Source organism: Sciurus vulgaris (genome assembly GCF_902686455.1).
Source record: "Sciurus vulgaris genome assembly, chromosome: 3".
Taxonomy (NCBI): Eukaryota; Metazoa; Chordata; class Mammalia; order Rodentia; family Sciuridae; genus Sciurus; species Sciurus vulgaris.
The window spans coordinates 141,066,718-141,210,896 of NC_136463.1; the positions used below are offsets into that span (position 1 = coordinate 141,066,718).

The 144,179-nt window shown below is 34.7% G+C and overlaps 1 protein-coding gene across 1 annotated transcript; it reads left to right on the plus strand.

Annotated features, from left to right (window-relative positions):
* Window positions 1-87,374: 87,374 nt before the first annotated feature.
* LOC306657204 (grpE protein homolog 1, mitochondrial-like) lies at window positions 87,375-88,818 on the plus strand. The gene is given in 2 exon segments (XM_079132984.1): window positions 87,375-87,533; window positions 87,536-88,818. Coding segments are annotated over 2 exon segments (630 nt in total). The 5' UTR covers window positions 87,375-87,388; the 3' UTR covers window positions 88,021-88,818.
* The last annotated feature ends 55,361 nt before the right edge of the window (window positions 88,819-144,179 follow it).

Below are 144,179 nucleotides of genomic sequence, written 5' to 3' on the forward strand. Positions count from 1 at the left end.
TTGCATTAAAATGCAAGTAGATATAGCTACTTTCAAGATAGTTTGACATTTTCTTACAAAGCTCAACATAGTCTTATGACATGCTACAATAATCATTCTCTTAGGTATTTACCCAAAAGATTTGAAAATATATGATGTTATACAATACCAGAATGAAAAAGATTACAGAAGTTTCATTGATAATCAACAACTTTGGAATCAAGCAAATGTCCTTCAATGAGAAAATAAACTATGGCACATCCATAAAATGGCATATTATTTAATAATAAAAATAAATAAGCTGCAAAGTCACAGCAACAGGCATACTGTTATATGAGAGGAGCCAGTTTGAAAGGTTACATACTGAAAGATCCCATTTATGTACTGGGATAGACAAAAGAGTAAAGTTGATAAAAAATCAATGACTGCCAAGGTTTCAGAGGACTTCGAATAGGTGGAATATGTTAAGCTCAGGGTGTTGTTTAGGGCAGTAAACCAATTTTGTATGGTTTATGATGATGAACATAGGACATCATGCATTTGCCAAAACCCACAGAACTATATGGTATGAGGAGTGAACTTTTACATATGCAAATTTAAAGATACTGTGAAGCTGGGTCTATAACTCAGTGGTAGAGTGCTTGGCTATTTGTGCAAGGCCTCAGGTCTGATTCACACCACTGAAAAGAATAAATATGTCAGGAGATTCCAGATGGACTACCGAATTTGGTGAATCAATTTCCCTATAAAACAAATCTAAGAAAAGAATAAATTTATAAAATGAAGAAAAAGTGCTAACCTAAATAACTTTCAAATTAAGGATATAACAAAACCAAAGGCCACCAGAGGCTGAGGCAGGAGACTGGGAAGTTTAAAGCCAGCCTCAGCAACTTAGCGAGACTCTGTCTCAAAGACTGGAAATTTCAGGTCTATAACTGATTGCATTAGGTGTATTATGGGTAAATTGGAAAATGTCCTTGTCATAGAAATAAACATGAAAATGTTTGGGGACTGATGGGTCACAAGAAAAACAACTTATGCTCAGAAGATTATTTGCACTATACACTCAAAGACAACATTAAGAAACAAGTCCAAACAACACATTTAGAGTTACCTCTTTTTAACGTTTAAAACTGGTAAAACTAAGCTACAGCTTCTGGAGCACATACAGGGTGATGAAATTTTTAGAAAAGAAGAATGTCATAAGAGTCATATCTAGAAGAAGGGGAATGACTCAGAAAAAGATTTTAAGGGAGCAATGATCATTTTCTTAACTGGAATCATCACTATGTGGGTGTGTAGTTCAAATAACTCAATGATTTTTATGTATTTTATTTTGTAATAGCTTTTTTAAACAATTAATTTATACACTTGAAGTATAAAATCAGAATAGGGTATATTCCAAGTTACATGTTTATTCATTATTCCAATGCATTTTTCAGAGTAAATTTCTCACATAGTTCCTAATAAATATAACTCCCATTCTAAAACAAACTAGAACTTGGGGGAAAGATTATCTGAAATACCTTTAAATAAGTATTTATACATTTTAGAAAAAGTTATGCTTATATACAAATATCATGCCTAATTACTTTGTGTCACTTTTCTAAAATTAAAACCTGTATACTTTATTTCTTTCCTTTCCATACACATTTTTCTTTGCCAATGTACAAATATTGACTCACTTGTGGGCACTTCAAAATCAAAATTAATTATGTCAATAATTTCATGCAAGTTGACCTAATCAAATGTAATTAGTTGGTCTTGTTCATTGTAAACATCTACCTCTGGGAGAGTTTACCTTTTTGACTAAATTGTGCAGAAAACAAGTGCCCACTTATCCTAACATACTTACAGAGAAATGGTAACACAGGTAGACATTCAAATGGAGTGTGTAGTCACCTAGCAATTAATGTTTTCTCTAGCCACTGATTTTATTTCATTTTATTATATTTTACTTTTGCGGGTGTACTGGGAATTGAACTCAGGAACACTCAACCACTGAGTCACATCCCCAGCCCTATTTTGTATTTTATTTAGAGACAGGATATTACTGAGTTCCTTAGCACCACACTTATGCTGAGGATGGTTTTGAGCTCACTATCATCCTGCCTCAGCCTCCCAAGTCACTGGGAATACAGGCATGTGCTACCAGGACTGGTTAGCCACTGATTTTAAAATGCAAGTTTCTGAGGTACTATGTCAAGTTTTGAATTCTGCCACTGAGATCATAGTCCCAAAAATGCAAAGTCATGACATGACATACATGATGTAATTTATACTATAATTGAGAAAATGTTTATACCCTTACTAATTTTCACTCATTCCTGGAATGCTGTTGTGTGCTCTTACCTCATTAGTTTTCCTGATACCTCCATTCTCAGGTTTCCCTCCTCTTTACTCTCTCACTGTTGCATTTCAGGGATGACACTTCCTCAACCCAGCACTATTAATTACTACTTCAAGGGTTCTGTCCTGGTTTTACCTTCCCTCTCTGTTTAATGCTCTTCCACTGGGAATTCATTTACCGCACAAATGAACAAATTCTATGTATGAGCCAGAGAAAGCTGAAATTCTTATTTCTAGTCTTGAACTTCACTTAGCACTTAGGATATATATCCAACAGCATGCTCAGTATATCAACTTTCATTATCCACAGTCACTGAAAGCTCAACCCGTCCAACACGGTTCTCAGCACCTGCCTGCGCTGACTTTCTCTGCCGTGTTTCAGGACCTGGTCTAACCGGGACTATTCTTCCCACAATTTTACCATCTCCTCTAACAGCTTCTAGCAACAAACAATCTGTTTACTTAATGTGAAAGTGTGAACCCTTTCTTGTCACTCCCCAATCACTTACTTAGAATCAACAAACTGATCTCCAAATAAAGTCAAAATAACTCAGTTACCCGAGCCCTGTTTCCACCCGGTGCCCTTCTCTAGCAGGACTCCACTTTGGTACACATGGAAAATTCTAGGACTTCTGTACTTCCTGGTATAGACTATCCAGTTTTCAATTTCTGTAAGTTTGTGTATGCTATGCTCTATGCCTGATAAACTCTTCTCAGCTTTTTAATCTCTTTTATGCAAATAGTATATTATTATTATTTGATAAGAATTTTTTAAAACTAGTCTAAATAATTCAGATGCATATAAAGAACAGAAAATTCCCCTAAGACCTTTCCTCATCCATTCTTCTTTTTAAAATACGATGAATGTTTTCCAGACTCTTTCAACAGTTTTATTTTTTTTCTTTTAATAATACATGTCTTGTTCACTCTGTGTCCATACTATATATTTTTTTCTTTTGACAATTATGGGATAAATTACACAGTTCAGGACATGCAGTATCATAATTTGATCACTCCCCTATGGTCATATATTTGGTGGTTTTCCTTGTGGTTTACATGATTACAATAATGCAATGTGTGTCCTTGTATTTTCATTAACCTAACGTGATTTTTTTTTTACTGCAGTTAAAAATATATCCACTATCCATATCACATGCACACACACACACACGCACATTTTCTTTTTACAAAGCTCACTAAATATTATTTTGAAAAATATTCTCGCCCATATTATTAGAAATCAACTACAGCAGTAATTAGAGGTGAGGTAAACAATTGCATGAAATATTGTATTGTATGTATATTTAAATTATTTTTATTTATTTATTTATTGCAGTATTGGAGATAGAACCCAGGGACTCACACATGCTAGGTAAGTGGTCTACCACTGAGCTACATTCCCAGCACAAGAATTTTGATTTTTTTGTAGAATTCTTATTTTCGGGAAGGGAAAGTTTAGATACTTTTTTAATTGGTTCTTTTAAGTTATGCATAATAGTAGAATCCATTTTGATAAAATTTATACAAGCATGAAATATATCTTATTGTAATTAGAACCCCATTATTGTGGGTATATATGATAGTAGGATTCACTTAAATATTTTAATACATGTACATAGGAAAATCATTGTTTTAGTACAAAGTTTATGTTGATATATTAAACAAATAATTATAAAACTACTTTCTAAATGTGATTTTAAAGCCCAAGAAAACCGGTTTTCATTAGCAGATTAGTTAACTAGGTAAGGAATAAGAAATGACTTTATGTATATTTTTCCATTTCAACTGGGTAATAAATTTTATACAATAGGACAATAACATCTACTGAAGGACAATTATCTTCCAGTGGCATCACTGCATTGTGATAATCAATGACTAATTCTGGGAGAAACTACCAGACAGTTAATCAACACTTAATTATTAATGAAGAAATTGACAAGGTACTTAATTATATGAAGAGCTAAGGATATTTGCCTACATTTTGTGTAAAAGCTTAATGGATTGTCATACAATGTGGTTGTATTGATCACCTGTTCTAAGTTTTGTTTTATGATTAGATTAATCATCTCAACCTTTGTTCACATTAAATTAACATGAACATTTCACACATACTGTGATATTTGAAGGCCTTACAGAAAGGTGATTTAATGGTAATAAATCAATTTTTATACTAATCCATTGATTTAAAAGCTTTTATTAATGTCTTTCATTTCATTTTCTTCCACTAGGTTCTTGCACTGAAGACAGTGATGGTATTTAGTGGCTTAAAATTCAATAATGTTATAATTTGCTATGATTGCATAGGAAATGGCATAAATTTCAATTACAAACTGGCAACCCAAGGACCAAATCCACCTCTTATATGGGATTTGTCTGACCTTCAATATATTCAATTTTTCTTTAGAGATAACTTTTGAAAATAAAGATTTGAAATAGGAAAAAAAAAAAAATCACATTGCATCACTTTGGGCACAGTCTACCTACCAATGACAACAGTCTACTGGAGCCCAGTAGAGCATGCCAGTTAAGATAGGGAATTTGCATTCCAATGTCAGCCCCCCACCCCCTGTTAACACAGTATGAAACTGTACCTCTTCATTTTTTTCTCTTCATTCATCTTTGATGATCTTAGGTGTCCCTTTTGATCTGAATTTTAATGCCTGATGGAAATAACTTGAACAATAACAACATGAAAAATATATGCACTATATCTGAAAATGAATCACAATATAGTAGAAATCCCTGAAGAATTAAGACAAATTTGGTTTTAAACCCAGATTTTCCCCAAATTTACTAATAATTATCAAAACAGTGAAGTTTTACTTGCCTCTAAAATTTTGTCTTTGAAATAAGGAATGTTTTTGCTGGGCATGGGGGCGCACGCCTATAATCCCAGCAGCTCAATAGGCTGAGGCAGGAAGACCATGAATTCAAAGCCAGCCTCAGCAAAGCAAAGTGCTAGGCAACTTGGTGAGACCCTGTCTCTAAATAAAATACAAAATAGGACTGGGGATGTGAGTCAGTGGTTGAGAGTCCCTGAGTTCAGTCCCTGGTACCCATCTCCCCCCCCCAAAAATAAGGGATGTTTTGTTTCTCTTTGGGTCTTAAGAAACCTATGATCCCTTAACCAAATAAGTTTTTAAAAATCAATAGATTAAGCTTCAATTTACATTTTTTTAAGTTTTTAAAAACTTTAATATATACTTCTTTCATTACAAACTGTCAGCATATCAAATGATACCACATAATTTTTACTACTAAATAATTGTGTATGTATTAACTTCCCCATGTGTAAGGTTAAATTTATTCTGCTAACCTTAATTTGGCATGATAAAACTTTTAGTGAAAAAAATTAAAGGGGAGTGATTAATGAAGGGATGGAATAGCTATCACCTTGGCTGCTAAGCATCCAATATTACTGTTCACCAAATCAGATTCAGGCTTAAGGCGAAGGTTCTGTAACCTTGTGCAGCGTAGGTGGGGCTCCTCACCAGGAAGGAATGACTTAGATATACTCCCCTGTGGTCTTCTCAGGCAGGAGGGCCACAGTTCATAAAATGAGGTACCCTGACTATTCTTTAATACACTTCTACCTCATTCAATCCAAGGCAGTCCTGATGTGACACACCACTTGTCGTTTGGCTCTGTGCTTACTTTATCCTGCCAAATTGTGACACCACTGGATTTCTGCTCCTTATTCTCATTTATCTTCCTTGCATTCTTCCACTTTGGTTAAGTGTTCTTCGTGGGTGCTCTTCACCATATCATCAGACTTAGATTTTCTCCTGAGATGTGATAATAATTCTACCTCTTGATATCCAACCACCTTGCTTTTTGCTGATTTTTGAACCAGATTCTCAAGTTTTTCTAACATTCTCTGATCTGTTAGATATCTTCTAACACATTTACGCTTTGTTTAATTTATTCAAAAATCTTTCTGTGTTCACAACCAAGAGAATTGATATCAAAGACATCTTTGAAGATGAACAAAGTTTAGCCTGACTTCTAAATATCACACACATTTGAATTTATCTTAGCCATTAGCAGGTGAATTCAAGCTCTTTCACATGTACATACCCTAAAGAACTAGCTGTGTCAGAAGTTATGTCAGAAATTTCAACAGTTGATGGAAAAAAATGCAGAGCAAACTAGCATAACCATATTGATGATTTTTTACTGCATAGCAGACAACATAATCTCAGAGTCATACAGCAATAGGTGCTCTTCATGCATCTGTGGGTTAGCTTACACTTAACTAAGCTAGACTGTCTAGTTATGTTTCAGACTCTGGGACCAATTAGCCTTTGCAGCTCCCTGTGTGTTGGAGTCTAGTCTGCTTCATATTCATTCTAGGACCTGGTTGTGAGCTCCACAGGAAGCTGTTCTTACACAGCATTGTAAGAGGCCCAAGAGGGTAAACGGAAAAGCATGATGCCTCTTACAGCCTGTCCTCAGCTGCCCATTGCTCCTTCTGCCACATTTCACTCTCAAAGACAGTCGCACAGCAGAGTCCCAAGTCAAGGATCTGAGAAGGACATGCCTCCTTTCAAGAGAAGGAGCAGCAATGTCAGCTCTCAAAGGACATGAATACAGGAGGTAGGAAAAAATGGGACCAATAATTCAGTCTAGTAATTACCCAAGAGATGCATCAATTTAAAGATTCCAGGGTTCAGCCAAACACAGAAATCAACAATCACAGTGGGTAAGGACATAGAGATATATTCTAAACTAACAAATCTAGACATGATTGTAAAAAAGATGGGAAAATATTGTGGAACTGGGGTTAAAATCACACACATGTATACATGTATATGTACACACATACACACACATATGCATGTGTATGCATACCTATGCACATATTTATATCTATAAAGTATAAAAACTACAAACAATATATATAATGTGTATATACACATGCATACCACATAATGACATATGCTTATAGTATGTTTATATTATATTTATAGATATATGTATATAGAATTTTTTTTACATCATTAATATATCCCATATCTATTTCCCAACTTTACGGTGTGAAGTTGCACTATAACGCATCTGTCTTCTGTCTCTGATTATCTATATAACTGGGAAACCAAACACAGCATGGTTGGTGATGGTATATGTATGCATGTGTTTAATTTAAATAAATATGATGCTAAAGCATTTATGCATTTCTTTCTTTATTAGCACTGGGGATTGAATCTAGAGCCTCTGAATGCTAGGCAAGCACTCTACCACTGAGCTACATTTCCAGCCTTTAAAAAAAAATTTAATTTAAGGTAGGGTTTAAGTTTAAAGCTAGTATTAAACTTACAATCCTCCTACTTTGATCTCCCAAATAGCTGGGATTAGAGGAATACACGTTACCTCTCTTTTTCATAAATTCATAGGTCCAACTGCTACATAAAAGGTCAAAATATATTTGCATAATATTTATCTTTTTCTCACAGTAATGTTCTCCAATTATATCCAGATTCTATTTCCCATGAACAATGCTGCAATGAATATATTTATACATTAAATTATTTAAAGTTTCTCTATGTTTCTCTAATATGTATCTGGCAAAACTTTTTATTTCTTCCCATAAAAGATTCATTTGTTTTGATAACACATATCCCTTATTTCTATTGATTCCATCACAATGACTATGCCAATAACACTTTTCTCCCTTAATATTAGTTCTCTAAACTTCTCTTCTACTGAATTTTCTGCACAATATCTGTTCCTTCCATCACATAATTTATTTGTAGCTTCTCACACCGAAAAAATTGATTATAGGTTTATGATTTAACAATTTACATAAAGATCTCTTAATTAGAAGATGTATTTTAATGTATGGCATAAACAATTTCAGAAATTTATAATCTAATGACATGAAAATATATTCTTTCCAGATAGTATCCTTGTTTTTACATCATTTAGAACATTAAGATATTCATTTTTAAATTAATCCTTAAAAATTTATTTTGTGTAGTTTCATATATTCATTGAGAAATAAATACAACTACATTTGTTTTGTTATTCCAATGGAAATACCATTTGATATTCTCTTTGAGACAAAATTACAAATTTAATTATTTTAAGATCTAGGAGTTTAAGATGTGTTTTCCTTTGACACCTTAATTATATCCAGGAAACTCAATAACATTCTAATATTGCCTCAACATTGGAAAGTTAATTGTATTATTTTATCTCATTATATTCTTCCCCTTGGTACATTTTGCAAATGTAACTCATTTGATATAATAAATATTTTGATTTGTTTCTAAAGTGTTCAAATAGAGCAATATGATAAAATAAGAATGTTTTCTTCAATTTTTAATTTTCATGTATTCTAAGACTGATAGACCTTTCCTGGAAATAATTAAAATAAATTATATTTGAATAAATAGAACTAATTCCATTCATCAAAATATTTTAAAATAAACATTATACCTTAAACAACTTATATCATTCATTTACCAAAAGAAAAATAATCTTCTAAATAAAGAGCAATCACATTCATCTTATATCTTTGCAGACTAGTTTATTTTTCTAAAAGATACTATTAAGCATTTGGGAAGCATGTAGGATTTTCCCTAAAAGAGTTGAGTCATGCACGTATTCTTAAACATAATTTAATTTAGGCCAACAGTTAATACACATTTTGAAAACTTTAGTAATTTTTTTGCAGGTTCAAATACTAGTTGTAGTTATCTTACTTATGTACTTATCCTTGAAAATATTCATATTCTTTGGGGAAAGCTGTTAGTACATGCTAACAATTGTAAATTAAATACGGTATGTAAAAAGACTTCTAATTTGCAAAGAAAAGAACCCATTTTCAGCAAGGAGCTAGTAAAAAGTTATATCACCTATGTTATAGCTCTTAGTACCCCTTATTCCCTTGACTTTTCTTTTTAAATTATGATATTATTCTATTTTTCTGGGATGGTAGAAGTTTGGTTTGAGAAAAAATAAAAAGGTATATACATTACTTTACATAAATTCATGGATTATAGATAATTTGCATTTTATTTTTTGCTGTTACAATTTTTAAGATTTCATTTTGAAGTAAAGGGTACAGGGTCAAATAAAGAAAAAATTTTAGTCAATTCTGACAATGTAATTTTCTAGGGAATAGAAGAGAAAGTGTAGGTACCTTTTTATAATACAACCAAAAGAAATTTAATACATAAACTTTGTTTTCAAATCTTTATAATAAATTTATATTGATAATATATTTTATAACATATTGACACTATAGATTTAAAGTCAATAATGGATTTATAATTTTTTTGAAAACAGGTAACCTTGGGTCTTCAAACTATTTTACACATACCCTGGCTGGCAAAAGAACATGTCATTTTAAGAGAATAAATTTTAAGATGATTTTAAGATTCTCAATTTCTTTATGTATTCTTTTTCAAAATATTATCTACTAAATAATTTTTTAAGTACAAGAATAAAAGTTTATTTGTTAGTATAAATATTTATCTTCGGTTGGAATGAAAATACTTTTAATATTCAAACATAAAGGAAAACTGAACAAAGTGAAATGTTTGGCTGTTAAGGAAGAACTTCTTGTTTTTTTTTTTTTAATTCACTTTTATATACTGACTTTAATTTTTATTATTATAAAGATTGTCCCAGCTAAATATTACTACTAAAAACTAAGCAAAAAAAAATTTTTATAGGAAAGAACATGTTTATTAACACATATTATTTGTACTTATTAATGAATTTCAGTGTGATATTTCTATACACAGATATAACATGCATTGATCATATCCAAAGTTTTTGTGTGATTCTGAGGATTGATCCCAAGCTCTTGCACATGATAGGTAAGTGCTCAACCACTGAGCGATATTCTTAGATCTGGGAAGAACTTTTTAATGTACATTTATGTATATGATGGTTAATTACAAGTCACAATTATATATAGGTATATAGTATGAAAATGATATATAAAGATATACATTAATGTATAAATGCTTATATAATATATTTATATCATATAATCACAAATTAATATGCAACATGGTATCTATGAATATACATACAAATTAAATTCATTTAAAAGTGCTATAAAATATTTATTTTAAAATTGTAGTGATAAGATATGGAAATCTACTTAAAATGATTGACAATCAACATAGTTTCTGAAATTTACTCAAAGGGTTCAAAAGAAAAACTGTTCAAAAACAACACAAAAATAATTTTTTATATATTTAAGACTATGTGCAGTGTAGAGATTTCTCAAGAAATTTGGAATGGAACCACCATTTGAACCAGTTATCCCACTCCTTAGTTTATACCCAAAAGACTTAAAATCAGCATACTACAGTGACACAGTCACATCAATATTTATAGCAGCTCAATTCACAATAGCTAAACTATGGAACCAACCTAGACACCCTTCAACAGATGAATGGATAAAGAAAATGGAAAATGTGGTACACACGTACACACACACACACACACACACACACACACACACACACACAAAATGTAATATTACTCAGCTTTAAGAAAGAATGAAATTCTGGCATTTGCTGGTAATTGGATGGAGTTAGAGAATATCATATCATGCTAAGTGAAATAAGTCGAACCCCCAAAACCAAAGGTTGAATGTTTTCTCTGATTTGTGGATGCTAATTCACAATGGGAAGTGGGGGTTATAGGGAAGAATAGAGTTACTTTATATTAGGTAGAGGAGAGTGAAGGGAGGAGAAGTGGTATGGGAGATAGAATGATAGTAGAGTGAAACAGACATCATTACCTCATGTACATGTATGACTGCATGACCAATGTGATCCTGCAATATTTGTAATTAGAAAATGAGAGATTACACTCCACTTGTGCATGATTTATCAAAATGTATCAATGAATTCTACCATTATGTACAACTAATTAGAATAAATAAAGTTAAAAATTAAAAAAGAAAAAAATACAAAATATTCTTACAAATTTTATGTTGACTATACATTGAAATAATAATATGGATCTGAGGTATTAAACAAAATGTATCATTAAAATGAAAAAAAATGCATCACATTGGATATAGAAAATCCTCCCAACAACTCTCCTGATCATATTCTTTATCCACATTACTGATAGCTTATCTATTACTTCAGATGGTATCAAATTCTTTTTAAAAATAATACTAAAGGACAACCGAGAGTCAGAGAATGTTCACATACATGTGTGCATACATATGTACAGAGTGTATATGAACATTTATATGTGTATGTATAAAATAGAGCTTATGAGAAATATTCAAATGTTTTCATTTTAGTCTGCGTTTCAGTAATTATATATGCCTGAAATTCTTTCTGTGCTGGTAATTAGCATGTACCTACATAGCAGGTGTAGCCCACAGTGTCAGATCTGTCCCATCCTCACGTTTTGCCATTTTTAACACATTTCTCCTGCTGTGCTGCCCTTTTGCCTCCTATGAACAGGTCAGCCTCTTGCCTTTTTTCCGAAAAACTGGCCTTAAGCTAATGGAGCTGTTTTCTCTCAAAGTCAGAAAAAATAAATGTGGCTGAGAATTTATCCCCAATCTCTTACATCCAACTTTGATCTTAGGTTCAAGTTTATGAAAAATCTGTTTCTTTCCTTCAAGTAGGGACTTCTGAGCACTAATTGATATTCCTACGACATCAGTTTGAAGTACTCTCCCTGGAATTTTAGCTAAAATTGAACTTTCCCTTGGCCTCTCTCCTGTCCTTCATCTTGCACTTTTCTACTGGAAATATTTTTACTATTTATTTTTAATTGAAAATAATAATTGTATGTATTTGTGAGAATAATTTTTAAATAAGTCACTTTCCCACAGAGCCATTCCTCATACATCAAATGTCCTGAAATGATCACAAAATAGATTCCAATTCTATGATTGGGGAGGTGCTTAAAAATGCTACAGAAGCAACATCATATTCTAATATTCCTTAATAAAAGAGGTCAGATTTAAGTAGAAGCAACTCCATGGTTATGCCAGTGAATTATTTTTCTCAGTAACAAAATGTAAAGGCCACCAAAATCCAAGTTATTAAATAATACTTTAAATAATACTTTAGTATTAAAGTATTTAAATAATACTTTAGTGCAACCATTAAAAATTAAAACAAAACATAAAGAGCTATGATGTAAACAGTATCCATCTTTTAATTAGAGATAGAATAATTATTGCTAAATTTTTCTTTTGCTTCAGTTTGAAATATGATTTCACATAACTCTTTAAGAAACTGGAAAAGAGAATCAAAAGAAAAGCAACACATGGAGAATATTATGCTAAGCAAATAAGTCAGTCCCAAAGAACCAAAGGCTGAATGTTTTCTCTGATATGTGGATGCTAAAGTCACAAAAATAGTGGGGGGAAGAATAGAGGTATTTTGGACTAGACAGAGGGGAGTGAAGGGAGGGAGAAGCCATGGGGGTAGGAATGATAGAATGAATAGGACATTATTACTCTATGTGCATATATGATTATGACCTGTGTAATTCTACATCATGTATAACCAGACAAATGAGAAGTTATACACCATTTATGGATGATATGTCAAACTGCATTCTACAGTCATGCACAACTCAGAACAAATAAAAAACACATAAAAAAGGAAAAGCAACACATGGAAAGAAATGATACACATAAGAGCAGAAATGAATAAAATTAAAAACAGAAAAGACAAATTCAATGAAACAAAATGTTGGTTACTTAAAAAAACTGATAAACTTTTAACAATGCAGATAAAGAAACAACAGAAAAACATTAATTTTCAATAACAGGAATGAAAAAAATGGGGGAAATATGACTGAACTGCAGGTATTAAAAGGATAACAAGAGAATATTATGATCATCTCAATGCACATAAATTTAAACATAAGAGACATGAGTCAATTTCTCAAAAATTGCAGTCTGCCGAAACTCACCCAAAATTAAATCATCAGAACAGTCTATTAAAATATAGTTGGTAATTAAGAATTGTTAGGAGAGTAGATTTTAAGCATTTTCGCCAAAAAGAGTATGTGAGGTAATGCATATTTTAGTTAACTTGATTTAGTCATTTCATGATGTATACATATTTTAAAATATCATGGTGTACATCACACACAGATTTGAATTGTCAATTGAAATTAAAAATTAAATTTTAAAAAAAATTAAAAATTTCTTCCAGCAAATTATTCCCTTGGAGAATTCTACCAAATATTTAAAGAATTGGCACCTATTCTACACAATATCTTCCAGAAAAAGCAAGAAGAAGAGGCAAGACTTCCAATTGGTTATCTAAGACTGGCATTAGACAATACCAGCAGTAGTACATGTGGGCACACACACACACTCAAAAAGATAAGAAAACCACATTCCAGGATCCCTTATGAAAATAGAGATTAAAAAAAATCTCCACAGAATATCACAAGTCAAATTACATACATATATATAGTTATATATACATATACATATATGTGTCATATATATTATGATTGAGATTAATTCTGTGAATGTAAGATTGAAATATTCAATAATTTATCAATGTAATCTGTTGTATTGGAAAAATATAAACAAAATTTAATATAAATTCTTTTTTGCTAGAAAAACCATATAAATTTATTAAAATTGAAATCACCAAAGATCTGAAATGATTGAAAAAGTAATTAACTTGATTTATAGACTGGACAGTTTGGTAATTATGATTATTATGTTATCCCTAAGAATTCAAGCTAATTATATGAAGAAAATATTACATAATTTTAATATGGTTACTAACAAAAGCATAAAATATACTAAATAATGTTTTATTATTTTTCTGAATCCCCTATACACTGTTATGGAAAAATCTGAGCTATGCACATAATATACTTATTCTTTTCTCCAGAATTATAATGCATAAGCATTTCTTCCTAGGATGTATTTGCCTTTTAACAATATAAATCAACAGTTTTAGTCAATTATTGCATAAATACTAAAACAATATTCTGTATTTCACAAGAAATGCTAACATTTGACAAACTGTAAATAAACCTTTGATTGGCTGACTTTAAAATGGCCTAAGGAATCTTAATAAAATACATTCCTAATTCTATTAAAATCTACATGACACACATTCACGTGAAATATATAAGTATATACAGAAATGCTTTATTTTATATTAGATATTATTAAATTTTATCCATATTATTTCTAGATATCATTATTCTAAATTATATTTAATAAATTATTAAATTTATTGATAAATATTGGAGAATTTTTTGCTAAAATATTTGGTATTTTTTCTTTGTATAATAAGTTTTATTTAAACAAATATGGCTATGAGAGGGAGAAAATGGACAAGGAAGAAATTAAAATGTACAACTTCAAGAAAATACATGGTAACATATTATTTTCTACTTATTAGTAGACTCTTGATATTCACCTACTGAATAATCATAGATTCTAATGCTCAGTAATGTCCCTATTAGTTCCACCTTCAGATATGTGTGTTTATTGAAATGTAAAGTTGAGTCAAATTCTGAAAGGTAGAATAAATATAAGTAAGTCACATATCTAGCAATAGAGCATAGAAGTCTACTATCATCTTGATTTAAATAGAGGAGAGAATGTGGGGCTTTGTGGAGTACTGAGTTGTATTTATCTGCATAAAGATTTTGTGTTCTCATTATGCAGATAAATACATAAAAATGATGAATTCCTGAATATGCAAAGCCTGGCTCCAGCACGAAGCTGAATAATTTTTTAGCAACCACACGTCATGTATTCAAATTCTATCATTATATTATTGAAGACATTAAAGTCCAAAACAGTTCAAGTTCTAGTCTCTTCAGAAGCATCACAAAAGTACTTTCAATGCATGTGTAATCTCTCACATTAAACATGGATTTTTTTACATTACCTGCTTATGTATGCTGGTAGAATATTCTAGAATCCTCAAGCCTGTAGTAATCAAGCAAAATAATTATTGAATTTAAAGGCAAGATATTGGATAATTATAGAAAAAGAAATCAGTTAAATTAGAAATCATACCAGTGAGCTCCGTGTGAGAAAGAAGAAGATTGAGAATATTAGTCATATAAAATTTCAAGGCCAAGTGCACACCTATAATCTCAGCATCTGGGGAGACTGGGGCAGGAGGATCCCTAGTTCTGCTCAGCTACTTAGCAAGGCCCTAAGCAACTTAGCAAGACCTTGTCTCAAAATAAAAAATAAAAAGTGTTGGGGATGTGGATTAGTGGTTATTAGTGCCCTTGAGTTCAATTCCTGGTAACAATATAAAACAAAAACATTTCAAAGACAGATTGGACAGGAAAGATTTGAATGACCTGAACCAAATAATAGAAGTATAATATGTCCAAAGTAAAGCTAAAAGTAGATCTGCAAGCAAAACATAAAGACATGTATGTTTATAAGTGGTTTAGTTATTGATTTAAATGAAGGCAAATGAGGACTATTAGTTAGAATCACCACCTAGAATCATCCCATCAGTTCCATCTGGAAACTCTATAATCAATCTTAATTTAAAAGTTTGTGAAGGATGAGAACATGTATGAGAATAAATAGGAAAAGAAATTCTATGGTGCATGCCTTTACATCAATCAAAGAGTTGATAGGAGAAAGAAAAGCATTATGCATCTTTTTATACATTTATATCCAAATAGCTTTGTATGCTGATTTAATGCAAGTGAAAGTGAACTGGTACAAAAAATAGAGAGAAAAATATCAATATGCTAATTATCTTAGGAAATCCATGTGGAGGACTAAACCACAGGAATGTTATCCCAGGGTATAAGGGGTGGAGAAAAAACAATTTTCCATCAGACAGTTTGATGAGGAAATGAGCCTGAATTACTTTAGTGCCAGATAATCCTTGGTCTGAAGGATTTATAAATGGGCAAATTCTTCTAAGGAGAATTTGTAAAGTTGGGAAGAAATAGGATGCAACCAGCCTCTCATTTTCTAAGTGCTGGCTTTACAGAGACATTCTGGGAAAAGCTAGCTTGCTTTCTTACATAAGGTCTGTGCTGCCCCCTTCTGGAAGGAGGAAAATTCCACCAGAAACAAATTCCTCCCAACTCTGATGAATATACAATGCTATACCATGCTATTCATTAGATTGGCTACAGATAGATGATAGATAGTGTTAGCGCAAAATGACAAAGCCAGGTGAAAACTTCACGGATCAGCACAGCCTTTATTCAGCAATGAAATCATGCATCCAGTGGATCCACTTTCCTGAAGGAAAATGAGCCACTGGCCAAAGGGGTGGGGGTGGAGGTCTGTGCTTTCATATGTTGCACTGAGAGGTGACTTAATTATTGACAGAGTGTCAGTTTGGACACTCAGGAAACAGGTTTGTAAGAATTTGTTTTTACTGGGCAATGTTTTTACTTGGGGAAGAATGGAGGGTCTGGGGTCAGAGTTCAGTGCTTATCTCTTTCCCTTCAGGGTCCCATTGTACTGTCACTGGAAAAGGATTTATTTGGGGAAGGATCAATGCTTTGGCTTCCTCCCAGAGACTGCCATTCTGGGTTTGATGGCTATCTCCCTCCCAGGGACTGTCTTGTCTCTGGATGATGTTTGATTCCTTTTTGGGGATTGAAGAATGTATTGGGAAAAGATCAATGTTATCAATGTGTTGACTTCTTCCTCACTCCCTCTTCTCAGGTCACACTATTTTGAGTTTTGTCATTTTCCATATCTGATAGATAGATAGATAGAGACAGAATACAGATAGATGATAGAATCTTTTTACTCTAAGAGTATTGTTATTAAAGCCAAAGACTGATCCTGGATAATTTTTTTTTTTATTGTAAACAAATGGGATACATGTTGTTTCTCTGTTTGTACATGGCATAAAGGCATACCATTTGTGTAATCATAAATTTACATAGGGTAATGTTGTTTGATTCATTCTGTTATTTTTTCCCTTCCCCCCACCCCTCCCACCCCTCTTTTCCCTCTATACAGTCCTTCCTTCCTCCATTCTTGCCCTCCTCCCTAACCCTAACTCTAACCCTAACACTAACCCCTCCCTCCCCCCCATTATGTGTCATCATCCACTTATTAACGATATCGTCCTTTGGTTTTTTGAGATTGGCTTATCTCACTTAGCATGATATTCTCCAATTTCATCCATTTGCCTGCAAATGCCATAATTTTATCAATCTTTATGGTGGAGTAATATTTCATTGTATATATATGCCACAGTTTCTTTATCCATTCATCAATTGAAGGACATTTAGGTTGGTTCCACGATCTGGCTATTGTGAATTGAGCAGCTATGAACACTGATGTGGCTGTATCTCTGTAGTATGCTGATTTTAAGTCCTTTGGTATAGGCCAAGGAGTGGGATAGCTGGGTCAAATGGTGGTTCCAGGCCAAGTTTTCTAAGGAATCTCCACACTGCTTTCCAGATTGGCTGCACTAAATTGCAGCCCCACCAGCAATGCATGAGTGTACCTTTCTCCCCACATCCTCGCCAACACCTGTTGTTGCTTGTATTCTTGATAATCGCCATTCTAATTGGGGTGAGATGGAATCTTAGGGTGGTTTTGATTTGCATTTCTCTTATTACTAGAGATGTTGAACATTTTCCCATATTTTTGTTGATTGCTTGTAGATCTTCTTCTGTGAAGTGTCTATTCATTTCCTTAGCCCATTTGTCGACTGGATCATTTGTATTCTTGGTGTAGAGTTCTTTGAGTTCTTATAGATTCTGGAAATTAGTGCTCTATCTGAAGTATGAGTGGCAAAGATTTTTTCCCACTCCGTAGGCTCTTTCTTCACATTGCTGATAGTTTCCTTTGCTGAGAGAAAGCTTTTTAGTTTGAATCTATTCCAGTTATTGATTCTTGCGTTTATTTCTTGTGCTATGGGAGTCCTGTTGAGAAAGTCTGGTCCTAAGCCGACATGTTGAAGATCTGGACTTACTTTTACTTCTATAATCTGCAGGGTCTCTGGTCTGATTCCAAGGTCCTTAATCCATTTTGAGTTGAGTTTTGTGCAGGGTGAGAGATATGGGTTTAGTTTCATTCTGTTGCATATGGATTTCCAATTCTCCCAGCACCATTTGTTGAAGAGGCTATCTTTTCTCCATTGCATATTTTTGGCCCCTTTGTCTAGTACGAGAAAATCGTATTTATTTGGGTTTGTGTCTGTGTCCTCTATTCTGTACCATTGATCTACCTTTCTATTTTGGTACCAATACCATGCCGTTTTTGTTACTATTGCTTTGTAGTAGAATTGAAGTTCTGGTATTGCGATACCCCCTGTTTCACTCTTCCTGCTAAGGATTGCTTTAGCTATTCTGGGTTTCTTATTCTTCCAGATGAATTTCATAATTGCTTGCTCTATTTCTGTAAGGTACGTCATTGGGATTTTAATTGGAATGATCCTGGATAATTAAATGGCCATTGGAATAGAAGTTCCATGCTGTCTCTCTAGCACCCTGTCTTTAAAACAGCATATCCTCAGAATAATCACATCTTTTTTTTTTGGGGGGGGGGGCAGGTACTAAGGATGGAACTCCAGGGTACTTTACCACTGAACTACATCCCTGGACCTTTTTAGTACTTTTTTTTTTTTTTTTTTTTTTTTTAATTTGAGACCATTGTCTCTAAGTTGCTGAGGGTCTCACTTTGTTTCTGTGGCTGGTCTCAAACTTATAATCCTCCTGCCTCAGCCTCCTGAGTCACTGGGATTTCAGATATGCACCACCACGTCCAGCTCATATCCCCTTTAGTATTCTTTAGTGGCTCCTTTTTCTGAGAGTTCTAACTCTTTCATGGCATTAAAATTCCTCTGTACTTTGATCCTAACCTGTATTTCAAGCCATAACATCTGGTCATCCACATCACCCAGGCTTTACTTTACTCTGTTGCCAAAACTTCTGTAACTGTGTACTTTATGACTCTCTCAAATAGTTCTCATTCTGTAGAATGTCTTTTTTCTCTCCCCTCCTCATCTCTACGAGTCAAAATTCTTTCCATTTTTAAAATAGTGAAACCAATTTCTAATTGCTCTGTGAGGTGTTTACCATATTGAAAATTGCTTACCTTTTCTGTGCTTTCATATATTTTCATTTCCTTTTCATTGTAAAAATTTGCATTACCACCTTTGCTTTACATGCACATTATGTGTGCTGAAATTTCTTCTTGTTAATCTCTGAGATCACTTCTTATTCATTTTTGTATGTACATCCCCTACAAAATGTCTAACACAAAGTATGTCACTCAATTGGATAAATGTTGGGTACATTAATTTGCAAACTTTTAATAGTATTTTATATTCAAAGTGAGTTAGTGTAACAGGGGTTCACTTGAGGCTTTGACGATATCCCTTTTTGCTTTGAAACTTACATGGTTTTTTCTTTTCTCAACCTTTTCCTTGATCTTCTTCCTGATATTCTTATCCCTGAACTTCTCCCCCTGATCTTCTTTTCCCTGATCTTCTCCTTCCTGATCTCTCCTCCTTAATCTCATTTTCTCTGAATCACCTCTTAAAACCCCACTGTTCCCATGATGGGGAGAATCAGCCTTTGGGACAGAAGTCCCCTGTATTTCTCTTTTGCTAGCAAAGAAATAAAATTTCTTCCTTTTCCTCAAAATTATGTCCTCTTTATTGGATTGGCATTGGGAACAAGGACTGAGCTTTCAGCAACATTAGCTCAGTTGAAAGTTTTTAGCACCAAGATGGATTACGATATCAGGTTGAATAAGGTTTGTAGCACCATGGAAAACATTAAAATTTTTCACTAATTACAATACAGTCAGTTAATGATAGTCATTAATCACCAAATTCTTTTATAAGAAAATGTTTACTTCTGAAGCATATCACCATGTTCTCCAGTGTGTGTAGATTGAACAATGGCTTCAAATATTCCTCAGAATCTGTGTCTAGTTACTTTAAAGAGTAAAAAATGATTTTGCAGGTATGATTTAATTGAGAACTTTGAAATGGGGCAAGATTGTTGTAGGAAACCCAGGTATGTCCAAGATAATCACAGGGAGTTGTCCGTAGAGGGGCAAGAGGATCAGAGAAGAAAAATGAGATGTGGTCATGTAAGGTGACATTATATTGAAGCACCTTCAAGATGGAGGAAGTGGCAATGATCTAGGTGACTTCTGAAGCTGGAAAACACAAGGCTATCCCTGGAATTCTTTGGAAATAACATAACCCTGCAGACAGCCTGAGCTGAGTTTAAATGAAACTCACTTCAGACTTCTGAACTCTGAACAAAGTAACAAATATGTGTTATTTTAAGTTAAAAGTCTGTGATTATCTATTAAAGTAACTGTGAGAAATGAACACAGGACATTTCTTGAGAATTATGGTGTGGATTCTGCAAACATCAAGTCTGTGATCATAAAGTTGTCTGAACATATGAGTTAGGACACTTGGGAAATTAGATGGAATATCATCATAGTATTATTACATGAAAATAATCGTAATTGCAATGAAATATTTAACTTCTGCATTGTGATATTGATGTAGACCTTTAAGAGGCCCTTACCATAATTGTAATAGCTATTGATTTTCCAAAAATGTGTATAGGAAAATGAAGTTGTTTCTTTATCTTACCCATGACAAATAACTGAACTTCAATAACTTATTAATTGTTAGGGTCAAGGAGATCTAGAAATGTGCCCACAGATTAAAATAGATTTATAACAGTAAAACTATTAACTTGGGTTTAAATTGGTTACAGTGTACCTGCAATCAGGTTATGACTTTTCCTACAGATTTCAGGCATCAACAAACCAATTGGAATATTCACTTACTGTTGTACAGATAAATGATTCAAATAGTATTTTTGTGAATTGTGCAGTTTTACTAGTGTTTAGCATACATCATCATGGACCACAGTCACAGTTAGTCCTGTATTTTCTCTATTTACACTTCAGTTTATATGTGTGCATTTGTGTAGCATTTCCCATGTATCTGAAAATTGAAAACGAATTATGTCCTCTGTAAACTTATACTTTAAAATTTTACCCCAACTTCGCCATCTCTCAGCAGGAAGCAACTTGGAGATGTATTCACCCATTTTCCATAGAAAGGGAAGGTAGAAATTGACAATGGGGAAATGTAACAGTGGTCCATTTTATGCTTTGAATATAGCCCTTGCTGCTCTGCCACTGTGACCTATTTTTAAAAGGGATGTTTTTCTTCCTGTCTCCCTGCTCCTCCCTAATCTTAGGGGAGACAAGATTACCTTTCTTCCCCACCCTCGGCAGCGTTATCTGTCCTTGAGCACTCACCCACCACGAAAGCGAAGTAATTCAGACTTCAGGGACGGCAATGGCACCAGAAGAACTCAGAAATGACTCTCTTCCAAATTAACGAGTGGCTTAGGACTCCAACAGAGAACACACGGAACGTAGCCTTTGAATCACCTCTTAAAAGCCCCCTGTTCGCCACAACCCAGGGGCACAATCGCAGTCTCTGGGATAGGAATTGAATTCCCAGTGGTTCTCCTTTGCTAGCAAAGCAATCATACATCTTTTAAATACATTCTATGCTTTTATTTACTTGTATTTTTGTTTATTTATTTATTTATTTTTGTGGGAGCAGAAGCTTTAACAGGTAAAATATCCTCTAGGTTCTGAGTAAACAAAACATGGTATTGCATTTCACAGGTTTTTTTTTTTTTTTTTTTTTTCAAAGCACTTTGGGGCATGCTTCTTTATTTTAAATGCTGTCCTGGAACACTAAGTCATGTGTCATAGGCCATTAGAAACAGTCTATATATTGAGCATTTTAATTCAATAAATTGTCTCCTCTTGAAGTCTGAAAAAGAGAATGAATGACTGTTAGCTATGGTCAATTTTCTGGTAAAACAGATTATGGCATTCTTTTAAAGAAGTTCAGAGACTTTCTAGAAGAGTAAAGACTTATTCAGAAAATCTCAAGAGAAATGAAGAAAGGGAACCCAACAAATAACGCAGCAGGACCCTGCCTCCGAGGATGCACATGGTCAAGAATGGCAGGATAGATGCTGGAAGCTTTACTCTTAATGCCTATCAGCGCCTCCCTAAAAATGTACTTAATTTATTATAAAATAACTTAATTACTGGTTATTGACTTACCTACTCAGAAGTATTTAAAAGAAACCTTTCTTTCACTTCATTGAAAACTTCCCATCAATTCACTGCACCAGTTTCTCATTAATCAAGAGATCCATCCTGTAATTATTTACCATCCTTCTCATGTTAGGTTCCATTGAGTCTATTTTCCATTTGATTTGTTTGGACACCTCTATCATTAGTTGACTGAACAATCCAAACATCACATATGGATTTACATCACCTTTATTGTCCCTGCACGCAGAGATGAGCGCTTATTAAGAGACTCACACAACCAGGCAGGTTGGAATTTTAATACAATTACTATCCCCAAAGTCATTGATGTCCTCCGATTCTGTCCTCTTTCTTGCATATGTCACTTGAACTATTCATCAGGTAGGAAATCCCTCAGCCACCTATGGCTAATTCCAAAGTGAACCTGTGTCTACACTGTGTCTTTCTTTCTTCCTGGGTCCATCCCAAGGTCAGTGCTTCTACATTTACTTGCAGTTCATTTCTCTCATATTATGAGGACTGTTGTTCTTTTATAATTATTTCCTCTCCATTTTGTATTATCAACTCTTCCCTGTCTGGTTCATAAAGACAAAAGGAAAGGAAAGGAAGGAAGTGGTGAGGGGAGGCTGGCGACTCAATCAAGTGAGGAAGGAAGAAAGTGAGCAAGAAGGGAAGGAATGTTCTCCACCAATTGTAAATCAATAAAATTGAATTTTGTTTAGAGAATCAAATCAAATCCAGTCAAGCCCACTGATCAAAGCTTTCTTAATGGCTCTCGTTGTGCCTTAACTGCAATCTGAATACTTTATCTCGATCTACCAGCACGAACTATTCCTGGACCACTTATATTGCCACCCTCAGCTATTCCATTCTGCTCTTTGCTAGCTACATATTTGCCAGGTGAGCCTTTATATTCTTTGTACATCAAAGCATTTCAGCTAATGGATATTCCTGAGAGCTCCAGTTGCTGTGGGCATCTTGGCCATTCCTGGGGAGCCTGGAGAGCCAGGCATTGCTGCTTTCGAGTCCTTCCCCTCACACTGCCTTCTTACCTGCTGTGGAGGCAGGATTCCTCTGCAGCAGGAGTCACCAGCAGTAGCTCTCTCACAAATTTTACCCTTGGCCATAGTTTGGCACATGTGCCTCAGATGACATCTGCAAACTAACTTAGATCTACTGAGAAATGTTACTTATTTATCAATCAATGTCATCACCCAAAAGTCATTGTGCCTTAGTGACACCAAGCTGATGTTTGGTTACAGAAACCATTTTATAGACTATTTTTAATCTAACTCCAATCTAACTAGTCATAAACAGAACCTAGGATTTGAAGAGTACAATTAGGACTCTGCTTTGGTACAAAAAGTGCAAAGGAAAGGGATGTGAGCCAAGCCAGGGTTAAAGAAGAGAGAGCTGCACATCAGTACAAATGATACAGAAGCAAAACTGACAAGGGGCTCAGACTTTCTAGGCAGTTTGTTTTCAGTGGTTCTGTGAGCAAGAGGCATGGGCTTATTTCCTGCAGATAGCATAAGTACAACCAAAAGACAAAGTGAGGAAAAGACATTTGGGGTTTTCTGAATGGGGCATCAGACAACTGTCTTTCCAAGTGACCTCAGTTGTTGCTGGAACCAATTTCCTAAATGAGTGAACAGTTTGGCAAGTGTTCAGCAACCCAAAGCAAAGGGATATGGGGAAAAAAGTACACTCATACATTTTTAGTAGGGTTGTAAATTAGTGCAGAAACTCTGGAAAGCAGTGTGGAGATTCCTTAGAAAACTTGGAATGGAACCACCATTTGACCCAGCTATCCACTCCTTGGCCTATACCCAAAGGACTTAAAATCAGCATACTACAGAGATACAGCCACATCAATGTTCATTGCTGCTCAATTCACCATAGCCAGATTGTGGAACCAACCTAGATGTCCTTCAGTTGATGAATGGATAAAGAAATTATGGTATATATACACAATGGAATATTACTCAGTCATAAAAAAAGAATAAAATTATGCATTTGTAGGTAAATAGATGCAGTTGGAGATTATCATGCTAGGTAAGATAAGCCAATCCCAGAAAAACAAAGGCCAAATGATCTCTCTGATTAGCGGATGATGATACATGACAGGGGGTGGGAGGGAGGCAAGAATGGAGGAAGGATGGATTGTACAGAGGAAAAAGAGGGGTGGGAAGAGGGTGGGGAAAGGAAAAATAACAGAATGAGACAAACATCATTACCCTGTGTACATGTATGATTACACAAATGGTACAACTCTACTTTGTGTACAGAGAAAACACAGTTGTACCCTATTTGTGTACAATGAATCAAAATAAATTTAAAAACATCAAATGGCCAAGAACACACGATAGAAGAGTAATGTTTATCAGTAAAATCTAAAGAAAAGGAACAGTATTAAATATGAGCCTCCTCTTGCTCATTGCATTTTGTTTAAACACACTGGGAACTAACTCGGGTTGATGTTAGATTTTGGGACAGAAAGTCTTATTCTTGACCCGTGGGCTGAATGATTAGTGAGAACCAGCCAGTCCCCTGTGGGTACCAGTCACTGGTATCCAACAACAGTAAGCCAAGGCTGACACTTGGCACAAGCCCTGCTCTATTCATCAACTTTCAAGAATAAAGAACACCAGTTAATTCCTTGATTTGGCAGTGGGACTGTGTACACGCCCTTTTGTTGACCAATATTAATTGCCTTAAGCACTTAGCTATAAAATGTTTCTGTGGAATTTTCAAGAAGCCAATCTCTCTTGGAGGAAGCCATGTACAGGAATGTTATTGGGACAAATTAACTTTGACTTTCCAAGGGACCATCTCACCTTGAGGGCATACAAAATGTAAAGGACTTATAAGAAAGATAATCTGATATGTGGGAACAGAAATGGTGCAAACCAGTCAAAATATTTTGTGAGAGTACAGACTTCCTGGGAAATGGTAGGGAGGAGAGGCAATGAGTGATAAAAAAAAATAAGAGGGCAACAGCGTGTTAGTGGAAATGGCCCCCTGAAAGCCCTGGAAGGCAGAACTCATGGTATCCACCTGTTATGTGAACTGGCCAGTGAGAGGGGAAATCACAGAAGAAATCCGAACAGATTTCCAAGCTGTAAAAATAGAGAGGTGGAGGACTGGTGACCTAGAATACCTAGAGTTGATTGTAAAGAGAATTCTTTTAAGGCAAAGTCACAGTGAAAGCTCACAGAACTAATCAGCACTCTAAATTTGCAAGTAGGTAAAAGTTTGTTCATCAAAATCGCAGCATCGAGTCAGCCTTCTGCAAGTCTCAGACTTCCTTGCCCAATGGGCTGAAGAGGCTTCCTGAGTTCCAGCACAGCGTGGGAGCACACCATTCTACATTGAAATACCCAATCTCCAACTGGAAAACGCTTAACAGAAGGAGGGATTGCTGTCATGATGATGGTTTTTACTGTTCTCATCTGACCTAGCAGGAATTCTGGAAGTGACATCATCTCAGGATCAGTTGATTTAGTGGTTCAATGATTTTCAGAAAAACTCTGGGATCTTCCATCTTATTCTGTTTTTGTCAGTATGTAGACTTTTTTCTTTATGTTCATACCTTCCTGTCACATAGAGCCTGTTATGTTTCTAGGCCTCTTAGCCTCATGAATAAAATATCCCAAAACCAGAAGAGGAAAAGAAGGTACATCCCTTTGTTGTGACCTTTTCTAAAAATATGGAAATCTTTTGAGATATACCACTTTGCTTCAAAACTCTTTGGTCAGATGTAATTCACGTATTTGTTCTTAAAGCAAAAACCAACAGAAAGAGAAAATTACTATGATTCAATGTCAATTTTGTTATGCAAGGGTCTTTGCTGGATATTAAACACTTTAAAATAACTGAGGTTCTATTAAAAAAAATAAAGGTAAAGGAGTAGGAAGTTGAGGCAGAGGAGAACAGGAAATAACTGCTAGGTCAACAATCAAATGTGTCTGCCATAAAGTGTTTCATAATAAATCAGCATATTCTACATTCTTTAAAATATTTATTTTGTATTTTGTTATATTTTGTTTTAATATTCTGACTTTACAATATTGTGATTTTTTTGTTGTTGTTCCTTTGCTTAACAGTAAGCATCTTGTCACTGAAGCTATATTATCTTTTTTCTTTGTTGGTGGGTACCAGAGATTGAACTCAGGGGCACTCGACCACAGAAGTACATCCTTAACACTATTTTGTATTTTATTTAGAGACAATTTTACTGAATTGCTTAGAGCCTCACTTTGGCTGAGGCTGGCTTTGAACTTGAAATCCTCCTGCCTCTTCCTCCTGAGCCACTGGGATTATAGGTGTGCCACTGCACCAGGTGAGGCTATATTTCTACTTTGAAATCACCATGATACATAACACAATATTATGCACGGAATTGTCCTCAATAAGTTAGTATTAATTAATAGTAATTTTAAATAATAGTTAATATTTCTCTTAAAATAGGGCATGATGGCACATACCCACAGTCCTAGAGAGTGGAGAGATTGAAGCAGGAGGATGACAAGTTCAAGTCCGGCCTAAGCAACTTAGCTAGATTCTGTCTCACAAACTAAAAATAAAACAGACTGACGGTGTAGCTAAGTGGTGAAGTACCCTGGGTTCAATCGTCAGTATCTTGAAAAAAGAAAAGTAAAACAAAAAACAATATATAGCTATTCTTCATTTTGTACAAGATAATGTTCTTCAAAGTTGCAAACAAATTAATGCTTGTACATCAAATTTTTGTTTTGCTCAAGTATTTTAAATAATAAAGTTTGTTCTGCATTAATGTTCAAAAAAGTGTGTCTAATATTTTAAATATAAATCTTGCATTTCCTCAAGCATCTCTGTCATGCAATTAATGATCTGAATATACACATGTGGCTACATGAAAATAACTCAGTAATTAAAAGAGCTTTGAATGTCTTCATAAAATGAAAAAAAATTGAATCATGAAATATTGCACTGAAATTAGCGTTTATTAAAATAAAAGATCTTAGGTTTCCTTTAAGTTGACACACTATGTTAAAGTACCAGAATTATGTTTCTAAATGCTCATTTAAGTTAATTTTGATGTGATTATTTATAAATTAAAACCAAGGACATAGAATTATCACAGCATTAGGCAATGCTTAAAATCCACAAATAGGGAAACATACCAATTTTTCTGTTCATCTTCTAGGATGTTACTTATCTTCAGTGTTCCTCAACTAGGACTCTCAAACAGTTTCAGGACTGAAACAGACTTTAGTAATAATCATTTAGTTGAGTCATATATATATCATCACATCTTGAAAGTCACCACATATGTTAGATCCTATTTAATAACAACAGAAATCTGCCAGAGTCAAAAAATATGTATAATCATATGGCATGATGTAGTAATTTTAAATCAAAATATTTAATGATTTTCTGAATGCAATATTAGGTACTTGCAGGTTACAGTATTTCAAAAGCAACATGTCACAGTTAGTTTGTTTTAAATATTAATGAGCAAGTTTCTTAAAGAATATCTCCAGGGTAGAAATGTATTTGTGCTTAGAATTCAGGATGGAAAAGTTAAAAAGAGAAACGTAAATATTATGAAAACCATGCGTAGGAGTAAAAGTTTTAGAAAATAACATGCATCTTTCCAAAAGCCTTGGAATGGAATGATGTTATGACAGTTTTTGTTTCATTTACTGAAATCCTTTGCTGTCTTTTTCCTCTTTGCAAAAATAATTTTAAGAGATCACATAAACTGGCCATTGGCCAGTCAAGCTGTTCTATTTAGGGAGATCTTTTACGAAGTTGCCAACAAAAATTTAGTTTCTTAATTTTTTTTATTTGTGGTCAGTAGTTAAATAAAATACATATTTCTTCCAAAGTCAGATTTTATTACCCAGAGCTGACAAAATTTCTGTCCAAACAGATGCTGTGATTTTAGATTCCAGCCAAATGAGCAGATCATTTGTCCTGCACTTCACCCCTGTAAGGGGGTGGGGGCGGGTTGGCAGTGCTAGCAGGAGCACATGTAAGGACATGTTACATTTGAAAAAACAATTACTACTCTACCAGTCTTCATATCCTATGGAAAAAAAATCACCTCACTATTCTCAAAAGGAATAGAAAGAGTGCAAAGAGTATAACACTGTCTCCAAGAAAGTCCCCAATTTCTCAATAGAGTCCCCATGAAAATACTGGCACCTAGGATCTTGCCTCAGGTATTCTGATTATTTTGTCCATATTGAAATCTGGGCTTTAAAAATAGTTCCTTATTTAGAGCAGCTTAGTTTCATGGAAAAATTGAGGGGAAGATACAGAGGTTCCCAAAATATTCTCCACATGGATAACCTCACCCATTATCAACATCTTCTACTGGAGTAGAACATTTGTTAGACTGCATAAATGTGCTCCGACACATCATCTTCACCCAAAAAAAGTCCATAGCTTACACCAGGGCTCACTCTTGGTGCTGACATTCTAGTATTTGGACAAATGCATAATGGCACGCATCTACCTAGTAGCCTATAGATTAAGTTCACTGCCCTAATGATTATCTGTTGTCTGCCTGTTTATCCCCCCAATCCATAAATTCTTCAACCACTGAATTTTTTGTCATCTTCATAGTACTACTTCTTTCCAAATATTTTGTAGTTGGCATTATACAGTATACAGTTTCTTCAGAATGACTTTTTTCACTTAATAGTATGTATTTAATTTTCCTCCATGTCCTTTCATGGTGTGATAGCTCATCCAATTTTTAGCCCTGAATTATAGTCTATTGCTTGGATTGACCACTGTTCATTCATTCATTTACCTGCTGAAGGATATCTTGTCTGCTTCCAAATTTTGACAATTAAAAATAAAACTATAAATATCAATGTACAGGTTTTTGTGTGGATATGAGTTTTCAACTCCTTTGGGTAAGTGCCAGTAGTATGATTGCCAGCTCATATAGTAAGAATATGATTAATTTTGTAAAAAACTTTGCCAACATGTCTTCCAAAATGGCTGTACCATTTTACATCCATTAGCAATGAATGAGCGTTTCTGTTGCTCCACATCCTCACCAGCATTTGGCATTGTTGGTATTCTGGATTTTGGCCATTCTAAAATGATATGTAGTGGATATCTGGTTGTTGTTTTAATTTGCATTTTCTTGATGACATAGGTGATGTAGAACATCTTCATATGCTTAATTGCCATCTGTATATTTTCTTGGGTGAGTTGTCTGTTTAAAACTTTGATCCACATTAAATTTTTTTATATATTTTGTGGAGTTTGAGTTCTTTGTATATTTTGGATAACAGTCCTTTATCAGCTATGCTTTTGCAAAATATTCTCCCAATTTATCTTCTCATTCTCTTAACAATGTCTTTTACAAAGCAGAAAGTTTTAATTTTAATGGCATGCAGCTTGCCAATTCTTTCTTTCATTGACCATGTTTTTATGTAAGCCATACTTTTCTTAAAGCTGCCCTAATGTTTATAATTTGTAGTGAAAATTGGGGGAGGGGGGTCACCAGGTTTTAGAGTTTCCTGAGTTGTATCAATGAAGGGTTATATGTCTGACATTCTGCCTTTATTTCTATCATCTCTGTTTTCCAAGCCAAGCTTCAATGCTTTATAGAACCTTACTGTACTAAGGTCATGTGACCAACTCCTGTGTCACACATTAGTCACCTTAGTTGTGCAGAATATACAAGACATCAGAATACAGAGCAATAACTTTAGCATGATGAAAGAAAAATATTACATTGGAATTCAAGAACAATTTATCATCTTCTATCCTTTTATTCAGCTAATTGGCTAATGTTTACCTGAGTTCTAAAATGTCACTTAAATTCTTTACTGTTTTGATAATTTCATGCTACCTACCTAAAGAGGCTTCATCACTATTCACCTTTCAAGATGGCATGTTTTCATGGGTAGAGAATGACCAACAATTTCAGACTTATGTGCTTCAAATTCTAGCGCTAGGATGAAAGTTTTAACTTGGGAATATCACTGTGCACCAGTTTCTTAATTTTTTTAAAATATTGCTACCTACACCTTTTAGGGTTAGTTGATATAAATCTCCATGTAGTACTATCTACCAACCACTGGGTACTTAGTAAACCTTACCATTATCTATAGACTTCTCTTAGAAGATTTCATCTTCTCCCAGATTATGTCAAGGCAACACATTTCAATGTTGTCAGCATTCCTCATAATGATATAGCTATTCCTAATCTGAAAAAAAAGAAAAGAAAAAGTTGGGACTGAGGATTTTATCTCCATACATTTTCTTTTTCTTTTCTTCTAAACCTGCAAACCCTTTGGGCTACAAAGATTTTCCAACTTCCCTTCATATGATGCCCTGAGTTCTCTACCTTAGGGCTAAAAACTAAGTCCTTATATCTGGCTGTTGATATATTAATAGGAGCTTAGGACATTGACTTTAAATTTTTCTTTTTCAACAATATCTGCTTTAGTCAACTTTTTCACATCTCATATCTAAACCATAACAATAACCTTCAAAACACTCCCTTTCTACAGATTTCAATATTTCTGGATGCCAGACACTAATATTGACTGTTTATTTTCATCTACCAATCCTTTTGTCTACTAATCCTAAAGTTCCCTGAGGTAAACAAGAAAAATAATTATAAGTGATAATTAATAAAGGAGCTTAAACGTTGACATGCTTAGTGCTAAACACAACTGTTAGTAAAAAGCAATAATAAATTTCGGTATAGCCCTACAATATCTAGTAATGGGTTAGATTTACCCTGAAAAGAAAATTTTCAGTTGCTAAAATATTGCCATTTTAGTATAGTCGGTGTGTTTACTAGAAAGCCTTTGTCAAAATTTTGCTCATACTTTATATCCAAGATGCAGGGGGATAGAGAGCAGAAGAAAAAAAAAGGCCTATTTTTTATATGCAGCTCAAAGGGAAGAAAATTAGAGTCAGAGTTCTAATCTTGTTAAGCCAGTAATCATCTCTATAATTTCCTAAGATTACTTTCTGTATAAAAAATATGATGATGATAGTCAACACCTGAGACTTTTTGAGGGCAAAATGATATATTGTGTTTAACATGCTCATACTCTGTATGCTTTAAAATGAAAATCCCAGTAAAGATCACATTAAAACAAAGTTTTGTATATCAAAATAAAAACAACAAAAAACTAAAAGCATGTTCAAGATACCTGATGGCTTAACATCTTATTTTGAAAAAGAAACTCAAATTAGAAAATAAGTATTTAATTTTTAAAATAACTAAGTATGTAAAAGCAATCCAAGGATGAAATACAAACATAAAAATATTAAATGTTCTAACTCATTAGTTGAAGAAAAATTAAAACCATACTCTTTTCAATTACCAGATCAACGAAGATTATAAAAGGTGTTTGAAGACTGAACTTCAGTGATATATATAAAATACTTAACACAAAACTTACTATAAAAAAAATGCTCAGACATTGCTATTTACCCAATTTACCATTGCCATTAAAATAATTATTGGATAAAGAATATAGCCAGATAGATTAATACTTAAACTTCCATGAAAACTCTCCAAAATAAAAATAGAAATAGCTGTGTTAGTGACTTATGTCACACTTTATGTTAAATGTGTTCATGATCAATCTGCCAGAAAATACTGCTGAGTATGTTTTTCATTTTTTTTCTGATTAACATGGAATTTCATCTTGTACACATTCAAAATGTGTTATATTTCCATTATTTCATTTTAGACTCTCTCTTGTATAGTTAAAGGTATTCTCCTTCTCCTTCTCCTCAAAGGTTTGTAAAATATCTCTAAGTGCTTGTTGGGCAAATCAGTGAAAACAAAGAAAAATGCAAAACTCTAGAGCCTCTTCTGGTCATTTCAAACAAAATTAATCACATAATTAAAATAAAATATTGAATATATATTATGTCAATTTATTATGTAATTTCCTCAACCAAAATAAAAGTTAAAAGCAAGCTCAAACTTATTTTATATTTATTTTTCACTAAAGATTTGACTTGAAATACCAGAAAATGTACTGTCTAATCTTTAGTCAATAGTTTTCCAAATTTTGATAAAGTCTCTCAGAAATGTGTGAACATCAAATTTCAAGAAAAGTACTTTTCAAAAAAAATGTTTCAAATTTTTATGCATAATATCTTTAGAAATGCAGAAGATAAACTATTTTTTAAGTTTGAAAATGTTGAACATGTATGAAGGTGACAGTAAAATTGAAAAATATGTATGTTTTAACAAGGCTAAGGCTATGATGCTCTGTAGAATTTATTCTTCCCCATATGGATTAATTACTTTTTAAACATGCCATGCTGAGTAGTAAATAAATCCAAACTCTTCCTGACTTGGCTCAAATCAAAATTTATAAAGAATGCAGAATGGATAAAAAAAAAAATGTTATAAAATCTATTCATAGTTTTTACATGTCTCTGTCCTTAGAAGTAACTTTTTGTAGGTCTCTAGCGAATTTAACCTTCTCATGTATTGAGACTCAGAGCTGTAAGTAAACCTACACATATTAATCATCTACTGTGTCCAGGAGCTAAAAGACACTACATATACAACTAGGACCTCAGGAGGTTTTTGTCCTCCTAGAACTTTGTAGCTGAGATGGGCAACAAACTAACCAGTGAATATGGGAACCTGAGATCACCTGAAGAGCCACAGAGAAGATGAAAATGATGTGTCAAAGTCAGAGTGGAGAGGGGCAGGAAGAGGGCATCTGTACACAGAGAGACTACAGAAGATCCTCTTGGTAGACTCATGAACTTGGAGGAAGAGTTCCATTGGTGCTACTATTTTCATTACAAGCATCACCTCTGGGAATTGTCATCGTCACTCTCCATAAAAATCAGTGGACAAAATTTCTGATCCTCTCCCATACTTCATATTATCCATTATTCTGCTACCTCCTCCCCTCAAAGTATGATGTATAACTTCAAAGAAAATTATTTAAACTACATAAAAGAAAAACAAAAGGGAAGAAGAAAAGAAGGTAGAAATGAAATAATGCATTGTTGTATAACACATGTCATCTCAAAATTAAGTGTAGAGAAATAATGGAAAAAATACATAGTTTTTCATTTTTGTGGAGTTTGTTATGTAGATGTTTGCTTTGCCAAATAAATCTGCTTTATCCTGTTTCACTCAATATATTCCAACAGTCCAGGCTTTTACCAAACTGAAGAAAAGGATGATGTTTAGCCAAGAAAACAAAGAGGAAAGATTAGCTGGTACCCTGGGTCGAATCTCCACCTGTGTTGAGTACTATCACTTTTCATCAATAAAACAATCAAATGTGGAAGTGAGTTGTGTGATCCTGTGTTGTAATGCTGAGACATTATAAGAAAGATTAATTGACAACACATATCTCTGTGGGTAGATAAAAAAATTCTGCACAACCTTGTTCTCAGTGAAAGTTCTCTTGCTTTTCTTCAAACAAAGTAAGTTTTGTTACTGTCCTTGAACTATAATTTATGTTTAAGACAAAGAACACCGACTGTATCCCTTTTTAATACAAACACTTGTAAATCTATTGTTCCAGGGTTTGAACACTTACTGATTGTAAAATGGCACTAAAATCTCCAAATGTTTGCAGTCAACGAAAGTTCACAAAGAACATAAGCTAAAAATATTATCCTAAAAATATGTGCTTTTCATAAACTGATGCTATCCTCTCTACTTCTATAATCACATCATTCATTTTTTATGCTGGAGAGAAGTAGGCAGGTCAGAAATTTTTTTGTATCTTCTTGCCTTTTTAATTTGGGTAGTCTCCAGTCTCCCTTCTCTTTTCAATTTATTCAATTCCCTAATAAATAGTTACTCTGTACTTGTTTTAGTCAACTTTTATGTTGTTGTGACTAAAGAATCTGACCAAAACAATTGTAGAGGAGGAAAAGTTTATTACAGGGCTTACAGTTTCAGAGGTCACAGTCCTGAGATGGTTAGCTCCATTCTTCCAGGTTTGAGGTGAGGCAGAACATCATGGTGGAAGAGTGTGGCAGAGGGAAGCAGCTCACATGGTGATCAGAAAGCAGAGACATCTCTACTCTCCAGATAGAAAATATATACCCCATAGCCACACCACCAATGAACCACTTCCTCTAACCACTCCCCACCTACCTCCAGTTACCCCTCAGTTAATCCCATCATGATTATGGTCAATCCTGATTAGGTTAAAGCTATGATCCAATCATTTCTTCTCCATACCTTCTTGCATTTTCTCACATGTGAGCTTTTGGGGGACACCTCACATCCAAACCATAACAGTACCTAACATAAATCTGGCTCTTAGGTATGATTATGAATAGGGTAGACATGTTTCATTCCCTCACAAAGCTTATAGGTTAGCTGATAAATCCTCAAGTCAATGGATAATAATTTTATAAAGCAATTATCACTTTGATGGGATTAGTGTAGTGCATTGTGGGACCACAAATGTGGATCATTTAACCATAGCTTAGAAAGGAAGTGTCAGAGACTTCACGGAAGATGAACATACAAGTTGCAAATCTGAAGTAAAGAATAATATAGGTAAAAGTTAACCAGGAGATGCTGCAGAAAGAGCAAGTTCAAAGCAAAAATGGAAAAGATAGCATTGTACATTCAGACGAATGCAAACTACGGGGGAATGGGTGAGACTGTGGCTGAAAGGATGATGAAAGTCATTGGGAACAAGTTAATGACTTCAGGCAACATCCTAAGAGTAGAAAGATTGAAGTTGCTTTGTGAGAAACAGAAGCAGTAAGGCTTGAATACATTAAGTAGCTTGGAGAAGGACTAAACAAAGAATTCATAAAAGCGCAGGAGAGAGATGATGAAGAACTAAACTAAAATTATGTTTGTGGTGTTTAAAAGATAGACATGATATGTCACAGTGACAGACTGAATGAGGAAATAAAGGAAAAGGGAATAGTAAGAATGAGTATCTACTTTCAAATTGAAGCCAGTAGTAACGTATGGTAGTATGGTGGTTTCCTCTGAGATAAGAAGCATAAATTCATCTTTGGACATGTTGAATTTGAGGGGTAGATGAAGTGGAGTTGTGAACTTAGATGTAGAAGAGATTCAGGACATGTGAGCTAAAACATATAGATTTGAGAAAGTAAATGATAATTGAAAGAGCGAGGAAGGTTTCAAACAGGGGAGTACCTTGAAAGATTGAAAGTGTGTGTGTGTGTGTGTGTGTGTGTGTGTGTGTGTGTGTGTGTGTGTTTGCACAAGTGTGCCTGTAAATGGAAGAAGGAAATTTGAGAGAAGGGGGGAAGGAAGAGAGAGCAGGGAAGGGAAGGGAAGGGAGGAGAAGAGCGGAGGAGAGAGGAAGATTAAACTCAGGGACTATGTTCTCTGAAAATGAGAGACAAGATGGCATACAGATTCCAAGTAGAGGATGCAGCAGCCTTAATGGCAGGTACATTTCTTCCATTGAAATGGGAGTGAAGGAAAAGAGATGTCTGTGGGTGATATGGAAAAGTTGAGGGATTCCTATTTCGTCAGTGTTGTAGAAAGCTCTAACTGAATATTTTGAAGGGGAACTGAAAACAGAGGATAAAAAAAAGTTTCAAATGTTTACTGAGGAGGGCAGGAAAAGAACTCGCTAAGAAAACAGTTGCATATTCAAAGAAAGCATTGAGAAACAGATTAAAATTAAGAAGATCATTTAATATTTGTATAAATGTGTGTTTACTCCATTTTTTTCCAGTATGCAAATCATTTTGGCACAAGCACTGAAAGGTGGATATGATGAAAAATTAAATTTTGGGAATTGAAAAATAGGAGTATTTGTAAGTGGAAATATAGGGAATAAAATAGAAAGAAGAGTGGACTGTGGAATGAAAAGAAAACACGGGACCAGGGACCCAACAGAGTCAAAGAATATATGCACTGGAAAGAACTAAGATAATTGAAAATATAGGAGTTTGTGCACACAGCATTATCTGAGCTTAAAATATCCTCATTAGTGGCACAATAGGAAGTAATAAGAGTACAAGCATGGCTGTGCAGTGGAGTTAAGTGCCCCTGGTTCAGTCCCTGGTACCAAAAGAAGAAGGAGGAGGAGGAGGAGGGGGAGGAGGAGGAGGGGGAGGAGGAGGGGGAGGAGGAGGAGGGGGAGGAGGAGGAAAGACAGAAGAAAAAGGGAAAAGAAATCATGATTTATTTTTTTACCATAGTGTTTAAGTTACTTTGACTTTAATGACCATTATCCCCTCCCTCTTTTTTCCTATCGTGATTACTGCTCTGGAAGTAGGAACTGTCTGTAGGATTTCATTTCATATTGGACACTAGTCTGTTCTAGGAGACTGCTAGCTCTTACATTAAGGCAGGCTGGGGCTTCTGGGACAGACCACTCTGAAATGGAGTTTCATTTAGTGATTATTAGTAAAGCCTTGGGATGAACACCTATGGCAGGGAGGAGAAGGACTAGATCGGACAGAGGAAGAACCCAAGCTTTAATGGAGTTTGGGTGATAACCTGGGTTGACTGCCATGAAGGAGCACTGGAGCCCAAAGGGTGTGACCCTGGTTTGGGTCACTTGATTCTTTTTCAGAATGATCATTTGATGGGTGCCTCCCTAGAAGGGGTATAATCCTGGGCCAGACAGAACTCTGCCTCTGAGGCACTCCTTGAATGTTCTGGGAACTGACAGTTACCTGCCAACATACTCCCAGCAGGTCAGGCAAAGCAGATCCTTGAAGAAGGATCCATCAGCACCACAGTACTAATCTATCACCTATCATTGCACTCATGTTTAATCAAGTAGGAATCATCAAAATGAATGTTTTAATATGCTTTGTACCTAGCTGCTGGCAGTTTAGTTATTGCTATATTCTATCATAAGTGGATAGAATCATTTATTTGCAAGGTATGAATATATTATGTCAAATGTAACAAAAACAGAACATTAAATAAAAAGAAAACTAGAACAGGGAAGATTGGTAAACACAGTGCTGTGGGATGATGATAAACTGCAAATAAGAGTTAGAATTATGTTATTTTTAATTTGTATAATCGAAATTCCTGTGTATTAACCTTATATCTTACTTTCCTTTTACAAATGTAAGCCACTTAATCCTCCAATTAAGTAATTCTAAGTATCTAAGCAAAGAAGCAATTATTAACAAAGCAAAAAATAATTAAGAAGCAGAGTATAACTTGAAAAACTGTCTTGCTGATGATTTATTTTCTATATGCATCATTTTTATGCTAATATGTAATTAGATAGTTCTGATTAAAAGTAATATTGATAATATTTATAATAATTTTATGTTTATAGAAATATCAGACAGGAATTCTTCTTTAAGTGCTTTATTATTTAAAATTTGTATAATAATTAAGTTAGAGGAGATGAGTTTCTAACAAGAAAAAATGAATCAAATTGCACATATGTAAAGTATTGAAAGTCAGCCAGGTGCCATGGCACATGCCTGTAATCCTAGCAACTCAGGAGGCTGAGGCAGAAGGAACTTGTGTTCAAAGCCAGTCTCAGCAACTTAGTGAGGCCCTAAGCCACTTAGGGAGACCCTATCTCAAAATAAAATACAAAAAGAACTGCAGATGCGGCTCAGTGGTTAAGTGCCTCTGGGTTCAATCTCTGCTACAAAAAAGAAGAAATGGAGGCGGAGGAGAAGGAGGAGGAGGGAGAGGAGAAGAAGAAAGAAAGCCATTATGCTATGGGAAAGACACTTTGAAATAATGATTTAAACTTTTAATATGATTTTTTATACAAACAAGTAGGCATGAACACTGATGTTGGAAAATATAAGAAGCTATATATGTGACTTTTTTCCTAATCTGAAATCATTCCTAAAACAGGCAAATAACCTGGGTACAGTGCTTATGAAATTGCACTGTTATCTCTATTTGAACTTAACATTTTGCTTGCATTATTACTTCTCCCATAAGACCAGTGTTTATGATGAATGTAAGTGATACAGATGGATGAAAAGGCTAAAGCAATTTTCTTGAGGATCTCTCTACTTCTGGTTTTCCCATCTCCATTATTTACCCAGTTGACTTATATTCATTTCAATTTATTAATTTTTTTCTTCATTCATTCATCTATTTAAGTAGACACATCCATCACATTTCAAGCACTTCATTTACATGTGTCTAGGGGTACTTTGCTGGCTAGCATAGGTCTAGAACATGTCCATTATCACAAAATATTATATTGGAGTTCTAGCACAGGATAAAAAATAAAAGTTTAAATCTCTGCCATGAAGGAGTTCACAGACTATAAGAAGATATAATAGAGGTGTCTTCAAAGAACTCCTGAATAACAAAGTATAAGCACGCAAGTGAATCTGGGTAGGGAATGGGATTAATAAAACCATGTCTGCCTTGGATTTACTCAGGTGCTGATAGAAAGGCATTGCAGGCATGAGGACAGCCATTTGTGGTATTCATGGAATAAAAAAAAAAAAAAAAAAAAAAAAACAAGATAATAGCTTCAGGGACAAACCATACAGAGTTTTAAATGACTTTAATGTAGAGCAGTATAGGAGGAGGTTTTCCAAACAGGTCTCATGTTTTGTTTTGTGTCATCTACAAAATGGAACAACAATTATATCTAACTCAAGGTTTGTTTTTAAATTTAACTATTTTTAATATGTGAAGCAATTAGAGTAGTTCCTGGTGCAAGCGTTTATAAATGTTAGCAATTGTTATCATTATTGGTATATTTACATTTCCACTATTCTTTTAGAAGTCCAGAAGGATGATCAAGGACTTTCTACAGATTCAGAAGCAGAGGCACACTTCTGATCAGCATACCTTCTCAGTGATACTTAGGGAAAGTGAAACTAAAACTGCCCTCACCTTTGTCTCTCTCTCTCACTTTTCAGTGAAGATTTAACTCAGGGTCTGTACTTATCAGTCAAGCACTCTCCCTCTGAGCCACATACCCAGCCCTCTCTTTTTTGTGGGGAGTATGAATGGTGGGAAAAGACAGGCAAGAAGGTCATTACTTCTAGAAATGCTGGTGGAAGGAAATCGCAAGCAATAATGGAGAAATAAAAAGTTTGCTTAGTACATGGAGCCAAAATATTTCCTGATTTTTGTATGTGGGTATATACTTTTAACTTACAATCACTTACATTTGTTTTTAACTTGACTACATAAGAAAAAATGATATCAGAAATACAAATCCAAAAGAAAGCTGTTATTCTTCTGTTTCTTTTATTTTCTTTCTTGCTTTGTTTTCTTTTTATTTTACTTTTTCCTGGCACAAGAGAATCAAGGTTTGAAAACTGCCAAGAATATCTTAAGACAGACTGTTATACAAATTCTAGTCAACTTTTGCCTACTTGAAAGATTTGGGTGGTTTGGCTGAGAGTCAACCAAGAATCAAACATCTTAGATGTTTATTCAGACTGAACTTTTGAACTCTTTCATGTTGTTCTTTTATTTCTACACACTAAAGATAGAAACCCAGTCCTGTTTTTAAAATGTTAGCATTTGTTTAAAATTTCTACTAATTTCCTTCTCTTTACAATAAGCTATGAGAAAAATGTGATCATAAAAATAATCCAGTACTAGTTTTAAAAGAACCAGTTAAACTCTGAGTTATTTTTTCTCAGTGACATAACTTCAGGTTTTAATTTTTTTGTAATGCTGGGGATCTAGCCCAGGGTCTCAAGCATGCTAGGTAAGCATTCTACCACTGAGCCTAGTCCCCTGCTCAGTGACAAAACTTCAATAACACACACTATCATTCTTTTCTAAAGGAATTTACATTATAAAAAATTTGAATTCAATAGTTCTTTTTGGTAATTAATTTCAGTAAAGTAATTGGTTCTACTTATGATTTACTGAAAAATATGAGAGTGTTGATTTTACCTACAAACTAATTTTATGGGGTAAAAAAAACTTTAAATTTTATTTTTGCCTAAATCATCAGTGATAATTTTATATATCATGATGTTAAAGCTACTTCTATCAATTGTTCTAGTCACAATCTCCTAAGCCTCAGCCCAGAATTTGCAAGTCAGAACCTCCTGGAGACAGAATTTTTTTCTTTCGAATTATCATAAGTAAAACTTATGAACATTTTCTCAGAGGAATAATTTTCAACCCAACAGACATGTTTCATATTTGAATGGTAAAGGGAATAATAAAAAATATTTTTCTTAAAAATGGCTGAAATTAAAAATAAAAATATTTATACATGCTCTAAGATAAATTTGATACATATTTATTATGTAGTATATATTCATATGTATTTCAGAATATTAATCTTAGTCCTACATGAGAATACATATTACATTAGTCAAATGTTTGTACTTATAATGAACATGTTTAAATTTGAGAAAAACCATATTGAACAGGAGAAAGTTGACTTTTTCTTTAATTCTTCTCACTTGAAATGGTTATAGGTAAGTAAAAACAGTGTGAACATATAACCTTAAACTACAGACTAATTTAAGTATATAGTTATATTACTTCAATAACCAAGAGCAGCATAGCCTGTATTGCTGAAATTTTCCAAAACAGTAAAACTTAGTAAAATTTTGAATAACAAAAATAAACACATTTCTGGAAAATTGAAACTGTTAAGAATACTTTATATTTTCATCTAAAGTGGAATCATAAAACAGTGTTCTACTCTGATTATTTTTAACAGATTTTGCCCACTTGAATGATGGCATATTGTCATTTGAACGTCCTTATTATTATTTTGTGTGGATATCATGAGCATCCCTGGTGCCAAATCATTGAACACCAAATGCTATCCCTCACATCATTTGTGCTAATTGAAAACTGGCACCACCCTCTTTAATAACTGTAGTGCCTTAAAGGTAATCTGCTATGGATTATCATGCAAATTTTCTCTTATAAAGGGTCCTGAAATCAGTGTTTCCTCTGGGATCCTTAAGAGGCCTCTGCTAATTTGGGAAATGTTATACCAGATGACCTCCAGATTGTAAACTACTCTGACTTGATGTAGCTGGTACAGTAGGTGCAATAGGAATGCTATACATCATCTCCTTGGCACCTGTCATCCCCACACATATCAAAAATGTCCTCCCAGCCTGCAAGCTTCCTCTTAACCCATCTGTTGCACAGGCTGGAAATAACTGAAGTTAAACCCTTAGTGATTTTCATCTGTTCTTTGATAGAAGTGAACTCAAGGATTAAGATGCTAGCTTTCTTGAAGCCTCTATCAGACAACTAGGACACTCCACAGAGGTTTCCCTTAAGAGTGAAACCCAGTTGCCTTTAGTGGTAACCTAGGTAGTTAGAGCCATTTAGTTAATTTTATTTTCTTCCCTATCTTGTTTCCCAGTCTTTTCCAAATTACTTTCTTAGGATATGCATTTAGAGGACTCAACTGAAGACAGTTGGTTAAGGATGGGATTTTAAAATAAGATCCCTTGCCATTCAGAGGCCAACAAAGCTCCCATTGTTGCCAGTAACTGGGATGACAATAATCCATAGAATCTCATACAGTATAATTACTATCATGGATTAGGATGGAAGACAGGTGGAAAGTTAGCAGCACCTTATGTAATAACCTCAGCACTGGAAGGAAGGAGCATAGTGAAAATTGCACAGTTTGCAGTTGTTGTTGGGTGATTCTGACATCACAGAATCCCAAAGGGGGAAAGTAACACAGATTAGCAAACCAAAGCACTTGGAGTACAGCTGAGTACCGTTTTAAGAGACCCTTATCTTTTGTAGCAGGAGTCCAGAGTGCTTTGACAATGGAGGTCTTAATTATAAGAGTTGTCAGTGGTACAGACCACAAAGAAAGCTTAATCTGCAGCACTAGTAGGGGTCTTGTGTAAAGTGAGAGGCCTAATAAGGAATGAATAAGACCCTGAGGCCAGAATGTTAGGTAAGGATGCCCCAGGTTTTAGAACCCACAGGTGTCCCTGAACATTCTAACAAGCCTGGAAAAATACCATTCTCCTTGCTAGACAGCCTCCCACTACGTGGAGATGATATAAAGTTCTCATCTGAAGTTAATACCCTGCAAAGTGATCCTTGGCATTTTTTTTGATGTGTTTCCATCTTTGTTAATTGCTTCTAGATCAAAAAGTACAGGCAAATCTCACCACAACTCAAGTGGAAAAGTACAACTCCTGCCATGGGAAGAATATTGCACACCAAAGATCCTGGCTCATACGGCTTGGCAGGAATCTCTACAACATGCTAGGAAGTGAATCTGGAGGGTATATGACTAGGGACAGTGAAATTTCCTGAAAGGAATTTGTTGGATAGAGGGATTCTCTCTCAACATTCAGAATTTAATAATGCATTAAGAATATTACAGATAGATCTAATGTGTTCCAAGAATTATTCTCTCAAGTTTAGAACCACTAGGAAAAATATGGCAGAGACATCATAATTTTTTACAGCAGAGTATTGAGAAAGCATGCATAAAGTTTAGAAAAGTATGCATGTTAAAGTAGATTTATTATATAATACCAGGTAAACTACCAGCTTACAAAGTACTAGAAAGACACAAAGAATGATCTCTTCCCTAAAAAAAATGATTCAGATAGAGGAGTGACCTTATCATCATATAGAAAGTCAGAGCAGCTGTCCTCTGTACCTCTTCATTTTAAAGTGTGTTATTGGAAAATAAAATCACAAATTAATGTATTTATTGAGGGAAATGTTGTAAATTGATGAATTGGTGGCTATTATTTAAGAATAAAATATTAAAATATCATCAATGTTCTTGAAACAATATTTTTATCTATATCAATGAATAGTTTTTAATTCCAAATAATAAAACAGCATTAGGATGAACATTCGGATCCATTAAACTAAACATTTTGAATGGTGTAAGTCCATTTTCTAAACATATATGATACTATAGGGGGGAAAATAGTTTCCTTCTTCCCATGTGAAGTTCCTTGGAGAAATACAGCAAAAGACAGATTAATAAGAGAAAAACACATGATTCTAGTTAATATGTTTTATGTGTCACAGGAACCTTCATTAGGAAATGAAGACTTAAGCCTCATTGTTTTATTTATTTTTTATTTTTATTTGTTGGTACTGGGGGATGAATCCAGGGGTGCTCAACCACTGAGATGCATCCCTAGCCTTTTTTTGTATTTTACTTAGAGACAGGGTCTCACTGTTGCTTAGGGTCTCTCTAAGTTGCTGAGGCTGACTTTGAACTCATGATCCTCCTGCCTCAGTCTCCCAAGCTGCTGGGATTACAGGTGTGCTGCCACTGTGCCCGGCAAACCTCATTGTTTTATTATAGTAGGTTTGATGAAGAATGGAGAGTCGTGGAAAATTGTGTGAGAGAATGAGCTAATGGTAACAGACTGAAGAAAACTAACAAAGGCTGTTTGTTCATATCTTTCTTGGCATTTAGGTATCTGTGGAGACAAGGATGTCCCTTTCCCTAGATATTGGAAGGGATCTTTCACATGAAGCACTAACCTGCTTCAAAGGAAATCAAACAATCCTTCCTAGATTTTATGATATGTTTTGAGGTGGAAGGGAAGATATAGGTCAGAGAGATCATTTTGCTTCAGCCATTCTTTTGAATTCTTTCAACTTAAAATATTCAATATGCCATGTTGCTATATGTAGGGGTAGTATGTGCAATATCTGGGAAGTACATTTTCAGAGAAAGTAAAGCAGTCTGAAAAGTGAGAAAATACGTATCATAATTAAAACAGGTTAGAATTTTTTTGAAAACTTATTACCTCAAGACAAGTTAAAATTTTCAAAATATATTTCACAAATGTGCATATACTGATGAAATGCTATATGGTCCACATATGTCTTTTAAGGTTTCTGGGTGAATTTTAGATATCAGTAATGTTTCGGGTGATAATTTGTACATAATCTTTGATGTTTTATTACTTTAATAAGAATACCTTTAATTGCCTCTTGATTTGATGTGTCCTTATTCAAATATACCTGTTACATTTATTTAATGTTTACTCTGTGTCAGGCTATTTGCTAAATTTTTCGTTGATCTCTGTTTATCATGTTACTAATCTAATTATGTAGGCATTATTAACACACCCAAGAATTTAGAAACAGAAAACGAGGCTAAAAAGGATGAAATAATTTGCCCATGATTATGTAACTGGCTAGAACTAAGCTGCAAGTTGAATTTTATAATTTGATTCCAGTGTCAACACATTTAGCTGTTTACATAGTTATAAAAGGATATTATTTGATGATAAAATGCCTATTTGTTTCTCTCTCTCTCTCCCTCTCTCTATATATACATAAATATGTGTGTGTGTGTATAGATATACACATGTATACAATATATACTATGTATGGTCCAAATCACTAGAGTATAAAATTTATTCAAAGAATAATTTCATATGGCTCATATGCTAGATTTTAACTTGTATTTCATATCAGATATATTTAACTTCTTGATTGTACATATCTAACCACTAGCAATAGGTGCCAAGAGGACCACTGGCACTTCCCACTCTTCACTCGCCTGGTAATCAAAATAACTTAGGTTCTTTGATTTCTCTCTGCTTTTCTAATTCTCAGTCCTTATTAAAATATGTGCAGCTTGGGCTTTATTGCTTTCCTCTTGCTTGGTTTTAACAAATTTCCACCATTCCTTTATTCTAATCAATCCTATTAGAGCCAAGTTTGAAAAAATACCAGCATCCCATTTCCACCCCTCTGCTGGAAAACAAACCTGCCTTCTGAAAAGGAGGTATACTTCTTAGATTTTCTCAAGGGCCTCATATCTAGCCTCCCTCCAGTTCCCACTGTGTCCCACAGCTCTGTCTGCCAGGATCCTGGTCTGCTCCCTGCCTCGGCTCTGGGTTTGCTCATGTGCTTGTCTGATGGGGATTGCTCCCCTCTTCTCTAAATGTGTTCAAATGGAGTCCTTTCTTTGAACCTTGATTCAAACCTTGAATTAACCACTTCCCATAGAGATTCAGCATTTCATGTTAAACTGTACTGAATTTTTTCCATAAATTATGCTTACAGAAACATTTTGATTTTTATGAATTCTTCAGTGATATGATTCCAGATTTAAGAAATGAATGGAACCTACCAGCTCTACATATTTCAAATGAGGAATCTGAAGCATTCTGTACTGAGGTTCATGTTTTAATATATTGCTCTGCTGATTCTAGATACATACAAACTTCTAAAAAAATTTTAGTGTCCGGGCCAATAACAGTTACCAAATAGATAGTAACTGGTCAGCGTCAATACATATACATATAAATTAGATTAGCTTATTATGTCAGAACCATTTGCAAGGCTTCTTAAATCAGTTTGGCCCTATCCCCAGAATTTTTAGTTCAGCAGATTTAGCTAAAGCCTGAGAATTTATCTTTTGAACAAATTTTAAGTTAATGTTGTAGCTATTCATTACAGGATCACATTTTGAGAACAGCTGGAGTAGGCTTTAAAGTGGTCAATATTCTAACCTGTCATAAAAAATCGTAATAGCTCTATCTTTAATTTTTCTTTATTTTTCAGTGTAATGTGCATTAGTATAATTCAGGGAGAAATCATATTTGCTATAAATCATTTTGATTTTAGGATATGTAATTCTTTACATAAAAATATTGACTTTTCCCTATATAAATTACTAGTTAAATAAATTTACATGCACTATTTTGATACATCTGATAGTATTCTGTTTTCTCATGTTAGCTATGAAAATTTCAGTTTACCGAGTATTAATAAAATATATCCTTGCTTAAGTTTTAAAAATATAAAGGATGTTGACATAAAGGTCATTCATCAGAACTGTTTAGTAATAGTTCTTCATCCCTCACCATCAGGACAAATCTTTCAGGGAGATGGAACATCATATCTGTTAGGACCTTTCCAGAGGATTTTCTCAGTCACAGCAGAGCCTAAGTAAATAGATCTAGCAGAAGTGACTTCAGGTCACACTAGGAGATTGGACCTCCCTGGAGTGTTTGTGGATAGTGTGTCAAATTCATACTACTCTTTGTCATTTATTTTTATTAAAAAGTAATTAAACAAGATTTAAAGTCTTTGTACATCTGAGAAGAAAACCATTTATTGTCAAAGAGCAAAGTTATTAGGCAGGTGACTAATGCAGGCTTTCTATCACTGTTCACAGAAGAGCTGTTTCTGGCATCTGTTATTTTTGTTTATTTTTATTCTCCACATATGTTCAGATTGCTTTAGATGTACCATTGTAAATATAACCAGAGCTTTTACCTCAGTAATATCTCCTAGAGCCAATAAAGACTGCTGAGGAAATAAAATCAGTCTGGCAAAATTAGAGTCTGCATCCACCCAAATGCAGAGGATTTGAGATTCATTTATCTATGTATTTTATACCTAAGGTGCAATTATAAGACAGAAAACTTTAAAGAAAGTATAATAAGTTTACGTATTACATAGCTAAATTTCATTATGAAGTATATTCAGAACTTCTATATAAGCGTCTGTTGAAAGCCAGCTACCTCATATCACTAAAACAACCTGTTGAAAAGATAAAACTTGCCTCATTGCTTGCTTATCACAGTAAAGAGGGATACCTGAAGAGAATCTTAGTGGCCTCTCAGATTAGAAGAGCAAAAAGCCTGAATACTGAGATATTACAGTCTTCCTTAAGTCAGGTTTTTCAGTGGGAGACTTGGTTAGGATTAAGGATCATAATCTGCTAGTTTATAATCTGTGGGCCCAGCAAAGTGAGAATAATTAGGCAAGGAGTTCAAACAGAAGTGTAAATTGTTGTTTAGTACTTTTCTATTGAATATGTAACAGGTCTTTCAGGAAATTTTGGAACAATCAACAAAGTAATGTGCCACTTTTCTTCCTGGGCAGGCGTTTTCTGGAATTATAAAGTTGAATTGGTAAAGACAGTGGGATACTTAAGTCATGGTAACATAGAAGGTAAATTGTACAATTAGTTTTTATTCTCAAATCACTGAAAAATTAAGAATGATTCTTACCCTTATAAAATATTGTCTCTGAAGGTACTTCAGCTCTGTCTCCATTAGACCATTACGGTGCTCTGAGAATTTCTCTGCTTCTAGTCCAGTAATATCAATAATGAATACCATGATCATGGGCCCATTTCTATGATTGTTTACTGTTCCTTTTTCCTTCTTTCTTTCTTTTTTTTAGAGGTGGGTAGTTTGGTTAAATGGTATGAGTGTGAAATTCCAAGACTGTGAATGAGCCATTCTGTAATCCAATATTAGTGGTGTTAATTAGGCCCTGTGGGTAAGAAAGACAAATCTATATAGAAAAAACATACCTATTCTTGTTAGAACAGAGCTCTGACCCTTCCAAGTCAGAAGGTGACCAATGTAATTGGTGCATTCCCATGGGGCCAAGTAGGTTTTAAGGAAGAGTGCCCTATTCAGAGTTCAATATTAGTTTCTATTGCTGGATAATTGGACACTCAGAGGCATCCGTAGCTAGATCAGCTTTAGATTCAATGGGAGCTGTAGCAGTGTAAGTCATTGCTGTAGCATTAATCTTGGTCAACATCATTGGTCTGTCCGTTTACCCATATGTCAGTTCTTTGGCAACCTATTATAAAGGCTGCCTAACATCAACTGCCCAAGCCATTTTACTTGGTTGTTCAGTGCCTCTTCCACAGTGGATATATTCTGGGAGATGTTAATGTGTGATGTGTAAATCTTCACACCCTGTGCCAGCAACTAAATATCCATTCACATGCCTCCCCAGAATCGCATATCCCCAACCTTCCATTTATTTTTTCTTCCAGGGTTCTCACAAAACAGTCAGGCCATAGCTTCCCAGAAATGTCTATATTCTTACCTCAGGTAGTTTCTCCTATCAGTAGAATAAGTTTTAACTTATATATAAACCACCTTTCTTGTGTCCCTAGCGGCAGGCTGCTTATATGGCAGCCTTGACCTGCTGCATGACCTGCTTGACCTGAAAAAGGAAAAATAAACAATCATAGAAATGGGCCCATGATCATGGTATTCATTATTGATATTACTTACTGGACTAGAAGCAGAGAAGCTCTCAGAGCACTGTAATGATCTAATGAAGACAGAGCTGAAGTACCTTTAGAGACAATATTTTATAAGGGTAAGAATCATTCTTAATTTTTTAGTGATTTGAGAATAAAAACTAATTTGACCTTTTTCAGTCCAACCCTTCACCGAGGATGGAAGCTATTTTATCCAGATTTCTAGGTATAGGATGTGTCATTTTCATAACCCAAAGAAAACTACCAGGTGCCATAATTCTTTTTTAGTAGTGGGCAATGCAGGGCAGTTCTTAAATGTGTGGCATTGCAAATACTTGGAGGTTATCCATGACATTGGAAACTGAGGTTTCATTGTTGATCTTTGGTTGGTTTTGTTTGTTTGTAAGACTAGAGATGGGCAAAAAAATGGAAAGAGCCTGTCTTGTACAGAGTTCAGGATTGAATAATTCTAGAAGTTCCAAAATGCTATTCTAATGGTGGGCACAGTTGGTACCCCACTATCATATCTGATATGTCATGGGGTGGAGTTCCAAGAATTGTCAAGGGAACTTATCTACATTCATAAAATTAAAAATGGAAGTATCAGCTAGTTCTTACATTCCCACAGATAGAATGTGTATGTGTATGAGAGACAGTCTTTGTCAGTGAAGGAAACAAAAGACAGAAACATTTAGGGGGAAAACAGTGTGTGTTTTAAGAAGACAATGGTTCTACAGACGGTGAAAACAAGGTAGGAAGTCTTATTCAGGAAGAAAACATGATTTTAGTCATTTGTTACTCACAATTTTGTTTTAATCTCCTGTTTCTTTCTACTTAGACTTATTTTTTTTTCTAACACTTGCCCATGAAAATGTTTAAATACAGAAGAAGCACATGCTATCACATTCTACTTTCTCATATACAGTGCATATGACATAGAAATAAGTCTTTGCAGTAGGAAAAAGCCTGAGTCAGTCTGTTCTGTGTGTAGCATAGATAGATTTGGTCACATACTGGTTTATTCATTTCTTCTTATTATTATTATTATTATTATTATTATTATTTTGGTAACAAATTTAGTGACAAAAACAACCCTGCATAAATTTAATCTTTTGCTCCAGAAGTCAGAAATCCCAAATCAGTTTCCCTGATCTAAAGCTAAAATGTCAGCTGAGCTGGTTCTTTGAGTATTTTGAGTCTAATCTATTTCCATTTCCTTGCTTTGCTAGGCTGCCTGCTGCCATTTGCTTATAAGAAAAGTTGGGATCATATTTAAGGCCCACCTACATAATCCACTGTAACTCCCATTTAGAGATCTTTAATATAAGCACATCTACAAAGTCATCTTCCCCCCTACCATGTATGCAAGAGTCACAGTTTCCAAGAATTTAGATGGAAATAATTTGGGGGTGATTATTCAGCCTATCAAAACTAGTTAGGAGTAAAGTTTTCCAGTGAACTGTTTTACTTTATGTCTGGTCATAATAATTGGTTCATCTGTGTCTCTGTTCTAGTTAATTTTTTCATTGCTATAACCAAAAGACCTGCCAAGAACTTAAAGGAGGAAAATTACATTTGAGCTCACAGTTTTAGAGGTTTCATTTCATAGATGGCCTACTCCATTGATCTGGGTCTGAAGTGAGGCAGAACATCATGGCAGAAGAGCATGGTGGAAGGAAACAGCTCAGCATATGCAATCAGGAAGCAGAGAAAGGGCTCAGCCCACCAAGTCATAACCCAATGACCTATTTCCTCTAGCCATACCCTATCTGTCTATAGTTATTATCCTATTCATCCATGTCTGTGTATTAATCCACTGATTAATTTATACCTTTCATAACCTAAACATTTCAACTCTGAAAATTATTGTATTATCTCACATGAGCTTTTGGGGGACACCATATATTCCAACCATAATAGCATCTCTTCAGATTGAAAGGCATGTTCTCTAATACACATGCAGACAAACACACACACAGACACACACACACACACACACACACACACACACACACACACATACACACACACACACGCGGTGTATCCTTCCTGATACACTAAAGCAAAAACAACATGAAAAAAAATCTTCCTGTGCATGGCAGACTATTTTAATGATTTCATCCTTAGTTATCTTTCAAATTTATTGGCTTTTAGACGGTACTAGGAAGAAAGATGATATAGTGAGTGGTTCAGAGTCATTTTTCTCAATGCATGAAATACATTTCAGTTTTTATGTATCCATATTAGAAGCTAAAGATAAAATGATCAATATACTCTTTCTACTCTTCTTAGAAATCAATTTTTCTGACTGTAATTCTTATTTAGAATTGTATTAAGAAATATTTCACTACACTGGCCAACATTAATATTTTTAACTCTCATAGAATGATGGAATGCATCATTTCATATAATACTGGGCTAATATTATTCTGTAGGATACCATGTGAGAGATTACTGACTTGACATCAGATCCATTTCCTTTTTGAATATGTGAACAAAGTTGAGCAACTTTTCAAACTTCTCTTTTAGTTGTATGTAGTCATATGGCACAATCTAGTCAATGAAATGTGAGTATATGTATACCGCTTCTGAGTCTTCATGGGATCCATCATGTGCTTTCCTCTTGAGCTGGCATGACATAGATGGGCAAAATGGTTCTGAAAGTCATGTGCTGGAAATGATAAAATTGGAAGGGTATGCATCTTTGAGTAATATTTTAGAGAAGAACCAACCAAAGAGCAAGACTTTAGGAAAGCAAGAAACAAACTACTATCTTGTTTAAACCTTTATAGACTCTGGTATCACTGAAGCTGGCTTTGCATTAAATAATATAATTTGCTATTGCTTACTTGAAAAAAAAAAAATCCACAAATAACTATGTCTTCAATCTAAAAGAAATTAACCTGAATCTACTGCTATAAATTATATATTAAATTTAAAATAACATTTTTCTTTGTTCTTGCAGAAGTTGGTTTAGATTAGCAAACATCAATTTTTTTAATATAAAATGACATCTATAGTAAATTAGAACAAAAAGAGGAGGGGATTGATATGGTAACAGGATGAAAAAAAGGTTGTACAGACCCATGACTCTGTAAGCTGTCAGATGTTTATAATTTTTTATTTAAACAAGAGGAGAGTCTCATTTCTCTCAGACAGTCCACACAAAATCCTGACAGGGCTAGCCTGGGATTATTCATTTATATAAATCCACCATTCTGAACCCTCTCTCTATTCTCATGTTAATATTACCAGAGTATATCTGGCAGACCAATATTCTCCCCATGTTTTAGAAGACATGGACTAGTTTAGCAATCTGATTTTTGCCCAGTTTTTAAACCAGTGATATTAGGACTACCTGATTTACCATCAAGTGTGTTTGACATGTTAGAGAACATTCAAAAAAGACAATTGCAAGGGGAAAAAAAAAACACCTGCAGGAAATACGTATCTCAACCTTCATTGCAAATTACTTTTAAAGATTCTAGTTATTTATCAATGGAGATTGATGAAAGTGTCAGGCATTGTAAGCAACACTGCCCAGAAAATCATGCACAATGTATCATCCTATTTAAAATGCTTCAATTTGAAAACTTTTGAAAAATTTAATTTACAACAATTCTGACTCTCAAGCTATTTCTAGGAGGGATAAAGTAACATAACAAAGCTTTCAATTGCTCAAGGAGAAACAAAATGTTCTAGTCCCTAGTGCTGCATTTATTGTTGAAGAGAAGCTAAAATAAATGAAAATAAATAATCAAAAAGCAAAAAGCGGCTAACACAATATATATCTAAATAAGGAAGTTAATAGAGTCTTCAACGTGATTTCCTAAAGATTTTACAAAGTACTGATTTAGTCTTTTGAAAGTTGCCCTTAACAACCCCACTAGGGATATGCTAATCCCACTCTGGCAGATGGAATGCTAATGCTTTGGCAACTGGCAGGGAAGGATCCTCAACAAATTGCTTGTTACTTCATTGTGATTTTGAAACATCCTCTGGAGAATAACTGTCATTATACTCCTTAATGTTACATTATAACTCATAGACTCTGACACTGTTATTTAGCTGAAGCAGCAGGTTATTAGCCAAACTGCTGTGAATGTTTTTATCATTTGGAGAACTCCAGAAAGTAAATTGATTAAGTAAATAAACAACAGTATGAGGACAGATCCCATTCCTCTATTAATGATTGACTCTTAGCTACCAACTAAAGTTTTGTGATTCCTTGTTTGTTTTTGATCAAGCCCTTCAAATTCCTTTTATGTACATAATGAGGGGTATATTTACCGAAGAGGCTGCTCCAAGATATGCCTTTTTAAACCTTCTATTGGCAAAATATCAATATCCAATGGGCTGATTATTCATGAGAAGCAGCTGTCTAAATCATCTAGCAACCCTAATTAGTTGATATGTGTGACTGTCCTGGCTTCTTACAATATCAGCATATCCTGATTGCTCAATAATTATTAAAATCAATTATGAGTACTGAAGACAACAAAATGAAGAGGTCATGATTGGGACAGCTGATGATTTGAGTGGATATTTTAGAAAAATTCCAACTAATCAAAATCCACATATAGAAAATAAGGAAAGGACAAGAAAGCACCCAGGTCATTGGAGACACCAGCTTTCACTAACTACCTGAGACAGCTGTTTATTGAATTTTCAGAAACTTGGTTAGCCAGTAGTTAAATATAGCTATTATTTAGAATATAGATTACATAAGCTTAAAATTATACATACTCAAAAGTCATAGGTTCCTAATTATTTTACATTTATATAAATAACTTTATATTTGATGGTGATTTATAATTTTGCATTTAGTTATGCTTACTGTATCTGTAAGGATGAAAGTCTATATCATGGTATTCAATTGCATGTATATTTCTTTACAATACTGATTGCAATTTTGACTCACTCATTTGAAATTGACCATAATGGGCAGGTTTACATCATGGAAATCAGCATAAGGTTCAGGTTCTTGAAGATATTTGTCATTTTATAGCAAATCTATAGGTCTATTCCAGGACTCTATAAACAATATTTAATATAATTCTGAGTTGGCAAATACACAAGAACTTTTCAATATGACAAATGCCATTACAATCAACAGTTCTATTACTGAATTTACTTCATAAATTATTACTTAGGGTATTTGAATAAGTGTGTGTATATCTGAATGAAAATCCCAGAACTTTTCAACTAGCAAAGGTTTTCAATCTAATAAGTATTGTAAAATAAAAGCAAGTCCAATAAAATATAAAAACGTGTTTGGAAGACAAACTGAATTTTATGAATAGTAATAACATCTAGTTATTTTGCAAAGATATAAAAATGTTCATGTTAATTAAAATGTAGCAGGATAATTTGAATAGCTAAAATTGATAATACAAAGTTTTATTTGGAAAAATACTTCTCTGATAAAATTCTTCAAATTTTACTACTAAACTATTGATGTATTTTTTCACCAAACTTAATTATTATTTTAAATTCTGTGTTCTGAGCTGTACAAAAAATCTGAATTTCTTCACAGTTCATTTAAACATTGTTCTAGAGAGTCTGATAATTTTTAGTGTTGTTTTCATTGTAAACATCTTAGTCATCATCTCCTTGTCTATAACCTAGGAAGAAAGGATCAGATTTGGGACCTGCTGTTACGTTTAATTATCAACCTGCTGGACAGAATCTCACCTACTGCTCCTTCCCTTGAAGTGCAAAAGCTTCTTGCTAGGTGAGCCTGTTCTGCCAAGCTGAGAAAGCTGTCACTTTGGACTTTCCAGCTTTGGTCTCCTAAGTATAGACTGCAAGATTTTTTCCTTGTGACATTTCCCTCTTTATTCTGTTGGGTTATCTTCAATTTCAAAATTCATGCTCAACTATTCTGGTCAATGCTCTAATGTCTGTTTCCGCCAAGATAATTTCAGTAAATGATAACCAATCAGATAACTGCTTTGTATATAGAAAGCTATTCTTCTCTCTTACCTTTTTCCTTGGGTCCTAACAGAATTTTTTCATTGTTCAAAGTCTTTGCCTAAGCTTTATTTTCTAAAGTAAATGGTATGGTGTAGAATCTATTTTGAAAAAAAAATTAAGGGGTCCAGCCCAGGCTTTTGAAATATATAAAACTAAGAATTCATATCAACCAGTTTTCACACATAAAAAGAAAACATTGTCCCCCAAAAACTCTTCTAAAAATGGAATTTTAAAATTTAAATACAGTTCCGTTCTTTTGAAGTAATCATAATAATCACATTTTATTTTACTAATAAATTTAATTTAGTTCATTAACAATGGAATCATCCTATTTCATTTGTTGACTTCCAACTTCTTTGTTCCAACTTTAGACGTTTCAACAGACTCTATCTTTTACAGAGGACTACATTGTTTCAGTGTAGTGTTATTTTGAAACCAGAGATAGGAATGCAAAACAAGTCTATTTAGGATGGATTGTCAAAACAACATCTGGTTTTGACAGATTTTGCTTAAATTGCTGATTGTTCAGCATCTGAAAATACTTTTCTCTTAGTACTTTTTTTTCCCCAACATGAACTTCCCTGCTATGACACACAAAAATAAATAAAATCCACTCTATTCTGACCTTTTAAAAGGTGAATTAATCCAAAGGCTCTTAAACAGTCTTAAATAGAAAAAAGAACTCTAGACCGTATACCTATTACAAAAAGAATCTAAATCTGCTGGGTTCCAAATTTGGAAACGACAAATCTGGTTAAGAAATGTGTGTGTGTGTTTACTTTTTTATATGCATATTAATTTTAACTTTTTAAAATTAAAATGTCAAACTGGGCACAGTGGTGTATGCCTCTAATCCCAGCTACTTGGGAGGCTGAGATAGGCAGATAAGAAGTTCAAGAAGAACCTGTGAAACATTGTAAGACTCCCGTCTGAACAGACAAACAAACAAACAAAAAGCCAGATGGATACTATATTTCTACACTGTAGTTTTCCACCGAAAACATTAATAAAACCTATATTGTTCACTGTCAATGTATTATAATCATTTACAGTGAGAAAAATTCAAATATACTTAGTTTTTTAAACCCATTAGTACATGGAGTAAATCAGTAGTGTTTTGGATATTTTCCTTATAGACAGGGGGCGGGGGAAAGATATAATGGAGTCATAGTACAATGATTACAAAGATCTAACTTTTTTTCTGTATAAATGCATGGTATTAGCAAATTCATGCATTTGTTTCCGAAGGACATTTACTATGCCCTGAATCAGTGCTTAGATCTTAAGATAAAAAGGTGATTAGTTCTTGTTCTTAATGAACAGACACATCTTTCTTTGATGCTGCTATTGGCTGAATGGTGTCCCCCACCAAATTCGTGTATTTAAATACTAGCCCCAAAACCTCAAAGTGTGACTGTATTTGGAGACAAGGTCTTTAAAAAGATAATTAAACTAAAAGGAAGTCATTAAGTCAGACCCTAATCCAATATGAATGAGGTAGTTGTAAGACATTAGGAAACAGACACGTAGGGAGGGAAAATCATAGGAAGGCACAGAAAGAAGGCTGCTAGTCTGATTCCAAGGTTCTTGATCCATTTTGAGTTGAGATTTGTGCAGGGTGAGAGATAGGGGTTTAGTGTCATTCTGTTGCATATGTATTTCCAGTATTCCCAGCACCATTTGTTGAAGAGGCTATCTTTTCTCCATTACATATTTTTGGCACCTTTGTCTAATATGAGAAAACTGTATTTATTTGGGTTTGTGTCCATGTCCTGTATTCTGTACCATTGATCTACCTGTCTATTTTGGTACCAATACCATGCCGTTTTTGTTACTATTACATTGTAGTAGAGTTGAAGATCTGGTATTGCAATACCCCCTTCTTTGCTCTTTCTGCTAAGGATTGCTTTAGCTATTCTGGGTTTCTTATTCTTCCAGATGAATTTCATAATTGCTTGCTCTATTTCTGTAAGGTACATCATTGGGATTTTAATTGGAATTGCATTGAATCTGTATAGCACTTGTGGTAGTATGGCCATTTTGACAATATTAATTCTGCCTATCCAAGAACATGGGAGATCCTTCCATCTTCTAAGATTTTCTTTAATTTCTTTCTTTAGTGTTCTGTAGTTCTCATTGTAGAGGTCTTTCACCTCTTTTGTGAGATTGATTCCCAAGTATTTTATTTTTTTCGAGGCTATTGTGAATGGGGTAGTTTTCTTAACTTCTCTTTCTGAAGACTCATCACTTATGTATAAAAATGCATTGGATTTATGAGCATTGATCTTGTAACCTGCTACTTTACTGAATTCACTTATGAGTTCTAAAAGTTTTCTGGTGAAATTTCCAGGTTCCTCTAAATATATAATCATGTCATCAGCAAACAGGGATAGTTTGAGCTCTTCTTTTCCTATTCGTAACCCTTTAATTTCTATGGTTTATCTAATTGCTCTGGCTAGAGTTTCAAGGACGATGTTGAATAGAAGTAGTGAAAGAGGGCATCCCTGCCTTATTCCAGTTTTTAGGGGGAATGCTTTCAGTTTTTCACCATTTAGAATGATATTGGCCATAGGCTTAGGGCACATGGCCTTTACAATGTTAAGGAATGTTCCCACTATCCCTATTTTTTCTAGTGTTTTGAGCATGAAGGGATGCTATATTTTATCAAATGCTTTTTCTGCATCTATCGAAATAATCATTTGATTCTTAAATTCTGTTGATATGGTGAACGACATTTATTGATTTCCAGATGTTGAACCAACATTGCATCTCTGGGATAAAACCCACTTGAGAGATCCTTCATCTTACAGAAGAAAAAGTAGGTCCAAATCTTCAACTTGTTGGCTAAGGATCAGACTTCCTTAACAGGACTCCCATAGCACAAGAAATAAAAGCAAGAATCAACAACTGGGATAGATTCAAACTAAAAAGCTTTCTCTCAGCAAAGGAAACTATCAGTAATGTGAAGAGAGAGCCTACAGAGTGGGAGAATATCCTTGCCACTCATACTTCAGATAGAGCACTAATTTCCAGAACTTGAGTTTTGAACTAGAGTTTCAAAAAACTCTACACCAAGAATACAAATAATCCAGTCAACAAATGGGCTAAGGAAATGAACAGACACTTCACAGAAGAAGATCTACAAGCAATCAACAGATATATGAAAAAATGTTCAACATCTCTAATAATAAGAGAAATGCAAATCAAAACCACCCTAAGATTCCATCTCACCCCAATTAGAATGGCGATTATCAAGAATACAAGCAACAATAGGTGTTGGCAAGGATGTGGGGGAAAAGGTACACTCATGCATTGCTGGTGGAGTTGCAAATTAGTGTAGCCACTCTGGAAAGCAGTATGGAGATTCCTCAGAAAGCTTGGAATGGAACCACCATTTGACCCAGCTATCCCACTCCTTGGCCTATACCCAAAGGTCTTAAAATCAGCATACTACAGAGATACAGCCACATCAATGTTCATAGCTGCTCAATTTACAATAGCCAGATTGTGGAACCAACCTAGATGTCCTTCAATTGATGAGTGGATAAAGAAACTGTGGTATATATATACAATGGAATATCACTCTGCCATAAAGAATGATAAAATTATGGCATTTGCAGGCAAATGGATGAAATTGGAGAATATCATGCTAAGTGAGATAAGTCAATCTCAAAAAAACCAAAGGGCAAATGATCTTGCTGATAAGCGGATGATGACACATAATGGGAGGTGGGAGGGGTTAGGGTTAGGGTTAGGGTTAGGTTTAGGGTTAGGGTTAGGTAGAGGGGCAAGAATGGAGGAAGGAAGGACTGTATAGAGGGAAAAGAGGGGTGGGAGGGGTGGAGGGGAAGGGAAAAAATAACAGAATGAGTCAAACAACATTGCCCTATGTAAATTTATGATTACACAAATGGTATGCCTTGACTCCTTGTACAAATAGAGAAACAACATGTATCCCATTTGTTTACAATAAAAAAAAAAAGAAGAAGAAGAAGAAGAAGGCCTATACAAACAGGGAGAGAGACCTCAGAAGAAAGACCCTGTCAGCAACTTGGTCTCATGAGAAAATATACTTCTGTGTTTTTCTGTATAGCAGCTCTAATACAGAAGTGAAGGTGATGTGGCTTAATACTAACATGGCTTAATACTGAAGGTTCTTTTAAGTAAAAGGAAACACCATACTACCTAATCCACAAGCTGCTTCTAGTTGTTGTTACTGTATTTCACTGCATAATGGTAACAAATTTTATGCCATTTTTTTTTAAAGTAAGGTGTGATCATTGTGGGAAACTTTTAAAAAGGTGAAATGCTGGTATTACTTAAATATCATTTATTACTGAACTGTCCTTGGTACAACATTAGGATGCATGGAATACTTGTGAATATATGTTAATGCAGTGGCAATGATTATTCAGTCAAATACAGTGCTCTACATGAGAGTCTATAAGCTGTTAGTGTTTTCTCAGAATTTAAAAAGACCCAGAGTAAGTTTATACGTACTATGTGGTATTAACTTCTAGAGGGCATTGATTTAATATACTATTCTTTGAGACATTAAATATTTCCCAAAGTGCTTAATTTGTACTTTGATTAATATGAATCATTATTAAAACTTATGTTAGGTACAAGGATAATGGGCTAGAAAAGAAAGAAGCTTTATTAGAGGGTATAAGCCTACTTTCTGTTACTGCAACAAAATACCTGAGATAATCAGATAATGATGAAAAATTGATTTAAGCTCACAGATTTGGAGATTTCAGTCCATAATCAATTGGTTCCATTGCTTTGAGTCTGTTGCAGCACATCATGGTGGAAGTGCATGGGAGATCAAAACTATTCATTTATTTGCAATGGAGCAAATAGGAGGAGGAAGGGACTGGGTTCCCCTCATTGAGGGAATGCCCCCAATGACCTTAGACCTCCCAGTAGACCCCACCTTTTAAAGTGTTCACCACTTCCTAGCACCATAAGCTGGGGAAAAGCCTTTAATACTTGGGCTTTTGTTAGATACAAACTATATTGTACAGCATGCTTAAAACTGTAAAAGAAAAAGAAAACATTTCAAGAATTTTGTCCAGATAAAGAAAGTTTTGCAAGTGTTACTCTTGGAGATAGCACATTCCAACACAGATGAAGCTTGCACAGAACATATAGTGTTCCTAAAAATTACACAGTGTGTCAGTGATCTTATCCTGTTAATTTTCACAAAAAGAAAAATATTTTCATAATGAAAACTAGGAAATTTGAAGAATTATAATTTTGAGGTGTTTGAAAGCCACTTTGAAAGGACAATGCCTTTTAAAAACTTTAGAATACCCTGTAACTAAGAAAAGTTTGAAAATATATCCAATGCATACAGTCACATATACTTTTGTGGTCCACAGCATTTGCAATTTGCAGTGACTGATGTGGTAAAATTCTTTTATTATTTTTATTGAAAAATGAATAAGGTTTCTCATTTTAATGAAGGCACTTAAAAAGCTTTGAAGTCATTCCTTCTTTAAAACAAAAAAAAAATGGGAAAAAAGGGATAATGGGGAAAATAATATTTCCCCCCTTGAATTCATCAAAGAAATGAGATAAATTCACCAATGAAAATTTGGAGGAAAGAGCACCAGTTGAAGGACCTGGAGAAATTTGAATTTACCTGGAGAAACCACTGGAACTGTAAACTGGGGGAAGATTAAATTGTAATTTTCACAAATTTCTAGAGGTGAGTGTGAAACAGCAAGAAAGTGAGAAAATGACTTGGCACACTGTCTAAGGGAGATGCAGTGACATGTGTCCTGGCTTTTATCTGCATAGAGCAACCATACCAGTTTTTCTTAATGAAAGTTGCTAGGAAGATCCCCTCAGGCCTCTGATCTGAGGAAGGTTAGAGTAAATATTCTAAAACTACCTAAAGTTTTTCCATAACAGACTCTTCTCCGGGAAGGCAGCTTTGCTAGAGCATTGTCCAGCTGGGAGCATGGGATTCCCACTCCAGCTCCTGCTACTGCTGCAGGCAGAGAGTAGCAGGCAGGGGGAGAAAGTTCCATCACTGCAAGAGACTTGTGAAGTTCACAGCCCTGAGGCACAGTCCACAAAAAGACCGATTTAATTTGAAGACTGAAAGAATCCCTGTTCACCAAACCTTACCACTACACAAACAGTGCTCCACTGTAACTATAGTGTGTTCTAGAGCCGAAGTTGCTGCAAGACACAGTCCATCTCTGATCAGGGCACTTAGGGAAGCCCAAAGTCAAGAATACAGGCAGAAACAAAGAGCTACCTAGAGGAATTTGAAGACTCTCACACCTAATGCAGCTCAACAACCTATCCACTTTAATACAAATCTTTCTAATAATGGTCCAATCATGCTAGTTTCCATTACTTGATAAACATATCATGCTTTCAACTGTAAGGCCCCCCAAAAGGAAACCCCAACTCTGTCCCATGGATGGACGGCAACCCCAGTCAACCGCAGGAGGCGTTACTTGATGCAAAACGCAAGAGGTGTTTATTCCAGCGCACTGGGACCCAACTCGAGGAGTCGAGTCCCAAGCAGAAAATCTTGTAGGTTTATAAAGGCAGAAACACACATTGGGAGGGGTCGCACATGAAAGGGAAAAGGGGGGCAAAGCTGCCGGGAAATTTCAAAGGGGGTCTGAGTTTGCTGATAACATACAACATGTTTCACAATGTTTTACAACAGGGCGTAGATTCTGGTCAATAGTTTCTGGTAATCCTACTGTTTGAGCACTATCGGCTATCTGGCTCAATTTACCCTTTTAGTCCCTGTTTGGGGCTGATTCCTGGAACAGCTTTAAGGGCTTTGTTCCGTCACTGGGAGGCAGACCTTAGGGAGTTGAGATAAAACAGACAGCTTAAAAAAAATGTCCATTCTTTCACAACAACAACAAAAAAATTACAAAGTAGGTGAAGAGGTGAGATTAAAACACTGAAGAGATAAAGCAGTATGAGAATTAGACATTAGAATTATTAGATAGAAAATTTTAAAATAACTATAATCAACATATTAAGAGTTCTAGTGGAAAAAGTTGACAACATACAAGATAGATGGTTAATAAAAGCAGAAAAATAAAAACAGTAAGAATGAATCAGAGCAAATGCTAGAAATCAAAATTGCAAAGAAAATTAAAACTACCTTTCCTAGATTTTAGGTAGAAGCAACACAGAAATGATCAGGGACTTTGAAAGTGAATCAATAGAAGCTTCACAAACTGAGAGACAACAGGAAAAAAAAATGTCAAAAAGGAATAAAAGGTTCAATAACTGTGAGACAATTTCAAAAGGTGTAATACATGTGTAGTTCTAATGCCAGAAAGAAAACCAAGAGAGAACAGAGAAGAAAAAATATTTGCAGTACTAATGGCCAAGAAGTTTTGAAACTTAATGACAAGACACCAAACCATACAGTATGCAGGAAGTTCAGAGAACACCAAGCAGAATAAAGACCCAAAACCCTGCAGGTTCATATATCATACTGAAAAACAGAAACCTAAGACAAATACTTTTTTCCAAGAATCTAAATAAAATACCCCTTACTTATGAAGAAACAAGGATAAAAATTATAATGGATATCTGTGCTCTAATAAAAAATATGTATTTATCTGTGTCCCTAACTCCTGGCATAGACCTCCTAAAACCTATAGAATTTTCTGAATAGATATACCTTTGCTCTATTAATGAGAACACAAACACATATGATAAATATTACATATGCACACATAATTGCATGTATACATTTTTTAAAAGTAATTGTCTTCTTTGTTAACTGAGTACTAGTTTTTCACAAATGCTGTCTGTAGCCTAGACGTTCATGCACATAATAAATGATAAATATTAGTGAGAATAAATTATAAAGCTTTCCAAATAAGAATATATATTTGAATAAGCTTTATCTTTTAAAACAATGTACTTAGAATATATATATTTCTCCATTACTCAAAGTGTTTTGAGATATTCTTTAATAAGGTCTGTAAGTGATTTATGATCAACATAGGAAATCAGAATGGTTATTTAGCCTCTCATGCTATTTTTTTACTAAAGGCTACACACTCAACCTGATAACCCAATGACTCAAATGACAAATTCAAACAAAATTAAATATGGTTTTTTTGAAAGAAAATTTTACCCCTGGCAGTTTCACTTATTTTGGAGACTTTTAATTTTATACCACGAGTTTTGCAGATTAATCCCAAAAGTGAGTTATAAGAGCAATCATTTTGAAATACAAGAGAAAACACTTGGCAATGTTTGCCAGATCATGCCTATGCTGTTTGCTTCTTGTATACCCACAGTCGAGGCTCCCAAACATCACATTTGTATTACATAATCATTGCTTCTTTATAAGAAGTACATCATCAGTTCAGTGAGCAGCAAGAGAATAGAAAGGAAAAGAACTGGGATTGATTAAGTTGTTATGCACATGTATGAAAATGGCATTATGAATCCCAATATTATATAGACTTACAATGCACCAATAAAAAAATTTAAAAAGTAACATTATAATTGCAAACACCCACCCATGCCCAGCTGAAACCAAGTATGTAAATTAAGGAATTTTGAGTGGTTACATTCTAGTAAGTAAAAGAAAAGCTGTCAAAGTTGCTCAGCAGGAAGAAAGAAAAAAAGAAAAGGGAGGAAGAAAGGAAGGGAGGGAGGAAGGAAAGGAAAGGAAAGAAAGAGAAAGAAAGGAAAACAGAAGAAAGGAAAATTTACTTTCTGGGTTCTTAATAGAACCTTTCTGTGCATTACTGCAGACTCCATCTTAGATCAGGCCATATCCCTCTCCTCACTTTCCATGACACACCCCATTGAAACATAACAAAATCCCTGGATGTTACTGTAAGTAGTATAGGCTATCAAGTTTTTATCGAAGTGTTTTGATATATCCTACCTTCATATTACGGGAAGTGACTTAGACCACTGCTATCAAAATGTAGTCCATGGGCAAACACTAATCCATGAAGTACTTGCTATTATCAGTGATGAGCTAAGGACCAAGCACCATATTATAAACCAACTAACTCACCAAGTATACTTTTTAATTCAGCTGTCTCAAAACCATTTTTCATGGCAAAAGTTCCTCAAGAAGGAAATAATAATGTGATTTATATTCTGGCACAAGTTTCTTCTTGCCTTGCAAACCTATAATAAAGAATTCATAAGAAGAAATTCTTTAGCAATTTAAAACTGTCTCACAAGGAATAGTCAAGGCTAGGATGCTTTCCTGGTGGAGACTATCGAAAATTTAAGAGGAAATAAAACCAACTCTTCATGAATTCTTCCAGAAAGGGAGGGACTACTTCCCAATTCATTCTCTAACACTAGCACTACCTTGATACAAATGCCAAAGATGTTACAAAAACATCTATATACCTTATCCTTCATTACTAAAAATGCAAAACTTCAACACAATATTAGCAAACCAAGTTCAGCAAACATACAAAGGATTTTACACCATAACCAAAGGGATTTCTTCTAGGCATGCAAGGTCAATTTAGTACCCTCTAATATCAACTTTTATAATACACCATATTGGAAGAATAAAAGGTAAAAAAAAATCACATAACTATTTCAATAGACACAGGAAAATACCTATGGGAAAATTATTGATAAAATCCACCACCCATTTATAATAAATTATCACAAAAGACTAGAAATGGAAGGTGTTGGAACTTAGAAAATGATACCCAAAATATGACTCTGTGGCAAGTTGAGTGCTTTAAACTAAAGGAAAATCATGTCTGGTCTCTGACCTTTATTCCCCACCTCTTCTCCCTATCTCTCTCCAGACACACAGGAAATGAGCTTTGTCTGAAATTTTCCTATCTAAAGTCTGCAATCTTCCAGAATATTAACTCAGTAAGAACTAAGTTGACACCACACCCAGAGCTCAAATAGCCACACCCAGGCTATTGTCTGCTTTTTTCCACATATTCATCTCTCCTAAAAGTCATTTACTCCCCTTCCAAAAGTGCCTACAGTCCTCACTTTCCAGTTCCATGTGAATAAAATTCTCTTCGGTCTCCTAAACCTCATCAGTTCACTGGGTTCTCATTTCCTGTGATGATCCTGTGCATATCATAGTTTTCTTCTGTTAATCTGTCAACTGTCAGTTTGTTTCACTAGAGTTAATTACCTAACCTTCAGAGGACAGGGGAGGGTTCCTTAGTTCCTACAAAGAGAAATTTTTGGAACTTGATAAAGGCAGACTATAGAATATTTAAGTGAGCATATTTAATGGTAAAAAAAATTAGATGCTTTCCCTCTAATAAAATTCAAGGCTAGGATGTTCATTATCACCATATTTTTTCAATATTGCAATGGAGTTTCTAGCCAGTACAATCAACCAAGAAAAAGAAATAAAAAGCATCCACACATCCACACTGGAAAGAAAAAAATCATCCGTCATTTGTCTGTTTCACAAATGACATGATCTTTTATGTAGAAAACACTAAGAGGATCCATGTGTCCTCCCTCCCCACACCAAACACCAGCAAATACACACACAACTACCAAAACTAATATTCACAGGTTTTCAGGATAGATGATTATAGTGCAAACAGATCATAATTTAGCTATTTAGAGTGACGCTAATAAGACACTGCTGACCACTTTATATATAAACTGTTTCCAAACAAGATTAAAAAAAAAAATTCATTCTGTTATCCATTACTTCCAAAACAATTTCTAAATGATACATTTCTAAATGATACATAAAATTTAAGCCACACTCTACTATAGGTTTATTTATACAATGTTTTTAAGCTTTTTAAATCATAAGTAATATGCCAAAGAAATATGTGAGAAATATATGGAAAGTTTTAGTTATGAAGTATAAAAACGTTATTTGCCAATAACTATGAATTGAATACAATTCAGTTGTCCTGCTGAAACTTTGGGCTTTGGTCTTTGAAAGAAGTTTATTATTTTTATATCTTGAGAATTAGCACTTTCTCTGTTGTCATTGCTAGAGCATGAAGAATCCAGACAGGTTTAAAAGGAACTGATTTTCTGGTGGATTCATCTCTGCTAGTACATATAATTCAGGAGGCTGCAGGCACACACACTCTGGCTCCCCAACTTTCTTAAGCGTCATTGTGTATTCGGTAAAATCCAGTCCTACTCATCTATTACTGAGGAAAACTTGACCTAGTAATGAATAAAACAGTATCGAATATTTTTTAAAAATTTGGTGTAAACAAAATTTAAATGTAGTATAGTGGTGGAATTAAAGTTCTATGAAGAAGCTGCATCTGTATTAAAGACTCCACAGACTGACTTGGCTGAGTAGAACAACACCATTGTGGGGAGATGGAATAATGTAGGTGGAAAGCCATATTTATCTTGGGTTATCTTCATCCTTTTAATAGCCATTTACTTTCAACCTCTGCATCTGAGCTAACATCCTCATAAGTATTAGGTAAAACTCTCATAATATATCACTAAGATTAGCAGATTTCTAGCTTTCACCAACCTGAAAACTAAGAATGCTATAAGATCTGAAATCTATAGAAAAGATTTCCCCACCTAGCTACAGTTTGCTTGCCTAATACCCCCACCAATGTATTTGATGAATATCTGAACTAGGACCTTTTTTATGCAGTGGCTATGAACAATCACGTAACATTTTACATGACGCAACATGTTATTTGGTTAACTTGAATTTTGTGTTCCCGAGATAGTCATATTTGTCTCAGAATAAACTTTTATTTCATTTTTCCTTTAAAGCAGTTGTTATTTTATGTTAACAATACTTCATAAAAAGCCAATGTTAAATTAAAAGGGAAATTGTAAAGATTACCATTCACAGTTTTATCTAACATGCAACCCAATTTTGCAAATGATCATACTTATGGATAAGTGAGAGCTATATTGATCATCAACTCAAAATTCAATTAACTTTTAGTGGACTACTTAGTATAAACCAGACATTGAGTGAGTGCTTGGTGTGTAGAAGTAAAGAAGACCCAATCTTTGCAACCAAAGGATTCTCAATCCATTTGGAAAATTACCAACTGAAATCATTACCTGCAATACCATACAGTAAGTACTGCAGCATGAGAATGAATAGACCATAATGAGAACAGATGTTAAAGAGCATAAATGGCATAACTTTGGAGGGACTATCCAGTAAGTCGGGTGATAGAATTAAGCCTACCATAAGAAAGCATTAGTCTGGTGGATGCAGAGGAAAGTTATTTCCAGATAGGAGGGTAATATGGGAAAGCAAGGAAATAACCATAGTGCGTTCATCCCTTTAAGCTAGTCTTGCTCATATTCCTGGTGGCTCAAAATGGTGATTTTTTTAATCATCAACCCTCTTTCATGGTTATCAAACTGGATCCTCCTTAAATGTGTTAGGAGATTAATGCTCTGATACCATTTTTGCTCTGAATTTTGAGTCCTATTTTGCCTCTGGTCACTTTGCTTTCCATATACTATTCATTGTCACCAAGAAACTTGCTTCCACAGGACCCAACTCCAGCATTTTTTGGCACTCCAGCAAACCTGTACTGTCACCTCTCTAAGAAAAGCAATGTCGATGGCATGGATGTGGGAGGGTAAAAGAACACTCAGAAAATGCTGGAAAGAAAACATACTAAACTGAAGAAATGAGAATAGGGAAGACAAACCCAGAGATGAAGCTGGTAGGGTAGAGTGAAATAAGATAGAGGTTGAACTTAATTCTCAATGAAATGCAGCTCAATTAGAGAGGAAGAAAACACATACACGTTCAGATTGAGGAGTAAAATATTTGTACCTGTATTTTTGGAAGCGAACATTGAATAGTCATGTGGAAAATATTTAGGAAGAAAAATCTATCTCAATCCATTGAGAAAGATGGCATGAGAGCATAAATTAATTATATTAAGATTAGTAAAAGATATTAGAGGTTAGTGTTGGCATCATTTCTTATAGAATTGAGATTGAGACTCACTTTTTCTATTCTAATGTTATATATACGGTTTTTCTGCTACCAGGAAGGGGTTCATGGGAGAGATATGCAAATGTGAATTTCTGGCTAACAATTTGGCCTTTGGTTCCGATACCAAATCTCATGTAGGTTAGACCTTCAGCTGGGCAAAATGAACCCCCAAAGTTTTCTTTTACCTTTCTTACCAGAGTAATCACTACCACTATATCCTCTGTCAACCAGAGTCAATCTATTGTAACTGAAATTCATATTTTTCTTTAAGGCCTTATTTTCTTTATCTCTAGTTTTGGTGAACACGCCTGATCTCCTCCTCCTCCTCCTCCTCCTCCTCCTCCTCCTCTTCCTCCTCCTCCTCCCCCTCCTCCTCCTCCTCCTCCTCCTCCTCCTCCTCCTCCTCCTCCTCCTCCTCCTCCTCCTCCTCCTCCTCCTCTTCTTCTTCTTCTTCTTCTTCTTCTTCTTCTTCTTTCCTGTATTTTTCAAAACTTGAGTAATTTCTTTAGGAAAACTATTTTGGAAATAAATTCTCAAGTTCCTAATGTGTCTAAAGAGATCTATATACTTTTTTTCATACTGACTGAAAGATTGTGTTTCTACATCCAAAATTGTTTCCTCAGAAAAAAAAGACTGACAAGATATAAATTGTACATATAATTTACATATAAATTTCTGTTCCTTGAAAATGATTTTTTAGGATTTTTCTTTTTTACTTAGAGTTCTAAAATTTTATCAGGATTTGCTAGATGGAAATCTTTTAATCTACTTCGCTATCTGTGTGTCTTGATTCAAAGGTTCATGTCTTTCATCAGTTCAGGATATTTTACATTCTACACATTTTTTTTTTCTCTTTTGTATCTGCTAATTCTGCCCTTTGTGACATCTACTAAGTGAATTTTGAAATTCACAGAACTATTCATGTTGTCTAACTATTTTATACCTCTTATTTTGTTGTTCTTTTGCATACTTTTTAGGGAATGCCTCAATCTATTCTTAGAGATCATGAATAATTTTTAGCATGAAGAAAAGCAATATAAGTTTAGAAGTCATCTAAAAATGTGAGATCCCTAGTTTTGGATTTCTCATTTTAACTACAGTATTCTTGTTCAAAGACAACAAAATATACTCTCATTGCTAGTGGTTATAAAGTAAAATGATATCTTAATGACCTTCAAATACTTCATATGAAAGCATAAAGTTCTCATTAAATTTGTACACATTCCCAAACCCCTTCAATACAAATAAGACTCAATCATTTCTATAGCATTTTGGTTGTTTAGCGATTATTTTATTCTTTAAGAATATCATACACCTTTCAGATTATTTTTGCATGTTAAGAAACATACTGGAGTTTTTAATTTAAGGTTGTTTTTAAAATGTAGACATTTTCAGTCTGACTATTAAATCTTGAATTGAAATCTAATCCACTGGAAAATTTACCCTACTCAAAGTTGAGAAACCTAATGATTATGCAAGTCAATTAAACGATCTACAACCTGTAAAAGAAATATATTGTAAGTGCAAATGAGAAGTTACTGTCATTAGTGATAAGCACAATAAAAAACAATGAAACTCATTAAACAATAATTATAAGACATCTCAGACTATGAGAACTTGCTTTAATGAAGTATAAAGTCAGAGAGAAATTAAACTACATGTTTCATTTGAGATATAAATTGTTTATTCCTGAACCAACACTTTCACTATGGCTCTCCGACATTCCAAGTGTGTGTCTTTGCATGTGTGTGTGTGTGTGTGTGTGTGTTTCCTGAACTGAGTAGAACTAATTAAAACACTTTGAGAACAACTTAACAGTTTCATATGGGCAAATATATATGCACATTTTTTTATGAACAGGGACTCATATGTGTATGTAAGCTGTTTAAAGGGGGGCATTCAAAACCTTAAAAAAATAATTAACTGCTTCACCTCCCTGAAAAAGAAAAGCATTATTTTAAAACACTATCAAGTGATATCATACTAAATTAGAAAAGAGTCATATTCAGCTTCCAGATACAAAGGTAATTTACTTATTCTAGTCTACATAATATTAATATTCTTTAAAGACACATGATAATATTAACTCTCTTTACCAATATTCAAAAGTCTTTTTACCTGTAGGATTAGTAGGTACCTTAGGTTTACAGTGTAAGAAAAAGAGAAGAGTCAATATGACTTCTGATTTACTTTTCTGGCTATATAATGGTAGTGACAGTCATTTACTGAGACAAAGTATTCTTTGTCCTTGGGAGAAGGTGCCCTAACTAAGTGATCACAGTAGAATTCTGGAAGCTTGGTTATTAAATAGCTATATTCTGCTTTCCTGAAAACTCCTTGATACCAGTGTCTGCCAAAAACACTAGCTATGTAGCCTGAAAGGATGCCATCTCTAATGTAGAAAAAGTTTGATAGATTTTTCTCAACAAAGCTGGTAATGGACATAATCCAAAAATGTACATTTCTTGAGAACACATTTCCATTAGTCATTACTACTCACCTACTTGACAATTTCCTTTTTTACATGAGTAACAGCTCTTGATTTACATTTGTATAAGTTGCAGTAAGTGCTAAGTTGTTTATAGCCATTTAGTTCTCAATTTTTCTATTTAGTATTTACTGTAGGCATTTCACTTTAACCAGTGTAATGGTGGGGAACAATACGGTTTTCCCAAGGATATCTTAGTAAATTAGAGAAAAATTATTAAGTAAGTTCTACATATCAAGAGAAGACAAAAGTGAGTTTCCAATATACTTAGTGAAAAGTATATGAACTTTATTGCTTTATCAATTAATATACTTAGTGAAAAGTATATGAACTTTATTGCTTTATCAATTGGCAACCTTATATAGTTAGTACCACTCAGCATAATTTAGATACTTTGATCAGAAAATTAGAAAAAAGTCAAGCTGTAATCACTTCACATTACCCACTTATACTGAATTTACTTTTTTTGTTCATGAGCTGAAGTGTTTGATTAAAGAAATAACTATAAGATCCAGTTAAAATGAATATGCCATTTTAAATTGTAGTGGAGTATCACCGAAGCAGTGAAAAATATGGCTGAGACCCAGGGAGTAAAAATATGTGAGAGAAATTATAGACATCAGAGTACAATGGAAGGTCCACTTTAAGTTATCACAGAAAATGCAACTGATCTAAAATTCTGTGCCCAATAAAAGTATCCCTCCAAAGTGAAGGTAAATGATGATTATTAGAACAACAAAAGTAGCAAGATTTCCTTTCCATCAAAACTTAAGGGAGAAAAAAAAAGGTTAAATGGAGATTTTTAAGGATGAAGGAAAAGCATATTAACATGAAACAGAATTTCTAGAAGAAAAAGTATAAATATGCTTATAAATATAAAAGATTAATGACTATACAAACAAAAATAATAGATTACATGATTTAAAATACATTACAAGCAATACCTTCAAAAAGAAAGTAAAAGGTAATAGAGGCAAAAAGTTCTATAGTTTTCTAATATTGCCAAGCAACTGGAAAAATAATTGTAATTTACTGAACCAAAAATTCTCTTAAAGTTGGTTAGAAAAAAATAATTTAAGTATCCTATAATAGATAAAAGGGGGCTGTCTCAGTCAGATTCTAGTTAGGAACAGAACCACACCATTTATTTTAATCCAGATTATTAACCTAAAGCTAATTAAAAGAAGATATATATCAATGCCTATTAGTCAGACTTGTCCAGAGAAACAGAAACAATGGGATATTATTTATCCCTCTGCCTGTGTATCTATCATCTATTATAAGAAATTGACTCACATGTTTATGAGAAGTCCCAAGATCCATTTCCTGCCACTTGGAAAGCAAGGACCAGTGGTGCAGTTTCAACCTAAATTTGAAAACCTGAGGACCTGGAGAGCTGATGATGTTAGCTTCCGTCAGTGTGCAGACGTCTGCTGGTCAGTGCCCCAGAATCTGCTGAGACCTGGTTCTCCCGTTCCCAAACATTTTATTCTTTTCAGGCCTCTAGTTGATTGAATGAAGCCCACTCACTTTTGCAAGAGGAATTTACTTTAAATTCAGTCTACAAATTCGAATGTTAATCATTGAAAAAACCACCCTCACAGACACCTCCAGAATATGTCTAATCAAACATCTGTGCATCCTGTAGCCACATATATTTTGCAAAGTTGCAAATGTGAATCTTACATTTACATTTATAAAGTTTTAGTAGATTGATGTGCACAACTGCTTTTCAAAAAGTTGTGAAATATTTTCAAATAAAATGACTAATATTCTGCTCTTAAAATTATTTTCTACTAAGAAGTTTCGACACTAGGGTAAGACACTGAAAAGGTTTGAACTCGAGGACCTCTGAAGAGCCTTCGTAACTTTATAATCATAGAAACTACAAATAGACATTACCTATAGACGGTAACCTTGAAAATTTGGTAAGTGTCCTTTTTGGAAAATTTTCATGAAAATTAAGATATGCAAATTCCATCACATATTTACCATCAACAAATTTAAGTTTTTCAGTACAGTATTTTTTGAAGTTCTAAATTTCTTCAGTGTCTGTTGTACTTTCTAATAAAACTACTTTTGTTTGTATTTTATAATGACTCAGTATCATCTTCACTACCAAAATAAGTAGTCTCAATCAAATATAGATTTTTTTTTTTAATTCTACAAGAACTTTTGGAAATGATCCAGTAGCAAAGAATTAGAAGTAAGTAATCGTAATGACCTTAGGCTTGTCACAGTAACTCACTTTAGCAGTAACTCACTTTTCCTTTTAAATAAATGGGAACTATTTACAGTCACTTTTACAGTGGTTATAAAAAGAATGTTAAATAAACCTTAACATGCTATGAAGAATATTCATGATGCCAGGCCTGGTCATGCATGCCTATAATTCCTGTGACAAGAGGCAGAGGCAAGAGGATCACAAGTTCAGCGTCAACCTCAGTGACTTAACAAGGCCCTAAGCAACTTAAGATTGTGTACAAAATAAAACATAATGAAGGATTGGGGATGTGATACCATGGTTAAGCATCCCTGGATTCAATCCCTGGTATCAAAAAAAAATAAAAAAAGAATATTCATGAAATCCGTTTGAGTAGGACTGTCATACAACTAATGTAACCCATTTACAACTAATTTATTAAAAGTAAAAATTAAACTAAAAAATCCTACTGTCTTTGAACAGCTACAATAAAGTGCACGTTTTTGTAATTAAGTATTAATGTCTCATTAGCTAGTGTAGCAGATATCACACCCCTAAGCAATGTGTCAAATATAATGGAAGAGTTGTGTTTCTGCCAAGTTAAATTTTTCTTATTAATGCACATTTTGTTTAAAACTGTAGTCCCTCTTCTCTGGGAGGGGAACATTCCTAGACCTTTGTGGTTGCTTGAACTCATGAATAGGACCAAACCATGTATATATTCCATGTTTTTTCCTACACACACTTACCTATGAAAAAATTCAATTTATAAATTAGATACAGTAAGAGGTTAACAATAACTAGTAATAGAATAGACAATTATAACCCTATACTGCAAAAAATATTTAAAACTCATGATTAATTCTTATAATTTTCCATTTAACATTTCAGACTGCAGTAAAACTGGTTTCAGGTAAAACTGAAACTACCACTGAAAACACCAACCACAAAAACAAAATCAGTGCAAGGGAACTGCTGTGCATGATTCTTTCTTTCATAGGACAGTAAATGTTTCAGATACCCTCGTCAAGATTTCCAAAAGACGGAAAAAAAAAAAAAAGGCATTATACAATTGCCATTGTGCTGTTTAGGTGCATTGAACAGCTAGCAGAACTTTTCCTAACTCAGATAACATTTCTGTTATTTTTTTTTTCCTTTTAGTAACTCAGGGCCAGCCCATTTCATTTTCTCTTGCAATCTTGAGCTGCATTTACACTGTCCCTCACTTTAAGTTTGAACGGAGAAACTCCAAGAGTAAGTTTACATTTTAGACACATCTGAAACAAGAAGTAGAGATTTGATCTAGTATCTGAGAAAAAATGTCAGTTGTCTGCAGAGATGAGAAAACTTTGCCCCATCTTCAACTAGCAGTAGCCCCTTAGTCACCTTACAAGTGCCTTATATTCTGACTGAAATTGAATAATATCAAAGACTTCTGAAAGTGCCATCCCATGGGTAATAATGGCATATATTTAAATGTCAAACTCCAAATTAAACATTTTCTTGTAAAATAGGGAATGAATCTGGCATGTTAGGAAATGATTTAGCTCCTTTTTCTGAAGCTGATCAGGAATGGAATATCCATGGGCAGCTGTAAGTCCTATTTTTCCTGTGGCCTTTCATGTCAATTCTGAGGTCCCAAAATAAACATTAATAGTGCCTCCTCTCAGAAAAGTATCTCAACATGGATGATAAATTATATTCTTCACCTGTGCTATGGACCAGACCCAGACATCCTCAGTCTCTCTTCTGGGAGTCCAGAGAAATGAGACTCCATCATAAAGATTAGGCCCAGCAGCTCGGGAGGCAAAGACAGGAAGATCACACGTTCAAAGCCAGCCTCAGTAATGGTGAGGCACTCACTAAGCAACTCAGTGAGACCTTGTCTCTAAATAAAATATAAAATAGGGCTGGGGATGTGGCTCAGTGGTTGAGGTGCCCCTGAGATTAATGAATACAGAAATGAAATAAATCATACTTAAACATTTTACCTGGTTGTTATACAGATTACTGGGCTAGTACCATTTGCTGGGTATTGATTCTCTCCAAGGAAATCTTTGTCTCATAGTCAAGGAAAGTCAATTATCTTTGACATGTATATGGCATTTGTTTAGTGTTAGACGAAACTGTGAGATATTTCAAAGCAGAATTCTAAATACACATAAATATTTAGCCAGTCTCCATTTCTTCAAAATAATTCACCTAGATAATGAAACACCCTTTACTCTCAGTGGAAAATAAGATAAATGCTTAGAAGCATTCACTCATTTTTCTAGTTGAAACATGATGATTAGGACCTATATAGAAAAGTACACATTCCATTTACATAAAAAAAATCAGTTTTGCTACTATTTGCTGTGCAATGATGAACTGTATAACATCAGAGGAAAGAGTGACGAAGACAAAGTTTCACTCAAAACTAATATTACTATATAAACAAAGAAATTTTAATTAGAAAACTAGGTGTTCAAAACACATTAATGAATATCAGGAACTTCAGAAACAGAAAATTACATCTTACTGAATCAAAAACAATGACCACATATATATGATTAAAGATCATGGTAACTTATTTTCATTTTTATCTTTATTGTATTAGCTCAAAGCTCCTTTAAAGTAGACGGTTCTGGGACGTTACCTGAACATCACAATGCTATTGATTTCCTCTAGGTGTATAATGCAAGTACTAACCAATTTTGAAGTAAGCTTTGATGCCACATGAATCACTTTCAACTTCTCAAGTCACTGAATCCTTTTTAAGATACTTCATCAAACCATGACCGAGGCACTCAGTGTTACGTGTGGTTTTTATTTATGTTTTGTTTTGTAGCAGAGGTCTGGCCTCTCATAACTCAGGTGAGTCTTATGTTGGGGAACTGGAAGCCAAAGCAGCTTGGAGACAATCCTGACTGCTGTCTCCAGGAAAATTTTGCACTGAAAGTCAAAAACTGATAGTATTTGGGTTGAGTGTAACTTGCTGATTTATTTTACTTCTTAAAATTGTTTCAATGTGTTATTAAAATTTAATTATTAGAAGACTTCCATCAAAATATCTGGACTTGGATTTCAAAAAACCCAGCAACACTAGGCACATATTCGCAGAACATATCTGGCTGTAGCTGAATATCAGCGGTCCCTATTAACTGATTGAAAATATTTTCCCTAGTCCCTTCCAGGCCTAATGCACTTATATATATTACACTTTGGAATCTGTATACATTTGAGGTTCCTGATTTCGGCCTTACGAGATGTAGAGTGCTACTTCTGTGTTTCAGGAGGAAATGTTTACCATGGAGGAAAGGCATACAGAGAGGTAACTTTTCTCTCCTATCTCAAAGGAAGATAGAATTTTTTATTTCTGAGCAGAGTGAGAATCTGGACCACTCATTGACTGCCCCAGTCAAGGTTGTCAGATTTAGGACACAAAAATGCCAGACATTCAGATGAGTCTGAATTTTTTAAAGATAAAAAACAAGTATGTTTTTAGTGTCACTATGCACTATGCAATATTTTTAACACAATTACATTTTAAAACTTCTTCCATTTATCTGAAATTTCAATTAAGCTTAAAATGCTGGATTGTTTTGTTTCCTGGCAGGCTCCAGTTATGTGATCAAGTCCTCAGAGGAAAGTGTTTGGATGACGAAGTCAAGGAGGATGGACTTCCAAAACTTGCCATTTGTCAAAAGTTCTCATTGTCAAAAGAACTGAATTATTTCTCTCCAATAGTCCACATGAACTTGGGAAAGAAAGTTTCCAATTACGATTGAATGAAGTAGAAAGAAACTCTCCACATATATTAACCAGGATATTTAAAGAGAGAGAGACTCCTTAATCTGTTATACAGGGTTGGTGTATGTCATTATGGAGGCTGAGAAGTCCTACACTCTGCCTGGGTAAATTGGAGACTCAGGAAAGTTGGTGATATAAGTCAAAGGTCCCAGAGCTGATGGTATAGATTCCAATCTGGCTTTGAATACCTGAGAACCAACAAGGCTGAGGGTAAAATACGGATGTCCTAGCCTAAAATCTGTTAAGCACAGAGAGCAAATTTTACTTTACTTTCCAGGTCTCCAATGGATTGCATAAGGCCCACTCACATTGGTGAGGGCAATCTGCTTTACTTAGTCTACCAATTCAAATATTAATTTTCTAAGGAAAGACCTTTACAGACATACTCAGAATAATGTTTATCCTTATAGTTGAGCATCCCATGGTCCAATCAAGTCAACACATACTATAACAATCATGCTACATCTTTCAGTATCTTCTCTACAAAAATATCTTCTTCCCATCATCCAAGGAACAGGATTGGATTTTCTGCCCTGGAGTATTTGTCTGAATCAAATATAATTTGATGGGAACAATTTCATCGCTTCTTGTGTATATTTACCAAGAGTGTATATTTATCAGGAGTATATTTTCAGCATGAAAATTTTATCAAAAGGTACATTTTCAGGAGAAGTGATCACCACTTTACTATGGTATCAATTTGCTCTGCTGCATAGAACAGTTTTCAACATACTATTGCAAATTTGATTATGACACTACATAATGTTTTATTTTTACATCTCAGTTGTGGATCTTTTACTTCATACCTTACCAAAAAAACAAATCACAAAAAAACTCATTTTTGTACTTTTATAAATTAAGAAGGAATTTCACCAATAGGAAAATTATGTGCTTATTCAAAATAAAACCTACTGGGTTGGACAAATAAAATATAAACAAATGAAAATATACAAAATGTCACAAACATGTTGAAATAGTGCAAATAAATGCTATAAGTCATACTGATCACAGTTTAAATGGTAAGCTAGAAATCTTTAATTTTTTGCCAGTAATAGAAAAAGAACATCTATAACATTGTCACTGAGATCATACTTTAATGTCAATCATCTTCTTTACTACCTACTGATGTACACTCAAAAGCAGAAGGAACCTCCAAATATTCAAACATATGCTTAGAAAACATTTAAATATTCTCATAATGAAATTTCATATATAGGTAGTGTTGACATATGCATGAAAAGATACATTTCTGGGATTTTGCAAAATTGGTAATGGCTCTGAATTTAATTTTTTGAGACATAAATGGCTGGTTGCTTACATCCTTACTTTGTAGAGTAGGTATGTTCTTGGAATGAATAATTTAAGTAGATCTATGTATCCACCAATGGAATATTTTAAATTAAAGTTAAATACACATATAAACAAAAAGAACACAATTTTTAAAGGAGTCTATACATCTATAAAGTCTTTGACCAATTTTTTGAAAATAGCCTTTGTGCATAATATAGCTATTCTTGAACTCTAAATTGTACAATCTTTTTTCACATTTAACATTTCTTAAATCAAGGTCAATATTTTTGGGGGACACAGTAAACAATACTTTTTTCTAAACAAATCTGTTATTAAATTATGATATATTTTTATCAATGAATGGTTATTATATTTAGCACATTACAAAATTTATGTTTTCCCAAAGTAGGCTGGTTTAGTGGAATAATTAGAAAGTTATTAAGCATTTGTCAACACTCATTGCTCTTTAATTAGAGTTTTAAAATGTAAAGTCTTTAAAAATTTTTCACATGACATAATAGTTCTCATGTAATAAATTTCTGCATCTAGGCAGATTATCATCATTTTCTCTCAGAGGACTACGTTCTTCATTGAGTCATTTTCTGTCTCAAGTTGGTTTAGGACTAAAATGACAAAATGGTGTCTGGTTCTCTTCTAGAGATCAAAATTGTCTTCAGGAATGTGGGGAAAAGCAAAGTACATGTTCCGTTTCCATTTTTGACATCTATTCTTTTCTTTCTACCCAGGGTGGCCAAGTTGAGATCCATTTTTACCCATACTATTCCTAGAAATAATTAGAAATAGTAGGCCCGATATGACCTAAAAAAATTCCTAAATGGGAACTAGCATTCCTGAAGTTTTGTTAATCTTAAATTGTGCCTTTTATTATTCTGTTTTCCACCTATAAATAAAGAATTTAGGGATTCTTGAAGTTACCCATGATAAATATTACCATAGGTGATATTTCCTCCAAAAGTATTTCTGGGACAGACTGTGGTTGCAAAGCACTTCCACATGCAGTAGCGAATGTCGTAGCTGCCACAAGTGACCTTGAAATTGTAATGAAAGAAAAAGTACTTCTCCCTAGTGGTAAACGGCCAAGCTGAGAATTCAAATAAAAGAAAAAGAAAAAAAAAAGAAAGAAAGAAAATGAAAGTCAAAAATAAGATCAAACATCTTTAAAATTCTTTTGACTGATGTTAAAAAGAAGGCAGGGAAATGACATTTGTAGACAGCGCTGTTAATATGTTAATATATGCTAAGTGAACCATGGCAATTTGAGGAGATTCTGCTATGGATGTAACTAGGAGGCTTTGACCCTGAGCAGGCAATGCTCATGTCTGTCATCTATATTCTTTCCCTGAAAACAGAAGAGAAATTGAAGCTTTGCTGGAATCAACATGAGCTAAAGAATTCTGCTTACACAGAAACAGTTCACAGTGTGTCCCTGGTTAATGCAATCAGTAGCCCCTTCATTGTAGATTAAAAATAAATCCCTTTTGCCTACTAATGTTTAAAAAGGAAAGAAAGAGCAACCTATCTTTCTCAAACGTAATTAGTCTTGCAGTATGTTTCTTTCAACATCTTGTCCCTAGAAACATGGAAATGAAGGGGGAAAGCTGTCATACTCCATTGATCCAATTGGTAACAATTTGAAAGTAAGTTCTTAGCTAATTGAATTGGCCCCCAGCACAAAGTAAATTTACAACTGTGAAATCACTCTACTAATTTCAAATCTTCTAAGTTGTATGGCTCTGAAGAAGTTTTTAAAAGTTAAAAAAAAAAAAAAAAAAGTGAACAATTTTTAAGAATCATTATTTCACATTGGGTTGTTTCTAAAAAATCCAAATATTAATAAAGATGATGTACTGAAATAAAAATAAGATCAGATATATAGACCCCAAACTTCCATAATCCAGGAAACCTTTAGGCTTCATTGTGGCTCTAAATGAGAATTTCATGAGATCATTCTGTGGAATAGTATTTCTGTATACCCTTTATTGGGAAAATTTTTTCATGGTCAAATAGTTTGGGTATTGCTGTATACTCTTTATACCTAGCAGTATGGAAGCTTGTTATTTTATATTTAGTTTAAAGCATGTCTCCAAATAGGTTTAATCTGTTTATGGTTCATAGAATACTTGCTATAACTCTAAACTTTAGTAGACTTCGTAAGTCCCTTCTTGAAAAATCATTTTTTCTTGGTGTCAAACACACAACTTCTTCTGGTTTTCTTCTTCCCTTAGTGGCAGATCCTTTTCATTCTTATGATCTGGATCATTCTTCTCTTCTTTAAATGCAGAAATGAAACACTCATAGGTTTCATTTACACTTTATTTTCATCTACCCTTAAGTGATCTCAGAGAATACATGTTAAACAGTACCTATTAAAAAGATGAAACCTACACAGAGCCAGTATGAACAATGTCCCTACACTCGAGGCTGGAATGTTTAATACACATCTCAATTTATATCCAAACTGAAATATTGTTCAACCTTCAAACTCTAATTCTCTCCCCAATACCACACCACAATGCTCCTAATCATAGTTTATGGCATCATCATTCTTTATGAAAATATTGAGATATTTTCATAAAGATATTTTCATAAATATAAAAATATTTATTTTTTGAAAAATAAAAATGAACAAATATCAGCAGCCATCTTTGGTTCTGCAAAATCTCTAATAACATATATCCAATTAATGAGTAGATGATTTTAGCTCTACCTTCCAAATGCATGCTTTATCTGATGATGTCAAAGAGACCCTTCGTTCTTATCTCATCCAATTACTGCTTGCCGGCACTTTTGCTATAAACTCCTAAGTAATCTTTATGTTTTCATATTAATGCTTAGTGTGATCTATATTCTACAGGAAAGACAGTGTAGGTTTTTAAAAATATTAATGACACTATATCACCATTATCCAAATACTTATATCCTCCCAAAATTCACCAGTGATGGTATTAGGAAATAGGATGCAGCCTTCCTGATTGGGTTAATACCTTTATGAAATAGAATGTAGGAAGGTACTCAGCTCTTTGTGCCATGTGAGGTCACACTGAGAAGAGGTTTATCTATTAAGGAAGCGATCTCTCCCGGACCCTGAACTGCTAGTGCCTTGATTGTGCCTACCCCAGAACTATGAGAAATACATTTCTATCATTTATATAATGGACTAAGACAGTCACTGTACTAACTCAACAATTTGAAGGCACTAAATACCTGGCCTTCTATAGAAAAAGTTAGCTCATACTTGGCCAAGAAACCAGTCTTTATTTATAATAATGTTCATCACTAAGAGCAACCAGAAAACCTTGGGTAAGAGACTTATGCCAGAGCTGAGACTGGAAAAATACGAGCTCAGTCTGAGACAACTTGCATTAGAAAGGAAGGAAATGCTTGAGTTTACTGCAACACTACACACGGGCCATGATATAGAATCAACTTAAATGTCCATTAACAGATGAATGGACAAAGAAAATGTGAAGTGCATTAAAATAGAGCTATGTCTTGACATAAGATGAAGTTGTACTGAATTCATATTGATTTCACACCACTAGCCTGAAAATTGTTAAGTCAAAGCATGTAAGTCATGGACTACCTGTGCTACTTAACATGAAAAAAGACTGAAATTCTCTCATTTGAAGTAACATGGGTAAGACTGGCAGATATTATGTTAACTGGCATAAACCAGACATTGAAAGACAAATGTCATATTATCTCACTTATATGTGAACTCTAAAGTGTTGGATTTACAAAAGTAGAGAGTAGAATGATAGGGGCTGATGGGTGGGAAGAGGTTGGAGAGATGTTAGTAAAAGATTTCAGTTTCAATTAAACAGGAGAAAAAAATTAAAGAATATGTGTTATATGGTGACTATAGTTCATACTTAACAACTGCTAAGAGTAGATTTTAAATGTTCAAACAAAAAATGATAAGTATGTAAGGTAATGTCTGTTAATTAGCTTGATTTAGCTATTCCACAAGGTACACATAGTTGAAAACCTTATGTTGTATACCATAAATGTATACAATTTTAATTAATTAAAAAAAAGAGTTTATTCTTTGAAAAAAGACTGATGAGCCCTTAGTCAAGCTAGCAAAGAACAAGAGAAAAATTTTAAGTTCCTAATGAAAAAAGAAATATCACAATGGACACTACTGAAATACAGAAGATAATTAGAAACTATTTTTGAAAATTTATACAATAAAATTGAAAATCTTGAAGACATTGACAAATTTCTAGAGAAATAAGACCCATGTAAAATGAATCAGGAGAACATACACACTTTTAAACAATCAATATCAAGCAATGAAATAGAAGATGTAATCAAAAGTCTACTGACAAAGAAAAACAAAGGACCAGATGAATTCTTAGCCAAGTTCTATCAGACCTTCAAAAAAGAACTAATACCAATACTCTTCAAATTATTCCATGAAGATGAAAAGGAGGGAACACTTCCGAAATCATTCTATGAGTCTACTATCATTCTGATACCAAAACCAGACAAATACACATCAAGGAAAGAAAACTTCAGGGGCAGGGACATAGCTCAGCCAGCAGAGTGCTTGGGTTCGATCCCCAGCACCGCAAAAATAAATAAAGAAAGAAAGAAAAAAAGAAAACTTCAAACCAATATCCTGATGAACACAGATGCAAAAATTCTTAATAAAATTCTGGTGAATTGCCTACAAAAACATACTTAAAAAATTGTGCACCATGATCAAGTGGGGTTCCCCCAGGGATGCAAGTTTGGTTCAACATACGGAAATCAATAAATGTAATTCATCAAATCAACAGACTTAAAGACGAGAATCATATGATTATCTCAGCAGAAGCAGAAAAAGCATTTAACAAAATACAGTATACATTAATGTTCAAAACACTGGAAAAACGAGGGATAGTAGGAATTTCTTAACATTTTAAAAACTATCTATGCTAAACCTGAGGCCAACATCATTTTAGATGGAGAAAAATTGAAAGCACTCCCTCTGAAAACTGCAACAAGCCAAAGATACCCTCTATCACCACTTCTATTCAACATAGTCCTTGAAACTCTAGCCAGAGCAATTAAATGAAAGAAATTAAAGTGATACGAATACGAAAAGAAGAATGCAAACTATCACTATTTGCCATAAACATGATTCCATATTTAGAAGATCCAAAAAATTCCACCAGAAAACTTCTACAACTAATAAATGAATTCAGTAAAGCATGCAGAATATAAATTTGATACCGATAAACAAAAGTGTTCCTATACATCAGTGATAAACCCACTGCAAGAGAAATGAGGAAAACTAGCCCATTCACAATAGTCTAAAAAATAAAAGAACAAAAAAACAATAGAATTCTTGCAAATCAATCTAAAAAAAGAAGTGAATGACCTCGACAATGAAAGCTACCAAACACTAAAGAAATGAAGAAGAAAAAGCAATCATGAAATTCATTTGGAAAAATAAAGAGATGTAGAATAGCTAAATAAATCCTAATCAAGAAAAGTGAAGGGGGATCCAAGATGGCGGACTAGAGGGTGATTGCATCTCCTGTGGCTCCAGAACCCAGGATGCAAGAAGGGGAGGCATTGAGAGTCTCAGACTAAAATAGAGCCATGGGGTGAGTCTCCCCCACCGGGTGAAGCTCAGCCCGGGTGGCAGGCCTAGACAGGGGTGGCTTCTCAGAGCAGGGCAGGGCAGCTAGAGTCTTCCCCAGGAACCCCTGTCCCTCTGGCAGCGGGGTCCTTCCACAGCCAGGTTCTCGGAGCAGGCTGCCGGTAAGAGCCTTTCTGCCCAGAGCCAGCTCCATGTCCCAGACCCAGCGGTGAGCTCCAGCCTGCAGGCAGCTTCTGGGACCAGGGCAGGGCAGCCAGAGACTTCTCCAAGCAGCCCTGCTCCCTCCAGCGGCAGGCTCCTTTCACGGCCAGCTTCTCGGAGCAGGCCACCCAGTGAGAGCCTTTCCTCACAGAGCCAGCTCCAAGCTCTGGAACCACTACAGGTTAGGGGCAGCTTTCTTTGGAATACTGCATTATCAAGTTCCTACAAGACTTTAGGCTAATGAAGGCTGGCAGGTAATATACTGGAAATCTACAGGGACACTCTAAGCCAATAGAGGAAATCTGCAATATCTCAGAGATGGAAAACAACGATGTAAATCAGAAACGGGAGGAACTAGCCTAAAGGAATAGCCAAAGAAAGGAGAAACCAAATCATGTCAAAAAACAAAAATGAGTCAAATGACTGGGAATACAAATCATATCACAATAATAACCCTGAATGTTAATGGCCTGAACTCATCAATCAAAAAACATAGACTGGCAGAATGGATTAAAAAGAAAAATCCAACAATTTTCTGCCTGCAAGAGACTCATCTCATAGAAAGAGATACCCATAGACTAAAGGTGAAAGGATGGGAAAAAACATATCATGCACACGGACACAGCAAAAAAGCTGGAGTATCCATCCTCATTTCAGATAATGTGGACTTCAAGCCAAAACTAGTCAGAAGGGATAAAGAAGGACATTACATACTGCCTAAGGGAAGCATAAATCAGCAAGACATAACAATCATAAATATCTATGCCCCAAACATTGGCTCATCCATGTACGTCAAACAAATCCTTCTGGATTCCAGAAATCAAATGGACCACAACACAATAATACTAGGCGATTTTAACACACCTCTCTCACTGCTGGATAGATCATCCAAACAAAAACTGAATAAAGAAACCATAGATCTCAATAACACAATCAACAATTTAGACTTAACCAATTTATATAGAATATACCATCCAACAAAGAACGAATACACTTTCTTCTCAGCAGCACATGAATCCTTCTCTAAAATAGACCATGTTTTATGGCACAAAGCTACTGTTAGCAAATACAAGAAGACAGAGATACTACCTTGTACTCTATCAGATCATAATGGATTGAAATTAGAAATAAATGACAGAATAAAAAAACAGAAACTTCTCCAATACCTGGAGATTAAATAATATGCTATTATATGATGAATGGATAACAGAAGACATCAGGAGGGAAATAAAAAAATTCTTAGAAGTAAATGAAAACAAAGACACAGCATATCAAAATCTCTGGGACACTATGAAAGCAGAACTTAGAGGAAGATTTATTTCATGGGGGGCATTCAACAAAGAAGTAGAAATCAACAAATAAATGACTTAACACTACAGCTCAAAGCCCTAGAAAAAGAAGAGTAGACCAACACCAAAAGTAGTAGAAGACAGGAAATAGTTAAAATCAGAGCCAAAATCAACAAAATTAAAACAAAAGAAACAATTGGAAAAATTAACAAAATAAAGAGTTGGTTCTTTGAAAAAATAAACAAAATTGATAAACCCTTAGCCACACTAACAAAGAGAAAGAGAGAGAAAACTCAAATTACTAAAATTCGGAATGAACAAGGAAATATCACAACAGACACAAGTGAAATACAAAACATAATTAGAAGCTATTTTGAAAATCTATACTCCAACAAAAAAGAAAACCTTGAATACATCAACAAGTTTCTAGAGACATATGAATTACCTAAACTGAACCAGGAGGATATACACAACTTAAATAAATCAATTTCAAGCAATGAAATAGAAGAGGTCATCAAAAGCCTACCAACAAAGAAAAGTCCGGGACCAGATGGGTTCTCAGCCGAGTTCTACAAAACCTTTAAAGAAGAGCTCATTCCAATACTTCTCAAAGTATTCCATGAAATAGAAGAGGAGGGAACCCTCTCAAACTCAATCTATGAAGCCAATATCACCCTGATACCTAAACCAGACAGAGACGCATCAAGGAAAGAAAATTTCAGACCAATATCCTTAATGAACATCGATGCAAAAATTCTCAACAAAATTTTAGCAAATGGCATACAAAAATATATTAAAAAGATAGTGCACCACGATCAAGTGGGTTTAATCCCAGGGATGCAAGTTTGGTTCAACATCCGGAAATCAATAAATGTCATCCAGCATATCAACAGACTTAAAGTTAAGTATCACATGATTATTTTAATAGATGCAGAAAAACATTCAATAAAATACAGCATCCCTTCGTGCTCAAAACACTAGAAAAAATAGGGATAGTGGGAACATTCCTTAACATTGTAAAGGCCATCTATGCTAAGCCCATGGCTAATATCATTCTAAATGGTGAAAAACTGAAAGCATTCCCCCTAAAAACTGGAACAAGGCAGGGATGCCCTCTTTCACCACTTCTATTCAACATCGTCCTTGAATCTCTAGCCAGAGCAATTAGATAAACCATAGAAATTAAAGGGATACGAATAGGAAAAGAAGAACTCAAACTATCCCTGTTCCCTGACGACATAATTACATATTTAGAGGAACCTGGAAGTTCCACCAGAAAACTTTTAGAACTCATAAGTGAATTCATTAAAGTAGCAGGTAACAAGATCAATGCTCATAAATCCAATGCATTTTTATACATAAGTGATGAATCTTCAGAAAGAGAAGTTAGGAAAACTACCCCATTCACAATAGCATCAAAAAAAATAAAATACTTGGGAATCAATCTCACAAAAGAGGTGAAAGACCTCTACAATGAGATCTACAGAACACTAAAGAAAGAAATTAATGAAAATCTTGAAGATGGAAAGATCTCCCACGTTCTTGGATAGGCAGAATTAATATTGTCAAAATGGCCATACTACCGGAATGCTATACAGATTCAATGCAATTCCAATTAAAATCCTAATGATGTACCTTACAGAAATAGAGAAAGCAACTATGAAATTCATCTGGAAGAATAAGAAACCCAGAATATCTAAAGCAATTAGCTTATTGGGTTAGCAGAAAGGGTGAAGCAGGGGTTATCGCAATACCAGATCTTCAACTCTACTACAAAGCAATAGTAACAGAAACAGCATGGTATTGGTACCAAAATAGAAAGGTAGATCAATGGTAAAGAATAGAGAACATGGACACAAACCCAAATAAATATAATTTTCTCATACTAGACAAAGGGGCCAAAAATATGCAATGGAGAAAAGATAGCCTCTTCAACAAATGGTGCTGGGAAAACTTGAAAACCATATGCAACAGAATGAAATTGAACCCCTATCTCTCACCCTGCACAAAACTCAACTCAAAATGGATCAACGACATTGGAATCAGACCAGAGACCCTGCATCTTATAAAAGAAAAAGTAGGTCCAAATCTTCAACTTGTTGGCTAAGGATCAGACTTCCTTAACAGTACTCCCATAGCACAAGAAATAAAAGCAAGAATCAACAACTCGGACATTGAAACTAAAAAGCTTTCTCTCAGCAAAGAAAACTATCAGTAATGTGAAGAGAGAGCCTACAGAGTGGGAGAATATCTTTGCCAGTCATACTTCAGATAGAGCGCTAATTTCCAGAATACATAAAGAACTCAAAAAACTCTACACAAAGAATACAAATAACCTAATCAACAAATGGGCTAAGGAAATGAACAGACACTTCACAGAAGATGTACAAGCAATCAACAGATATATGAAAAAATGTTCAACATCTCTAGTAATAAGAGAAATGCAAATCAAAACTACCCTAAGATTCCATCTCATCCCAATTAGAATAGGGATTGTCAAGAACGCAAGCAACAATAGTTGGAGAGGATGTGGGGAAAAAGGTACACTCATACATTGCTGGTGGGGTTGCAAATTAGTGCAGTCACTCTGGAAAGCAGTGTGGAGATTCCTCAGAAAGCTTGGAATGGAACCACCATTTGACCCAGCTATCCCACTCTTTGGCCTATACCCAAAGGTCTTAAAATGAGCATTCTACAGAGATACAGCCACATTAATGTTCATAGCTGCTCAATTCACAATAGCCAGATTGTGGATCCAACCTAGATGTCCTTCAATTGATGAATGGATAAAGAAACTGTGGTATATCTATACAATGGAATATTCCTCTGCCATGAAGAATGATAAAATTATGGCATTTGCAGGCAAATGGATGAAATTGGAGAATATTATGCTAAGTGAGATAAGCCTTTCTCAAAAAACCAAAGGACGAATGATCTCGCTGATAAGCGGATGATGACATATAATGTGGGGTAGGAGGGGTTAGGGTTGGGTTAGGGTTAGGGTTAGGGAGGGGGGCAAGAATGGAGAAAGGAAGGACTGTATAGAGGGAAAAGAGGGGTGGGAGGGATGGGGGGAAGGACAAAAATAACAGAATGAATCAAACTACATTACCCTATGTAAATTTATGATTACACAAATGGTATGCCTTGACTCCATGTTCAAACAGAGAAACAACATGTATCCTATTTGTTTACAATAAAAAAAAAAAAAGGAAAAGAAAAGTGAAGCAGGAGTCAACATAATACCAGATTTTGAACTATACTACAGTCAGAGTAACAAAAATGGCATTTTAGGGAGACGGCATCGGCAGTCATGGCGGCTCGGTGTGTTAGGCTGGCGCGGCGCAATTTCCCGGCTTTGGCGTTTTCTCTCAGGCCCTCTCCTCGGTTGTTGTGCACAGCTACAAAACAAAAGAACAATGGCCAAAGCCTGGAAGAGGACATGGGTCACAATGAGCAGACAAGAACCTCCTAGAAGAGAAGGTCAAGTTGGAAGAGCAGCTGAGAGACACCATGGAAAAATATAAACGAGCTTTGGCAGATACTGAGAACGTGAGGCAGAGGAGCCAAAAACTGGTGGAAGAGGCAAAATTATATGGCATCCAAGGCTTTTGCAAGGACTTGCTGGAGGTCGCGGACATTCTGGAGAAGGCAACACAGAGTGTTCCGGAAGAGGAAATCCAGGACGACAACCCGCACCTGAAGAGCCTGTACGAGGGGCTGGTGCTGACGGAGGCGCAGATTCAGAAAGTGTTCACAAAGCACGGCTTGCTCAGGCTCGACCCCCTTGGAGCCAAGTTCGACCCTTACGAACATGAGGCGCTCTTCCACACACCGGTAGAGGGCAAGGAGCCGGGCACAGTGGCGCTGGTTAGCAAGGTGGGGTACAAGCTGCACGGGCGCACCCTCAGGCCCGCCCTGGTGGGGGTGGTGAAGGAAGCATAGCTGCCTCCACAGGACCTCTGGTTTTTAAGCCACTTGCTACAACTCCTGAAAGGCTGGTCTGTCTGTCCTCATCTGGGAGCCCAGCCTTGATGGAAAGCTTAAGTGGCGACACAGAATCAAGCTGGTTGCACAGTTGCATTCAGGAGCTCTGGTTCGGGAGTCTGGTTTTTTAGTACCACGTGTTCAGTAGCTCCATATTCTTCCAGAAGAGGGCAGACGGGACCTCTAGAGTATGGTGAATAACACTGTATCTGCTCAAACTTGTGGTTACAAAGTACTTTAAACAAATAAAGGTCTTCAGGAACTGCCTGGCTGCCTGGCCGCCCATCTGTGCCATCCATCACCTGAGGCTCACCACAGCACTGAGTCCTGGCACCCTTGGCTGCTGCTGGGTTCACTCTGTGAAGAAAAGGCCAGAAGGGGAAACATGTTTCCTGCTAAAAAAAAAAACAGATTTGATGCCTACCTTTGCGAACATACAAGTTCATTTATGATTAGTATCCAGATGCCAGGAGTCGACCTTGGCTTCTCTGTGGAGGTGGGAAGTGAGCATGTGAATCTGAGCATCCTCACCACCTTATTTTTCCAAGTGAATTTAACAAAAGTTAATTCCTTTCCCCGTTTTGTTCGTCTCAGTTGTTTGAATCTATTCCATTAGTTACTAATGACCTCAAGGTATATTCCCTATTAAGATGGACCATCCCAGTGAGAACCGCATGCTTGACATACTTAAAATGTTGCTGTTTTATTTTAAAATTTTATTTAAGAGGATTAAAGCCTGATATGTTTATTTTCCTACTTTCTGGTAACTACGTGTCCTTTGGTGGTGACCCTTGAGCCCCAGGCAGGCGTGACTTAACTCTCCCTTCTCCACTCCATCCCTGGAGCTGGCTGCCTGGTGTGCAGGTGCCACCACCTGGGAAAGGAGCAGCCCTTCAGGCTCAGACCCTGTCACCAGAAGGCACACTACAGCAGGGGCTGCAACAAAGTACTCCAGAGCTGTAGTCACACACAGTGACTCTCTAGCAGAAGGGCCTCTGTTCCTCATTTATATTAATGTCCAGATCTTGGAGGAAGGTTGAGTGACTGGGGCATCTCTTAAAAACAAAAGGAAACTGACCTTTTACCTTTGTTAGCTGAAAGGGCAATATTGGTAAATCCATTTCCTATGTTTAAAAAAAAATGGGGCATAGTTTATATATTTTGCTAGTAATTTTGAAAGGCAAAAGCAATAATCCCATAATTAAAATCTCAATTTTTCCTACCTGAAAAAAAAAAAAAAAAAAAAAATGGCATTCTATTGGCACCAAAACAGACAATTGTACAGCATAGAAGTCATAGAAACAAGCCTGGAAATACAGTTATCTCATACTAGTCAAAGGAACCAAAAACATTCACTGGAGAAAAGACAGCCTGTTCAACAAATGGTGCTGGGAACAATGAAAATCCATGAGTAACAAAATGAAATTAAACTCCTATCTCTCATCTTGCGCAAAACTCAACTCAAAGTGGATCAAAGACTTAGGCACTAGAACAGAGACCCTATGTTCAATAGAAGAAAAATACAACCAAATCTTCACCATGTCAGCTTAGGACCCAACTTCCTTAACAAGACACCGAAAGCACAAGAAGTAAAATCAAGAATCAACAAGTAGGATAGGTTCAAACTAAAAAAGCTCCTTTTTAGTCAAGGAAACAATCAAAAATGTGAAGGGAGAGCCTACAGTATGGGAGAAAATCTCTACTACATGCACCTCACATAGATCATTAATCTCACAGATATATAAAGAACAAATAACCAAATTAAAATATGGACCACAGAACTTAACAGACACTTCACAGATGAAGAAATATGTTCAATCAACAAATATATGAAAAAAATGTTCAAAATCTCTAGCATTTAGAGGAGTGTAAATCAAAACTACTTTTAAGATTTCATCTCACTCAATCAGAATGGCAATTATCAAGAATACAAGCAACATTAAAGGTTGGCAAGTATGTGGGGGAAAAGATACACTCATTCATTGCAGGTAGAACTGCAAATTGGTATAATCACTATGGGAAGCAGTATGGAGATTCCTCAGAAAACTTGGAATGGAACCACCATTTGACCCAGTAATGCCACTCCTTGGTGTAGTCCCGAAGGACTTAAAATGAGCATACTACAGTGACACAGCCACACCAATGTTTATAGCAGCTCTATTCACACTAGCCGAACTATAGAACCAACCCAGATGCTTTTGGACAGATGAATGCATAAAGAAAATGTGGTACATATACACGATGGAATATTACTCAGCTTTGAAAAGGAATGAAATTCTGGCTTTCGTAAGTACATGAATGAGGCTGGAGCATATCAAGCTAATTGAAAGAAGTTAATCCCCAAAAGCAAAGGCCAAATGTTTTCTCTGATATGCTAATACTAATTCACAATAAAGGAGAGGTGACTAGGGAATAATAGAGGTACTTTGAATTAGACAGAGAGTAGTGAAGGGAGGGGATCTGGGGCTAGGGATGATAGTAGAATGAATTGGACGCTATTACCCTATGTACATATATGATTACATGACCAGTGTGACTCAACATCATGTACAATCAGAAGAATGAGAAGTTATACTCTATTTATGTATAATGTGTCAAAATGCATTCTACTGTTATGTATAACTAATCAGAACAAATTTTAAAAGGAGTTTTTGGAGATTAAGAACAATAAAAACAAACATATTTGCTTCCTCAGGGGTAAAACAATAATAGGAGAAGTTGGAATTAGAGGGCATGTGGGTACTCAATATACTTTCTGCTTAATTTTTCTGTAAAATTTAAACTACTGTAAAAATAGAGTCTACTAAAAGTAATAATAAAAGAAAGAATTGTAAAAAAAAAAAAAAGAAAAGAAAATGAAGTACATAAAGAATAAAGAAGGTATGTCTAAAAGATACTGACCCATCTTGAAGTGGTTCCCATTAACCAAGTGTGAGATATTTTGAACATCAAATTAAATTGTGATAGTCAAACATTATAGCTTGTTGAATAAAACAGGAATTCCCAATTCAATACTAATGCAACGAATGAATGAAGAAGCAAAATATCTTCCTTATGACAGTAGACTATGACCCAATAAATGTAAAAAAGATAATGAAGTTAGAAAGTCATATATTCCTCACCTTGGTGGTAAAATTTTGACTGGGAATGAGATATTTACATGGTCTCAAAGAATTTCCCACAAGTGATTAATTTTCAGGGAGGCAACATAAATTCTGCAATCAGGAAAAGAGATGGGTACCATCTAACAAACTGATTAAAGTGAATATCGAAAATACTAAAATAGCCAGATGTGGTGGCACACACCTATAATTTCAGCAACTCAAGAGGCTGAGGCAGGAGGATTACAAGTTTGAGGCCAGCTTCAGCAACTTAGCACCTCTGTCTCTAAATAAATAAATAGGGTTGGGAATGTGACTTAGTGGTTAAGTGCCCCAGGTTCAATCCTTGGTACCAAAACAAACAAACAAATACTGGGAAACGATGTGTATTTGATGTAACACCCTGAGGAGGACATATCATATGTGCCATGTATTTCAGCCAAGAAAATTTGCAGTTTGAACCTGATCATGAGGAAATATTAGATAAGTAAAAATTGGGGACGTTCTATTAAATGACTGTCCTACACATTTTAAAAACTGAGCAAGAAGGACTGTTGAAGGCTTTAGAGCTTCTCTAGATGAAAGGACAATAAAAAGTCAGGACAACTAAGTATAACACATGATCATGGATTAGATTCTAAACTATAAAAACAATACTTCTAAAGGTCTTTTCTTTGACAACTGATTAAATTTGAATATATACCATGGATTAGATAATTTCATTGCATCAATAACTAAATTTCCTGATTACGTTAAATTTGTTTAGGTCAAAGAATTTTCTCATTTGTTGGGAAAGCACAATGAAATATTTAGGAATAAATGGGATGAAAATCTTTGACCTACTCTCAAATTTATATGGAAAAAAAAAAACCCATGTGTATAACTAGATCTGTAGATAGACACAGATATAAGGAAAGAGGATGACAGCGTGAGAGACAGGGAGACCAGAGAGAGAGAAAAACAAATGGGACCGGTTGTACACATTGGATGAATGGTGGTATAGAGGATACCTAGGAACTCCCCATCACACTCTTGCATTTGTTTAAATTTATTTCAAAGTAAATTTTACCAAGAAAAATATTCTTCCCATGACTTTCCAGAACATACAGTAGACTAAAAAGCCTACACAACATGGCCCCCAGGTACCTCTTCCTTTTCACTGTCTCTCACGTCTCTCCTATCATCCCTTTGCTGTTACCCTGATCATGTTATTCATGATACTAAGCATGTACTTTCCACTGAATTTTTGAATTTTCCCTTTAGTCTAAAATGCTTTTGTTCCACTTTATTCAAGTCTCTGCTCCAATATGGCCTCCTCTTCCTAGAGGGTTTTTTTCTGAATTTCCTACCCTTTCTAGCTCTGTGATCAGTTTTCTATTTCTCAACCTCCTTTGTCTTTGCTGCACTTATTACCTATCAACATCACCATTCATGCTCATTTCTAGTTAGCTTATTTTCCTCTTCTTCTTGATACAGTATAAACTCTAGGGCACAGAGATTTTGTTTTTTGGGTACTCTATCTCTAGTACCTAACAATGACTGGCATACAAGTGGACTAAAAATATTTGTGAATAAAATGTTTGTAAATAAAATACCTGAAAGTGAAATATTTTTAAATGAAATCAATTATACTTTTAAACATAATTCCAATGAACATAAAGTAGATTTGCATGGAAGAAACCTTTGAAAATAGTGACATAAAAAGTTTAATTATGTTTACTGTTTGGTAAACCCAGAATTCAAAAAACTCAGAATTATTAAAAAGGAAAGAAAGGCATTAGTGCTCTTTGAAGTTTACTTCCAACGTGCTCTGCAGCCTCACACTCCACTCCGGTCCAGCTCACCTTGACAAGAGCACTCCTTTGCAGACAGGTGCTCTCTTCCTTGCCTGCAGTCACTGTTGCCTGGCATGCTTTTCTTTCTGTGGTGCAGAGAGACCAAAGTCAAATGTCATTTTCTCTTTGAAGGCGTTCTCTCTGTCAGGCTGTTGGATTCTCTCTCTTCAACAGTTTTGTGCTGAGCCATACATATAAGGTCTTTCTTGTAGACCTGAGCATATTGTAGTTTGAATATGTTTACATTGACATCTCCCATTGGTGCAATATCCTCAAAGATGGGCAACATGTCTGATTTGGCTTCAGAAATGTCAATTTCAACCCATTGGCCTACACATGCTACGTACATGCCAACATTGTTCTTGCTGCTTTCCCCCAGGAAGAATAGTGAATATCTCATCAGTAGAGTGACTTGTCATATATTGCTTTTCTTCAGACATTAAACAAGCTCACTATGCTCTCACATTAGGAAAATGAACATACTCAATGTAAGAGCCAGACAAATAATAATCAGAATCCATTTATATGATACTGTCAACCCCAATAGTCAGTAAGAGAAGAGTGAAAAAACTTCTGACCTCTCTGGAAATTTAACCAACTTTATTGATCAACCAACATGCAATTTATTAACAGCCTACTCCCTAGTATCCTCTATTAGTATTTTGGATTAAATTATATCACATTTGTTTTACAATTCAAGAATAAGAAAGTATTTGGAAAATGTGCAGTAACTTGTAGAACTAGATGTACTAACTTGTTCTAGTTCTGATAGCTAGAATTCAGGTAGAAAAAAAGAAAGGAAAATCATAGAAATAATCCTCAAAAATGTATAAAACATAATGTGATCATTTACTCTAAAAGTGAGTAGACCAAAATACTTGATTATTCCTTAAAGTAACAACTTTTAAATATTAAAGAATATAGTGTAAAATATATTTTGAAAACATTTCCAGAAGAATTGGAACATTGAACTGTGTGTGTGTGTGCACACAAGTGGAAATATAAATTTCTATTCATGAAAAATTTAACCCATGCAAAGCAGTTTAACCACTATAATAGGTCTTTATGGTTGCTATTATGATAATAATTGGGTCTATTGTCCTTGAAAAAAGTGATAGTTTGATTAAAATATTATAGGAAAATAATTATTACCAGAAACATAAACTGGATTTTTATTTTCATAAGACAAAATATTATTTGGAAATCAAAGAGCCTTCTGAAGAAAAACAGCACAGCATAACTAATGTTTTCTGGGAAAAGCACCTTATTTGAAAGTATTTATATGAATCTCTGGATATTTCATGCCTCTGAAGGGAACCATTTCAAGATAATGAGCTATGAAATGGCAAACATTAATCCCCACCTAGTCTTTCAGATAGAAAATTATTTCCCTTAGGTATTTGATACTGCCAAAGAGCTACTGACTAGTCCTGAAGGAGGTAATATTCTAGATTTACTTTTTTTTGAAAAATCTCATAACTCAGTGATTTCCATATAAAAATATGGCATAGAGCCACAAGACAGAGAATAAATCAAGCTGTTTTAAAGTGCATAATTTTTACATTTGCATTTTAAGCTCACAGAAGCATACAAAATCAGCAAAGCAATAACAAAATTGACATCATTATTGCAAGCTCTCTATTATTAAATGTTCCCACTAGGCTAAAGTAGTTTAATTAAGCTTTTGTTCTTATATATTTCTATTCATTTCTTTTGACTGCATTGTCTAAAATTCTTTTTCAGAAGTAGGAATCACTTCTTATGTACTCTCATTACTTAGTTTCTGTTCTCTATTGTGTAACAAAATTCATAACCACAAAGTCTGTGATTTGATGTCATTAAATAGATATTGGAATAGCTTATAGTTCTTAGAGTTAACTAAGTGGGCACATGCTATAAAAAGGCAAAATAATAATCCTTTAACCACACAAATTAAACATGATGAGGAAATCTGTCCTTTCTTTGATCTCCAGTTTTCATTAACTTATTTACCTGTTTATATTAGCTCTTCATCTCTTCTTGACAATTCTGGGTACTTCACTCCTCAACCTGAGCACTTAATTGAAAAAACAAAATAAAACATCAAATTAAGCATTCGATACCCATCAATTACTAAATGGAAAAACCTAGTCACTATTTTATAAATTAAAATATTGCACTTGATTTCAAATACAGTAACTATTAAAGTGTGATGGTACATTTTAGTCTTAAAAATTTAGAAGGTATGCTAAACATTTTTTCCAACAGTACAGAGAAATAAAGGAGCATTTGCTTCATCTCCTAGCATTGCTTAATGGGTTCGCAGTAAGTTTTCAACAATTTTAACTCAAAGCTTTAACTCCCAAAGTTAAATATTTGAATGTATTAATATTTTTTATTTATTTTATTTATAGATGACATGAATAAAGTCAGACAACTTAGCTTCTAGTCTGGTCTTCCTTTTTTTTTTTTTTTTTTTAGAAATGGTAAACATTTTTTCATTGGGAGTTTTTTCTTGAGCATAATAAGAATATGCACAAAAAACAGATTCTGGTCTTTTCACCAACACAATTCATGCTGATCACTCTTCTATTCTTTAGGATATTTTATGTTTTCTATTCTTTCTCTTCCTCTGCTTCTGCTGTTCTTCCTCCTCTTTTTCCTCTTTATGTTCACAGAGTTGAGTTAATCTCATCATAGCATTCTCATCAGTTAATTGGTTTTATATTATTGTCCATCCATAAGTCTATTTTCAACCTCTCTGAGTCACACTAACATATTTGATATATGCAAAGAAACACACATAGTGGTGAAGCTTGTGAACTCTGGAGCCAGAAAGCCAAAGTTTGAATCCTAGATTCAACCTACTAGCTGTGTTAATGACTGCTCACTAACATGTAATTTTTTAAAATGTTTTCATTAGTGCATTATGGCTATACACAACAGTGGGTTACATTTTGACATAATCATGTGCATAAAATGTAATTTGCTCCATTTCAGTGCCCAGTACTTCCTCCTGTTCTCCTTTCTCTGTTTCACTCTCTTATTCTATTTATTAATTCTCTTTCTGTAAATTGGTGTTTTAAAGACATACATAAAGGTGAATTCACTGTGGTATACTCATATATGCCCATAGCATAATTGGTTAATTTCATTCTGGAGTTCCTCCTTTTTTCTATTTTCTTCCCTCCTACTCAGTTCCTTTCCTCTCCTCCACTGATCTCCCTTTCATTTCCATGGGATTTATCACTCTCCTGAGCTTCAGCATACAAGAGAAGACATCCAACCTTGACTTCTGAGTCTGGCTTATTTCACTTTAGCATAATGTTCTCCAGTTCCATTCATTTACCAGCAAATGCCATAATTTCAATTTTTTTACAACTAAGTAAAACTCCATTGTATACAACATGTGATCCTTCATGTTACTTATTTTTCTACACCAGTTCTGCTTCTGCAACATGGTATAATAATACCTGCTTCTAGATTGTTCTGAGGTGAAGTTATTTGTATAAATAAATAAATACTGTGTGTATATAAAACACACCACATATATATTTATACTCATGGCAAATGCATTAGCTAATTCTATATGGTCTTATATTTGTATGTGTTTCCTTAAAACATTTTTATAAAATAATGTTTTATGCAATTTCTTACATTTTCCCTTCAAGTCTGTATTGAGACCCATCAGTTTTGCTCTCTATAAAAGTAAGCGATTGCTTCTAAATGTTGAATAGTAATACTACTGTGTTCATTCTTTATGTGACATTTTCTTGCCCATGGAAAAAGATAGAAACACTAAATTAAACATTCATGCATATGTTTTCTCATATTGACCTCTGTGTTTTGGCTTTTTGTTGTTGTTATTGTTTTGGTACTGAGGATTAAACCCGGGATACCTAACCAGAGGTGCCACTGAGCAACTTCCCCAGCCCATTTTTATTTTTTTATTTTGAGACAGGTTCTCGCTAAGTTGCTCAGGGCCTCACTAAGTTGCTAAAGCTGGCTTTGAACTTGGGGTCCTCCTGCCTCAGTCTCCTGAGTCACTGGAATGTGGTATGGTTTTGATATGAGGTATTCCCTAAAAGGTCCTATTAATGCAAGAATATTCATAGGTAAAATGATCAAACTGAGAGCTGTAACTTAATCAGCCTGCCCTAGTCTGAATGAACTGGGTGGTAACTGTAGGCAGGTGGGGATAGGGATTATAAGAGGTGAGTCACTCCAGGTGTGCCTGGAAGGTGCATTTTCCCTGTGGTCCCTTCTCTTTCCCTTTGCTTCCTGGCCCCAATGTGAGCTGAGCAACTTACCTCCACTGGGCCCTTCCACTGCCTCACCTTGCTCCCAGAGAAATGGAGTTACTATGGACTAAGACACCTTAAGACACCTATGAGCCCCAGATAAACCTTCCTTTCTCTACGTTGTTCTTGTATTTTGGTCATTGTAACACATAGGCTGACAAAGTCAGTGAGAGTGGGCTATATATATATCCAACACTGCTTCTGCTGAGTTATAGACACTTCCTTGCACCAGTGCTATTGTATTAGAATCTGGAATGTCTAGTAATTCACCTACTTGGCCAGGAGATCAAGCGGGTGTTTTCCCCCAGTTTTGCCAAAACTTTGTATTATTAGATGTTTTGCCATTCAGAAGAGTGGCAACTTAAGCATTCATTTAAAACGTAATCGTGTACATGATTTCCAAAAAGATTCAAGTGTATTTTTCTCCATTTGGTGAGCCTTTTATGCAAAATAGTTTACCCAATGATTTGTCATAATAGTTTTATTTTAAGTGAAATTCTTTGGGTATTGCTTTCTGGTCTCTCTGTTCCTGTGTCTCATGGTTCTTGTCTGAATACTTGTGTTTTCATTTCCTTTCTATGCTTTTTCATTATGTCCTTTTTGAAAAAATAAAAAATAAAACTTATTTTCCAGACACATTTTGGAATAAATTTGCCTTGTTCTCCCAAACGTCATTATCAGATTTTGGGAAATGCATTGGCTATATACACACATGCACACACACACACACACACACACACATATATTGCTTAAATATATATTTGCTAAAAAAATCTTTTGCATTCTTTGCTAAATAAAATGAGGATTTTGTTGTCATCCAAGGAATATATTTTCTTTACTTTTTATGAAATATTGAAAGCATACCAATAGAAATAGAATTAGCATGTAGTTACCCACAACTTAACTTTGCTGGGTAAATATTTTATAATATTTACTTAATATATTATTTAAGCAATGAAATATTAGAGAACTCTTTGGATTCCTCTTTAATTTCTCCCAGGTTTTTCTTCTCATGGTAAACTATACTGAATTAAATATTTGTCATTATTATGTATACTTTAATAATTATATGTAATTTTTTTAAGTTTTAAAAACATAAATGAGATATTTCATTATAATTTTATTGTTAAACAAAGCTTTAGTTTGATATAAGAAAAGAAAAAGAAAGAATAATGTCTGTCAGAGTTTATTTATATTATAAATGATCAATAATGAAATTTACATTCAATAACTTTTACTAAATTGGTTCTGTATTTTGACTTTATGAAAATATTTAAAATGTCTCAAACCTAAAGTTCACATAAATATGTTTGAAATGTTATTTTTGTCTTGTGTTTTTTAATTTTTGTCTTTTAGTTATAAATTGATAAGGCATACTTATATAGATTTATTTATGGAGTAAAAGTTATGTTATGATCAATTTATGAATACGATGTGGATGAAATTTAAAACTCTAATTAACATCTATTGTCTCAAATATTTAACAATACTTTTGTCGTAAGAACATTTGAAATTTATTCTTTTAGTAATTGGTTTTCTCCCTCCCTGAGTGGTGGTGTGGGCGTAGGTTTTGTGACAGCCAAGTGCTGTTGAACTCCAGAGGATTGTGGAACTAGCTACTGCTCTTTGTTGATAGCCTCTATGGTGGTCATCTCCAGGGCAGAATGAGGTAAGCTGGTACTGGAGGCAGGCCACCTAGGGAATACAGTCAGGCAGAGCTTCCAACCACCATGGAAGTGACCAGCAACATTGTAAGGGCTTTGATGGTGGCTCTAATCAGGTGCTATCACTAGCAGGTACATGGCGCTACCACCAAGACTGTAGACTGGTCACTGGGGCTGTGCCTCTGCTTTGTGCCTACCTGGCCCCAGGTCATCTAGTTGCACAGCTTTCCTTTATATTCCTCGTGAGGTGAGATCAGCGTGCACTTTCTAGGAGTGCCTCAGATTGCTAGGTAAGCCAGATTTCTGCCTGTAGTTCTTCACTCTGCTGGAACTGTAGCACTTAAGGAATGAATGATCTCTGTTCCACACTGAGCAATGTTTCAGTAGATAAGCACAGGCTACTGTAAATATTCTGAGGCAGCAATTTTTTTCACTGCACTGAGTTTGAAAATAAAATGTTTAATAGGTTGGGAACAGGTTGCTTCCTAATTTTAATTTTGTTGTAGTTGATACCTTTATTAAAGAGACATTTATTTCTGATTTTGTCTTACATTATTCTGCATATAAGTTTCCTTATTTTTTGTCTTACTTTTCTTCATACCCTCCCTGTTATCAAGTATATTGTCTTGTATTTTGTAGAGGCCTGTTAATATTTTTATTTATTGATGTTTGAAAATAGATCTCCCAAAGATTCAGAAATAAAGGTAAGTCTGATCTTTTTGATGATGTGGTTCTCAGTTTATATCACTATGTCTTTTTGTTTCTTATTAATCAAAATTGCTTTTCTGGTTTTTATTCTCCCTGTCTTTTGTTTTTCATTTCTTGATGATTTCTTTTCTTTCTGTGCATTTTTATCTTCTAAAGAAAATATAAATCAGTAATCAAAGGTCAATAAGTCTCATTTCAGCTACTGTAATTTTATAATTAATATTTAAAATTTTTATATCCTTATGGGTAAAAAAAATTATCCTTAACAAAATATTTTGCTAAAAATTTCTGCGTGTATGTCTTTACTGCAACAAGGAAAGAGAATAATAATATTTTCAGAAGCCCTCAGAGAAACCTCCTTTGGCTGAGAAATTATTCTTGCTTGCAGCTTAATATTTCTGAGAGAGATAGAGAGGTACCTCTAAGAAAATCATTCCTAAGAAAAGGAAACAGTGTTTATGATTAGAAGTGACTATTTAATCAGCCTTCAATTATTTTCTATCATTTAATGTAGTAAAATTTAATTTCACTGGTATTAAAAAAGCAAAAGCAAATACAAAAACCCTAAGATCTAGTCCGAATGTTGTCTCCTAGTCTTGTTTTGTTTTTTAACCACAGGCTTAGTGGTGAAGAGAAAGAGAGAGAGAGAGAGAGAGAAAGGGAGGGAGGGAGGGAGGGAGGGAGGAAGGAAGGAAGGAAGGCAGGAAGGAAGGCAGGAAGGAAGGAAGGAAGGAAGGAAGGAAGGAAGGAAGGAAGGAAGGAAGGAAGGAAGGAAGGAAGGAAAAACTTCCTAATATATCAAAACTTGGGTCCTAGGTATAAGGGACATAGACATCACATGGTCTGGTTCCCAACTAATCTAAGAACAGTCTATGAAGAGTCACTTCAACTGAGAACTGCGGATGGACAGAACTCTATATCACATAGTGGAATGAGAAACAATACTAAATTTTAGCTTTTGTTTTTTGCTTATTACTAAATTTATTTTCATGCTAAGGATATTTAATGTTTTTAAAACTTCTACTTCAGAAAATTTGAGATTTTTCTTCATTCTCTCAAATAGAATTGATATTGAAAGTATTAATGACTGAACAACAATTTAAGTCTTTCATTTCTGGGTAAGGATTTACATTATTATATATACATGTTTACAGTTGTTCCTCTGTGTCCATATTTTCTGCATTATTCATTCAACCATCCACAAATCACGACGTTTGAAAAAAGTTACTTTATTATTGATCATGTATGGACTTTATTCTTGTCATTATTCCCTAAACAATTCAGAGTAACAACTATCTACATATCATTTATACTTTATGAGGTATTAGAAGTAGTCCAGAGATACTTTGAAGAATATGGAGAGTTGTGCATGGTTATTTGCCAATCCTGTGCCATTTCATATAACAGAATTGAGCATCTGCATATTTTGGTATCCTGAATCCAATCCCCCTTAGTGTACTGATACATACACATATATAACATTCACATGCATGTAAAACATACATACATGTTTCTATGTGTACAGGTAGATTATTATTCATACTGTCCAAGTCTGTGGATCTTTTTTCCCAATGATTTTATCTGTTTATTCTTAAGAATAAGATGTTGAAATTCCCACAAATCCTTGGTAGATTTTCAGTTTCTCTTCAAAAGTCTTAAAGAATTCTTTCTCTCTTTACTTCAAAATGATACTGTCAAGTACTTAATGAATTCTGTCCATTATATTTTGGAAGATTCAGTATTTTATTGCTTATTGATGTTCCTCTTTGTCCATTAAATATCTTACCTTAATTTCTAATTTCTACTTTTTCCAGCAATATGACCTTAAATGTATTCTTTTTAATGGTATCTGTCAAGTATATCTGTATTTCTCTCTTTCTTTACATTTTTTCTATAATTATTTGTATATCTTGCAGTCATTTCATGTATGTTCAAAGTATAAGACTGTTTTAAATTTTCTGTGTTTATCTGGGGCATCAATTTATCCACGGTCTTTAAGATTACTGAATCTCAACCATTTTGATTGCCTTCATTGCTTTCTTGGTTTTTTTGTGTGTAAGTTCTGCTGAATTGATGGTTTTAAAATTAAAATAAAATATTGTACTATTACATTTTGTACAAAATTAATTTAGAATTATGCACAATTTAATTGATATTATCATAGACAACCGATTACTTTATCTGACGCCAGTCTCTTAGGTTTGGTTCAAGTGATATTAATTTTGTTGCAGCAAGCCATCTTTTCAGAAAGAACTTATTCCTAACAGACTTCGAGCTCCTGCATATCCAAAATTAACTGTATTTTACTCTCCTAGTCAAATGTTCATTTTACTAGCTACACAGTACTGGAGTTAACATCACTCTTCCCTCATGACATGGGAGGGTTTGATTGATTGCCTTTATATTCTCAATTCAAGCTGAGCTTGATGACTCTCTGTCTCTTTCTTTTCTTTGCATGTGACATACTTTGCTCTTTGAAAATATTAACAATTCTATCTTATCTGTGCAGTCTTAAATGTCACTAACATTTATCTGGATTTTAGCCTATTTTTATTCCCTTTGTTCAGATCTTAGTTGTTCATTTTAAAGGCTGGACTCATTTATTTAATTGTTGATTATTTATTTCACTCATTCCTCTCTGCTATTTTGGTTAGAACATAGAACCTGGAACCCTACAAGATGGCTATTTTACACACACACACGCACACCCCACATGATTCTTTACATACTCTTATTTTATTTCTTTTTTTTTCCTCTGCTTTCTCAGAAATTTTCACTCTGACTCTTCTAGTTTACTATCTTCAGCTGTTTCCATTCTGTTTTCAAGATAGATACACATACTAATAGGTATTTTCATTTATGTAAAGAACTTTGAGTATTCACTTTTTTAAATTGCATATTTTCTAGAATACGTTGACCTCTCTTATCTCTATAATTATATTAAATTACATTATTGATCCCTATTAACTCTCTTTCTTCATGACTTAGTTTTAAATTAGTTTTGATGTCTCTATTTCATGACCTGGCTTTTAATATAAATATCTGGTAATACTAGGATGTCCATTTATGTTTCTGGCATAAGTCTTAGATGGCAGATTTTATTTTTTCAATCCAAATAGGAATCCTCTTTGCCCTGTTGAGGAAAAGCAAACTTATAGTAGCCCAGCTCTGAGTTTTTCAGAGAAAGGTTGAGACACGTAGCTGCATAAAGTATGGGCAGCTTATACAATAGGCGTGCCACTTCCGTCCCTATCTGGGATAATCTCTGCACCAACACCTGATATCTTATAGATTTGGATTTCTTATGTTATAGAACCCTAATTTCCTATAGGGTTACTTGCTTAATAATTAACATTTAATTTCAAACCCCCATGATTAGGATAAGGTTGGCACAAAATACATAATGGAAAGCAAAGAAATCCTCATAAAGTAGAGCTTTATCCTGTATAAAATAGCAAACTTCAATGTTTCATTATTTCCCTATTCTATCCTTCTTTTCTGGCCTATTTCTCTTTCTGTTCCAATATCCAGACTAAGCACTGCCTCTGGACACACGAGTCCAGTTTGTCAGAAAGCAGTACTTGAGGTTTAGTGAAGGACAAATTTTTTTCTGATGCCAATCACTTAGTATAGATGGACAGTGGGACTGACCCTCTGATGTAATTATTCTGAAAGCAACACTTACATTACTCAGATGATTGCTGCCCTCTTAACTCCATGCTGACTTTCTTCCCACCTGATATTTATGATGAGAATTACTCTTTCTTTTGCCAGCCGTGTTCCTTTATTTTAGGCTGAAGTTTATCTTTTCTGATCCTTATAGGATTCCAAGTCTTTGTTCTGTTTTAAAGGTTCCATGATGCCCAGTCTGCTGAATGAGAGGGGAAGTAGATATGTGCTCTAACCACCAAAGTGATTCAGATTCCCCCAGGACAGTAGTTCCTTACACAGCATTTTTGCCTCTCACCTCAAAACTGTGTTAATGGATAACTTCTTTCATTTTTTTTGAAGAGCGCCAATCATTAGAATCTATCATGAAAAGAGAAGTGATTCTAGGCTACTGAAAGAATCAGTCAGAAATCTACTGATAACATTCATTTTATCCCTCTACCTTTTCATTTGGAGGCATTCTCTTTTATCTTTGACAATACAGATAGTTTGAAGGACCTTGCCTTTTCTTTATAGATCAGAGGAGAGCTCTTCAATTCAAGAGATGTTGCAATGAAAAGTTAGCCTTTCTTTATTTTTTTAATGTTATATTTAGAAGAAGCCACCTTGTCTGAGAAAATGTGCAATGAAAATTAAGTAGCATGACAGAAGGAAGAATAGAACACTAGTCCTTTCTTAGTTCCTGAACATTTGAAACTCGATGGCTACTTAAGTTGGCAATGTCTAGCATATATAAGAATTTATATGATTTGGAGGTCAATTGCAGACTTTTCCTTTAATGAATGAAAATCTTTTAGACATTGGTTAGTGCAGTGCGAAGACAGTTCTCAAAAGAGTAACTCCACATCCTTTTATGCAAATGTATACAGTATTATAGAACCCTAATTTCCTACAGGGTTACTTGCTTAATAACTAGCACTTAATTTCAAATCCCCATGATTAGGATAAGGTTGGCACAAAGTACAGAATGGAAAGCAAAGAAATCCTCATCCCTGGTCTACATCACTCAATGGATGTCATAACCATGAAGGGAAGAGGCATAGGCATCTGTAGTTTTATGATTTCACATAAAATCATATTGTAGTTTTCTTGTGATTTTCACACATCATCTTTTTCTACCTTCTAATCTGTGCTATTGACTTGTGGGCTATAACTGTTATTTTAATTTAAACTATATTTTCCTATTTCTAAGTTGTTTAAAAAAACAATAAATGTTTCCTTGAGGATTTTTCTTACTCAAAATATGAACATGTCTATAGGATAGCTTTCTGCTATTATTCACACAAATATAATTAATAAATTACGTGACCCATACCTACTGGGATTGACAAATTACATTCACTTTCTGTGAACGAATTTTTATTTCCTAGTAACACTACTTAAGAAGTTTTATTTCAGAACCTGTGAAAATGAAATAACTGATCCTTAATGTCTTTGAATTTTGGCTGCTGGGGTTGGGGATAAGACATTACAATGAAATATCATTCTCTCAGCACTTCTTCCATCAAAAGAAGGAAGAAAAGGAGATCACTTTCAAAAGCTACAAAGCCATGGAAACAGCACAGCTATCTGTCAGCAGTATTTTAAAATTTATTTTTGGTCTAAATAAATGCAATAGAATGAAAAAAATTTATTTTTCCTTAATGAACAGCCTTTGGACATAGAAACACTCTCTTCATGAAATGGCAAACCCAAGTTAAAATAATTAATTTTTGAAAATATTTATTAAGTAACACTAAAATTTTAAGGACCCTGAGATAGAATTGTTCATTATATAATAGCTACTAATTCAGAATAAAATGTAAAAATAATCTTTGTTGTGGTTTTAATGTTTCTGCCTGAAAGATCACATGATTATAAGTCAATGAAATATTATTGTTCTATTTCCTTGGGTATATATACTTAGATATAAAACTTAGCCACTCTTGTAGATAAGCATACCTTCATGTTTCACAAAAATGATTTTTAAAAACTTCACCAAAGTCTTTTATTATTCACTAAAATAACTATTTAGATTCTTCCCCCCACCAAAAGAATATATAAAAGTTATTTAATATTGTACAGATGAAATAATAAAGTAGAACAAGATTGGAGAAATTACTGATTACCATAGACTACATGAAGTAAAAAGATACATTGTTTAGAAAAATAAATTCAACTATATAAAGTATTTGAAGAAGAATTTGTATATAAACTTGACTATTCCATTTACGTAGGCAATTTTAAGTGCCATAGTTTTGATAATTTCAATGGAAGTATTCTGATACTTATTAACAAATTATAATTATATTCTGACAGTGTTTTGCTCAGTTTCTGGAGATCAATTTTTATAATAACTATTAAGACATATCTGCTTCCTAACTAGTTCATTATGTCATATAAAACATACTAAATTTGTAATTTGAGGTAGCTGTTCATTGTGGTAAACATGAATTATTTTTCTTCACCAAATATTAAGTTAGTATCAGATTCTTCACCAGAGAGTTGGGTTCTGAAAACATCAGGAATGAGTGAATTCCTCTCAGACATCTCTGCCTCATATTTCCTGGTATCTTATTGACTTAAGTAAGTAGATTTAATCTTTAAATACAAGAAACAGCAAATCTTGAGACCACTCTTTCATTATACTACAAAAGACATTTGAATTTTTAAATGTTTTAAAAATTAAAATACCCTTTTGTAAATAAAAGAAAGAAACCCTACAAATGTGATCATATTCCGCTTTTTCTCACTGTTTAGTATCTCTGTTCTGAATGAGCATAATTTTTTGAAGGACCATTCAACAAAAATTTTAAATATCTTTTGCTGTGCACTGAAATGCCAAAGCACCATTGTTCATAGTCTTTTAGTGTTTCAGTAACCATGCCCCTTTAGAGCATTTGACATGCTTATATCTTACTGTGATGTTGTTAGAGTTGTACCTTTGGCAGTGACATTTGCTCACTGGTGCCAGAAAATGTGACTTCTGGATTCTACCCACAGTTATTCTCCAGTGCCATATGTCTGCCTTATAAAAATGCACAAGTCAAGTTCTTGTGATTCATCATAATTACTGTTAATTATTTACAGTTTTGCCAATGAGGAAAAACACTTGTTCAGTCCCAAGCAGATGTACACCTGGTAAAATGAATGACAAATCAAGTAATTAGGTACTTTTCTATCTCTTTTTGTCTCTGACTTTCTTCATATATATAAATATATCTATACACATATTTCATACTGTCTGTTTCCCATTTATCTTAATCTGTTTGTAATTTCAGGAAATAATGCCAAATATTCTCTCATGACTTTTTAGGACCTATGAATTCTCACTTTATTTGACTATTATAATTATCTCATTTCATTCTGTCCTTAAAAAACTATTAAGACATTTCGAATCTGTACCAGGAAGACTGTTGCAAAAGAAAATAACAATAGTTTCAATAATATGTATTTTCTTTTAAAAAATAGTCTGTTTTTATCAAAAACAGCCCTTCTTTTTCATTTGATTTAATTAAAATTGACAAAATGAGGATATTTGACAGGTTGTCAAGTGGAAATATAACTAACTTTTCAAACTTCTGGTGCATGTAATACAACCTTTCTTTCTTAACATTTAAGATCTGTAGACTCCCTTGAGAAAACACCTGTGAATTTCCCACAGTACATAAAATCCCAGTTTTTTTGGAAACACTGCAGTATATCATTATGATAAATAAGAAAAAAGGGTAAGAAATGAAAAACCACATAGCACGATGGAATATTAAATGAGAGTTCTCTTCTTTAAAAGGAACCAAACAAATAGGAAGTTTAAGGAATAATCTTAGGATCAAGAAAAAATAGCCCAGATATTTAAAGTTTGCAGGTAACTGAGGTAAGAGAAGCTACAAATTTTAGGAGTATTTTGTACTTTCTTAACTAGAGTGCAGGGCTAATTCACCTGAATAGGAAGAATCCCTAATGTGCATGGCTCTCTAAGGAAGGCTTTCCACCACACTGACAACTGAGAACCAAAATGGTAATCATAAAATAAGCTATATCCTTCAGGTATGGTTATTAACGTTGATGACCCAACATAAATACTTATCAAAACCTAAAGTGTTTTTCTAACTCAAACTTTAATTTTTTTTTTTTTTTTTTGTGAAAGAGTACCAAAAGATGGAAAAAATTTAAAGTCTTTTTTTTTTTTTTTTTCATTGTAAACAAATGGGATACATGTTGTTTCTCTGTTTGTACATGGCGTAAAGGCATACCATTTGTGTAATCATAAATTTACATAGAGCAATGTTGTTTGATTCATTCTGTTATTTTTTCCCTTCCCCCCACCCCTCCCACCCCTCTTTACCCTCTATACAGTAGTTCCTTCCTCCATACTTGCCCCCCTCCCTAACCCTAACTCTAACCCTTCCCTCCCCCCCATTACGTGTCAACCTCCACTTATTAGCGATATCATTCGTCCTTTGGCTTTTTGAGATTGGCTTATCTCACTTAGCATGATATTCTCCAATTTCATCCATTTGCCTGCAAATGTCATAATTTTATCATTCTTTATGGCTGAGTAATATTCCATAGTATATATATACCACAGTTTCTTTATCCACTCATCAATTGAAGGGCATCTAGGTTGGTTCCACAGTCTGGCTATTGTGAATTGAGCAGCTATGAACATTGATGTGGCTGTATTTCTGTAGTATGCAGATTTTAAGTCCTTTGGGTATAGGCCAAGGAGTGGGATAGCTGGGTCAAATGGTGGTTCCATTCCAAGTTTTCTAAGGAATCTCCACACTGCTTTCCAGAGTGGCTGCACTAATTTGCAGCCCCATCAGCAGTGTATGAGTGTACCTTTCTCCCCACATCCTCGCCAACACCTGTTGTTGCTCGTATTCTTGATAATCGCCATTCTAATTGGGGTGAGATGGAATCTTAGGGTGGTTTTGATTTGCATTTCTCTTATTACTAGAGATGTTGAACATTTTTCCATATGTTTGTTGATTGCTTGTAGATCTTCTTCTGTGAAGTGTCTATTCATTTCCTTAGCCCATTTGTTGACTGGACTGTTTGAAGAAACATCTATGATTGTAAAATTTAAATTCTTGGACCCCTATAAATGTGGTATAATGAAAACTGGCTTTCACAGTGCTTCTTTTTTTGCACTAATTTTTGTTTTCTTTTGTCCTTGTGATTCTGTTTTTCTTTTCTGTAAACATACTCTCATCCATGTGTCATTAGTGTCTCTTTGTATTAGCTTGGATACCCTGAATCAGGGAATTCTCAGTCTTTGTCTCAGTAATTGTTTTAGTCAGCTTTTTTGCGGCTGAGACTAAATGATCTGATCAGCATAATTGTAGAGGAGGAAAGGGTTATTTGAGGGCTCATGGTTTCAGAGGTCTTAGTCCATAGAAGGCCAGCTCCATTCCTCAGGGATCCAGGTGAAGCAGAACATCATGGCCGAAGAGCATGGCAGAGGGAAGCAGCTTGCATCATCAGAAAGCAGAAAGAGAGTCTTCACTTTCCAGATACAAAGTATATATCCCAAAGCTACACCCCAATTCCAATCTCCTCCAGCCACACCCTACCACTTCAATTAATCCCATCAAGGATTAATTCACTATTTGAGTTAAGACTCTTAACAACCAAATCATTTCTCCTCTGAAACTTCTTGCATTGTCTCACATGTGAGCTTTTGGGGGACACCTCACATCCAAACCATAATAGTAATTCACTAATCAACCTTACATATGACAATCCCTAACTCAAAAACAAAGGCTTAAATGATGAAATCTGAGAGAGCGGGTTGGGGAGAGCATGTTTTCCCTATGTTTCCGCATGTGAGAGTTCACAATGAGAAAAATACTGAATATATTATTTATTTTGCTTCTTGTCAACAAAGCTAGTGAATGTTTGTGAAATCCTCACTATACAATATCTTTTTACAGCTTCTGTTTAGGGAAAAGGGCATTTACAAAGCCTTCTGATTTTGATGTGAAAAATAACACTTATATGAGTTAGAGGACCCAGAAAACTTTCCATATTACTCAATAATCTCCTGTATGTAATTGACATAATCTTTCATTTTCACACAATATCCCCAGGTCTACCAGTGTAAATATATTTTCTTTAGCCAACTAAGAAGACCTTTCTGAGGTTTTGCTATTTTATGGTATTAGATCCACTACATATTGATTACATACATACAAAAGACATATACGCTCAACATTTCAAGACTATAAGGACATCTTTTGTTTCTCTTCTTTTCCTCCCACCTTTAAAGAGATACTTGAGGAATGGTTGCTTGTCCTTTGTAAAAAAGATCTTTACATCATGCACTGCTGTTTCAATAATAAATAGACATTGGAAATGGTATGAGCAAGTTCAAACCAAGACAAATCTGAAGCATTCAAGCTTACAAGTGCAGCATAATGATAAGGTTCCTTGCTCTCGAGTTTAAAAAATGCAGGCAGACTTTTTCTCTACCAAATATTAATTGTAGAACCCCAAGCAGTATGAAATTATTTTAAGCCCATGTTACTTATCCATAATGGATAAATAATGTTACCTACCTAACTGTTATTTGTAAGAATTTAGTTCTGGTGCATAGTAATTGTCCAAAAAGGCATGGCAGTATATGAGAACAGAATTCTGAAGTGTAAGTGAAAGCATAACTATTCACCAGTTTTCCTCTGCTTACATGCAACTGGTGTGCATGCGTTTGTCTATTTAATGAGGACAAAGAGAAGTATCTACTTCTTTATGCTAATCAGGAAGAAAGTAGAGAGAGAAGAATATACAGCCAAGGAAAGGTAAATTGGTTTGAATAACAAAGGCAAGGAGGTAGTCAACAGAAAGAAAAACAGGAAATATCTGAAAGACGAGGAGGGTAGAGTGGAAGAAAGGTACTGGAACTGAATCTAAGCTCTTTTGTAGAAATCTATAGGAAGGTGACTCAGATTGGAGTTCTCCTGAAAGCCAATTTTGAGATGAGATTAGTGTACCAGAGATGTATTAAAGAGTGCTCTAAGGTCAACACCTTCAGAAAGAAAGTAGGAAACAAGCCTGAGAACAGGATAACATTGAGCTTCAGAGGAGTTGCAGTAATTGCCTCAGCCAACTCTGTGGGGAGTTCTGAAGTCAGAATGAGCTGTCTAAGTTGTACTGAGTGAGGTGATGAAGCCAAGCCTTTCTAGTACTAGTTGAGTCATAATCAGATGCCGGCTGTCCTGGGAGGGAACATGACTTTTGACAGGAGTCCCTCTCAACCCGAGGCAATCCCGCATGTTCTCTTAGTTCTTTGCTGGCAGCATTCTCAGCAGCTGTGCAAGTCCTTCCTTCCTGAAGGGGGTTCTGGACAGTGAGCACCTTACTGTGTCCTCCACAGCAGCAAATTTGAGCAAATGAGACTACTGAAGGGAAGGTGGAACGTCCAAATTTAGAGGGAAACTCCAAAATAGTCCATAATCCCACCCTTCTACCACCATGGAGGTTATACTAATGATCCATATTTCTCTTCAATGACCACTTTCTTCACAACCTCTTGAGTGAGCACAACAGACCATCAGATGTGTTTGACAATCCTCCCAGAGACTGAGAATCACTGATTTCAGTGCACCTGTGTTGCATACAGTTTTAAGTGCTGTATATATGTTGCATGTAGCCACACTTCAATTACCTTTATCTTAACATTCTACTGCCTCCAAATACATTTTCATGTTTTAATACATTATACAAATTTTAAAAATCAAATTGAAACATAAGTAAGGAGAGGAGACTATGGGGAGAGATTAAGGGCACAGATTCTAAATCTAGATTGCCTGTGTTAAAGTCACATAATTTATTATAAGACAGATGAACAGCATGACCTTGAGAAAGTTTTTTTTTTTTAACCATTTTGAACTCTTGTATGTAGATAGCAATATTATTCACTCCATAGAGTTGTAAGGGGGGCTGGAGATATAGCTCAGTTAGTAGAGTGCTTACCTTGCATGCCCAAGGCCCTGGGTTCAATCCCCAGCACCACAGGAAAAAAAAAAAAAAAAAAAAAAAAAGAGTTGTAAGGGGAATTAGGGAATTAAACAAAGAAATATATTTAGAACAGTGACCCATAGTTAATACTCGTTATGGTCTGCATGTGAGGTGTCCCCCAAAGGTTCACATGTGATACAATGCAAGAAGGTTCAGAGGAGAAATGATTAGGTTGTAAGAGCCTTAACCCAATCAGTGAATTAATCTCTGATGGGATTAAATGAAGTGGTAGGGTGTGGCTGGAGAAGACTGGAATTGGGGCATGGCTCTTGGATACATATTTTGTATCTGGAGACGCTTTGTATCTGGAGACGCTCTGCTTCCTGATGATGTGAGCTGTTTTCCTCTGCCACATTCTGCCATGATGTTAGCCTCACCTTGAGCCCTGGGAAATGGAGTGGCCTTCTATGGACTAGGACCTCTGAAACTGTGAACCCTCAAATAAACCCTTCTTTCTTTAAAATTGTGCTGGTCAGATCATTTAGTCACAGCAGTGAAAAGTTGACTAAAACAATATTATTGTATTGTTTGTTGTCATTACTACTATGGTTATACAAAAGGCTTGAGTTTGTATGTAATCTCCAATTTGCTAACTGAAACTTTGGATTTTTCTCACCAATTAAAAAATTCGTTTCTAGGGCTGGGGAGATAGCTCAGTCGGTAGAGTGCAAGGCCCTGGGTTCGATCCCCAGCACCGCAAAAAAAAAAAAAAAAAAAAAAAAAAAATCATTTCTAGATTCCAGTAGCAAAACCACTGTTCTCAACTGGTAATGTGATGAATGAAATAAATCTCTGAATACTCTTTCCAATACTACTAATAGGCTACTATATTAATTTCTTTGTTTGAATTTTAACTCTTTCCTCAACTCTTTTTTTATTTATTAAAACCTTCTGTGGTGATTACTTTTATCTGTCAACTGGGACACAGGGTACCCATATATCTGGCTAATCTGACTGTGAGTACATCTGGAAGGGTGTTCTTAATGAGATTTAACATTCGATTGACTGGACTAAGTAAAGCAGATTGAGTTTTTAAGGTGAGGGGTCTTACGTATTCACTTGCAGACTGAAGGACCAAAAGCCCTCCCGATAATGAGGGGCAATTTCCTCCTGCCTGACTACCTTAAGCTCAGATCAGTCTTCCAGTCTTTGGACTCAAGCTGAGATATTGGCTCTTCGTGGGTTTGATCCTGCCAGTTTTCAGACTAGAGCTGTACCATCAGCTCCTGGTTTGCAGATCTTCAGATTGAAGACTGGAAGTGCACACTGGCTGCCGGGGTCTCCAGCTTGCTGACTGCAGATCTGAGGATTTGGCAGGCTCTCAATCATGTGAGCCAACTCCTTTAAAAAAAAAAAAAAACTCTTTATTGATTTCAGATCTATTGGTTGTGCTTCTCTGGAGAACCCTCCATACATGCTTCTAGAAATTATTTGCATAAAAATAGTAGCTTGCACTTGTAACTGTCCTTATTGGGGGAGGGAAATGTACCTTTACATTTACATTCTGCACTGCTCACACCTCACTTTCTTCACACTGATGCTTCAGTATTCTTGATATTTTATTCTCAATAAAAACAAACTAGGTCTATGAAAACAGCATTTGTCAGTAATGAGTACTAACCATTGGGAAGAGTGATTCTGGTCCTAAAAGAAATAATGTGTGTGTGTGTGTGTGTGTGTGTCGAGAAAGAGGGAGAGAGAACATACATTTTGCAAAACAGGTATAGGTACACACATTAACAGTATTTTCTTTAAATCATGACTACTGACCTCACATTACCTAACTTTTTTTTTTCCTTTTCAAGTATATATGTATCTCCTGATTCCCCTTAGGCCTCTCCCTCTCCCTTTCCCTCTTGCTCTCTTTTTATGTCTCTCTCTCTCTCTCTCTCTCTCTCTCTCTCTCTCTCTCTTTTTGTTACCCCTGAATGCGTCATTTAACAGCTCTGCAGGTTTAACCCAGTTAATTAATGATGAGTATCAGGTCCCCAAGTGATGTGATTCAAATACCTCTTATGTAAAGCTCCAAATGTGTCTCCTTTTACAAAATGTGTACTCCAGGGTGTCACAAACTTTGTCATGCAATCCATTTTCCCAGTGCCTCTTGAAAAATTCATTTTGATGAACAGCATGCTTGCATCATTATCATGTACTGCCCAAGAGAAATTTTATCAACTATCTTATGTGGAAAATGGGAATAATATAAAAGTAATGGTGTCATAAAAGCAAGGGAAAGAGGAACAAGAATAAAAATTAATTTTGAAGAGTAAATTAATTAATTGTAAATTACTTTTCTTTTTACTCATTATCAGTTCATACAAATTCATCATTCTAATTGTCCAATTTGAAATAAAAATGACACCTCCAGTTTGCTGAAATATTTACAAATATGAAAAACCTGACAGTGTGCTAACAGGAAATATAGGTTAGCAAAATTGTTCCTCTTTTACTCTTAAGCAATTCAATTTAACTTCTAAAATTGCACTTCATTTGCTGGTGAGGGTACTGACATGTGCACTACACTTTTATAGTGCTTTCCATAAAGCATCATGTATTTTATCTCATTTGGTCATTAAATGCCTTTATGCAATAATTTTTATTGTACCCATTTCAAAATGAGAAAACCAGGGTACTAAAAAGCTGAGTGATTTGGGTCACAGAGTAATTCTCAGAGGAGCTACACATTTCAAAGATCATTAGCTCCTCAGATGTAAGACAAATTATAGACGTGAATGAGGAATGTCTGTTAGATTAAATGTGCAATGGGCTATTTACTCTAAAGGGAAAGTGATCTAACTTTTGGAAAACCATGTATGAGGTAGTGGGCTGAGTCCTTCAAATCTGGGTTTTATGATTGGAGTAGGACAGACTATATAACATAATTTTGTTAACAACATTACTATTTTTAGTTTCTTTTTTTTTTTGGAGAGATATTAATTGTGGAGATAAAAATAAATAAATATTAAATTAGCTATAATCATTCTACTTTGAAAAAAAAAACAACCTATTAATACTGTTTTTTGATTTTTTTCTGGGTTCATTCTACCAATTATAGTGGACTAAATAATACCCTCCTAATATTTATGTCAATCCAGAACCTCAGAGGTGATCTTTTTGGAATAAGATCTTTTCAAATATAATGAAGATAAGAAACTTGAAGAAATCATATTGGATCAGGGTTAGCCCTAAATCTAATAAGCATATCCTTATAAAAGACAAAATGATACAGAGCAATCCAGGAGAAAAGGACATGGGGAAATGCAGCAGGGACAGTTATGCCGTGGCAAGCCAAGAAAAACAAGGACAGTCTTCACAGAGATTGTGGCCTTGTTGATTTTTAAGTTTTGATTTCTGCTGCCCATATTTGTGGGCATGTAAAAGTCTATTGTTTTAAGTCACTTGATGTGTAATAATTTTGCTATGTTAATCCAAGAAAATTGAAGAAAAGTGATAATAACAAAGTTTCATTAATGGAGTAACCCTAGCTGAGACTTGCAATGATGTTTGCAAGGAGAAAGTCCAACAAATGGTCATTTTTGTCTCTGTGTTAAGATATGAGGTGTCCTCCAAAAGCTCAAGTGTGAGATAATGCAAGAATTTTCAGAAGTGAAATGATTGGTTATGAGAACCTTAACCTCATCAGTGGATTAATCCACTGATATGGATTAATTGGGCAGTAACTGTAGGCAGGTATGGTGTGACTGAAGGAGACGGGTCACATGGAGTGTAACTCTTAGATTTATATTTTGTCTCTCATGAGCAGAGCTCTCTCTCTGCTTCTCATTGCCATGTCCTGAGCTGCTTTCCTCCATGCCTTTCCACCATGATATTCTGCCTCGACTTGGAGCCAAAACAGTAGAATCTGTCGACTGTTGAGTAAACCTCTAAAACCATGAGACAAAAATAAACTTTTCTTCCTTCAAGTTGTTTTTGGGTCTTTTGTTAACAGTAACTACAAAGTTGATTAATACACTCTGCATTAAAAACATACTAAGAAATATCAGCTCTAATCTGATAACATGAAGGAGAGATTGATTAAACCATGAAAACAATAAACCATTATTAAAGAGTCTCATACCCAGGTAAACTGCATTTATAGTTTGTCAATTGTATTCAGGAGCATGTTTTGGTTTTTCCTATATTTATGTTGAATAACTAAGCCTCCCAATTTGCCAAATAAATAGTATTTCCTAGAATAATAAGATTTGGCAACATTTGTAGAGAAACTAAATAGGAATCCCTACCTTTACTGCTATTCCAACCCAAATAAAAAACAAAGCTTTAAACATGAAATGTAAAATTATTTAAACAACTGCAAAGAAAAGAAGCAAAAGTTATTCTTTAGCTTTTCTTTTTTCCTTTAAGAATAGCATATTTAAAAAGAGGTAGGTGGAAACTCAAGTTTTAATTTTTCCTTGGAGAAAAACTCTTACAAACTCTATTTTGAAATTATACTAAATGTAGATGCATGCAATAGTAATACAATACTAAAGGAGCTTAACTGTTCCTCAATAATAGCATAATTGTTAGAACCTAAATTTAAATCTGAATTTCTACATTGGATCACTGATTCCCCTTTGGGCAAGCTCTTCCTTAGCAGGAGTATGTTCTACCCACCTTTATGATGATAAAAGTGCATGTCGTTAATAAGTGGGAACATTTTGATCTGAACAGAGAGAATAATACTGCATGGTATATGTATTTAACAAATATTGCTATTTTCTATGATTTTGCCTATATCTAATAGTACTTCAACAATTAAGAAAGAATTAAAAAGTTAGATTAAAAAATAGAAACAGTTGTACACTGTTACCATTAAAATATAGTTTTTACAGAGCTAGCTAATGGGACGAATTAAGAAAAAATGTAAGGAGAAGGTAAAACGTTTTGGCAGATAATATAATTTGATTGTAAATCACATAAAAGTGAAACGGAATGGGAAAATTAACAACAGATGTTATGTGTTGAACAGTGTCTCCTCAAAACTATATGTTAAATTCCTGAGCCTCTGAACTTTTAAGTTATTGTGTCCTTATTTAGAGATAGTCTGCAGATAAAACTGGTTCAGGTAAATTCACACTGAGGTAGAAAAGGCCCCTGATCCAGTATGTCTGGTGTCCTTAGGAGAAAAGGAAAGGTACTTAGAAAAGTGTGGCCTTGTGAAGGCACAGACACAGCATGAGGGAACAGGGTGTGACAATGGAGGCTGAGCTGGCAATATTGCAGCTACAAGCCAAGGAACCACCAAAGATCCAGGGCCTCCACCAGAGAGCTAAAAAGAGTCAAAGACATTCTACACGCATATTTATGTCAGTATACATATAAGTTGTGATAAGACATTAATGTTGTTAATTTGATAAACAATATCTACAGAAGCTTAGCATAAGCATCACTGTAAGTAATACAGAATAAAAAAAAAGAACCATAAAATTTGCAAAAAATTGAAGATGCATGTTAGAATAGGCCCTACTGAAAGTTATAATGCAAGTTTGAGGCAATAAAATGATGGCATTACAAATGAACATGATGATAAGTAATGGTAAAGAATGAAAGACAGTTTTTCCAAATTATTATTGCCTATATAGTAACCATGGAAAACCAACCAACCACAATATAAAAACAAAAACATTAGAATAATAAGAATTCATAAAATAAGGGTCTTCTATTAATATATTCTCTTTTTGGCTCTCCTCTTTACATTATTTATTATATTATTCCTACTCATATCATAATAAATTGTAAAATATTTATAGTCATTTAAAGAAAGAGAGATGTAAAATAAGTGTGAGATATCATATTCCTGAGTAGAGTGATAAAATATTGTAGAGAACTTAATTCTTAGTTTACTCTAAGTAAAAATTATAATTTAAATAAAATTATTAATTGAACTTTGTTTTAATGGACAAAGGTAGTCTAAAATTTATATGGAAGAATTAATGAGAAGAGATAAAGAAATATTTTGAAGTAGGATAACAAACAGGCATTTTCTTTCTAATAACAGTTATGACAATCAGTCTTACGAGGTAGTAAGTTTGCTTTTTGTGGAGGAATGAATAAATTGATCAAGTGGTTTCTACAGAAATAGAACCCATGTTTATAGGGGAATATGATCAAATCATGGACTATTCAAAAATAGAAATAGTCAAGTTGACTACCTCTTTTTCTTTTATCTTTTTTAAAAATTTGTGCACTATAATTATGCATAATAGTGGGATTCATTGTGATACATATGTACATGCACATAGCATAATTTAAACAACATTATTTCTCAAGACCTCTTCTTTCCCTTCCCTCCCCACTTCCCCCATTCCTTTCCTCTATTCTATTTATCTCCCTTCTATTTTCATGAGATCCTTTTATTTTTTTCCCCCTTTTTCTCTCTAGCTTTCACAATATGAGAGAAAACATATGACCTTTGAGTTTTGGAGCCTGGTTTATCTCACTTAATATGGGGTTCTAACTGGCTACCTTTTCAACAAAATAAGGCAACGTTCTTATTTCATATCATAATTTAAAAATTCCAAATGTGTCTAATAATAAACTAGAAAGATTTGTGATCATAAATACTTTGATCATTAAGAAATGAGGAGTAATAATCTAGTGTTACATTTAAAGAGACAAAGTCATTTAAATTTATTCTAAATATTTAGAAATTGGCATAGGAAAAGCACAACCCAAAGAGAAGGGCCAGTGGGCACGGAACCACCCACATGCTCCTCTGTGTGGTCACATCTGCTCTCACAAGATAATGTGGAGAACCTGAAAGAACTATTAACATAAGAAAGCCTGTCACAAAGCACTACAGTTTGACAAGTTTAGGTAAAGTTTGTTATATGATTATACACATCTGTGCAAATGTATAGGAAGGACACTTAGAAGAGTTGTAGTAAACTGCTGAGAGAACTTACTTCTGGGAAATGGAATTTGAGTTTGGGAAATAAAATGGGAATGGCATTTGCAGGTAAATGGATGGAGTTGGAGAATATCATGCTAAGCGAAATAAGCCAATCTCCAAAAACCAAAGGCCGAATGTTTTTCCTGATAAGTGAATGATGATACATAATGGGGGTGAGGGGTGGGGAGTGAGAGAAGAATGGAGGAACTTTAGATTACGTACAGGGAAATGAGAGGGAGAGGGGTATGAAAAATGGTGGAATGAGACAGACATCATTACCCTATGTACACATATGATTACATGAATGGTATGAATTTACAGCATGTACAACCATAGAAATGAAGTGATGTACCCCATTTGTGTACAATGAATCAAAATGCAGTCTGTACAGAGTAAAAAAATAAATAAAGAAACAAAAAAGAACAATGGAGTAGAATTTTAGGTAGTTTTGCAGTTAAACCCAAGGAACACAGAAATAGTCTTTAGGACAACTGTTTACTGGTTGGGATGGTTAATTTGTTATGTCAACTTGACTGGGCCACAGAGTGCCTAGATATTTAACTAAACATCATTATGGTTGTTTTGGATGAGATTAACATTTAAATGAGTGAACTGAATAATTTAGATTGCCTTCTTAATGTGTGTAGCCCTCATCTAACAAGTTAAAGACCTGACTAGAACAAAAGTACAGACTCTTCCAGCAGAGAGTTCTTTCCTACTTGTTGCCTTTACCCTGGAACAGTGGCTCTTTTTTCTGCTTTGGGACTGAAATAAAAACATCTGTTCTTCCTGAAAAAAAAAAAAAAAAAAAAAAAAGGAAAGAAAAAAAGAAAGAAATTATGAAGATCATTTCATACTTTCATCTATAAGATGGTTATTTTTTAATACATCTATAACAAAACTTGAAATACATTATTATTGAAATATTTTATTGTGACATATCTACTTCAGTAACAAAAATTTCCAAATATGCATTACACACTCAACAAACAACAGAGCCATAGAAAATGTCATAGTAGCTAGATGTTAGGAACTTTATTTATATCATGAAAGCAAAAACAGAACTTATTTTTACTAACAATTTAAAATTATCTTCCAAAATATTTATTTAGGAATGAAATTCTCCAATTTCATGCCAATTACCCCCAAACACCAAAGGTTTAAAAATACATGTGGCTTGAATTGGCAAGGTAGCACATTAAGAAATGCCAGTTACAAAGCAAAAATATTTGTAAAGCAGATTAAGTCTTCATAAAATGTTCTCAAAGAATGCCAAAATGAGATTCCACTCATAATTATAGTAGGCTTTTGTTCTAGTTCACTACCTTTAATCCTTCTTACCCTTATATTCTTCTTTTCCCCTTTTGTAAAAAACTCAAAAATTATTCTTGCAACCTGGTCTGTGCGGGACTTGTGGTTTCAGCTTAGCATTCCCCTAACTCTCACTTTTTTCCTAAGGGAAGTAGTTTTTAGCTCTCTTGCTTCTCCACCCAGCAGCCAGGAAAAAAATCAGATCACATCCCTCCGGTTAGAAACCCTCCATAACACTGACCCTCTGGTATTCTTCCTCTCACTCATTCAACTCCTACATAAGAAATGTGGACTTAAAAATCCATAAATCAACAACAATCCTCATCAAGAAAAATGAGACTAGCCTACTGATCAATAGCTCTCGTTTGAATCAGTTCAAGAGATGCAACTCATTAAAATGATCTGACCGGAAAATGATTGACAAATAGTCAAATCTTATTTAGCCTAGGTTGATAAAGACAATATTCTTCAGTCTTATAAGAGTATTGACCAGTCGAAATAAGAATTACTGTGGCTTTAAAAAAATATAAAACAAGTCCAGAGCAAAAAGAAAATGAGCCAATTATATTAGGATTCTAGTATAATTATGTTAATATCTATTTGCTATAAGGTCTTCATATTCTTATTTTATATTTATGATAAGTTTAAATGAATATTTATTAGATAGACATATAAATATACTATTGTCTAAATTGAGATGGATTTTATTATCTTTGCAATCAATATTTAATCTTTTAAGAAAAATTAAATTCCTGTCTTGCTAATTTGCTATAATTCATTGATGGCAAATAATGCTTATAGTTTGCTTATCATCTTAGCTTTAATAAGTTAAATGTGAAAGCCAGCATCATAAGGATCAGCGAGTACTATGCATCAAGTATCTGCCACAATAATACATCAAATATTTCCACTGGTTACACAAACTGTTATCCCTTTTAAGATCTGAAATGAGAACCTATGGAAGCTGGGTAAAGGAACCAATTCCAGTAACAATGAGTTGTGTAAGTTCACTGCTCCTTTATGATCTCTTTGAGTTACACTGAGTCTGTCCACATAATACTGGATAGATCTAACTTGACTGAGGAACAAATTTTAAACTTTACCAGGATTCCCACTTCAAATATTCATTCTCTTTATATATATATATATATATATATATATATATATATGTGTGTATATATATATATATATGTGAAAGATTGACAAACCGTCTGAATAATCAATATTTTTGTTTGTTTTTAGTCCACAAAGAAAGTTTCACTTTGCTCCAACTTTCCACCAAAAAGGAGTAAAGCATAAAAGAAGAGACTCCTTAAATATTAAATTCAATTTCTTTTATTTTGATTGATTTAAATACACTCATTCCAAAGACATTTTATTACTTATTAGTGAACCATTAGTTATAGTATACTCTGGGAATATTCTCATAGTTCATAATTTAAAACTTAAGGGATTATCATTAGGAACCCAATATTCTTGAAATATTTTGACAGTGGAATAATCTTGAAACAGTTCAATTAAATCATGTAATCTTATCTTTTAGATTCTCTTTATTTTAAACTATAAATTTAAAGAACAAGAATGTAAACCACTGCCTCTTTCACATATTTTTGTGTGTTGACAACTTCTTTATAAGTGGCAGAGAATTTAAATGAATTTCAACTATGCTATAAAATGTTCTCATAATATTTTTCCAGGCAACCTGCCCTCTATGGAGACCTCCAGCTGTGAGATGCAATACAGAGAAGTGATGTAATGGAAAGACTAGTGAGTCTGTCCACCCTGCAGCAGCAATCTTGTCAATAACTAACTGGAAGTCTGGGGCCCCAATTTTCCAACCATGATGAGGTTAAAACTGAATACTCATTCTTTCCAAATCAACAAAAACTAATTATAATTAGATTTTTTAAAAACTGTTATTTCTGTATATCAGGAAATGCAAGATGGTATAATATTATTCTTAGTTACTTAGGAAATTAGGATTATGTCAGGAAAAATAACATTTTGCTACAGAGTAAAATATCTTTGCATTAAAAATAAATTATATGAATTCTCCATCAATAAATAATAATATCAAACCTATCCTGGCCAGGGAGAAAGAAGTGAATGACTTCTTTCATTTTGAAGAAAATCTGTGGTGTTGAAATTATGCTATTTTGTAAATCACAATGACATTTAAATTGCCTTTGTCAAAAAATAAAGGAGAATATTAAAGGCAGTAATTCTTATCTGGAAGCAATATTTAAATGGAAACCATTTTTTTTCTTTCCATCCAAATTTCTTGTAATTTATCTATCTGCATGATGCATTAGGTTGCCATGTGTAAATTGTTATATTTTAGATGGTAATTACAGAATTATTAAAATATTTTAAAAAGAAGTCACAAGTTTATGACAATCATTCATGGATATTAGTCGATAGTGCTTCAAACTCAAGGCATAAACTTTAAGAACCTTCAGGAAATTATAAACAGATTATTTTATAGAAATACACTATACTTCTTAATACATAGAAATAATTGTGACCAAACAAGAAACACCATCAACAACATACAAAAAGAACAATCCTCTTCTCATAGGCATATTCAACAATTGCATAGAAAGGTGAGATCTTTAAAACGTCCATACTATGCAGTTCAAAACACCGTCATGTGCCCCAATTTCCACATGAATAAAATGAGGGGTCCTACTACATGAGTGACTACTGCATTTCTTCGTTCCACATTTCATGCTCTTTAAAGGTTAATTTTTTTTTTTTAAATAGCAGAAAAAATAGTTTTCTGTCCTCTACTTTTGGGGTAATGTTGCGATCTATTATATGATAATTTAATACCCAAAATTAGTATAGACTACTTTTCAGATTCTTAACTCAAAGCATAAGTTTCTCAGTCATAACATTTCTCTCATAGATATTGATCATAAGAAGGCTTAGGTGACATTTTAGAGTGAGAATAAAATTCCATCTAAAAATGTTAAGCTCTTTATCTCGACCCTTTCCCTAACACTATCATAAGCACTAGCCAAAAGGAAACAAAATTTATTTTAAATTATAGGAGTAGAGTTTATGCAGTTAGGAGATAATCCCCGAAGTTCAGTGCTACTCATAGTTTCCTCATCTACTGTTTGATTTGCATATAAAGTTCCATGGCCAATTTTCCAGGCATGGTTAGTCATTGACCTTGGACCCTCAGTGCACTCAAGAGAATTACATCATCCACTTTCCCCATCAATCTACTTCATTGTCATTCTTCCTATAACTTCTCTCATTACAAGCTCAGTTCTTCAACACAGAAGGTAGAAGTAGTTTCTGTTATCTTTTAGTGGAAGAAAATTCACTGAAAGGAATGGAAAGGTGGCAGGGACAGATCTCACAGTAAGTGGCAAGTTTGAAGAACTGGCTAGAAAAATCTGGGGGACCTCCAGAAGGTGATGGCAGCAGGAAATTTAGTAACAGTCACAGCTGAGAAGCAGTCTGGATACTTAGCCTTAACTGTAACAGTGATAGCATGAGTCAGCACTGACTGAACCAGCAGCTAGGAGAGAAAATTTGGGGTTTTTGGCTTTGAAACAGGAGACATGTGATTCCTGGAAGGAAGATAGATGGAATTAGATGATGTACTTCCACTAAAAAAACAAAATCCAATATACATAACTTCTATTCCTAGATCTGGTATATGTGTCACAATTAAGTTCAATTGTTTCGGTCATCCAAACTCAGTTTTCAGATTAGAGGTCTTGGTCTTCATTGAAATGTATTTTTTTGCTCAGGACAAATTTTAAAATGAGGAAATACTTGGTGATAAGTTTCAATCAATAAATGAATTTAAGAAATGATCTTGTTATGGTTGAAAAGCATTTACCAATAAAAATTATTTATATACATGTCTAAGTTTTTTTGATATTTTAAAGCTAATTTTTTTCAGATAAAACACTTTATCTAAAAAAGGAAATTGGGTCACACTTGTACTAGTATGTACTGTCTTGGTAGCAGAGTATAACAGAATTGGCTACCAAGATGTTAAAATATAAAATAGGCAAATTTGGAGGAGTTAGGAAAAGCATTAGGCTTTGCTAATTCTCATCCTTACTGAGGCAATCTGAAAAGAAAGTAAACAAAATAAGAATACTGTTTGAGTAAACAGACCACCTAATTCTGTGATTGGCTAGCCTTATAATTAGTCATTTATTATTTCCAGTTTAGCAATTTTGTTCTCGCAGTGTTATTTGGACTGTTCTCTACTAAGAAATGTACTGGATTTTTGAGTATCTGGATATGGTACCTAGTTGTTTGGGATTTTAAGAAATCCTTTGCTTTGTTTAAAGGAAAAACCCTTTGGGTAGCTAATACCCTTTCCAAGTCCCAGGAATAAAGCCCACCCTCAGATTGTTCAGCTGCTTCTCTTCAATTTGTTCCCGAGTTACTTCTCACAGGCAGTGGGAGCACACAAACCAATTAGTTCTCACAGTGGTGGCTGGAGAAAGGGTCACTGCACTCATCTTAACAACAGGAGGTTAACTCCCAGAAAATAAGCCCCGAATTTCACTGATGTAAGGAATTCCAGGGTCGACATTTAAAAAGTTCCTTTATCTGAATTCATTCATTGACCTATTGATTTCAAAATGAGTTTTAGTAATTTGTGAACAGGGTGACAAAAAAAAAAAAAAAAAAAAAAAATCAATTTGTGATAAAAGGGAAAGGAAACCAGCTAAGAAATCTCAAAACTATCCATTGTGTCAATTTGGAAAAAAAGTTTTTTTTAAAGTTTTTTTTAATTTGCACAAGATTATTCCTAGTAAGTTATGAACCTATATCTCTGAACCAAAATAATATTAGTACATTTTAAATATAATTTAATTCATTATATTCCTTTACTTGTCTGTTGATTTTATCTTATATTTTACATTAAAATGTAGATTTGGGGGAATAAATGTCAAATTATTTGTTATTTATTTTTAAATAATTTTATTATATTATCCCTGTTGCAAAATAATTATTCAGAATGGTGGGTTTCATTGTGGCATACTTGTATATGCATGTGACATACTTATATCAATTTTATTCTCCTGTTTTTCTTTCGCTTCCCCTCTTCCCTCTGTGTTCTTTCTTCCACCCTACTAGTCTCCCCTCTATTTTCAAGAGATCCTTTCTTCTTCCTTTGTTCTTTCTAGCTTCCACACATAAGGAACATCTGAGCTTTTACTGGCTTATTTTGCTTAAAATGAGGCTCTCTAGTTCCATCTATTTTCCTGAAGATGATATAATTTTGTTCTTCGTTATGACTGAATTAAACCCCATTGTGTATATGTACCACATTCTAAGAGAAAAAAAGCATTAAAAGTGCATGTGGGTGACAACATATTGCACAGAAATCAATTTAAATCAATTTAAATTCAATTTATATTCATATTCATATCTAAAGATAATTTCTAAAGTTGAATGATTGGAACAATAGGTTAAATCACCAACTTTGCTTTAAAAATGTAGATTTTCATTTGTTGCTTTTCCCATTTTTAAAAAGGAGCCAAATTGGTGTCTATTGGGGTCTAGTGAAATATAATGCTTTAAAATTTTGGAAAAAAATTTAAATGACAGGCACAGATCAGGCACTATCAACTTGAGGAACACAGTGAAAGCTAAAGTTTATACAGTGATGGAGGTGTTGAAGGAGACCTTTATGTCTCGCAGTCACAGGTCAAACTGTTGAAAATTAGGCAGAGGAACTAAGAATAAGAGAGGGCAAGACAAGAAACATTACACTTCTTCAACAACAGTTCACCATTTTTTTTCCTTAGGTACTAGGGATTGAACCCAGGGGTGCTTAGCCACATTCCCAGCCCTTTTTTATTTTATTTTATTTTATTTATTTTATTTTATTTTATTTTATTTTATTTTATTTTATTTTATTTTAAGACAGGGTCTTGCTAAGTTGCTGAGGCTGGCTTTGAACTTGAGATCCTCCTGCCTCAGCCTCCCGAGCTGCAGGAATTATAAGCATGCACTACAGTGCCTGGCAGGTTTCCAATTTTAAAGGCAATGCCTTAAAGGAAAAAATTAAAACTTTAATATCTGGGATGGGTACTTCGAGTAGACAATCCTGAGAAATTCACAATAGCATATTTCTCTGAAGTCATCATTCTTTGTGAAATCGTGAAATGCAGATTTCTACCCCACCAGGGCATAACAATTTCCCCTCATTTAAAGACACTGCAGGGAAGCAGATACACCATACAATGTCTTCATCAGTATCTGCCTGTCCACATGATTTATTGTCCATATGCTTCTAAATAAATCAGCATCAGCAGAACTTAAGCAGAAAGATGTGGGTCTTTGTCCAGATGCAAACAGCAAATGCACTGAAGAAACTGTAGGATAAATCTAATATATGCTAGCAAAAGCTAGAGGAAATTTATTTTAAAAGGAAGAATATAAGACTAAAATGGGAAGAATTTAATAAATTGAGAACACTCACCCTTGATTCAGGGTTCAGTGACCTGGAAGGGACACCTGGAACAAATCATAATGCCATGCTGGGATAATCCCTTTGAAGTTTGTACAAAATAATAGCCTACAGTAAATGAGGCAAAGCTTTGAGAACTGCCATTGTAGGATAATAAGGAAGAAGTCAGAAGTTTCAGAAAGAAAAAAACTGTTAAGATGAATTTATTATGTATAAACAGGGAACTCAAGACCTCATGATTAGTGCCCATCCCCCACGGCCTTAGGAACATCCAAAGAATGCTCTGTTTTAAGTCAGGAAGGAATACGTTGGTGGAGTTGAGGAGAGACGAAGGGATGCACAGGGATCTGTGAATCTGAGTAGAGGATTCATGTGCAGCCTGGTGTGTGCAGAGAGAGCCAGGCATCCGCCTACAGAACTGGCATGTCAGAGGCCAGGTGGCAGTCCTTAACCATCAGTGGCAAGGTAATTGTAATTACTCTAATGGCCAGCAAGAGTAGAGTAGCAATCAGAATGCCCTGACCCTCAGGGATCTGTGAAGATGATTGAAAGAGCATGATGTTCCAAGCTCAGCTGATAGGGCGTTATGTAACCTCCATCACAAGGGAAAAAAAAAATGTGTTCTGGCAAGCAAAACACTGATGTCAGAGAGATGGAAAATCAGTTTTTACCCAGGTTCTAGCTACAATTCACTGCACAGATTTAATATCCATTCATTTAAAGGAAATCGGGGTCCCTTTGAGAGACAACATAAAAATACCACTATTACTGCATCAGATAAACTCTGTACTCCTTCCCCAAAAGGATGTCTGAGCATTTACCATTTTTCAAAGAAAGGGTGACTTTTGAACATTTTGAGGGTTGTTGGATGCAGTATTTAAGTGACACTAGTAACAGAAAAATTTAAATTCTGTCTTGGAAACCTGGTTGAATGAGGGAAAAGGCAACCAGTTGATAAATGATGTCCCGAACCACGATCATCTCCACGTTAAATACAGTGAGACCTCAAATTTACCCAGTTGTCTTTCTTCTTGTCTCTGAATCTATATATCACAGCAACTGGCAGAAGTTTCTTTCTTCTTGGTTCTCTGACTTATAAAGTAGAAGCCATTAAGGTAGAAAAGGCCAAAGTCAAAGTTCCTGAAACCGCCTACTTCCCTTAGAGACCAACACAATTAATATAAAGCAATAGAGTATCCCATATGGATGAGATAAATTAGTACAGGGGTTACAGGAGTCAGTTATATCACTTTTTGATTTCTGTTGGCATCTACAACATCCAAATGATAGGTAAATAAGGGTGGCTTTCTAGAATTTGATTTTGTGGTGGTCTCAAGCTCATCTTCCAAGTTAGTTTTAATATCTACTAAAAGATCAACACAGTCCTGACGCTTAGTATAGAACTTTTAATATGAAGAGTGAGTGTATTTATCACAATCACAACCAATTTAAAAAATCAAAAGTAGTAAACTTTTTCATAAAAGAAATACAAAATCATACCTGAATAGTGTCTAAGACAAGTTAAATCTCCTGCTCTGTCACAGTATATTGCATCAGGGTGCTATAATTTTGATATTCTGCAGGATATCATGCTAGCCCTTCACTGAACAGAATGAGCATTTTAATGTAAGTTATAATAACTTTTGAACACAAATATTTATAAAATAAAAAGAGGAATATTTCATAATAATGAAATTAATACACAAAAGAACAAAAATATTACATGTATGCTTAAAGCAGTTCAAAATATATACATAACAGTATTATAAGAAGTAGAAGACAATTTTTCAATTATAGATAGAGGTACTACCTAACTCTCTCAGCAATTGATGATACAGCTACAACAAACAATCAACAAAGGTAAGGATAATATGAAAAACACCACCAAATACCTTGACTTAACAGATGTTTACAGAGCAGCAAGCATTGCAACTGAAGAACATAAATTCTCTATAAACATAATACTCACCAGTATAGTCATACGCTGGGCCATAAAAAAAGTATCAAAAACTTCAATTGATTACAATCGTACAGAGTACATTCTAAGATCACAATCCAATTACAGAGTAGACATGAATAACAATAAAATATCTGATAGTTTCCCAATATTTGAAATTTAAATTAGATGCTCAAAATAATCCAAGTATTAAAGAAAATAATCAAAAGGAAAATTAGCAGATATTTCTAACAAATGATAACAAAATACAAGGTGTCAGAAAAGTGTAAAGGACTGAAATCAGTGACCAAAGAAGATAAGAAAGAAGGAAACAGGAAATCAGACCAGATAGCAATGAAATATGCAACAAACAAAAATACAAGAATAATTAAACAAATATTTGGTTATCTGTAAAGCTCAACAAAACTAAGTATGCATAGCCTTATTTCTATTTTAAAACTAATGTCATTATTAAAAACATTTACGTAAACCCTAGGCCAGATTATTTTATTGTTGAATTCTTCAAAGTGTTTAACAAGTAAACAATGCTAATTTTATGCAAACCTTTCCATAAAACAGATAAAAAGAGATTACTTCCAAAATCATTTTATAAGGACAGCAAAACTCATATCAAAACCTGACAATACAATGTGGAAAAATAAAATTACAGACCATTATCCTTCATGAACATAGATATAAATACTTAATAATGTATTACCACATAGCATCCAACAGTATAGCATCCCAAACAAGTAGGCTTTGTCTCAATATAGCAAAGTTGGCTTAATAAGTGTAAGTGAGTCATCATAATTTATCATTCTTATAGTATAATGGAGAAAAAAGCCATATGGTTACCTTACTACAAATGGCAAAGAAAGCAAAATCAACCTTTCATGCTAAATATTCTCACAATATGATAATAGAAGGGAACTTTCTCACACTGGTACAGAACTTCTAATAAAATGAAATGAAACAAAAAAAGAAAAACCTGATATGATACTTAAAGCTGACATATATAACACTTTCCCAAAGATTAAGACCAAGTCATAATGCCTGTTCTCAACATTCTACTGAACATTTTAGTGAAGGTCTTAGCAATTAAACTAAGGCAAGAAAATAAAATAAAAGTATGAAGATCAGAAATAAATAAGACTTTCCTCATTTATAAATTAAATGAATATTTATGCAGAAAATCCTAGGAAAATTTCATTGCAATTACCAGAATCAATAAATTAATTTTAGCAAGTTATTAGATTCAGACCTACTTTACAACATTAATTTTATACATATCTGTATATCTAAAATTTATATATATAAAATATATATGTTATATATATAATTTTTTTTTTATTCCAAGGATCAAACCCAGGGACACTTAACCATTGAGCCATTTCTCCATTCCTTTCTTATTATTTTTTTATTTTGAAACAGGATCTTGCTAAGTTCCTTAGGGCCTCTCTAAGTTACTGAGGCTGGCTTTGAACTTGCGAGTCTCCTGTCTCAGCCTCCTGAACTGCTGGGATTACAGGCATGAGCCAACATGCTCAGCAATTACATTTTTACATACTAGTAGCAAATTATTTTTTGTTTAAATTTAAACATAATTCCAATGGCAAAATTTATAAAACACTTAGGACTAAAATTACCAAAAGGAATATGTGACACTTCTGCAATAAAAAACATAACACATCAAAAGGTGGGTCCATTCCAAGTTTTCTGAGGATTGTCCACACTGCTTTCCAGAGTGACGGCACCAACTTGCATCTCCACCAGCAATGTAAAAGTGTGCCTTTTTCCCCCACATCCATGCCAACATCTATTATTGTTCGTGTCTTGATAACAGCCATTCTAATTGGAGTAAGATGAAATCTTAGAATTGTTTTAATTTGCATTTTCTCTAATCAGCCATAAATAAGAATAATATTATGGCATTTTCAAATAAATGGATGGAATTGTAGAATATCATGTTAAGTGAAATAAGCCAATCCCAAAAAACCAAATGCCAAATGTTTTCCCTGATAAGTGGAGAATGATATATAATGGAGGTGGGGGATGGGGAGGGAGAGAAAAATTAAGGATGATGTAGAAGGAAATGAGAGGGAAGGGGGTTTAAAAAATGGTGGAATGAGACAAACATCATGACCCTATGTACATGTGTGATTACAGGAATGGTATGAATCTACATCATGTACAACTGTAGAAACGAAATGATGTACTCCATTTGTGTACAATGAATCAAAATGCAGTCTGTAAAAAATTAAAAGATAAATTAAAAAAAAAAACACGTGTAGGAAGAAACTCAGAAAGATCAAAATAAATGGGGAGATATGCCTTCCTCATGTGTCAGGATGATAATTATTGTTAAAATGAAAATTATCTATAGTCTGTAGATTTAATGCCATTCCAGAGTCCCAGCAGTTATTTATTTATTTTTTGGTAGAATTGGAGAAGCTGTTTACAAAATATATATGTAAATGCAAGTATCTGGAGTCCTATAATCAATGATAAAAAATAAACACTTTACTAAAAAAGATAAACAATATCAACAAACACCTCACAAAAGAATGCTGCAGATGGCTAATATACATATAAAGCCATAGATCTCTAGGCTTTTAAAATACTAAATATGCCTTTAAAATATTAAATATGCCATCATTACACAACCACAAGACTGAGAGGTCAATAGTTAATGAATAGGAACAGTAATGCGACGGTCTTAGTTTGAAAGAGCTAGAGACTTTCTCAAAGTAGAAATACAACAACCTTCAAAGAGTTGCGAGGAAGGTGCCAAAAACATGCAATGGAGAAAAGATAGCCTCTTCTACAAATGGTGCTGGGAAAACTGGAAATCCATATTCAGCAGAATAAAACTAAACCCTTATCTCTCACCCTGCACAAAACTCAACTCAAAATGGATCAAGAACCTCGGAATCAGACCAGAGACCCTGCATCTTATAGAAGAAAAAGTAGGTCCAAATCTTCAACATGTTGGCTTAAGATCAAACTTCTTTAACAGGACTCCCATAGCACAAGAAATAAAAGCAAGAATCAATAACTGGGATAGATTCAAACTAAAAAGCTTTCTCTCAGCAAAGGAAACTATCAGCAATGTGAAGAGAGAGCCTACAGAGTGGGAGAAAATCTTTGCCACTCATACTTCAGATAAGCACTAATTTCCAGAATATATAAAGAACTCAAAAAACTCTACACCAAAAATACAAATAATGCAGTCGACAAATGGGCTAAGGAAATGAACAGACACTTCACAGAAGAAGATCTACAACCAATCAAGAGATAGATGAAAAAATGTTCAACAACTCTAGTAATAAGAGAAATGCAGATTAAAACTAACCTAAGATTCTATCTCACCCCAATTAGAATGGCAATTATCAAGGATACAAGCAACAATAGGTGTTGGCAAGGATCTGAGGGAAAAGGTACACTCATACATTGCTGGTGGGGTTCCAAATTAGTGCAGCCACTCTGGAAAGCAATGTGGAGACTCCTCAGAAAACTTGGAATGGACCCACCATTTGACTCAGCTATTCCACTCCTCAGCCTATACCCAAAGGACTTAAAATCAGTATACTACAGTGATGCAGCCATATTAATGTTCATAGCTGCTCAATTCACAATAGCCAGATTGTGGAACAAACCTAGATGCCCCTAAACTGATGAATGGATAAAGAAAGTATGGTATATAAACACAATGGAATATTACTCAGCTATAAAGAATAATAAAATTATGGCATTTTGCAGGCAAATGGATGAAATTGGAGAATATTATGCTAAGTGAGATAAGTCAATCTCAAAAAACCAAAGGATGAATGATCTCACTGATAAGCGGATGATGATACATAATGAGGTGTGGGAGGAAGGCAAGAATGGAGGAAGGAGGGACTGTATAGAGGGAAAAGAGGGGTGGGAGGGGTAGGGGAAAGGAAAAAAGAATGAACACCATTACCCTATGAAAATGTATGATTACACAAATGGTATGCCTCTACTTCATGTACAAACAGAGAAACAAGATGCACCTCATTTGTTTACAATAAAAAAAATTTTTAAAAAGAGTTGCGAGGCACTAGAAGAGATCAACCAATTTTCCTGATCCTGAATTATATGGAATAGAGATGGAAGATATGTAAGTTAAAGATCTCAATGATTCTAGGTGTCATAGAAATATTTGGTAGAGGTTGCAGAGTGAGAGGTTGTTCCAGAACACAAAGCATTGAAATCAGAATTGGGGACAGGCAGTTAGTGTACAAATAGGAGATTGGGTCAAATTGAGGAAATGGAGGCCATAAAAGCCATTTGCCTCTGGAAGTTGGAGACTGCCTCTGGGAGAATGGAATGTCAAGGATCTCCAGAGCCCAATGATTACCAAATTTACCTGCACTTGTCAGGGATTATAGAAAAGGAGCAGCTAATTAATGCCCCCCTCCCTTCCCCTGCCCCCCAGATCCTTACCTGGCTGAATCACTTAGCCCTCCCCTGACCATTTGCTTCTCACTATTTGCATCTCACCTGCAAAACCAGGCCCAGTCAAGTAGGCAGGAAGGAGAGATAAGGGTGGAGAGAACTGGAGAACAAAAGAGACCTTAACCTATACAAGATGTACGGTGTGGTCACTTCTTGGGATTCTAGAACATCAGCCATGGCTCCCTTCTCCCTCCTCGGAGAAGTCTCTATTGTTACCTTTAAATAAAACCTGGTTAATATGCTTGCCTTGGCGTGCTACTCTGATGTTATACTTCAACACCTGAGAAAGCAGAACTCATCACCAGTAAACGGCGGTATCAGCATGATAGATAAGACACTGCTATAGTGAAGAGATGATCCAAAGGGTCTTAGAAAGAAGTCCTGGTAAAGTTAGGGCTGTCACTAAGCCTGTCTGCATAGTTCCCAGATACTGTAAGTGCACATGAAGCTGGGGTTGTACAGAATGCCAGTATCAGCAATGAACTTCTTAAGAATGAAGTAGCATCACTTTACAAACAAATCTGAAAAATCAATCAACATAAACTCAAGTGGTAATCATAAAATGCATTAATTTTTAAAGATTAATTCTGGAAATCACATTCGCTATATATTTCAATTGCAAATGCAAGGTTTGCAGTCTATTTATTAAGCATTTCCCACTTTTTCCTCAGTTGAATAAGGTTTCAGTGTGAGTACACCACATAAGATGTGGTAAATGTCAAAATATAGAATTTACAATACAATTTCAAGAGGTAAAACATAAATTGCTTACTAGCGCCAAACATTGACTTTCATAAAATGTACCATAAGAAATGTACCCTTTAACTTACTTTTATTTAAATAAAAATTTAGGAATAAATCATGATTTTCTTTCTCAATGCTTCAACATTCTTTATTATTTTCCTGAACACCAAATTTACTAAGCTGTCCTTTGCATTACTGATGTTAATAATTAAATGTATTCTTTTCTTTAATGTGATACTAAATAATTATGATGCTCTGTTTTTTAGGAAGGTAGGTTGCTGCTGCCACAGATTTGCTTTGCCAACAACAATAATAATATTCCCTATGAGTTTGAATGTTATTGCTTTATATAGTTTAATTTAATAATTTTTGAAGAGCAATTTTAAGATTAAAATTAGGTTAAACGCATATTCCAGTTTACTTGGACAGTCTTGGATTGTGCCCACTTCCCCAATATCCTGTGTATTTAGTTTACTTTTACTCTAAATGTATTCACATTTTCATGCTAAATTATTATCTTCACCCTAGGCAGTATTCTAAGGAAATCTAAGCTTCTTAAGTGGCCCCAAGACACATATTTGGACTTTTTTAATACACGACTTGGGAGCCATTTCTAAAGATGCACCTGCTTCCTTCTTATGCTTCCACCTCAAATGTGCTTACATTTCCAAACCAATTCATGGTTGCAATCACAATAGGCTTAGCTCACTGGGAGGAGAGGCAGAAAAAAAAGTCTCTTGTGAAAATGATGTGAGGAAGGAAACGAAGGCCTCTGAGTGAGATTCTGAGGAGGAGGGGCAAGGTAGTCAGCAGAAGAGAAACAAGTAACACCCTACTAGCATCAGGAAGGGATGCAAAATAAATGCCATGCTTCAGTGAGGTATACTACATGCACTGCATTCTTTCATCCTCCAGAAGAGACAGGGAATTAAGAGTTCAGCTACTTAAGAAGGCACTTGGTCACTGGATTATGGAAAGGAATAAAGAGTTTTCTGCATAATAGCAATTTTCCTTCCATACAAATAGTACTTGAATAGTACTAATACCTTAACATTTCAAATGAAGGTTCACCCTTAAAATGTAATTTTACCTCATCCAATAGCATTATACTTCAAATACAAATGTTTTTAAAGCATAACATAATTACTGAATATAGATATACCTAGCCCAGACATAAAAACAAGATTTATATTTACCCACCATATTTCTATAACTGAGATTTTGATTGTTCTAGGAAAAAGAAATTACATTTTGGAAAGATATTTGAGTTACATCTAAAACTGATATATTTCAATGTGAATTTGTTACTGAATCAGAGACTCCTATGCAGTTATTTATCATTATTCCACATACTATCCAACTCCATATACTTAAATATGTTATTACAAAATAATGTATTTTATAACTGGTCTAGTTACAAAAGCATTTCTATTTTCAAGATGAGCAAAATATACTTTACACATAATATTCTGATAAGTATGTGCATCCTGTCTGAGAGAAGACACTATGCAGGATATATATTTCAGCTTTGTTTCACATTAAGCTTAATTTTGGAAATTCCTGTGTCCTTTCTCCTTCAAACTTGTTTCTTCATACATTTTGAAAGAACATTAACATGATTAGAGGTTTCTATCAGAAATGCATGAATATCATTTACCCACCACTCCTAGCTTAGATGCCTTAATATTCAGACCAAGATTTCATTTTCAAATGACTGGTCAAAAATTATCAATTCACTTATATTTGTGTTCATATTTTCCTCTTCCCTAAAATTCATAATATTATGTCACTTTTAATTCTTCTTAAAATGTATAGTTTTATTATTTTTGGAAAATCAAAATATGACTACAGGACTGAAGATTTTGTGTCTGTGTTCTTGCTCTTCATGGTTTTCAAAATTAGACTGAGGCATTGTGTTCACATAATCTCATTTAGTTCTGGCTGCAATACTGGTGAGCATTATTTTCTGTATACTTGAAAATAAGGAAATTGAATTTTCAAAGGACTAAAATAACTCACCCCAAATCACATATCTAGGGGATGGCAAAAATTTCTACTTTTACATCAATATGTTCCTTGTGACATTTATTTGCTCTGTGTGGGATGATGTCAGGAAACTAGAAAAGCCTTAAATATTCAGAGGACTATTGTTAAATTATGATGTGGTATTAGCAGAATAATGGGTAATGCAGTGATTAAAATAAAAAATTTGCTATAAAATATCAATCAAAAAATATGTCCAAGTGAAACATTGACAAAAATAAAAATAGAAAGAAAGGAAGAAAGGAAGAAAAGAAAAGAAAAAGAGAGCAAAAAAAAAGGTAAGACTGGAAACCAATAACAATGATTATTTCTAGGAAGGAGATTGGGCCCACCAAGAAATGGTGGGAATAAAGGTTTTTAGTTTTTACTCTGTGTGTGTGTGTGTGTGTGTGTGTGTGTGTGTGTGTGTGTGGTTATGTATGTGTCATTTTATGGTATGTTTACTTTGTTATAATGTATGTATTTTTATAGTCCATATCATTTTCATGTTTCAGTATTAACAGGGAAAAGAAAATGCTGATAAATTCAAATCTGCTGGCTCCATACCTTTCCCCTTTCCATTAACACATGATGCATCTAAATGCTATTCTTCTTCTTTATAAGCTATAAACAGTTCATACAAGGAAAGAAAAATGGCCCCACTAATTTAACCTGACACCTGGCTCTAAGTGTGATAGCAGTGAGGCTAGCCAGTAGACTTTCCTGACAACACATTAGCAAATGGAAATTGGTTCTTTTGCAATACAGGTGACTCATTCCTTCAACTTAGGCACATTGTCACTTGTGATTGAACCAAGTAATGAAAGGAACATATGTATTCTCACGTGATGTTAGGGACTCCAGATAATTAAAAGTTGTGAAATTAAAAATTGATCAATATGATTTGTATGGTACTCCCATCTTTCTCTTGTTAGTTGATGTGGTTATGACAAATAACCCCTTAACATCAGTGAAAAAAATTTAATCCGCACAGGCTATTTTTCATCACTTTGGACTCCACAGTTAAATTATTGAAAGCAGACACTATTGCATTCTGTTTCCAATTCTAAGTAATGGCTCAATGCTGTGACACAGTAATCAGCAATTCGACTTGCTTTGAAGCTGGCCTCTTATTTGGCTCAGAGAAGATCAATTCAATTCATGCACAAGCTGAAGAAACAAACTAGTTAACCTGAAGAGACAAACTAACTTAGACTATATCACAGAAGGAACTTATGCCTAATGTGAGCAAAATACGAAAATGCAACTTTACGGTAATTGCACAGTATTACAATAATTTCCCTAAAGGGTCTTGTTCTAATTATAGAAAAGCAAAGTAATTTACACAGGTGTAATTTACATCCACGACATTAGGATCCAAAATAACACCTTACAATTTGTTAGGCTTCCCACTGCTTTCCCACCTATATTACATGCCTTCAAACCGAAGTCCCTGGGAAGAGGGCAAACAAAGTATTCCAGAAACATCCTTTTCCTAGGACTTTTGCTTTCTTACCTTATTAGATACTGGACTACAGAGAAAAATAAAGAACTCTTTTTCTCACTAAATGTAAACTTCTGATACTTTTCATTTTCTTTCCCCTTATCCCAGTACAGAAGTCCATCAAGTGTCCATCATATTTCTGCAAACGCTGGAGCGAAAAGAGTTGTAAGACAAAGAGAATCATTCAAAGAGAAACATGAATATTTTAGTTTTACAATGATTATTGCCAAATATGAACTGTTGAACCATTTTTCTTGGGGTAGTGGGGGGAGGGATTGTCCTCCAATTCTTTTAATACTTCTGGCCCGAGTTCAAAACTTTACAATAAAAAAATAAATAAATTAAATCAACTTTACAATAACATTCTATAAGGGGGAAAAACAAACCTGTGTCTATTCAGTTAACTATTAGTTCTATTCATGTTTGCAGTGCAATTTCATTCAAATTAGAGTCTTCTACTATTCAGGGAAAACTAAACTACTGATTTTAGTCAATGAGGTAAAAGCAATGAGGTCTGCTGTCTTCCTTCCTTTCCCCCGTACATATTTACTAGTGTTGGAAAAGAAGGAACAGAAAGGAAACTGAACTTTAACTTTCATCAGGGAACATGGCAAAGTTTCAATTCTTCCTTTAGTTACCATTAGTGCTAATCCAGCATGTCATCATTAGGCTCACGGAGACAGTGCACAAAAATTGCTAAAGAATTGCGATCCCCACCAAAAATATACGTTGGAGAAAAGATAGCTTCTTCAACAAATAGTGCTGGGAAAACTGGAAATCCATATGAAGTACAATGAAATTTAGCCCCTCTCTTTCACCCTGCAAAACTCAACTTACAGTGGATAAAAGGCATAGGAATTAGTCCAGAAACACTGCACCTATTACAATAAAATGTAGGCCCACAACTCCAACACGTTGGCTTAGGAACCAACTTTCTCAACAAGACTCCTTACACACAAAAAGTAAAATAAAAAAATCAGCAAATGAGATGGTAACAAACTAAAAACAGCTTCATAGCAAAGAAAACAATCATGACCATGGAGAGCCTACAGAATGGGAGAAAATCTTTGCTACCCCCACCTCAGATATGACGTTGATTTCCAGGATATACAAAGAACTCAAAAAGCTTAACACTAATAAGTAAATAAATAACCAATAAATAAATAAATAAATACAATCAATAAATAGACAAAAGAAAGGATCACAGCCTTTGGGACAGAAGTCCCCCATGGTTCTCCTTTGCTAGCAAAGCAATAAACCTTCTTTGTCATTTTTCTCAAAACTGTGTCCTCATTATTGGGTTGGCATCAGGGACAAGGACTGAGTTTTCAGTACCAAATTTGTTTCCTCAGGTGGGACCTGAGAGCAGCTCCCACTCCAGCTTTCTTGAGCAGGCCCAACTCTCCAAGCAACCACACTTCCATGTTGAGGATGCAAGGTAGCTGGAGAACTTGTTGAGCGCCAACTGCTGGAGAGTTAGGAGAAATGCGGTTGGAACTGGAGGAGCTACTCCTGTGAGTAAAGGGAGGAAGTGAGGGACCATCCCAGCAGCTGCTGAAGCTCCTTTTGTTTCAGGGAACTCCTGCCTTCTCTCCCTAAATGGTCCAGGTTTCTTCATCATGGCTCACTTTTAGAAAAAGGAAACTGAATTCAGTAAATTCGCCATACTCCTGGCCATCTAGTAAGTCCCTGGGTGTGCATACTGAGACCTTTAATTCAACACGTCTGTTTCCTCTGCCTGGGACCATCTGGTCTCTCTTTGTGGGGACATCTGTGGTGCCATGGGGGTAGGAGTTATGATTAAGTGGGACTTGAGAACCTAGGGATATTTACTTCCTTCTAGTCTGTTTTAGGTTCACAGCTGTTTGTTGGTCTTGGGTTTTGGAATTCCCTCTGGCTGTCTGTTTTGTTTGTGTTTGTTACTGCCTCTTTTCAGACATGGCCAGTAAGGCATTGATCCTACAGGTAGTCTCTTGGGAAAGACTTTGGCTGCTCAATTTAAAGGTTCTCATCAATTGGACATGGTCTAGGGGCTCCTCTCTGGTTTTCACTCTCTGTTTCTTTTCTGCACAATCTTGTAATTAGAGTTGGTCTGTCACAGGTAGAGAAAGTTGAAGAAAGGGCCACCTATAGGTACAAGCCTAAGATAGTGTTTAACTGTAACAATCTGGTTTTTGAATAGCTTTCTGGATTATTAGATGATTTTGCTTTGGGAGTCGGTCTGTCAAAGGTAAAGTATGTAGAAGAAATTTGTACATGCTGGTCTGTCTGTTTTAAAGGTGCCCCTATGTCAACCCTAGTTTTGGTGATCCCCTCTTTTCTGTCAGTGTATTTTGTATCTGTTACTGGCCCTTTAAGCCATGGGCTCTGCTGCATTGATCTTACTGGTAGTCTCCTGAGCAGAGAGATCTTGGCTCAATGGGCCACCTATAGGTGTAAGCCAGTCTAAGACAAAGACAGTTTACTGTAACACAATCTGATCTTTGAATGCTTTTTCAGGATTATAAAATCTTGAAGTTAAATTTGGTTCATCAGGAGTAAAGTATATGAAAGAGATTCTGTATGTACTGGCATTTATGAAGTTGCATGATAAGGGGTAGGAACACCAGGAATTAAGTTGGCACACCCAGCACTCTTTCTCAGCCTGGCCCCAGGCAACAGCAGATCAACTCACTGTCGTTAAGGACACTAGCCCTAAGATGGAAAAAAAAAATTACATAAAAGCTGCCTGGGCTGTAGAAAAATGGCCAAAGAGAACTTGGCCTCTGCCTTGCCTTCCTTTTGCCCATGGGAAAGATGGAGGCTACTGGCCACAAAGGATGAGGCAGTAGGTTCCAGCACTGTCAGTTTATGACCTGGGGACAGGGATAGTATTCCTTCTTTAGATCTGACAGGACACCCAATTTGGTCAGGGGATATTCATCACTCAGGCAAAGCAATTCTTGCTATAACAGTATCCCATCAAACTATACGCATGGGGAGACTGACAGAATAAACAACTGTACCCAGGAAAGAAAAAGACAGAAACTAAGGTCAACCTGTGTTTTGTTGGCAGCATCTGCAAAAGGGTCTTCAAGGAAGCCTAAAGAAAAGGAAAGGGCCTCCTTCATTGCTCATCATTGCATATCAATATACCTAGTATAAGAAAAAGGACCAAAGCCAGCCTCTGAGTACAATTGACCATGGGGAGCTTCCTGAGAGTTGATAATATCATGATAATGTTAAAGCAGATAGGTCAGGCTAAAAAATATACTGTACTCCGACCCCTTAAATGCAACCCTGAGAAAAAAGATTAAGGCACACTTTTTGTATATGCTGGAAAGTCCGACTCTCATCTGGGATGAAATTCATTGTGTAAATTAAATGCACAGAGGAGATCCAAGATGGCGGACTAGAGGGTGACTGCATCTCCCCTCGCTCCAGAACTCATGATTAAACAAGGGGAGGTATTGAGAGATTCAGACCAACATAGAGCCACGGGGTGAGTCACTTCCACTGGGTGAAGCTCAGCCTAGGCGGCAGGCCAAGACAGGGGGCAGCTTCTCGGAACAGGGCAGGGGAGTGAGAGTCTTCCCCAAGCAGCCCTGCTTTCTCCAGCGGCAGGCGCAATCCACAGCCAGCTTCTAGGAACAGGCCCGCTCAGTGAGAGCTTTTCTGCACAAAGCCAACCCCAAGCCCTGAACCCAGCAGTGGGCCCTGGTCCGCAAGTGGCTTCTCAAACCAGGGCAGGCAGCGAGAGACTTCCCCAAGTAGCCCTGCTCCCTCCAGAGGCAGGCGTGATCCACAGCCATCTCCTTGGATCAGGCCCGCCCAGTGAGAGCTTTTCCACACAAAGTCAACCCCCAGCCCCAGACCCAGCCACGGCCCCGGCCAGCAGGGGGCTTCTGGGACCAGAGCAGGGCAGCAAGAGGCTTTCCCAGGCAGCCCGGCCCCCTCCAGTGGCAGGCGGGGTCCACAGCCAGCTTCTTGGAGCAGGCCCGCCCAGTGAGAGCTTTTCGGCACAGAGCCAACCCCAAGCCATGAACCCGGCAGGCCCTGGCCTGCAGGCGTCTTCTCAGAACAGGGCAGGACAGGGAGAGGCTTTCCCTGAGGCAGGGACAGGCCCTGTCTATAGCCAGCTTCTAGGAGCAGGCCCACCCAATGAGAGGATTTCCAAGCAAAACCAGGTCCAGCCTTGGACCCAGTAGCAGGCTAGGGGCAGCTTTCGTCACAAGCACTGCATTATCAAATTCCTCCAAGACTTCAGGCTACTGAAGGCTGGGAGGTGATATACTGGAAATCGACAGGGACACTATAAGCCAATAGAGGAAATCTGCAATATCTCAGAGTTCCACTAAGATCTGACCAATTTGAGAAAACAAGGGAAGAAAATGTCCCAAACAAACCTGGATACTATATCAATAAAACCCAATGACAGCACAGCAGAAGAAATGTCAGAAAGGGAGGTCAGAATGTACATAATTAAAATAATCAGGGAAGCAAAGGAGGAGCTAAAGAGCAAATGCAGGCATTGAAGGAAGAGATGAAAGAGCAAATGTGGGCATTAAATGATCACACTAATCAACAGTCAAAAAAGCATATATGGAAGGAAAAGATCATTTCAATAAAGAGTTACAGATACTGAAAAAAAAAAGACATCCTTGAAATGAAGGAAACAATAAACCAAGTTAAGAACTCCATAGAAAGCATAACTAATGGGATAGAACAACGGGAAGACAGAACCTCAGACATTGGAGACAAAATATTTAATCTTGAAAACAAAGTTGACCAAACAGAGAAGATGGTAAGAAATCATGAACAGAATCTACAAGAATTATGGGATATCATGAAAAGGCCAAATTTAAGAATTATGGGGATTGAGGAAGGCTTACAGAAACAAAGGAATGAACAATCTTATTCAATGAAATAATATCAGAAAATTTCCCAAATCTGAAGAATGAGATGGAAAACCAAGTAAAAGATGCTTATAGGACTCTAAATATACAGAATTAAAAGAGACCCACACCAAGGCACATTAAAATGAAAATACCTAACACAAAAAATAAAGACTGAATTTTAAAGGCTGCAAGAGAAAATAATCAAATTATATTCAGGAGGAAACCAATAAGAATATCAGCAGATTTTTCAATCCAGACCCTAAAAGCTAGAAGGGCCTGGAACAACATTTACCAAGCCCTGAAAGAAAATGGATGCCAATCAAGAATCTTATACCCAGCAAAACTTACTTTCATATTTGACGATGAAATAAAACCCGTCCGTGATAAACAAAAGCTAAAAGAATTTATGAAAAGAAAGCCGGCATTACAGAACATTCTCAGCAAAATATTCCATGAGGAAGAGATGAAACAAAACGATGCAAATGAGCAATGGGAGGAACTAGCCTAAAGGAATAGCCAAATAAAGGAGAAATTAAGTCATGTCAAAAAACAAAAATGAGTCAAATTACTGGGAATACAAAACATATCACAATAATAACCATGAATGTTAATGGCCTGAACTCATCAAACAAAAGACATAGACTGGCAGATTGGATTAAAAAGAAAAATCCAACAATATGCTGCCTGCAAGAGACTCACCTCATAGAAAGAGATACCCACAGACTAATGGTGAAAGGATGGGAAAAAACATACCATGCACATGGACACAGCAAAAAAGCTGGAGTATCCATCCTCATTTCAGATAATGTGGACTTCAAGCCAAAACTAGTCAGAAGGGATAAAGAAGGACATTACATACTGCTTAAGGGAAGCATAAATCAGCAAGACATAACAATCATAAATATCTATGCCTTGAACATTGGCTCATCCATGTACGTCAAACAAATCCTTCTGGATTCCAGAAATCAAATGGACCACAACACAATAATACTAGGTGATTTTAACATACATCTCTCACCACTGGATAGATCTTCCAAACGAAAATTGAATAAAGAAACCATAGATCTCAATAACACAAACAACAATTTAGACTTAACGGACATATATAGAATATACCATCCATCGAAGAACAAATACACTTTCTTCTCAGCAGCACATGGATCCTTCTCTAAAATAGACCATATTTTATGCCACAAAGCTACTATTAGCAAATACAAGAAGATACAGATACTACCTTGTATTCTATCAGATCATAATGGATTGAAATTAGAAATAAATGACAGAATAAAAAACAGAAACTTCTCCAATACCTGGAGATGAAATAACACACTGTTATATGATGAAGGGATAACAGAAGACATCAGGAGGGAAATAAAAAAAATTCTTAGAAGTAAACAACAACAAAGACACATCATATCAAAATCTCTGGGACACTATGAAAGCAGTACTTAGAGGAAGATGTATTTCATGGGGGGCATTCAACAAAAGAAGTAGAAATCAACAAATAAACAACTTAACACTACAGCTCAAAGCCCTAGAAAAAGAAGAGCAGACCAACACCCAAAGTAGTAGAAGACAGGAAATAGTTAAAATCAGAGCCAAAATCAACGAAATTGAAACAAAAGAAACAATCGGAAAAATTAACAAAATAAATAGTTGGTTCTTTGAAAAAATAAACAAAATTGATAAACCCTTAGCCACACTAACAAAGAGAAAGAGAGAGAAAACTCAAATTACTAAAATTCGGAATGAACAAGGAAATATCACAACAGACACAAGTGAAATACAAAACATAATTAGAAGCTATTTTGAAAATCTATTCTCCAACAACAAAGAAAACCTTGAAGACATCAACAAGTTTCTAGAGACATATGAATTACCTAAACTGAACGAGGAGGACATACACAACTTAAATAAATCAATTTCAAGCAATGAAATAGAAGAGGTCATCAAAAGCCTACCAACAAAGAAAAGCCTGGGACCAGATGGGTTCTCAGCCGAGTTCTACAAAACCTTTAAAGAAGAGCTCATTCCAATACTCCTCAAAATATTCCATGAAATAGAAGAGGAGGGAACCCTCTCAAACTCATTCTATGAAGCCAATATCACTCTGATACCTAAACCAGGTAGAGACACATCAAGGAAAGAAAATTTCAGACCAATATTCTTAATGAATATCAACACAAAAATTCTCAACAAAACTTTAGCAAATCACACACAAAAATATATTAAAAAGGTAGTGCACCACAATCAAGTGGGTTTTATCCCAGGGATGCAAGGTTGGTTCAACATCTGGAAATCAATAAATGTCATTCACCATATCAACAGACTTAAATTTAAGAATCACATGATTATTTCAATAGATGCAGAAAAAGCATTTGATAAATACAGCATCCTTTCATGCTGAAAACACTAGAAAAAATTGGATAGTGGGAACATTCCTTAACATTGTAAACGCCATCTACAGTAAGCTCATGGTGAATATCGTTCTAAATGGTGAAAAACTGAAAGCATTCCCTCTAAAAACTGCAACAAGGCAGGGATGCTCTCTTTCACCACTTGTATTCAACATCATCCTTGAAAATCTAGCCAGAGCAATTAGACAAACCAAAGAAATTAAAGGGATACGAATAGGAA